The 124672-nt window shown below is 38.8% G+C and overlaps 3 protein-coding genes across 8 annotated transcripts; 1 reads left to right on the top strand and 2 right to left on the bottom strand.

Annotated features, from left to right (window-relative positions):
• Nucleotides 1-3724: 3724 nt before the first annotated feature.
• NVL (nuclear VCP like) lies at nucleotides 3725-44089 on the bottom strand. Of its 4 annotated transcripts, XM_062571581.1 has the most exons (24): nucleotides 44009-44089; nucleotides 43046-43119; nucleotides 42060-42112; nucleotides 41861-41960; nucleotides 40929-40983; nucleotides 40114-40383; nucleotides 38661-38784; nucleotides 38290-38366; nucleotides 37860-37994; nucleotides 35996-36097; nucleotides 34180-34222; nucleotides 33812-33901; nucleotides 33204-33348; nucleotides 30330-30600; nucleotides 28029-28247; nucleotides 27331-27435; nucleotides 26603-26665; nucleotides 25164-25283; nucleotides 22167-22266; nucleotides 14066-14172; nucleotides 10424-10500; nucleotides 8843-8931; nucleotides 4965-5035; nucleotides 3725-4018 (listed from the first exon to the last, which is right to left on the bottom strand). In XM_062571581.1, exons 1-24 carry the CDS (start codon nucleotides 44063-44065, stop codon nucleotides 3974-3976), a joined length of 2592 nt encoding a protein of 863 aa, XP_062427565.1. In that variant the 5' UTR covers nucleotides 44066-44089; the 3' UTR covers nucleotides 3725-3973. The 4 variants fall into 4 exon arrangements, 2 of the variants coding, with proteins under 2 accessions (XP_062427565.1, XP_062427566.1); XM_062571582.1 differs by lacking the exon at nucleotides 34180-34222 and having other exon boundaries at nucleotides 33812-33929; XR_009957842.1 differs by lacking the exons at nucleotides 3725-4018; nucleotides 10424-10500; nucleotides 14066-14172.
• A 638-nt stretch (nucleotides 44090-44727) lies between these two features.
• CNIH4 (cornichon family AMPA receptor auxiliary protein 4) lies at nucleotides 44728-51293 on the top strand. 2 transcript variants are annotated; one of them, XM_062573523.1, is made up of 5 exons: nucleotides 44728-44833; nucleotides 46319-46387; nucleotides 47340-47452; nucleotides 50362-50502; nucleotides 51092-51293. In XM_062573523.1, exons 1-5 carry the CDS (start codon nucleotides 44765-44767, stop codon nucleotides 51117-51119), a joined length of 420 nt encoding a protein of 139 aa, XP_062429507.1. In that variant the 5' UTR covers nucleotides 44728-44764; the 3' UTR covers nucleotides 51120-51293. The 2 variants fall into 2 exon arrangements, with proteins under 2 accessions (XP_062429507.1, XP_062429508.1); XM_062573524.1 differs by lacking the exons at nucleotides 44728-44833; nucleotides 46319-46387 and adding an exon at nucleotides 45140-45289.
• Nucleotides 51294-58187: 6894 nt separating this feature from the next.
• WDR26 (WD repeat domain 26) lies at nucleotides 58188-89552 on the bottom strand. Of its 2 annotated transcripts, XM_062571585.1 has the most exons (14): nucleotides 88925-89552; nucleotides 87753-87852; nucleotides 87579-87635; nucleotides 80693-80829; nucleotides 79742-79839; nucleotides 78768-78924; nucleotides 73978-74116; nucleotides 69751-69891; nucleotides 68318-68437; nucleotides 67302-67447; nucleotides 66690-66768; nucleotides 65953-66082; nucleotides 62898-63083; nucleotides 58188-61364 (listed from the first exon to the last, which is right to left on the bottom strand). In XM_062571585.1, exons 1-14 carry the CDS (start codon nucleotides 89263-89265, stop codon nucleotides 61339-61341), a joined length of 1857 nt encoding a protein of 618 aa, XP_062427569.1. In that variant the 5' UTR covers nucleotides 89266-89552; the 3' UTR covers nucleotides 58188-61338. The 2 variants fall into 2 exon arrangements, with proteins under 2 accessions (XP_062427569.1, XP_062427570.1); XM_062571586.1 differs by lacking the exons at nucleotides 58188-61364; nucleotides 62898-63083 and adding an exon at nucleotides 63119-65087.
• Between the last annotated feature and the right edge of the window lie 35120 nt (nucleotides 89553-124672).

Raw genomic sequence — 124672 nt, forward strand, 5'->3', positions numbered from 1 at the left:
GCACTTCTGAACAACTGGCAAAAGGAATGTAGGCCAGCTGTAGTGCTTGACTTGTTTGATATATTCTAAATGAGTAACTTTTTGCAGTCATACTTAAAAGGTGTTCAGTTGAAAGGCATGGCACAAAACATTAATAAAAACCTTAGTTCTTTATACATATAGAACCTAGTTATCTTTTTTTTAAGGAATTACATTTTAATAGCATTAATGAAAACAATTTATCTGGTAGAAGCAGCTTTAGTGTATGTGTATAATATCTAATACTTTATCTGAAATCTGGAGGAATTGATTAACCAGTGATGAACAAAGTAAACTTAAGGGCATTGAGAGTTAGCTAGTGTCCTTTGTACGTGCTTGTTAGGGTTTAATCCTGGGGGTCCTAAGGTGCTAAGCAGGCACCTAAGGCTTCACACAGACCTTGGGGCCCTGCTAGCAACAGAAATGCCATAGCAACTGGGCTACATGTCGCTATCCCCCCCTTCCTTCGCTGGTCTGCGAACTGTGGCTTATTACTCACTTACTATTCCTTTCTGTGTAACTAACGCATCTTACTAGTTTGTCAGTGGGACCCATCCTCCCCTTTATGTGAAATCAGCCTGGAGTTTAACTGTCAAAAAACAACTGACTGGATCAACTGTGCTAGGTACAGCAAGTATTTTTTCGGTTTAATTCCATTGTTCAGGCTTCTGAATCCCATTCAGGGCTTTCAAAGTAACGTGTAGTTTTCAGCATAAATTGCCTTATTTGACTTTTACCCCCTAATTATTTGAAATTGCTCAAGTGGAATAAGCAATGCATCTTGGATTCTGATCATACTAGGCATGAGATTTCCCAAAAGACAGGCATGGATACGCCTCTTTCAAAACACGTTCTCCCTCTGGCATTCTTGTTTTGCTGTTGAACCAGTCTGTTCCAGAACAGTTGTGTGTCAAATGGGTACCCCTTTCTTGCTAGTACAACTCTGATTTTTGAATCCAGGCAAGTCTCATCTAGAACCACAGGGTAATCTGAAAAGTAGCTAAGACTTTTGCTTCTTTATCTGTCTGTATTTCTGCAGCCACCAAGCAACTAAACAATCTACAAACACTGAGAACTCAGTCTGTTGTAGGTGAACAGTCACTGTGATAGAGAATGAGCTCAGTGGTGCACCTCTGCGTCCTCAGTGTGTATTCTAATATCAGATGCAGGTGACATGCTACAGCAAGAAAAGCCAAACAGCTTTAAAATTGCAACAGCCAACAACATAGTGCTATGCTGCTCACTTGTCAGTGACCGGACTCTTCTGCTTAAAATGCCAGTGCTATGGATGAAGTTCCAAGCTGCCATGTTAATCCTTTTGGACAAACAGAAGAAAAGCTGCTTTCAGGTAGCAGTCTTGATATGTTTATCTTGTACCATTTATCATGCACCTTTTTCTAATTTGAAAGGGTCTCAGAAGCCTTACAGCAAAGCAAGTTCTGTTGCTGTAGCTTGTGTACTGCAAGGCACAGCCTCTTCTGGATAGGCCAATGCTGTTTTCCTGGGACCCTGTACAAGCAGAAGCAGTTTGAATAGGTGTGTCTATACAATGTAGGTATGCATCATTTAACAACCTGCCACTCTAAATATGCAACTCTCTCTCTTCCCTGTTAAATCCTCCATTTCATAATAAAACCTGCAAGGGTACATAAGACTTCAGTGAGGACAAAAGTGTTGAAAGTGTTCTATATTCAGCCAGTGATGAAGACAGTACTAGAGGAAGGTGTTTCTTCCCCTGTTCCTCTGCTGGCTGACAGCTTCCTGCACTGCCTCTGCCCTCTATCTTATGTTTATTATGTTGGCATCTAATATGCTGTGGTACAGAATCATTATTGTGATTTAGATATGTGGCTAGCCTCAGGAAAGCGAGAGAGGAATGACATGCTGAACAATTTCTTGATCCTGTCCCAACAAAAACAAGACTAGAGGGGAAACTTCCTCTATGCATGTCTGTTAGGAAGGAGGTAGCTACATATGCATAACAAAGTTGCGGTCTCTGTATTATATGAAGTTTTGTTCCTTAAAGTTATGTGCATTTTCTGTGTACCGGCACAAGCTATCTTGCATTCTCTCTTACAAAGCGTTGTTTTGTTTTGTTTTAATCATGACTAGTGTAGCCTAAGAAGAATTTCCTACAAGAAAAAGCAGCAGTGTGGGTGCAGCACTTCTTGTGTGAACAGTCAGAGTTCAGCTGTGTAGGCAGAAACTCTAGTCTGTCTTGACACACAATTCATAGAATTCATAGAATAATCGAGGTTGGAAGGGACTGTTGGAAACATCTCAGTCTCCTTTTCAAAGTAAAGTCATTTTTCAAGTTAGATCAGGTTGTTCAGGGTCACAACCAGTCAAACTTTGATTTAACAGAGCAGATATTGCCATGAATGCAATCAACTTCATGCTAACAAAAATCAGATTTTTGTAGGAAACTAATCTTCCTTTGAGCATTAAACTAAGTAGGGGGGATGCCTACAGACCAAACTTCTGCTTACAAAAACTTTTACTGTTTTTATGTGGAAATATTGCCAGTTTGAGAAAGTATTCAAAATTCAGTGCTGGCAAACTTAAAACTATGTAACTTGCTAGAAAAAACATCCCTTTCCTTTTCTGATGCTTGCCCTGTTTTTTTTAGGAAGAATAATGCTGATCAAAGATTGTAATTGAGATAGAACTGTGGCTTAAAGCACCATTAAAGTAAAGAAATCTTTAAAATGTTGACAGCAGTAAAAGTGCATGAAGGCTTCTGGGTTTCAGAAGCTGGCTGCCCAGTATCTGTAGCAGTGTTTTGTCTTAATTAAGATCTACCATCAGCAAACTGGGAAGTATGTTATGACCCTCTCTCCAAGACAGAAATCCTTGTATTACAGAAAAATGCCAGCTCTCTATTATGACTGTACTGCAAGAATAAATAAAAACAAATGCATCTGACAAAGAACATACTGAAAAATGTTGTCAGGCTGATTCTTGACAACATTTTGAAGACATCAGGAACCAGGCAAATCTGAAAATGTGCTGTACATTGTAATGATTTTTTTTTTTAAGGTAAGGTTTTGTTTCTTTTAAAGTTTACTTTTACAAACTAAGATCTCTTTTCTTGGTTGTGTGCTAACACATCACTATTGACAGCTTTTGGGGAAAAAAATCTCAGTTTGCGGCTCTTACTTGGCCTGCTTTTCAGAATACTAAGATTCTCCTCTCTCTAGTGTGTTTGTCAAAACACTGCAATAAGAAATTCAGATCAGCAATAGGATTTTTGTTGTTGCAGTTTTTATCTATTTTAAGAATTAAGAACTTTGTTAGGTACTTGTTAGGTAACTAAATCTTTTTAGATGCCATTAAATCATACTAATGTTTCTTGGATTTCCAAGCCTTATTCTCTTAGATTACAAAGCAGCTTGCCATTTCAGGCTGGTATCTTCTGAAAGGTAAAAGGAAGTCTTAAACTCTGAGAATCTACTTTGGCACAATCATCACGTGTCATCACATTTGGGAACGGCATGATTAATGGTATGATAACATTGTGTAGCACTTTCCTAATCTAGTCTCACAGCTCTGTTCTTGTTTAGGAGTTCTGGTTCCTGAAAACACAGCTATTATCATTTATGGCTAAAACCAGGTATTTGAGCAGAGTAACATTTCAAAGGGTTATCCTCTCTGAAGAATCTCTGATTAAGGGCACCAAATACTAAAATACAAATGATATTAAATCTTTGGGGTTAAAACATTTTATTTTTAGCCAGGATAGTTATAAGCAGAAAAGGAAGGGTGTTTTTTCTACCTCTTATTCTGGAAGTCCTTACATTAAGGATAGCTTAGAGCAGTAGGCTGCAATGACCTTTTCCAGGTACAGATTTAAAAAGTAAAAAATTGGGTACAGCTTCTCTTGAAACCAGGCACAGGTATTATGAAATTCACCAGCAATGAACAGTAAGTCTCTTTTGGAAGTTGTCCAAATGTATCATCTGTGCAGTGACTGACGCAGTTCTTCATACATTATTTGATCCTAATAGTGCCAAGATAACAGAGGAGAGACTTCAGCAGACAGTAAAAACAAACATAATAACATGTAAAGTCACAATATTTAATGAGAAAATTAAACTAGCTGTATGAGCCACTAGCTATGCTTTTTTCAGAAATATTTAGGAACAAAAGCCTCATTAGAGGTCACACTGTTGCACCCTCTAATAAATGAGGTTCACTGTTAACAGTCGCCTGCAATATATAATTAACAAAAGCCTTTGCAGCAGAGCTATTATACTTCATACTTCCATGCTAGACTTAGAACACAGTTCTGCTAAAAAGGTACTGCCTTATTTGCCTGAGGAGTAGCTCCACTATCTGCTTCTGCAAAAATAAGCCTGCTTTACAAAGATCTGCTATTTAAACGTTGTATACAATCTAGATCATTTAACTGTAACTGTTTCTTAATCCTTTTCATAAGTCACTCAAAATGACAGTTTTGAAGAACTGATTTGAGACATTAACTTCTGCTGACAAAACTGTATACAAAAGATGTCATCTGTTCCTAACTTCAGAAGAATTTATCTTGATTTCTGTCAAATCTATCAACCAATTAAGCCAAAAGCAAGCCAACTGACTTGATTCTGACAAGCAGAATGACATTTCTGGTTAACTCTTAAAAGCCAGAGAGTGTATGTCCTAATACTAACCAGTCATTGCTGTGTTGGAGGTGTATAAATGCTTGCTTGTTGTTCCTGAACAACTTGCTCAGTGATTAGCAAAGAATGGGGGGGGGGGGGGGGGAGAGAAGGAGTGGTAGCCAGGGGATGTGGGACTTTTTCAAGGGGCTTGGAGTCAAAGATCACCTTTAAATTATTTTGGAAAATAAGTCCAAGTTACCATCAACACTTATGTAATAATACTGAAACTATTATAGTCTCTGGATAGTGTTCAAAGTGAACATATTAATGCAGTAAAGCTTTTCTCACCTTTTTTGATACTGAGGATTTCACTTTCTTAAACGCTTCTTCAAAGTGTTTATGGCAAATCTTGATTTCTCCTTAAAGAACAAAGCACAATAAATTACTATATGAGATTGTGGGCAAGTGATACATCAAGTGTTTTCTTTTGCATGTACTTCAAGTAAACATTCATGAAACTTACCTGTATGTGATAGTCTTTTGGATGACATCTAAGTAGTGGCATGAACACCTAAAGTTTTATATTTCTTTTAATGCAGGCTCCTGTTTATGATCTTAGGCAACTTCTTAACCTGTACCTTATGCCAAAACACACTTAGTTTTTGTATTAGTGTTTTCACCTGCCAATTAGGAATTTCATTTTCAAAGATACTGAGTTAACTACAACTTATATCAAATCCTGTTAGAATTCAAGTACCTTACCCTTTGGGAAGTGAATTTCTCAAGTTCTGTTGCTTCCAGTTTGGGATTTTATTTTCTTTATGCATGTTTAATACTAAATGTCCCTACAGAGTGTTTTTTAATAAATACCCAGAAAACCTTCTGTTTTGTTCCCATTTCACTACAGGATGTTCAATTCCTAAATAATTTGTATTAGCTCATTGTTTGGCATTATCCAGATGTGATGAAAGTTTTGTCATCTTTTTCAGTTGCCTATCTTTTTGAGTTTATCCACATCCCTTTTTCTCCTCATGTAGCCATCCACAGTAATTGTTTCTACTTACACTCTTGGAGCAGTGTTTCTTTTTTTCCTCTTTCTCCTCAGAAGTCTGCTAATGTGTGAGCGTACCTCAAAGTACAGATTTCTGTTCTCACAAGTGCCTTGTTTAGCTTAGACATAGGAAATACAGCAGTGGTATTTTGGGATTCTTGTTTACTCAGTCCTCATGAGGCTGCATCTGGAGTGCGGTGTCCAGTGCTGGGCTCCCCACTAAGAGAGAGATGGAGGTACTGGAGTGAGTCCAGCAAAGGGCTGCTAAGATGATTAAGGGACTGGAGCCTCTCTCAGATGAGGAAAGGCTGAGAGAGCTGGGCCTGGTCAGCCTGGAGAGGAGAAGATGGGTGGGGGGGGGAGGTTCTAATCACTGTATATAAGTATCTAAAGGGAGGGTGTCAAGGGGATAGGGCCAGACTTAGGGGTGTCATTGATAGGACAAGAGATAACAGGCACAAACTGAAACACAAGAATGTCCCTCTGAATATAAAGAAAAGCTGCTTTACTGGGAGGGTAACAGAGCACTGGAACAGGTTGCCCAGAGAAGTTACAGAGTCTCCATCCTTGGAGATACTCTCAAGTCATCTGGACAGGGCCCTGTGCAGCATGCCTTAGGTGACTCTGCTTGAGCAGGGGGGTGGACTAGATCTCTAGAGGTCCCTTCCAATCTCAACCATTCTGTGATATAAAAAAGCAGTACAATAACAGTATCATGCACAAGTATCAGCTATACTGAAGGAGATAAACAGAGGTATTGCTTTAGAGATTTTGGTGCATATTTTTTGTGCATTCCCTTAAGACACTTTTTGCTTCCAGAGGTATGTATTACAACTATCCTTGCTTACATGTTTGTAATGTGAAAGGGATAGGTGGGCATTAAAGAACTGTTAACCAAGACTCCTTGTTGACAAATTTCAATTTTGAGAGTTTAACAAAAACTGTTAAGTTCTACTGCTCTAAACATAGCAGAAGGCTATATCAAGAGCACTAAATTGAAGATGGAGATAGATAAAAAACACAAGCGTAGATACGCTGTAACTATTATTTTCATTAAAGTAGCAAAATCAAAGTTCACTAAAGTAAATTGGTCTTTACAGCTGAAGCTGTTATAGAATTTTCATACCCTGCATATCCTTTGAAACTAGATTACTTTGAAGCAAATATTCAGGAAGTATTAAGGCAGGTCAGAAGGGTTATTAACAGCAAGTCAGTAGAACCAGATGTTCACCCAAGGGTTCTGAAGGAACTTGGCTATGAAATTGCAGGGCTGCTGGATAAATCTTGTAAACTATTGTTACAATCACCAGAGGACTGGCAGTTAGATTGGAGAACTTCACAGAATTGCAGGAAAGACCCTTCCACGGATTGAAAGCTGACTAAAGGATGTGAACTAAAAGGTAAGGCTTAATGGTCCCTTTTCAGGATAGGGAAGGGTCAGAAGTGGGGTCCCACTCAGGAACTGGTACTTGGACCAGTTTTATTCAGTATCTTCATCAATGACCCAGAGAATAGAGCCACCAGTGAAAGCTCCAGGTTTGTAAATAATACTAAACAGTTCTGACAGTAAAATTCTGGGCTAATGATGAGCTCCAGAAAGGAGCTCAAAACTGAAAATCTGTCCAATCTTTTTCAGAAAGTTGGGTTGGTTCTTCCTCCTCTAAGTGAAGTATCTGGCATCTCCTAGGCTACAGTCACAATGCCTTCGGGTTTCTCAAGACTGTTCTAGGTGGAAGCAGAACTTACAGATTCTTATAAGAGATACCAAAAAAAAGTGATATCCTTTCCATCTTCACTATGAAAAAAAAAATCCTTCAAACAAACCTAACACAAACTCTGCCATAAAAACCAACAAAAAGATAAATTTATTTCAGAAGAAAAAATAGGTACAAGAGGATTATGATAGCTTCTACAACACAGTAACAAACAGCCCTGATCTCTGCTAAGTGATGCAAAGAAACTGACTGCTGTGGCACATGAACCACCCTATACTATGATCATGTACATAACATGGCAGGAGGGGGGGAGTCAGTTGTGAATATGTCAGCAAGAAATTCTCCAGTCTGTATGTACACTACCTCTGAAAATACAAATGAAAAAAAAAAAAAAAAAAGATTCAAATCAGAAACTGCCTTACAGATTTCCACATTAGCCAGGGCTGACTTCTTGGAAGGAAATACAAGAACAAGGACATCCCAAACAAACAGCTGCTACAAACATGCAGATTGCCAGCTGAGAAAGTTCATACTACGACTGGGTCAGGCTGTAACCCTAAACTTGAAGGCTGAAATTAAGCGATTAGTATCTTTGTATTTACCCTATTCACTTTCACAGTTATTCAGAATGCCTCAGATTTGATTCAGGAATTTCCATCTCAAATCAAGAGCTTTTACTGCATTTCTTGTCCGCAGCAAAATGGATAGTCAAGTCATGCAACAATGAGGGTTTTACAGTTCTTTTCTTCCCCTCCCCAGCCAAAGGAACACATCAGCTCACTCTTAACAAGAAATATAAACTTCTGCTGCTGTTAGAGACAGATGAGACTAGATACCTACTAGATCAACAAGAATGTTTCAAGGCCATTAAAACTCTTGTGGTTGTTAGAAAATCAGAATCATAATAGAAGCCTGATATATTTTCCAAGGACATCACCTGAAAAGTCACAATTCCATCTTAGTTTGTATTTTGAGTTAAGAGTAAAGTAACAAAAGAATTTACCGGAAAATTATATGTAGTGTATATACCCTGCTCATTTTCCAGTATTTCCAGTAATTTCTTTTGTTACTTTACTCTTAAAAAGCTTTCTAGTCTATTATAATTATGTAAAAATTAGGCATAGAAGTATTCAATCTAGTATATACATTTTCAATTTATAATGCCACTTAACAATAACTTTACTTCAAGGTTAAAATGTTGACGGTTCAATTCTTTGGGTAAAAAGATTATGCTGGAACTCCAGCATAGCCATTTTTTCCCTGTACTCCCACCTACATCTACTTGAAAGATTCTTATGTGTTCTTGAAACAAACCTTATTTCATTTTTGTTTGGCTTGGAAATAGTCAGTGATCGATATATAGCACACATGTCTTTATGCTTGTTTTAAACTATCTTGAGTACTTTACATTCCATTTATCTTCTCACTGTTCCATTAAGGTTTTTGTAAAGCTTTCTTACCTTTCCTGCTTTTGCTATTCTGCAAGGCCATTTCCTGTCTCAGAGCACAAACTGAAGCTTCACGCACTAGAGCAGAAAGGTCTGCGCCCCTAGAGACCCAAACAAAATAGGTTATTTTAGGATAAGTTTCTCCCATGTTTGGCTGAAATGATAGAAATAATGATAAAAAAACTAAAGAAAGGCACAGGAATTTTGAGGAAAAAACACTTCAAAACCTCACAACAAATTACTAAACGATTAAAAAAACACTAAAAAAAGATCAAATGATTACAGCAGTTCCACTTCAATAGCGCATAAAATACTCTAGCTATTAAGTTAGGAGTCAGAAATCATTTAGAATGACAGAGAAACCAGGTAACAGCTATGGCATGTTCAGAATATGTGATGGTATTATATACCATTTTATCTTGAACAAAGTCTTTAATACAGGCACAAAGAGAATAATAATAAGCAGGCTGACCAAGGAAAGGCTTGGGAAGACCAAGCAATACTACTACATCAAAGTACTATCCTCAGTCCTAAATGTATGGAGTACCAGCCGATACAAAAAAAAAAAAAAATGGTACAGATACTATATTCATGATACTAGTTTTACCATATCTCTCTGCATGGCCCATCCCACTCTACTTCTGTCTTCATCCCCAGTACTTAGCTCCAGAGCTAGGTACAGGATCTCTGCAGCAACAACAGGTCACATTTCCCTTTCCCTTCCTACACACAGCAGCCTTCTTCCCTCCCCAACAAAGTGTGAGAGCAGAGCAAACCTACTGTGTACTCAAGGGAGAATGAAAGAGGGTAGAAGATGACATAGGAGGTCGTGCTGTCATAAAGCTTTGTCTTAAGAACATGGGGAAGATGTATCAGGACTACCTGATGCTGCAACCTTTATTACAGAGCAGAAATAAATAAATAAATAAAATCACCCCCCCCATTTATAAGATTCAAAGCCAACACTGTGACAGGTACATCATAAAGACTTTATCTTTTGTGAATTTCAGAAAACCATTAGGTAGTAATAAATCACTTAATAGCTAAAGGCTTTATGAAGTTATGTAGAACACTGGGTTTGCAAATTACTCCTGATAGCCTTGAGATGGCTATCAAGCTTGCACTAAAAACATAGTTTGGTATTCAAAAAGCAAAGGTTGAAATAGGCTATCTTACTATCTCAAATACATTGTTTTCAACTGTGTGAGAAAACAAGTTAATTACGGTAGTTTAACCTATTTGCTTATTTACTTTCATCATTATTACGTATGGATCCACAATTTAAAGAAGGTTCTTTTATCCTCAGATATTGTAAAATAAGACCAAGCAAAGCCTAGATAAAAGAGTGGCCTCTGCTGATCTGTATTTACAACATGAAGATGACTATTCCAGATGAAAAATACTTCGGCATCAACATATTCCTACCAAATCCCTGGAAAAGCACAAGGGAGAGTGAGGAAAATGTCATAAGAGAAAACGCTTATAACCCTTGGGAATGAAGAAGTCCTTCTACTAATAATACAACACACATGATCATGCATCAGAGGACTGCTAGTATTGCAAATATTAAAGTCAAAACTAGAAGCTACTCACGTGTAACAATCACAGTGTTGACTATAAGCAATATCCTCAAGATTTACATCAGCATCTAGTGGAGGGCGAGTGCCATTCTATCAGAATTGAGGTGACGAAAAGGAAAAACAATTATTATTTTTTAATATTATTTACTTTTTTACACATGGCATCCCCAAAGTGACCAAGTTCATCAATCAGGAGTCATACAGGGGTTAGACAAGTTTCCCAAAACATCCATTAATATTACAGTTGCTTTCATCTCAGACAAAGAAGGATGATGACCAGCTTTAAAAACACTTAATGATGAATTAATTTAAATAATGCTAAATTTTAAACTTGCCACCAACGGAATAGGTTTTCTCCAACAAAATGAGAGCCTGTCACAAGGCAGTAACACTGACACTGTTCTGTACATGGACATAGTTTAAATAGCTGGTTACGCCAACAGCATTGTTTAGCTAACTTCTCCTTATCCTCTACTGAGATAAGTGTTGAAATCAAATAGCTCAGCTATAAGCATTTAGATTTAGCCTTGCCTCTAGAATTTTTCCATTCCTGATTTCATGGAAGTATATAAACTGTAGACATTTTTGTAGATTTTTTGACATTAGTCTTCCATATTATTACTGCTTCTTGCACAAAGATCCCAGAGGTGGTTTCTTTTATTAGTATCTTTGCATACCCCCTCCAAAACAAACAATATTCTAAGTAATATTTGAAAGTAGCCAACAAAATTCTTTAAATCCTACAATACCTTCAACAGAAAGAAATAAAATGTATATCAACTAGGAAGATAAAACTCTTAAACATTTATTTAACTGACAACAGAATAATCAAGGAGCAACTAGGCAGAGCAAGAGAGCAATGTGGAATGCACCACAGGCAGAATACCGCCAGGAAAGGCAAAAACAGAAATGCAAAGAAACAGCCTGATTCTGGAGTATTTTGAAAAAAGAGAAAAGACAGACTGTAGACAAAAGAAACTCTAGTTTCATATATAATACTTCAGAATTTGTTAAAATGATAAAAGATTGCAAGCCAGAGAGATACCTTCTCTGCTAGTAGCAAATGTTTTACTTATTATTTCTCAAATAGAAATGTATGTTGGGTATTTTATGAGTGGAACAACCTACCTACTCTGGAGCCAAGCTCAGCAGTACATGCACCAGAGAAGCTGATACAGCTTGTAGGAATGTAATAATGGTAACTAAACATGTGAAGACATGCTTCTCTTGCATAATTAATATGCAGTTTGAAAAATGTCTGACTTGTACAAGTTAAACTAAAACAAAACTCTTTCACAACACAGCTTCACCTTACATGTAAGGCTCTCCATTTTACTTGCATACTATTGCTCCTCCAACTCCCCCTTCTATTCCTCGTGCTGCCTTTGCAAGCATTCATGTTTTTCCTGAACAACTTGACTCAGTTTCCATATCTTCTGTAAGTATTCCTCAGAGATTTCTGGAAACACATACCACCACCCAAAAGCCATTCACATCTGGACCAAACATTTATGTTTTATAGAGTCCTGAGCACAATTTCTGTATTCAAACAGAAAGTGTTCCTGTACCCCAAATTTTCAAGTTTACTTATCTAGAATGCAGAGATGAAATCTGAGAAGCAGGATATTTCAGTTAATTTTAACATATTTTTCATTCTCCATATTCCATATTCTTATTCCAAGTAACTCTGCGCCTTTCTTTTTCTGCATATTAGAAATACAAACCTTTGCCTAGCTTTGTAAAAACTCTGGAGAATGCAGAAGTAGCAAAGTGAGAGTAGCACCAGCCTTCTGGTGGAACGAACATGGAAATACGCAAAGAAAATACTTATTCAGAGAGTTATTTATATCTCACTTTTGCTGCCCTCCCAGGTAACAACTGAGAAAAAAAAAATCTGCTGAAGACTTAACATCTCATTCACTATAAAGATTTATAATCAAGGTATTAAGACTACTATGAATTACAAGTGGAAGTGTCTGGCACTCCAGCAGTGGCACATACAGATAACCCAGGACAGGATCAACAGCAATCACACTGGTGAAGACTGTGGAATGTGTTGCTTGTTCCAAGACAAGAAGGCCTATAATCTGATTAGCAAAGATGGTTTGTCAGTAGAAGACCTATGCTCTGCCAACAGGAGGATGGCGACAAGGTTATTGTCACATCACATGTGCCACTCCTCTTGGTGTTATCCCAACAGGAAGGCAGATTGTAGCCTTAATGATACCCAAAATGAGGAAGCAAAGACAGTTTGTAGCAACCTTGCCCAAGATTTATGGCAGCTGAAGTGAGATCCAGAACTGTTTGATTCTTAAAGGGAGTCTAAAAAACGATTCTCTCTAAGAATAAGCTCATCATTGTCAATCAAGAGGAAGGCAGGATAAGCAGTGCAGATTCAACAGGCAATTCTTGCACGCTTTGTTGCATATAGGTGATCCTGGCCATTTTGCTTGGACGCATACATCTTGGCAATTATATGTGGTTGTGGCTGTGAGCAAGTGAAATCTATGAGAAAGTGAGTGTGAGTGGAATCAGTTTTGTTTAATAACACCTTCCCCTCCCATGCACTCTTGCGCAAAGCTTCGCTGCACTACTTCACAAGCTACCTTCAAAAATAAATTTATCTACTAAACACATCTACTACTAGTGACAAGTGGGCATACTTACTATTTTTTTTCTTCATGAAGTAATGCCATCTACAGAATGTTTTAAAGGCAAGTCAAATATCCTGAAGTGGTAATGAGAATCTGACTTTTGAACAACTATCAGGGCATGAAAGGACATGCTTAAAATGAGTCCTCATCTTCCAAATTCCCCTATGGCATTAGCTATTGCCTACACTGTAACTTTTTTTATTATACAAGTCTGAGGGAGTTTCTTTAGCAAATTTATAAAAAGATATTTTTTCCACACTGTTCATAATAAAGTTCTACCTCTTCTCTATAGCCTAGACTTTCTCTCCTTTGCAGCTCGTGAAAATCTGGTAGATCACTTACTCATAACTATCAATACTACCTATTAAAAAAAGGGATGAAATAATCTGAGTAATTTATAATGCTTTGTATATTCTTTTTCTAAGGCCTTTATTACTGCTGTACTGTACTTGGAAAAATACTACAATATAATTCTGTAATCCAAGTTTCATACATGGCAGAATGTGCCATTAATCTAAAGAGGATCCATGAAGAAAAAGTATTTTAAATTTTCACTTTTATTTTGACCTATCACCTCTACCATGTACAAGATTCCTACTGATCCCAAAGGGAATTAAGTGTTTTGATTACCATTGAGCAAATACAGCTGGAATCATTTTGTTCAACACGTGGGAACTTCTCCTCCTCTCGCAAAATACAAAACACTTCCATGTCCATTACTCACCCTGATATGAATCTTTTAATTAGGTATGTTCAGACTGTGATGTTGAATGCAGAAATTACTGCATTCAACAAGATTGCCTTATTCAAGATTTATCAACCCCAAGTAGTCTTGCAGCAAATGTAACAGCAGATGTGGCTGACAGTTTATTTTTTTACAACTTCGTGTAGTAATTGGAAATGTTTCATGAGTCAGGGTCCTGCAATTCTTCTGTAAAATTTAACTTGTATTACATCATTCTACCAACCTTCAATATAAGGATTTATTTCCAAATACTTACTTTCGTGATGGTCTTTAAAATAGCAAGTCGATCTTCAGGTGGTGGCAAACCCACATAGAGTGTTTTATCAAGTCTACCAGGACGCAGAATAGCTGGGTCAATTATATCTGGGGGGGGGGGAAAGGACAAAATAGTCCAAAAATAAGACACACTTTAGGGATGTGTACATCAGAGAAGGGATATGTGCATATTTGTACGAATATTCAAAGAAGCACTGCAGCCATGATGCAAAGCTTGGAGCATTAAAATAGCTATTTAAAATAGTTTTAGCTATGTCAAGTAGGAGTCTCCATTACCCAGTACAATTAAGCCATATTTGATCAAACATGACCCACAATTAACAGTTTCATCTATGTACAAACGAAGACAACTCTCTTTGGAAATACAGTATCAGGACATTTTTCTGTAATGTTCAGCACAGTCAAGTGACGAATTCCACATCGACTCATGACAGAAAAATATGCTTTCAGTTTCCCCTATGGGAAAGATCTCTGTCCATATTAATTGTTGCAAATTTGCTGAAAACTATATTGATAAATTAGGAATCACAAGTATGTAGGGCCAATCATAACGGCCAATATGTAAATTTCATTTTACTTGTAATTTGCATTTTTATTACATTTTTATTTTCTAAATGGTGAAATACGATACCCATCAAAACATGAAATAGAGCTGCATAGTACAGATTTGCTTCCCAGGAGGCAGAGCAGATTCCAGATTTTATTATGTACATGGAGAAGTAAGAAACCAAATCTGTGTTTAGAAAACCATTCAAAACTTAAATGCAGTAGAAATTTCTGGCATCCTTTTAGCCACAGGCTTCAGTACAGAACTTCCACAAGCAATGAGCTGGCTATAAATAGCAAGGACTGCTAGTGTATTGAGACCAAACAGTGCATATAACCTGAGAGAGACCTAAATTGCTGCCCATGTTTCAACACAAACTGCCCGGATAATTTTTCAAAGTTATTTGGCTTCCTGATGCCCCATTTCTCTATCAACAGAAATGGAAACTATTACTTACTCTACTTGACAAATGAATTCTGAAAATCAACATCCTATGTACTAGAATAATGTGACAGTAAAGCCACAAAATCACTAATGAAAGACAAAAAAAAATATACACAAACTTTTGAAGCCTGCAAGTTCTATAGCTGTATAATACAGCTATTTCAAGAACCTTCTCCAAAGGTTAATGGTGAAAATTAAACCTAAGCGTTAAGCTCAAAATGAAGTACTTCAAATGAAGCTCTTAGCACCGTTACAATTTTTATATCCTTTTGAAAAAAAAGTGTAGCTAATGAAAAAACTACAAGCATATACATATACGTATATCTAACGGAAAAGAGTTAGACAAGGCTAAGCTGCTAATCCTCATTATATGAATTAAAAGAAAAAAAAGGAAAAATAAAGAATACAGCAACATGGAAGCACAGCTGTCCCTTTTCTGGCAAGCAAAAATTTTGCTTAGCAGGGTTGCCATTAAGATTCTAGCCACCTGATCCTACCATAAGGTAGTCTTCCCTCCCTTTAAAGATGTACTTGGTTTTGTTCAAGTTATACTTTCACCTAATACGTAAAGGGGTAAAGTAGAATGAAATGAAAAAATAAAGAATTGCTCCACTAGCTTATGCAAAAGCCATTTCTTTTCAAGGTACAACCAGAGACATCTCTGTAGGCAAAATCAGCTATTGTGAGTGTAACAAAAAGGTGGAGAAAAAAAAAATCCTAAAGTTGATACATTATTTAACCCAGATCAGGTGAAAAAAATAGAGTTAAACAGGATCCATGTCATGACAAGTCCAGACAAACATATTTCTCTTGTACTTCTATGCATAGAGCTATCTATGATATCTTGTGCTTTTGACACAAATATGCCTTTCTATTTCCGCTCCTCTTTGGGGAAAAGAAAGGCAAAGCGTAGCCAAGTGTTGAGAAGAGATGACAAGGCTTGCTCAACAGGTCAGTTACACTCAAAATAAATACTCTCAATAAGGCTTGTATTACAACACCATACACTTGATAAATTTTCCATTCTGAAGTTTCTAAAGCTCTATAAGAATATTAAGCTTGATAGGGAAAATACTGTTTCCATTCTACGTGCAGAGAACTTACCATTCTACCTGCCCGAAGATATGAAATAAGTTAGCGATCCAATCCGAAGATACCTTCATCCATTTGCCAGTGACATGATCTGCACTCAAACATCTACTACATCCCATTAACATGCAGTAACTCTACGGGTTGCAGTAATGGTGGTTTACCACAAGAAGACCATGCTGCAATTTCAAACACAGCTCTACCCTCATCTCCTTATGAGTGCATTCATTTCACTTTGCTGCTTCAGAGCTGACCTCTGGGCCTGAAGTAGTTCTTAGAACTTTGAAAAATTAAAACAACATAACACAGAAATTAAAATTTACTTACTCGTCAATCCTTAGATGTACTTCATAAGGTTTAAACAACTGAATAACGCTCTCCTTTTAGGAAGTTCAGAGCATTCTATCCTGATAAATTACAATGTTCTCTCAATATTTATTTATTATCTGGAGACTTATGTAAACAGAGGAGAATAAATTTTAAACACGTTTAACATTTTAATGAAATTGAGATAATCTCTTTCAAAGCCTACTATTATCTCCCAACTTTGAAAGCGAAACCATTATCTCCCAAGTTTGAAAGGAAGCATGGAGACCTGATGACACACAGTACTTTCCAAGCAGCTGCCTCAGGAAAAGGACGTATTTCTATTAAGAGAAAAGACTGGTAATCATTTTCTGTCTTGGCTTTCTGAGGTAGTCAGAGGAGACAACACCACCATTGGAAAATGATGGTACCATTTTCCAAATAATTTTCTATAAGCCTAAGATGACATTAAATGAATGTATTCATTCCCTGCTGCTTAAGTTCCTCACCATGTTTGCTATGATAAAATCCATTAATCTCACGATCACTTTCAGTTGGGTATTCCTATCTTACCTCATTACACAAGAGTCAACAACATTTAGGAAAATTCAGTCCATCCCAGCAACAAAGGCAACTGTGTTGAATCCATCAAACTTCTCTTATATTCATTACAGCTGTTTAAATTACATTTGGAGTAAATGATGTTCTGGAGCCTAGGCACAGAAGACCTAAAAGGTTTCCTAAAACTCCAGAATGAACTCCTTGGTCAACAGCTTTCTTTCTCCAGCACAACTGAACTCTACATTGCCAAAGTTACCCACGAAAGATACACTGCATTCAAGGGTTGGGGAAAGACAAAAATGTAATTTGTGTTTAATTAAGGACCATTCTCAATGAAACTATTCTCTACCTCATGTTAGGTGCATTTTTTTCAACTATATCTTTAATCTAGTAACATGTATAAACATCAAAAAATCCAAACTGCCCTTTTCATCTACCAAAAACCCCTATGAAGCAAACAAACTCCACTGAGCATATTTCTTTTGGTGGAAAACAAGATAATACATACAGCTAATATCCTTCACCTTATTTAATGAACTTCTGAAAAGGGTTTGAATACTACTAGCTAAGAGTGTTAAATAAGAACTTAAGTAAAACGTAAGAGACCTATCTACTAGAATTGAAACAAAACATTAGATTTGATAATTCTGATTTGCCAAATATTTTGTGGTAACAGAGTTCAATAGCTCTCTACTGCATGGACTGCTTTTGATCTATCCAAACTGTACATATAGAACAAGGGCTTTTTGAACAACTGTTGTCAGAGAATAAATGAAAGACCTTTTTTTTATTATTATTATGCTTTAAAATATGTGGTTCAGACAAACTGCTCTAGAAAACTAACAGTACAGCTAAAGGAAATAGCATTCGCTGAAACTAGAATTATGCTCTAAAATAATAGCAAAAGGAGATATTTCACAAGAATTAATTAAAAAAGCTAGAGAAAAGACAGTGAATAAAAGCAAAGGTAACATCACAATTTAAATCACTATCAGTTTGTAGTGCTGCACTGATCCCTAGTCTGTTTTCTCAGGTTACATGCAGGCTTGGTAGATCCCACAGTAATTGCTGCTGATGCCTTGATCAGCATTTCTCTGAAGAGTTTATAAAAGTACAGGGCTTACAGGAAGTAAGAAAAGAATAAGAAAGCAGAAGCACCAATACTGAAACTCACATGGTATCTGAAAAACTGTGGGATGTAACAAACCCTAATTAACAATAGTGTTTAATGTTTTTGCAGGAATTTGGCTTTGAATTTTGGGAAGGAAGCAGATTGAAAAAGAATACAACTATGCTGACCCATAAAGGCTCTAACAAGACATCATTTCTGCTTCTTTTATTTTTGCTCCCTTTATTTTTAACGAGATTGAGGGCTTTAAATGTTCAATTCCCTTCAGACAAATTTTGACATCAGCTCTACATTTAGGTGCAGAGATTGAGCTGGGAATACTGCACCTCTGAGAATTTAGCAGTAGTTAGGAATGATCTACAGAGGACTCTCAAAGTCACCAAGTAAATGCAAGTAACATTAAAAATATCCTGCTTTTAAGGACAGATTAAAAGCTTATTTCAGGACTCCTAGAGTAAGGATTATCACTTGCAGATTTTACACAACAAACAAAGCAGCCAGCCTGTGATTCCAAGTCTTTAAAAACTTTTACAAGAACAAATTTGGTATCAGTCTTCAGCTGTGGGGCAAATAAATCATCCTCATTTCATGTCACTACCCTGTCACAGATGCTAACATCACTGGAACAACTATGCCAGTGTCATACCTAGATGCAAAAACTGGCTGAGCCATTGCTACCAAATCACACTGATGGTCATTCATTATATAATAATTACATTTTCACAAGATAAGACTCTCCTTTGGCAGTGTACATTTCAGCACTGTCACCAACAGTAGCAGCAACCAACCATAAAAGCAAGAACATGGGAGAACCATTCTAAAAAGGAAGCATGTCGCAAAGCCATTTTTTATCCTATTTTATTATACTAACATGTATTAAAAAAGATGAGATCTCACTTCATTATACTGACCTGTGGAAGATTTCAGGAAGTTCTGCTGGAACACATGTTATTTAGAATCATGACAGAACTCCAGCAACTCTACTCACCATAGCTATGACAGAAAAATCTTTCATTTAGATGCCAGGTTTATAGAAGTAAAAGAGCTCATCAGGCATATAGAAATGATTTAAATACATGGGCAACTATAAACTGTGTTTCCACTCTGGGTCTCTGCTTGGACTCATAAAGGGTAAGTGAACTATACAAGCAACAGAAATCAGTTCCCCTAATGAATTCTCACAGCTTTAATAGAAGTTGTTCTGGTAAGAGTTGCATCAGCTAGAAATCATACTTCTTCACACTGACAAATGTAGATATCACAGCAAAAGTTTGTTGTCTAAACCTATACAAAGTGTTACTCACATATATTGCTGACACTCTCCTGAAGCAAGAGATCTGTGCTAACCAAACTGCATGAGTAACTACCTTCTCTAGTGAAATCTGTATGTGTCAAGCTTTGTTGCTCATAAAAATGATTCTATGTTAGCAAAATCATTCCTTTTACAAAACATAAAATTCATTCTCATTAAGAAAATTTGCTGATACATTTATACCCCTCAGTTTTTCACTGTATTTTATTAACCATGCCTAAGATTTTATTTATGCTAGGCATTTTTACAGCAAATTCATTTTTACATCAAGATCATGGGTTAGTAATACTGAATTCATGCCTCAAAAATATTCCAGTTTCCCTCGTACATTATTTCAGCCTCCATTATGCAGGAAAGTTTTGCTATTTTAAATATTCCAGTGTACATGAACATTAAGTCCTTTGTTACAGCTGAACAAGACAACATCAATTTTCAACCGAAAAAACAAAACCTATTACAGGTTTACTTTATACTAACAAATTGGTTAAAATGCATCCAATATAAGGCTTATAAAAGGATGGATTTACAGTAGTGTACATGTATATCTCATATTTGTATGAAAGTAAGACACAAAAGCATGCACTGAATCACTGCAAGTCTTCTAATGTAAACCAACCAGAGCTGGGAATTAGAGTAAACCTGACTGCCACAGTTATTCAAGTCTTAGCATCTGAGTGGCAGTCGCTCTGAAGTGGCCCTTATAAAGCTATTAAACTACTTCAAAAAAAAAATCAGTCAGTTCTTCAAGGTTGGCACATCCCAGATAATGGAACAAGTCAGTGCATGACTGCTAAAAGAATTCTGGGAAACATCATGCAGAAATAGCCAACTGGCTCCAGAAGGAGCCAGCCCATACCCAGACAAGAGTATTCACTCCTGCCCCACCCTGGCAAAGGCACTCAACAGTCTTGATGAGAGAAGTCATTAGCTCAAAGCAGTGCCACGAACACACTGGCTCTAAAAGTATTCATCCCTGTATACCCGTGGTACTCCTGAGCTGGCAGTGCAGAAAGTCAGGTTGGGTGTTTCTTCATCTACGGAAGTGCTGGAATTCTCAGCCCAAGTCACTACTCAGAGATAATTGTGAACTTACTGTAATCAACAATTAGATACACACCTCTAACAAAAGACAAGCCCTTGAGAAACACTGACAAAATAAGGCTGCTCAATAGAAATACTGCACCAGTATAATAAATTTAGAAAGAGATCTGTTTTCTAAGGCAATGTGATAACACTACTAATACTCTTCATATACCCAACTGTATCTGTATATAGATGTTTTACAGTCATATTCCTGATTTCAATTTCTGCATCTAGAATTGAATAGATAGGCCAGAATGATTACACTTGTGTCATGAAAACTTACTGCTTTAAATCAAAGATTTTCTACAGGCATATACATATAAGCATTTATTGCTCATAAGATTTTCCTCATAAAAGCTTGAATTTTTCAACCTTTGGGTGTGTGGGGGAAAATTACCCTCATAGTTGCCTATTCTATGTAATTTCAGAATAGATTTTCTTAGCCTATAGGACCCAAAAGTCTGTCAAATATTTTAACTTCATCCTTCTCAAATTCATATCCAAAGTAGTTAGGCTATTTTCCATTGTTAAGTCACTTTTCACTAGATTTCTGCTTCTTGTCCTTGTATAATACATGAATATACAAAACTTGATGAACTGTGTCTCATCTTTGCCAGTAATTTGCCAAACACTTCCTCTGGGCACAGACGTTCACTCCAAAGTTCAGACACCTACAACAGTATGCTTTTAAATATTACCAAGATTATTATTAATCCAGTATTTAATTTCAGTTGTAATGTTCAGAAAAAAAATCATAACCAAGGAAGTGCAGTTTCTTTATGCATGTTCCTACAGTCATAACAAATTCCCTTGGTTGTAATTCTTAGCGTCTAGGCAGAGTGTAAATTCAGGACAAGATAAGCTTCTTGATTTGTGTAATACACAAAACTTTTCCACAGTATGAAAAAAAAGAGGAGGCAGAGAACTGGCTGTAAACACATTCTGTTTCTAAAGTAGACCTCAGTGTCTAGTTCATTAACTCAAAAGATGCTGCAGGAACTGCAAAGCTACTAAATATTGAGGAGCCAGTAAGGCAGCACAGAAAGCAGTAAGGATCAAAGCTTGACAGAATATGAGGGAAGAGCAGATTAAGTTCAGGTTGAGGGAACAAGTTTGGAACATGAAACCTAAACAGCAGATGATAAAAGGCAAATGGAAAAAAAAAGTTTCAATATACGACAAAGATGCCTCAAAAGAAAAAAAAATAGCTTTACAGTTGCTCTAGACAGAAAACCAACATAAGCAGGAAAAAGTATGTAATTTGTGTTTTAGTTTTACTTTTCTTCTTTTATATTCTAGGGAGATAATCCAAAATCCAATCAAGTCAGAGGTCTTTACAAGCTTTTTACACCAATGGGACTAGGTCCTAGTTAAGACATGTTTAAAGATGTTGCCTCATCTCACATTGTCGCTTGCAAGAATGTAGAACAGTCCAATATACTGATACAGTTACTGAAAAAAGGACTAGGTTTGAAAAGACACTACAATTTTAAGTACAGAATAAAGTTAGTTACATAATTCAAACACATAAGAACACATGATTCCATGAGAAAAAAATTAATGACATTGATTTCCTATGATTCCCCTGCTTATGATTTTTGGGTCCCTACCTGGCCTGTTGGTGGCAGCCATAATGAAAACTTGCTGACGATTCTCCAGGCCATCCATCTCTGTTAGTAACTGGTTAACCACTCGGACACTGGCTCCTGACTTTAAAAGGAAAAAATTTACAATAAATAAATAAATAAGAACACAGTGAGAATGTGAATCTGAAAAGAAACAATTCAGTTATATATGAACTCCATAGTATTGATATCCTAAAACCTAACGGAACCTGCATTTTATTCTAGAGTTACGGGAGGGGAAGGAGGGAGAGAACAAGAGTTCAACTAAACAGTAAAACTGCCCATTGGTTTTGAAAAATGTTGTTCTAAGTGTTACTATTTTATCTTAAACATACAAAAATATAAATTTGCACACAAACAATTAGAATATGAGGTAAAAACAGTATTTCCATTGGCTTTTTGAAACCTGTGAACACCCCATAATTCCAATTATGAATCCCAAGGACTGTCATCAGTATTGATCTTTGAAAGGTCCTGGAGAACTGGAGAGGTGCCTGAGGACTGGAAGAAAGCCAGTGTCACTCCAGTCTTCAAGAAGGGCAAGGAGGAGGACCCAGGCAACTAGAGGCCAGTCAGCCTCACCTCCATCCCTGGAAAGGGGATGGAACAGCTCATTCTGGATGTCATCTCCAGGTATATGGAGGAAAAGAAGGTGATCAGGAGTAGCCAGCATGGATTCACCAAGGGGAAATCCTGCTTAATCATTCTGATAGCTTTCTATGATGGAATGATTGGCTGGGTAGATGAGGGGAGAGCAGTGGACATTGTGGACCTTGACTTCAGCAAGGCTTTTGACACTGTCTCCCATAACATCCTCCTAGAGAAGCTCAGGAAGTGTGGGCTAGACGAGCGGACAGTGAGGTGGCTTGAGAACCTGGCTGAAAGGCAGAGCTCAGAGAGTCATTATCAGTGGCGTGGAGTCTAGTTGGAGGCCTGTGACTAGTGGCGTCCCCCAGGGGTCAGGACTGTGTCCCATCCTGTTCAACTTATTCATCAGTGACCTGGATGAGGGGACAGTGCCTCCTCTCCAAGTTTGCTGATGATACCAGGCTGGGAGGAGTGGATGATACATCTGAGGGCTGTGCTGCCATTCAGAGAGGCCTGGACAGGCTGGAGAGCTGGGCAGAGAGGAACCTCATGAGGTTCAACAGGGGCAAGTGCAGGGTCCTGCACCTAGGGAAAAATAACCCTAGGCACCAAGCTGGGGGCTGACCTTCTGGAGAGCAGCTCTGCAGAGAAGGACCTGGGAGTGCTGGTAGACCACAAGTTGATCATGAGCCAGCAATGTGCCCTTGTGGCCAAGAAGGCCAATGGTCTCCTGGGCTCCACTTGGAAGACTGTTGCCAGCACGTGGAGGGAGGTGCTGCCCCTCTACTCAGCCCTGGGGAGGCCTCATCTCGAGTACTGTGTCCAGTTCTGGGCTCCCCAGTACAAGAGAGACATGGAGCTACTGCAGAAGAGTCCAGCGTAGGGCTACAAAGATGATCAGAGGGCTGAAGCATCTGCCCTCTGGGGAATGGCTCCAAGAGCTGGGCCTCTTCAGCCTGGGGAAGAGAAGACTGAGGGGGGATCTTATCAATGTGTACAAGTACCTGAAGGGAGAGTATCAAGGGGACGGGGACAAACTCTTTTCAGTTGTCCAGTGTGACAGGACAAGAGGCAATGGGCAGAAACTGAACCACAAAAAGTTCTGCCTGAGCGTGAGGGGGAGTTTCTTCCCTGTGAGAGTGACAGGGCACTGGAACAGGTGGCCCAGAGAGGTTGTGGAATCTCCTTTTCTGGAGATATTCAAGGCCTGCCTGGCCGCAACCCCGTCTAACATGCTCTAGGTGACCTTGCTGAGCAGGAAGGTTGGACTAGGTGATCTCCAGGGGTCCCTTCCAACCTTACTGATTCTATGATTCTATTATAGCCTGAGAAGTACGGATATCAGTCACCTGCCCAGACAGCAATGGTACCTCTACCTGACTAAAGGAGGCTGTAAAGAGCAGGGCTCAGCCATCTAGGCACCAAGTTGCTGTCTGCTGCTATACAAAAGAAACATAGGTAGAAAAAAATGAGGCAGAGGCACACTTGGCTTTCATCTATGCCTACAATGGTACCTAGTCTGGCTCCCTTACACGGCTTTATGGGGACAACTGCCTCAGGACATTCAGTGAGTCAAATCTGAACTCTTCAGCTTGCCTACCTCTTGTAGGCAGCGAAGTATACAAATTTGAAAGATAAGTTAAGACTCTGAAACTGTTGATTGAGCCACCTCTCTCCGTGCACTGGAACAACAGCCCTTCTGCTCATATCACAGATAACAATGTCTGAACAGTTCCATTCCGTACTCAGTTTATTTGCTCTTTCAGCCATTGGCATATATGCTCCACCATGGTATCGTAAACAGACGCATTTCCTCTATTTAAAAAACAGAGCAAGTGTTTAAAACAGTAGCATTCCTTTCAACACACTAAGGATTTGTGCCAGAAGAATAAAACTCCTAAAAAAAATAGAAGGTAAATCTACAGACAGTACCTGGGATATTATTCCAAAACAAAACCAAGACAAAGTTCCACTCGTGGAACAGCTCCGAGGTATAACACGTTCCACTTATGCTCCTGCCTCAAATATTTTCATACTCAGTTCACATTGTCTGGACCAGTACATACTGAAGTAAGTGTAATTGCTGCATACAAGAATTGGGATATGGCCATAAATTAATCACAATAATAAACTATACTCCCTCACCTTTTCCTACAGCTTTACATGGTCAAAGTTGGTGGACATCCCCATTTTCTAGATATATACATAGATGCTAACAAATATATTAAACTTCATAAAATTTTAGTAACATATTTTTGCTCAGATATGAGCTATCAGATTATTGCTCTTGGAAAATACTACACAGAGTACCCCTTTCAGTTATTTGTTGCAAACACATTACCATTAAAATCTACAATTGAGATACTTTACATATAGAGATATTTTCAAACTTACTTCACGGTCAGACCTCCGAGGGCACAAAGCATCAACTTCATCAAAAAATATAACGCAAGGGGCTGAATTCCTGGCACGCTGGAATACCTGACGTACAGCACGTTCACTTTCACCAACATACTAAAGCAGATGACAAATCACAGTTAAACGATACAAGAAATGAAGACTGCTTGAAAAATTCAAATTTTAAACATAATTTGAGGTGCTTTCCAAGGGAGAAGGGCAACCTGCTAACCAATTTACTTCATTTAAGTCTGCTATATCTATTTCTACACCAAACTTGATTTTCATGTGAACTAGTTGTCACTAGCTCACTTACGATAGTTTCTAGTACTCATGCTCACAATTTTTAAGAGAACTCCTACTGTCTGGGGAATAAGCGTTAACTTGCTATCATTCTGATTAAGAGAGTTAGCAAATACATGCCTCATTAAGGACCCTGACGAACTTTTAACTGTTCATAAAAAATGCAGTGAACAATTTGAACACAATGAACATCTAAAGTTCATATAATAATTGCTTGGATATTGGGATGGGGGGAGCGAGAGAGAGAATAGGTTGCTAAGTTGTAAACACAAACACTTCATTTTTCCAAACAAACATGCTTTGATACAATCACAGCCAGATATTTTCTTTGTCCTCCTCAAGGAAGTAGGGCTCCTCATTAACTTAAAGAGTTAAGACTTCTCTACCTGATATCAGCACTTCAAGTACACATAAAAAAGCCTGGGAAAAAAAAATACACTCAAATCAAATATTTGGTTTTAGTTTCCATATTACTGCTAAGCAGGTAACTGCCACAATCTTCCAAGATAAGATGTGGTTGTAGCCATCTTGTTCAGTTCAACATATTCTCTTCATTCTAAAAGGGACTAACATTTTCTCACAACATTTGTAAGCCCAACGCTTCAAAATTTGAGACTACAGCACTTTTATCAGATATCATTAAAATCCTTAAACATCACTTTCATAAACTAAAATGACCTTGTTTGCCAAGGTTTCAAACTTCCATTAAGCAGCTAAAATGATGGGTAAACTACACTTCCAAGTTTGAATGTTGACTATTTAGTTTGTTCAGTGAATGATGCTGATTTGCAGTTACCGATCACCAACTCGTCTGTCGATTTGAATTTTTTGTTTTTTCCTGATTTACACAATGATGCAAGTACTTGGTCACTAAGAAATCCTACTTCAATCAAGCAGACTCCATCTGCCTAATATCTCATTAGGCACATAATCTGAACCAAAACCTACGTAAGACAGCCAGGCAGCTTTTTACATTATGCATGAACAGTTTCACTGCTAAAAAATTTTGAAGTAGAGTTAAATGGGGTAATTTCTGCTGCATCAGTATCAGTTGTGTAGTTATCAGGAATTTTGCCTGCTCTGGGCTTCAGGCAAGAAGACAATCTATAAGAAAAGCACAATAATCAGCATACCATATTTAGCAGTTCAGGACCCTTCACAGATATGAAATTCAGTCCAGACTCATTTGCCACAGCCTATCAGAAAGAAAAAGACAGATATATATATATATAGAGAGAGAACACTTAAAAAAAAAAAAAGGCATTAAACACTAGATTCTCAAAGGAATCTCTTTTCCCTGAGTCTTGATGGAATTCCAGAGGCTGATAATTTGGCATAGAATGTGTATTTTTTGGTTCTGTCCATGGAACTACAAAAAACTTGAGAGAAGGAGCACAGTTGTCAAATGTTTGTAAAGCATAATAAACGGTACAAAGTATAACTACAGCTAAGTAAGGTGGAGTGGGATGGAGGACTTAGCAAGGTATTCTATCTGTTTAATGAGTAAAGTGCAGACTACTTCCAACTACATCGTTCAGTTACAGAATAACTGCATAAAAGTGGACGCTTAATAAAGAAGCCAGTAATCCCATCTTTGATACTCCTTTCTTCTTAATCAAGTTAATTTCTTCAGGTTTTGTAGTATTTTTTCTCATTCAAGCAAAACAGTGACTACATAAACAAAAAAAAAAAAAGAAAAAAGAAAAAGAAACTTCAGCAAAAAGGCTTGAATTTAAATTTCTGCTGATAAGTGGAAAAGTTCAACTTCTGTCAATATCATCCAGATCCAGTCATTCCTACAAATATGTTCACTTCTGTAAGATTCTTCAGTACTTCTGAGCATATTCAGAAAAATTATTACCTTAGCTAATAGAGTTTTACCACACCCAGGAGGTCCTGCAAGCAGAACACCAGCTGGAGTAGTCAGGCCCAGAGCTTTAAACTGCTCTGGGTTCCGTACAGGTGCCTATAGAAGAAACTATCACAGTTATTTGTGACAAAAAAAACAAGATCAAACTTTCAACTTCTGTTACAGTTGGACAAAAATTCATTCATAAACAAGTTTGTTCTAAAACTTTCTAAAGGCTAGAGGAATAAACACAATGAATCAGCATCATATTATCTTGCATTAGTAAATACCCCAAAATGGAAGAAGCATCATTACCCAGAATCAAAGCTTTTATTTATTTAAGTTGTCATCTTTAGGTGTTAGTGTTAAATATCAATCTAACTAGTAGCATGACTGCTAATCTTCCAAGTGAGCACTCTCCAATTCTTCATATGCAGCAGTGTAACTAAGGTTATAGGCACAAAACTTTCAGAATACTTAAGATTTGGAGATAACAAACATACTGAAACTATGGATACAGTTAAGTGAAATGTTAAATAAATGCACCAGACTTAAAACAAATGAAGATATTGTAAAATTTCTAGTTCATAGCATGCCAGAACTCTAGGCAGCACATTATAAACAAATAATAAGTATATTTTAAAAATCCTAGCTTTATTTACTTGTTAGGAAAAGATGCAAAAAACTTTGAAAGTAATGATAAGGCTTACCAATATTGCCATAGTCAGCTCCTCCCGAATATCCTCCAAAGCTCCAATATCTGCCCATGTCACATCAGGAATTGTGACAAAACCCTCTCTCTTGGCAGATGGTTGCACTGATGACAGCGCAACAATAAAATCATTCATCTCAATGTATAGCTTTTGCAGCTGCTCCTCAGGCAAGGGGTCTTGCTGCTTCAGCAAATCCAAAAGTCTCTGCAATTCATCCTTGGGGTGCAAAGTAAGGGAGAGAAAAGGCTACACAATGCATAAAATTAAAAAAAAAATCCAAGCAATACTTTCTCCAATTATAATATTAATTAATATTAAAAAATAGGTAAGATAATAAAAAAATAATAATTACAAATTAATGGTAAAAATGTCCCAGGCAAGCTCTGTGTAAATTTAACACTGGTGGAATGTACTTGACTGAAAGACTACCATCTTGATTTAAACACTACACAAAACAGAGCTAGTGCATTTTTTTTTCTTCAAATTCTTCCTACTGCTTCTCCCACACTGCTTAAGAGAAATTCTTTCCATGCTGAAATTGCTAACACATCTAAAACGTGTATTCATTATTTTTAAAAAGAAATTGCTCAGAAGTGGATGAGAACTATTACCAACTACTAAAATTTCAGCAATTTGCTGAATATTCAGTTTCATATAATCCTTTATAAAATCTAACATACACTTTTAGATTATTTAGCTTTTCTTTAATGTGATCTGATATCAAGCCATTGTTTCATTTTTTCCAGGCTGACTTTTCCTGGCCTTGCAGTGATATCAGTCAGCATGCTCAGCATTCGTAGGTGCATTCCATCAGGTCCCATGGACTTGCATTCATCCAAGTGTTCCCTAACATAATTCTCCTTCACCAACAGTAAGTTTTCATTGCTTCAGTCTTCAACTCTGGTCTCAGGGGTGTAAGATTCCTGCAGGCTTGCCTTACCAGACACTTGATCAAAGAAAATCATACTCTCACAACATAAATATATCCTAGTTCTAATATGGAAAGGCAGTATTAAAGTGATGTGACACTGCACCACAAGTAAAACTGTACCAGGATTTTCATTACAAGATGGGGAAAAAAATTTTTTGCAAGAATCCTGTCAGTTTCAACATTTTTCCTTCAGCAGAGAATGAGGAAAATACCACTTCATATTTGTTGCAATTAAGATAGCACTACAGCTGACCAGAAAGGAATGTAAGTGTTTACAGTGCCTGATACTTCCTTTTAATCCCTCCCTCTTCTTAACAGAGCCATTAGAAAAACTGTGAAATAGCTGAAACTACTGGGCTCATTTACTTGAACGGTGTGGATTGTTTCTAAAGGCTTTGTATGTTTATTTTTCCAGGATAAACATAATATTATTGTTTTAATGACAAAACCCTGTGTTAGACTACGTTGACCTCCTGCCAGCTATCAAAATACGGCTCTGTTATGATTAGATTTCCTCATCCTCAATAACCACTTTGTTCATGCTGATGTTGATAAAAGGCTGCAAGTACCTGCCCCTCACATTTGGCTACATCAGGCCCCAGGAAACATTTAAGAGGCATGCAGTATGGTTATATTATCCTAATGAAAGGTTTTGTTGCAGCTTTTTGCACTGTTTATATTAATTAAAATAACATTTTCTTTGACAGTCCTTCTAAAACTAGATCTGAGTACACCATGGATTTTAAAACCACCTGAAATATCAGCTTTAAAAGCTAGATGTTTCAGTTCTCTAGACAAATCTTCAAGAAGCTCACACATAATGCAGGCACAGAGCAAGTGATATGCACATGCATACTCAAAATTTTGAGTAGTATGGCCAACAGTCTCTATAAAGATGTTCTGATTCACTGACCACAGCATGTCAGTTGGTCCACAGAATAATCCTGGCACTGAAAACACTATTTTTTTGCAACAGAATTTCTACTGTACTGCACATCAACAGGTACTTTCTGCAGCTCAAGTCACGTTGCTAGTCTAACTTTCTAACTTCTAACTAACTTCTGGACAGCTTTTTAGCCACTATTTTAGTCTCTGGTCTGCATCTGCCTGGGGGGGGGGGGGGGAGGGAGGGGAAGCAAAAAGTCCTCCCTGTGTAAACCATTAACATGAATTTTAAAAGGCTTGGGTTTTGAGAGTCTCTTTTCAGACTCATCATATGGGCCATCTGGCTTAGGAGCTGATATTTCTAAATCTAAATTTAGCATTATGTGTAGATGTTTGAGGATTTACAAGCAAAAGACCTTCAAAACCCTGAACTGGTTCATTGTTAAGAAGTTACAGACACGTACTTGAAAGTACCACCTTACCTTAGAGGGAAGCGCTAGTTGTTTGGTGTTCTCTTTCACCAGGATTTCTGTTCCAATTTCCACGCTTTCTTCAGCTGTGCTTCCTCCAGCCTGTATGTATTTCCACTTCTGCTCCTCACATTTTATCAGGACCCTGTTCACTGTGCACATAGCCGCCTCACGACAAAGTGCCATCAAATCAGCACCTACATAACCTGGAGTCAGATGTGCTAAATGATGAAATTCAAAGGACTCGGGGAGCTTAAGTTTTCGACACAGAGTCTTTAGAATTCTGAGCAAGTGGAGAGAAAAACAACAGCAAAACAAACAAAAAAAAGATGAAGTTGTGGCCTTTTTAAATTTCATATGAAAACAAACAGCATTGATTTAAGATCCTTTCAGCCCACATGAAGGGAAGCAGTACAATGGGAATAACTTACGCTCAACTAGAAAGTAACTAACATCAAAACCCCCAAAACTGTTTTATGTATTTCCTTTTGATGCTCCAATGAAAACCAACAGTTTCAGTTAGGCAATCTCATTTGCTGGGTAAAAAAAAAAAAGCTGATTTTGCTGAATCTAAATATTATAAATTCTTTAAACCTTAAGTCATGATTCTAAATGGATAGGCTGTATTTCAGGGAGTCTATCACAGAGATGCAAACAGGCTACTCATTTAGATGTTTAACTGCCCTGTTTTCCCAAATAATCTCACTTTGCATTCCATCTGTTTCACCTTCTATTTCTCTATTGAAGAACATTCATAACAAACCATTTCTATGAGGAACAAACAAATGAAATCAGACTGTGTAAGGATCTGTTTTTTAATCTTCAGTACCTCTCCACTACTAATATAAAACAGCTCTATAAAATTGATAGCAAAGTGTTATAGTTCCTTATACTGATTTGTATTGGAATCTAGATAGTTTTTCACTCTATATGTAGGCTGACACTTTAAAAAATCTCCTTCAAAGTCTATCAACATTTCCCAGACAAGGACAACTGAAAATTACATCAACGGTCAGACAAAGACAGAACCTAGTGTTAACATCTCCACACTAGTGCTGAAGAAGTTTGAGCAGAAGGTTCCAGTTGTTTCAAATAGCAAAATATCACTTTATTAGGGAAGTATTTTAATTAAGAAAGCAACCTAAGCCAAAGAAGTAAAGATCACTAACACACCTTTTCATTTCAAAGAAAACTAGTTTAAGTTATTTTCAGATCAAGTAATTAACTGCAGAAAAGTTTTGAATAGAATGATTTATTAAACAATTCAAAACTCTAAAATGATAGTATATTTTATATGCTTCTCTCCTAAAAGGATCTATCACCTTTATTTGAATTTTTATTAGTGATAGTAGCTTAGTTCCCAAGGATTTTTCAACCTGTCTGACAATAGCTGTAGCTAGTCAAGTGATTCAGGGTATAAAAAAAGTTAAGAATTGAGAGTGGCTAATTCTAGATTTGTGTTCTACAAATATTATTTTCTTATGCAAGCCTGCTTCAAACATGCATAGGAAAACCCTCCAAGTAAAATAAGATTTCTACATACATCTTCTCTCGTTCACCCCCCCCAAATGTTCTAACCAACAGCACTAACAAGTAAATAGTTCAAAACAGTCATTCAACAAGACCAATTTATTACGCAGTAAATCAACCAAGACTTTCTTGTATATGACCCTTTTCCTTAAAAAAGTAACAAAACAAACACAAAACACACCAAAATACCCTTGAAACAAAACAGCAAAATCAAATGTTCTAGTGAGCCAACACATCCAGGAATTAGACAAAACAGTAACTTGAAAGAATGCAACTACATTTCAACTTGTAAATAGTCTGACCTATTTACAAACAGCCGAAGTTTTTACATAGCTGCTAGACAACCATGGCTTCCTCATTCACAACTCCTATTCTTTGAAAGAGCACTGAGAATATCATAATTTTAACATGAACTCAACAAATATCACAGAATCAAAGCTCTCAGGAGGCAACTCTTCAGCTGCACCCTTCACCATTTAACTGTTTTCCCACAACCAAGGAAAGGAACACAATTATTACAATACTGTAAATTTTTAAAAAAGGGTAGAAGAGTGACCAGTAATTCTCAGTGCTGACAGCTGACATGCTGCTGAGGGAAGACAGAGATAAAAGAATTAACGCTGCGAGTAGAGCAGTTTGGTTTTTCAAGCTAGAAATAAGATTAGTTGGACTAGAAGGAACTTCTTTCCTTCTGCCAACAAGAAGATAAGCCACAGCTGTTTACACTCTTTCCTTTATGTGTTTTCTACTGTTACGGAAATGAGTAGCAGTTCCTTTTTAATTAGAAAAAGGAAAAAGAAAACTTGTAAAATACATCTCTCTAATCAAGTTTGACTAATCATAGATCTTTGGAGTAAGAAGGGCAAGTTACACAAAACAGGATGACTTCAGCCCAGTGTAATGCCTGGACGGATACATTTCCTCAAGCAGTGAAAGGGAAGAATTCAGGTCTGTTACTTAAGTTATATGCTCAATATATGCTTAAGTTACAGGCTCCATAACTAACTTGTGATCATAATCCAATAGTTACATAGGAAGTATTGAAGACAGAATGTTTAATTCTTAAACTATAAGAAAAGATACATTAAAATCCATTATCTGTGCTCTTAAAGTACTTTAAAACCCACTAAAACAATGCTAAGGACTGATTTGCACATAAGGAAACCATGCAAAATGTTAACACATCTACTAAGACAGAGTAGATGTACACTTAGTGTCTTCTGCACTTTCCAGTGCATGCTGATATGTAGATGTGTGCACACACATTCAGGGCTAAACAAAATAAAGCACTTTTCCTTAATTTATATGCCAACTTAAAACAATCTTTAATCAAAAAGAAGCTTTTGCAACACATACTTTTCTCTTGCTGCTTCATCTGGGATGCCTAAACAAATTTCTCGATCAAATCTCCCAGCTCGCCTCAATGCAGGATCTAGTGAGTCTGGTCTGTTAGTTGCTCCAATAACTAGGACCTGGGCAGTGGCAGCCACGTTATTCAAGTCTGAAGGAAGGAAGGTAGTTAGTATTTACACTCACCTTCTCAACTTTACTCTGCTATTTATGCTACTCTGCTTCTGCAGTACACAATAATACTCATAAGAATATGGATAAACTAACTGATAGTCACACTGTGCTCCTGTTTACCTGCATTTCCACTAATGGTTTGTATTTCTCACAGCCAGGCAGAAATACACATCACATTATAAGAACATTTCCAATGTTATATCTGTTTATACAACACAGGATTATATAAGGCTCTATATACAGCTGTGAAAGTAATGCAATAATACCAACTCACATTTATCAGAAGCTTCCACCCCCAGTAAAACTGTGCCAAAACATGAAAAATTACACCAATATTCCCACAAAAGCAAGCATGAGTCAATACTGAAGGGAAGAAAATGGTGAACATGTTAATTAGAAAGTTTAGCTTAGCTTAAAATTTTGATGTTCCAGAAACTGACCATCCATGCAAGTTAAAAGCTGGGCAACTATTCTTCGCTCCATGTCCTTCGATGCAACTTCTCTTTTTGGGGTGATTGCATCAATCTCATCTATGAAAAGGACGCATGGTGCATTGGACTAGGAAAAAAATATATCAACAATTACGAAATTTCACTGAGACAGTGTATCAGTAGAGGGAAATAATTTGCGTGTTTTAAAACTCTTAAGTCTGCTGCATGCACTAAATGATTAACCTCTTCCAATATAGCTTTGCTCTTCTCAAACATTATGTCAGGAGAGCAGCCAGACTATGAAAGTGTGCTGAGCTGAGGCTGTGAAATAATCATGCCATAGGATTCAATAACATTTGGTTAAAAATTAGATGTACCTCTATGTTGCTTTATGTCTTCTACAAATACTGTTCCCCTTGACTGTTTGCTCACGTTAGTCCAAAAAAAAAAAAAAAAAAAAAAAAAAAAAAAAAAAGAAAAGAAAAAAAAAGAAATCAGAAAAAAATGTCTCTTTTTTGGATTTTTTAATGTCATTAGAGTTGCAGAACTTTGAGGGTTAATATTAGTCACATACATAAGAAAATGAAAAAAAAAAAAAAAAAAAAAAAAGATCTGCTAGTTCAAGATTACTAAAAGAGTCTGCCTGTGTTCTAAGAGCAAAAGAGCAAAAGTTGGCAGCAAGCAACTCCAACGAGGGTTCTAACATTTAACGTATTCCATGTTCTTAAAAAGCCAATATTCATAAAAAGCCAGTATTAACAGAATAATAATCATTGTGAATAATAAAAAAGAATATTTATATGACACAAGATCATCAATCAAGAAGCACTAACAGTGCAAAGGAATACCTGAGGAAAACACTGGAAGCTTCTTCAAAAAGTTTTAATTCCCATATTAAAAATAGCAGTTTAATACCCATACTTCCTATGTTATCAGATGCCAACTGCGCCACCTAGTTGTCATTCACTTTTTCCTCTATCTGATAGAGAACAAATGCAACTAAGCTATGAAGATTCTACAAAGTACATCCACAAGGTACAGCAGAACCATGTCTTTTTTCACTCTGCACAAGCGTATAAATACAAGGACTGGAAAGCCACTTAAGTGAATGCAAGAGACTGTGGGAATGGCAACAGATTTTATTTCTAAACATGCTAAAAGCAATAAATTTCATTTCTTCAAAAATAACTTCTATAGCAACCTCCATTTAATCACTATACATAAAAAAAGATATTTCATTTTTAAAAACTGTGTGCTACCATTTTTATTTCATTTTACACTAAAAAAAAAACAAAAAAACCAAAAAAACAAACACTTAATGAAGCCTTCTAAAACCTAAAATGTAGAATGAGCCTGCAACATAATAATGAAATTACTTCACAATCATCTCATCCTGTTCAGCATTCTTCTATACAGGAGCATTCTCCAAACATCTACATTTAGATGTGAGGGAGGGCAGAAGAAGGGAATGAAATTGGAAAGTAGAATGTTCTCAGAAATTAGAAATAGAAAATTGTTCTCAGGAAATCACATATTATTAAAAAAAGAATAATTTGCATTTATTTAAATTAGCGTTATCTCAACTTGTCTGCTTCTCTTTGCTTCTTACCAAGACTGAAAGATTCCTCAACATCTTATTGCAGGAGTACATAATCATTACCAAATCTAGCGGCCTGTCAGGCAGTAACTTAGACATTCTCCTACGTATTCAATGCCGATATTAAGACAGAGCAAGACTTTAACTGTAACTTTACTCTTGCCTTTCAATATTTGTACAGAATTTATTTTATTCCTTAAAAAGTCAAGATCTTCACTAAAACTTAAAGTTAGACCAAAAAAAAGAGCTTGAAACAAAAAAAGGACAATAAACTGCACCTAATCCTTTTATTATTTTTATAAATAAAGCAAAGCAACTCTACATAGGTAAATACTTTATATTTCTCCATTTACATTGGTATAATAAATTATCCTTTGTCAAGATTTTATAATAATAATCTTTTTGTTCTATGACTGCCTGACACTTTGTACAATGAAATTCTGGTCTCACAGCAGAGCAGACATTATGACTTGTGTACAGCAGTATAAAGATTCACTCACTAATAATTCAATCAAATTCAAACCACAGCAGCAAAATGTGAATCTTTACAAAGAAAATGGCAAACAATTCAGCATTATTTCCCATGGGTGTCTCACCACAGCTAGTTCAAATAATTCTCTCAGTTTCTGCTCAGATTCCCCTGACACTCCAGACACCATCTCTGTTGCTGCCACTTTCAGCATTGGGAGCTCAAGTTCCTGAAAGAGACAAGGAACACTGCAGGATATAACCGGAGGACAGAAGCATAAGCTGTCCTAAAGAAGTATTTTCCTATACAAAAGCTTTTACACCCAAAGATCATGTAGTCAAGACAAGCCTTAAAGCGCTTTTAAAAAAATGACTAGTATCCTCCATTTATAAATGAATCCGAGTCATCTGACCAGGTGAACAGAAATACAGATATTTCAGATATACAGAATCACAGACACACAGAGATACAGGAACCAGGTTCCCTTAATTCTGCTACAGAATGTCTGAAATGTCAAATAGCTGTGCTCCATGGTCCTGGATCAGACCCTTCACAACACATACACTTCACTTCATGACAGGACTCCTTTCTTGGAAAAACTGTCGATTTCTCTCTACGACAAAACTTTGATTATTAGCAGTACGGAGCCAATCCCACCAAGGCTAATTCCCTTAGTCTTGCTCCAGAAGTATCCAGCAGTGTTGTACAATCAAATACTTGTAAACTCCACATTCAAGGTTTTCTGCTGTTAAAAAAGTCAGCAACAGCTTTGATAGTGTATAACATTAATATTACAGCCTATTTCAGACTCTTTGAACTACATTAAAAAAAAAAAAGATTTACACATACTAGAATCACTTAGGAGAATACCATGGGGCCTGCAGAAGACACTCTTGAGATTTTATACAATAGGGACACTGCCTTAATTAGTACTACTGACAATTATTGAAATAAACATAGTAATATCTTACCTAAGAAAATGGTATAAGAAGTAATAATCAGATTTATCTCATCTATGAAACTTTTTCACTTAGGTATCTTAGTTTTTTCCTCAAATTTAGCAACCCTTCAGGGTAAAAATATCTGCTGAAGTATTAAATATCACAGATTCACTGAACAAATAACTTTTTTCAGCAAAGTATTAAAAAACAACAACACAAAAATACCAAACAAGCAAAAAAAAGGAAAAAAAAAAAACCACACACAAACATGAAAACATTTTGAATTAAAATATTTGAAATGTATTTGTCAGAAGGGTCTAACAACTTTTAAGTAATAATCCTAAATATTTTATTCAAAGATAAAAGCTGTTCTATAGAATTGTACAGTCTGCACATAGGGTCTAAATTTAAAGTTATAATTTGTAGTTTTTAAGGAATAGCTGTATTAAAACCAGGAAGAAAAAATATGGCCATGATTATCAGTGAATAACCCTAAATTTATACCCAAGACAAGCTCAAAGCAGGGTAGAAGTAGCTCTACCATACCCCAAAGCTATTTACGCTAATGATGTCATGCGTTCTGAAATTGTTAGTTTGACATAATTCAGAATTCTGAGTTGAATTCAGAAATTACTGTTTAACACATGCCACCCAATGTAATCACCGTAATACCTCACAAAAGATGCTAAGGTTGAGCTCAGCTTTAAAACAAAAGACTATGGTAATTTTAACCAGAAGTATCTTCCATGTATAGCCTTCTCAATATCCATACTGATCTTGTTCTCTTGGGAATGTTTCAGAACAATCAAATTAACCATAAAACCCCATCACCATGTCTCCTCTTCATATGAGGTTCTATCAAGTACAGATTCAGATGGAATTTAAGGAAAGGAAATGACAATGAATGTATTTTAGAGTAAGACAGGAATGAGAGAAGAGACCAAGATAGAGGAAAAGATCTAACCTATCATAAAAGAGGATTATTTCTTTTTTCTCTTAATTTAATTCAAAAAGCAAAAGGGAAGAAGCATAAGCTTAAGGCTATCTCACCCCAGCAATTGCCTGTGCAAGTAGTGTTTTTCCACATCCTGGTGGTCCATGTAAAAGAAAACCGCGAGGTGGAACCACACCTAAGTGGTTATAGACTTCAGGATGACGGACATGAATTAGCATCTTGCATATTTCCTGTTAAAGACAAGACAGACTTCCATTAAAACTAAAGAAATTAGTATTACAGATTACTAACATTACAGAAAGACCAAAATAAAAGTTCTGTTTCTTCATATAATTTCAGTGACTACATTTGGAAAGATTAAATTAGAGAAAACAAAAACTAATCTCTCCTTGTTGGTAAAACAAGTAACCATTCTCAGTTCCACACAGATTAGTTCTATCAGATTTCCCCCCCTTTTTTAATTTTATTTTCATATATTATTTTATTCAGTACCTTTTCTGTTCCATGATCAAAATGATAACCAACCTTCAGAGTTTCATCATTGCCTCCTACATCCTCAAATCTCACTGAAGGGTGGTAAAGCTCTGGTCCCTTACTTTTAGCTGTTAATGAAGAAAAGCAAATCATACAAATTTATGCATAGCATAGTGATATTGCCAAGACAAAACAAGAAGGAATTCAGCCTAAACAACCAACTAAGTACATGGAACAAAGTTACTTTCTGATAGCAGACACAGGAATGGAGTATTTTCTAGCTCAACACAAAGATTAGATTTCTTAAAACACTTAAGGTCACTTGTCTGCACCTTGCAAAAAGTAACACTCCTCTGTTCATGGATTCCACAGTCAGCTACCACCCCTTTGTCTGGAAAGGCATGCCAAAAATAACTTCTCACCTTTCTGTTTAAGTAAGATAGATTCAATTTGTCCATCTACATCTGGAAATTCTTTTTTTCTTTTTGCTCTCTTACCCTTTGTCTTCTTTCTTTCACTCTCCAAGACAGAAAAATCTGTTGATTTCTAAGGTATTAAAAAAAAAAAAAAAAAAAAAAAAAAAAAAGAATTACATACCCAAAACCTTCAGCCATTGAATTGCTGCAAACACTTAAAAGAACAAAAGGTCTTTTAAGGCAGATATTTAACCCTTCCTTTTTGCAGAAAGTAACAGAAAAAAAAATCTTAAGAATTAAAGATTAATTATATCAGTCCTTTGTTTTTTTGGCTAAAAATACATACTTACTACTGTACTAAAATAAAACAAACAAAAAAACCCATACTGTATAGCGATCCTTTTGTCTTTTAAAAAATTGTATAAACATATTTACTCCACTGGAAGCAACATTGATTACTAGTAAACCATGAGTGCTGTAAATATGTATTATGCAGTGGTAACACAAGTTAAGTGCATGTAAGAAAAGGACCAATATAGGGAGAGTTGAAAAACAAAAACAACAAAAAACAAACATTGTCAGTAGCTTCTCTTTTAATTTAAAATACAGTATTGCAGATAATTTATGATTTTGATTTGATATCTCTTTTCTATTCACTTCCTTGAGTAAGAAGATGCAGTACTACTAGAATAGAGGGACTGTGTGTCAAATCTGCCTGTTCAGCAAGCATTTTCTGTAATAGTAAGGTAGCAGTAAATACAGCCCTTCTTTTACACAGAAAAGAGCATCCTGCTAAAAAATCAGCACTATTACACATAGGTCATCTTCCATATTTGATTGAAAAGTTTTCTATAGCTAAATAAAGTCTTTTTAAAATAAGAAAAAAACAGGGAGAAAAAAAAATCACCAAATGAGCAATATGTTTAGGTGAGAGGTAGCACCTATTTTAACTGCTCTATAACTTAATATTATTTCCAAACTTTTCAACTTCCACAACCTTGGTCTGTAAAAAAAACTTCGGTTTTCCCCACGCTCACTAAGACATAACCACTGCCTAAGGAAGATTACATGCTGTGGCTACAAAGCAAGCCACATGCTTGCTGACTAGCTGGACTAGTCACTGACAAGAGACAGCAGCTGAGTTTCACCTATCTTTTTGTCAGTGAAGGCACTGAGCAGGGTCTCCCCAGACATTGAGCACCGCATTTTCTCAAAAATTGTAGGAAATTTTGAGGCTTTTACCTCTCAGACAAACATGCTTTTATTATGCTCAAACCAACCTTTCCATTTAAATTCTTGCTGTTTTTAACAGAGTGTGAATGTTTGTAATAATAATGTATTCTAAAATCCAGAAAGAAAGACTATCCTTAATACTACCCTTCAAAAGCCTGTCAAATTAGGTAAGAAATTATACACATACTTGCTATCTAAATCATAGTTGGCTTGTAAAACATGTTACCTCAGAAATCAATTTCTTCTCATCTCCTTCTCCATCCTCAGAAAGGTCAATGAAGAAGTCTTTTTTACAGGGAGTTTTATCAATGAACCAGCCACCTTCAGAGATCCTTGTTTCAACTCGAGTTCCCGGTGAAAGAGTGCTTGTTTGGGGTGCTGTTGTTTGCACAGGAAGGGGGGCTTCCAATGGTTCATTTTTTGGAGAGGATAGAACAGAATCAGGATTTCCCTTCTTGTATAAGGTTAACAGGGAGCTGTTCATGTGATTTGTAGACTGCAGATTCATATTATAAGAAGTAAAATATATAGATTATAATTGAATTATTTATATCAACAGAACAATACAGAGCAAAAAGTACCAATGAAAACTATTTCATAAACATCAGTTAATATTATCCTCACTGGAGGAAGTAATGATGTATCCTTCAACCTACTGTTCTGCAAATCAAATGACTGCATACAGAAGTACATCTGACAGTTGAAGAGGTAACAGCCTTTGCAATTTACCTGAATGACCCCTGCCACTGACAGTCACTATTCTTAGCAACAACGAGATCTGTCAGTTTTTTCAATCACTTAATTTGATAGCCAAGTCTTCTGGGTCCCTAGTACACTTTCTTCAAAAGTGATTACCACCACAGCTTCTTCCTTCCCCCTGCCCCCTCAGAAAATAGCCTCTTTTTAGCCTAAAGATTCTCGGTTGGAACTACCAGCTCTGGATATACTTCAACCACTTTTAAACACTCCAAGGGCATTGGGATTTCACAATATACTATATGTTAAAGCACATACATGCAATTACAATAAAAAATGACTTACTAGATCTTCTGGATAATCATCATCATCAGAGCCATCTGTGGTACTTCCCACAGTCCTTTACAAAGTAAGAAGGACAAAAACTACTCTTAATATATCAGAGCAGCACACAAACAGAATACATACAGAACAAATACAATTCCCCCAAATGAGAAATACAATACATAGTCTAAGACTGAAAAACAACTCCTAACTGGCATGCTCTAAATTTTGCCACCACGAAGAGTTAAAAAAATGCATTATTTCTAAGGTTGTGAAAAGTTGGATCAACCTAGCAACCTGGCTAGCCCACAAAAAGTGATGTCAGACCACCATTCTGATTCTGCTCATGAAGAGACTATACAATCACCAGTGCTGGCTCAAGAGAAGCAGTAACAAATCACTGCTGGACTGGACTAGCCCTTCTGATCACAACAATGTCTTAAAATTCCCCATAGGACTTATCTCTATCACAGGTTAGAAAGTGGAATAGTCCAGGAGACTATACACAGGATTAGGAGTTAGGAAAGCTTAATTCCAATCTCACATTCAGTGGTAATTTACTCTGAATACCCTGTCTTGTAGTTATATCCCTTAGATTTGGGTAACACATATCAGATCCACAAAGGATCAAGTTCAAAACTAAACAAAGTAAACAAACCATTTGCAGGACTGGGGTCTATGCGAAAAACTACAGGAAGCACCACAGATATCTGCTAATTCATGGCCATGTCTTCACCACAGGAGAGAAATTATGATCAACTCTCCTGCATCTGCCCGTCTTCATCAAAAAAGTGCTTTAATTAATACAGGTAAATCCTGATGAAGATAGGTCTATGGGAGATCAAGGATCTATGGTGAAACTACCAAAATTTAATTATATAAGAGAGAAAGCTTTAAATAAATATTAACAACATTACTAAAGTCATCTTCCAGTAAAAATTCCTCTTGCTTACTCATTTTTCTCTTGTCCTTGTCTTGCTCTTTTTGCCACATGTTCAGCTTCTAGAACTGCTAAATCGTCATGTCCTTTTTCATTACTGATTATTCCAAACACTGAAGAAAAGGTTCAAACACATAATAAGAAAATGACCAAAGTATAATCAGATAATTCGTTAGTGCTTAGCATCTTAGACATAGTACTAACAAAACTACCTTTTTCAACTTGTATTCTAAACGCATTTCTTTTTCTTCGCCCATATTCTGCACTGAAAAACAAAATAACAGGCTACATCAACAGCTTTTCCCCCAACATACAGTCATTCTCAGTGAAGAAATATGCTTTTATACAAGTTCTTATCAAGAACCAATGATGTGAAAACATGACTATTTTTTTCTTAAACCTGGAAAAGCTGAAACAGCAACGTCTAAATTTCTGGAATGAATGATAGCGGTCTCTAAACAGATATTTAGTACAAATTATCAAGGCTCTTTTTACTGTAAGTATAGAGATGAAACAATATGCAAATAATCCCACTGGATTTTATTTCAGAACCACTACTGGTTTTCATGTTTTCATTCACACTAGAACATACAGACACAGAACAAAGGTCTAGAAAGATCAGTCCAGCCAGATAAAACTATAACAAATAACAACAGCTCAATATGAGATAATCTTACCAAAAAGCATCCTTAACTGCAAACAGCAATCATCAACCTTTTACTTTCATTCACTGAGGGAATGTTTTATTTATTTATTTTATTAGTAGAGAGAGCTTAAAAATAGTTATATAAAAGTAATTAGCAAGACTGACTATCCTGCTGAGCAACAGTGTCTTACTGAATCCTGTGTCTCCACCATTTACCTGCATCAAAGTGTTATTGCCTCTCATATTTCAAGCTTTTAAGGATAAGGCTCAACAAGCTGTAATGCACTTGTAGCTGTTTAATAAAAAATCTTAGTCAGCAAGTAAAACTTGTAACAGTAATGCAATAATAAATAAAAGTTACTAGATAGGTCAGCAAAGGAAAACATTAGAGTGGAAAAGACCTTCCTGTCTTGTCCAACTTCAGCAATTAGTTATGAAGATAATTTAAAGAAAAATTAAAATCTTGATAACACACCAATGCAAAATAACAAAATAATATATAACACTTCCATATTTTTAATGCAGCATATAAAGATACAAGTATTTGCTCACCTGTAGGTTTTCTGTAAATCTGATGCTAGAATTCCAATGTCTACATATTGGCCACATTTACCACTTGTAAGGTACTGAAATGAAGAATTTTAGGAAGCAAATAAGATCTCTGTCAATCGCTTCATCAGAACACGTAGATCAAGTATGCTTGTTTCAAATTCTAATTTTCAGAAGTTAAAATGAAAAAGAGATGGAAAACATTAAAAATCAGAAACAGCTTTGAACTGTCTCGGAACACACTGGACATGGGCAGCTACGGACCTGCAGACCAGGTCAAGATGCCACATAGTCCAGTGGACTCATTCATTTTATAGTGGCTCAGACATGACTACTGTGACAATATAAATGAAAATCACCAAGTTCCTTCCATCAGCCAAATTTTAAGGAAAACAGGAGTACAACTAAATATAGGCCAAAAAAAAAAAGTTTAACTTGTGAATTCATCATAACTTTTCATAAAACATGTACTATGCCACTTGAATTAACCCCCTTTCCCACTCTTCAGACACTGATTATTTAAGTAATCACACTCTTCCCTCTCTTCAGGCACTTGATCAATGCACACGTTCCCAAACGCACATACTTCCAGTTCGCCTATGTATGCACAGGGCTTGTTTCCTTTGGGCTACTGATTTCACAAGGCCAGACGTTTCGGGGCTGACTGCCATCCTTCCCCGCACCTCTACAGGCCGGCCGCCCAGCTCCCGCTGCAGCCACGGCGGCGCGGAGGCGATGTGCTGGCGGTAACCGGCGTCCCCGCAGCGCCCGGGGCAGAGGAGCTCGCCCAGCGCAGCCGCCCTGCCGCGCCTCGGCCCCCGGCCCCGCCGCCCCCCTGGGGGCGCCCCGCTCCCCACGCGGCCGCCGCCGCCGAGCGACCGTTGAGCGCCCCCTTTCCCCTCCCCCCGCCGCCGGCCGTTGGGGGGAGGGAGCGGGCGGGCCAGCGGCGGGCGCGAGGCGCGGTACCTGCTTCACGCGCTGCTTCAGCCGCAGGTCCACGAAGCGCCCCGGCCGGCTCCGCATCGCCGCCCGCCACCTTGCCGGCCGCGCCGTGGGCCCCGGGGCTGGCCGCGCGCAGCGCCTGCGCGGGGCGCCGCTCGGCCGGCGGCCACGAGGCGGGAATCGCGCGCAGGCAGCGCGCGGCCACCTCAGCCGCGCCGCCGCAGGGCCCCTCGCTCCGCCCGACGGCGGCGCCGTCCCCGGGCGCCGCTTTGCTCCCTGCGCCCCGCGTTTGGGGGCCGCTTACGAGCGTCGGTGTCTGTCGTTCGTGCGATATTGTCTCTGTAGCCTTTTTCACGAATATTCCCTTCCCCGCCCCGAGCAACTGCAGAGCGGTGCTCAGTGCCGAGCCCGGCGTGCGGAGCCGGCGGACCCCGCTCCGCTGCGAACACCGCTGTGCCGCCCACCACATCCACTCTTGTCCGTCTGTCTGTCCGTCCGCAGCGCCCACCACATCCACCCTTGTCCGTCCGCCCGCAGCGCCGCTCCGGGCACGCTGCCCGCTAGCGGACGCCAGAAATACCCGGCGGTTTCCCCCGCGGAGGGGTCTGTCAAAGCGGCCGCAGCCCGCCCCGGCCTGTCCGCGCCGCCGCCGGGCGCGGAAACGCCCGGTAGATGCGGCGGCAGCACCGCCCCGGCGGCGGCGGGGCCGTGTCCGCCTCCGCTTCCCAGCGTGCTGCGCGGCGCGGCGCGGCGCGGCCGGGCGGCGGCGGCGGCGGCGGGATGGAGTCGGTGGTCTTCATCTTCTCGCTCATCGACTGCTGCGCCCTCATCTTCCTCGCCGTCTACTTCGTATCCTCCCCGGGGGGCGGCGGCGGCCGGGGCGGCGGCGGCGGCCGCGCGCGCGCGGGCGGGGCGGGGCGGGGCGGGGCGCGAGGGCCTGGGCTGGGCAACGGTCGCCGCGCGCGGCCTCGCTGTGAGGGAGCGAGGACCCCCCCCCCCACCCCCCCCGCCTCCGCTTCCCGCGCGGGGCCGCCGGCCTCTCCCAACGGCTGCGCGGCCCTTGGGGCGGTGGCGGGAGAGGCCGGCGCCCCCGCCGGGGCTTCGCTCCCTCAGAGCGAGGCCGTGGCAGAAATAACATCACTCCTCTGCCGCGCTGGATCGCGCGTCGCTGCAGTATTTCGCTGGCCTGTGCGGCCGGGGCCAAGGGGAGCGGATGGTGCTTCCCTGGGAGCAGAGCTCGCTTGGCTTGGGGGTGGAGGAAAGGATGCTGGAAGCATGTTTTTTACGTCCTGCAAAACTATGGAGGTCTAAGTGTATTTCTGTATCTTACACTGTTTTAAGTGCGTGCTCAGAGCTCGGATACTGTGGGTTCCCAGATGAACGGTATCTGCATGTTCTTTGCTACAAACTTGTCTGCAGTCAGCATTATTTGGCCACCTTAGAACATAGAAAGCACTGATTAGACTGTGTTTCTGGCAGGCTGTCTTTCTGGCTGTCTTTGAAGAATCCAAGTTCTCAAGTTCTTTCAAGAGCTGGTATTGCTTCAGAATTTATCCAGTTCTCCTAATAGGAAAAAATATACTGAGGCACATGAAAGATGTTCATCCTGGAATGAAGGAAACTAAAACTTTATTTGTTAAAATTAAAAGACTTTATGTACTTTTAAAGAATAGGATAAATCTGCTTTTTCATTTTCGTAGAGAAAGGGTTGTGCGCTTTACTGGATGTAACTTGATAATGTACATGTGTGCGTTAAGCCTTTTTTAAAAGGAATTTTCTATCTTAGTCTCTCCATGCTTTATTTACTGAAAGTTCATTTGATAGCAATATTACCCGCTTGTTTCCTAGCAAAATATGAAATAATTAAGTGTTGCTGTAAGTATAAAATGAATAGATCCACTTATTAAAACCATTCTAGTTGGCTTTATTGTGAGGAGTTTAAAAAGTGCATTGTCTTTTTCTTCCTTTCAGGTTGTGTTTCAATTACCATAGTAAGGATAGTAAAAACACTAGTTTGCCTCCCTGGTTTACGTTTAGTGCTGAACTGAACTTTAGCACTTGTGCAACAGTCACTGTTGGAAAAATACCGTAAAATCACTTAGACTAATAATAAGACATGGCCCAACTTTCTACCTGAAGTAGAACTACGCATTGTAATTAATTGATATATGACTTTGGCAGCTCTCCTGGAGAATCAAACAGAAAATCTGCCCTGTTCTTCTAAAGGTCCAACTTACTCTTTCTGATCAAGATTTCCCAATTTGTTGGATGAAAATAAGGCTTTGAGTATTATAACTAAGTTATCATACAAATTTTCCTTATCTTTGACGTCAGATAATTACACTGTCGGATCTGGAATGCGACTACATTAATGCTAGATCTTGCTGCTCAAAGCTCAATAAAGTAAATGATTCTTTGCACGTAATGTGGTTTAAAATGAAAAGTAACAGAAAGCAATTCTGCATCTCAGCATTGCAAATAACAGGAGTATAATATGTATCTGAAGAGTCTGGATTGGCAATATTTTTCCCAAGCATTCATCCATTACTTCAGTCTGCCTGTCTTATTCATATCCCTGTCTTTCAGCAAGTTAGTCACAAAGGCTGTTCTTCGGACCCTTGGTGCTCTGAGATAGGCTGCTCGTGTGACTGAGGCTAACCCTGCATGGAGCTCCCTGGAGTTCTGTGCTGCCTTGCTCCTACGTGTGGTTTACTGTGACAGGGAAAAGTTCCGTTTTAACTAAATCTGCATAAAGCCGATCTCATTCTTGCCTGGTGGTTCACTTTGATTTAGAAGTATTTTCTCTCATAATGTAATAGAAATGACTACAAGGTACTCTTAAGCCAAAAATACATAATTATCGGGCTGACCCAATTTAGCTATGTCAATTTCCATACTGATCAATTTTCTTATCTGTTCCAAGCCTGAGGGGGTTTATATGTCCCATATCTGTGCAGATCTATAATATCTGCTTCCCACATTCCTAAATCCAGTGTTCTTTGCAGTGATTTCAAATTAACACTGTATTACTTAAATTACTTGCTTTCTTAAAAACTTGACTAATATAGTTGTGTGTAGGCAGCTGCTGTGCTTCTCTCTATAAACTGATGTATTAAAATTCAATAAACTATTTCTGTTAAAATATATTACGGCCTGATTTCTGGCTTATTCATGTGGAATCTGGCTGAAAGTATTAATTTCCGCATATTATAAAATCACATGTATGCTTCTGCATGAATATGCTATATAGTCTTACTTTGATATGATTAGAATGGGACAATAGCTCCATATGGATTTTTTTTCAGAGAGGAATTTACATTTGTGGATATAACTTTCTTTCCTTTTCTTTTTACAGTGGGTTGTTCCTGAGTTGATTGGCCATGCTATTGTAACGGTATTAATGCTTATTTCATTGCACTGGTTCATCTTTCTCCTTAATTTGCCAGTAGCAACATGGAATATATATAGGTAAGTTCAAAGAATTTTATGTTGTTTTCATTCATCATTACTAGTTAGGCTTTGCATGCAGTGTGAAGATAAGCAATATATCATGATGAGATGTTTCAGTTATATTCTTAAGCTGCTAACAGTCTTCGTGGATGGAACTAATGTAAAACTCCTCTCTTTTCAATTAAAATTACAAGAAACCCAACAGAGTTTAGGATCTGAAGCTTTTGGCATTTCCTTATATTCTCTCTAATGCCTAAGGACCTTGATTTGTGAATCATTCACAGGCTTGTAGGAAGTGACAACATGTTAATTTGGATTGTGAAGTTGTACTTCAAAAATTCTTGCCAAGATTCTTCACTCTGTGTCTAGGTGCCTGATAAAGATACTGGCATAAAAGTACTTACTTAGATCAGCATAGCTGATGGTTGTAAAACCAGTGTCAGACTGAAGTGTTCTGTCCCCCCCCATTTGTTTATGCTTTTGTTTTCCTCCCTCATTTGCATTGTCTAATTGAAGTTTTTGGTGACCCATTTTGTGTCTTTGTGTTTGGAAAGGTTTCCAGTCTTTTTAATGTGATGATAACTTTTAGTGTTACTGGTTTAAACTGTCTTTGTGCACTGGGCTGTCTACTACTATAAAATGATTTGTTTACTAGGGGTTTGCAGGTTGCAATGGGGAGACTGTTAGTTCAAAAAAAAAGTTCATTTTATTTTCTATTGTTTAGAAATATTAGCATCCTAGGGCAGAAACCTCTGTGCTTTATGTCACTCGATGTACAGAGTAATGAAACGGAATGCGAGTTTTGGGGCAGATAACCTCTAAGCACCATACTGCAGAAAGTCAAAAGACTGAGTATTTAAGACTTAGATATAAGAAGCTGACTATACTTTTTGTTTCCATGAACCTGCCAGGGCTAACAGTTTGCTGAGATGGGATGAGTTATTGGTTAAATGAAAGAAGAGGTTTCCCAGGTCTCATTAAAGAGAGGTAGAAAACTCTTTACTGAAATTTCAGTTGTTTTTAGGAAAATATCATGCATTCATCATCCTTATTTTCTACAAAACTGCTAGCAAAGCCTTTACGTATTTCTCAGCTGTAGTAACATGAGAGAGCATTAATTTGTGCGCTTCACAGGTGAGTGTTGCCTAAATATGCACACAGAGATACTTTTGTTTGTATTATTCATACAATTGTATTAATCATTGTTGCACAGAAGGATGCTGTTCTCTTTGGTATCTTTTAGCAAAAAACAGAATTTGGCATTTCTTTTTGGTTACAGAGACACTAGAAAGAAAATGCACTTTCCTTGAAGTTTTGGAAATTTCTCATACTAGTTTCGTCTTTGCTGCTTCCTTTTGCTTAATTGTGTTAGTGTTTAAAGTAGCCAGTTGCTGGAGCCAGCTACTCCGGCTGATCAGAAAGAAGTTTAAAGGGTAGTACAATGAGTTCTATTGCCATGCTTCAGGCAGTAAACTCGGAATGTTGTTTTGAGTTGACAATTCTCATTTTAGTCGTTTATGGAACAGACATTCCAAATATCCCCAAATCTAGGTTTGTTTTCTCTTTTTTAGATATACAATGTATATAATAAATGAAAATTATAATGTGATACCTTGCCTGTTCTGCCACAAGAGGTAAAAATTGTAAGCCTGTGCTGCTAGTCCTACTTTCCTTCTTAGGATCAAGGAATTTCACATACGTTAATAGCTTGAAGGGAAGGAGATAAAGGTCTGCAAAAGCAAGTTTGTGTTGTTTGGCATTAAAAGGGAAATAAGATGTTTTGGGATAAGACTTATATTTGGCTCCAGCCATTGAATGGACAAAAAGTGAGGTCTGTTGTAAGGTAGGTAGTTAGAATATAATGAAAAGAGGAGAAGGTGTGTTAATGAGTAAAGTATGGTTAAGTGTGAACAAATGGGAGTGTGAACCTGTTATCATGAGCTCCAGACTTCCAGCCTCAGATGAGCATGTTTGAATCTTCTTCAGATGTTGTGGTATTTCAGGAACTAATTTCTGGAGTAAATGTTGTTGCATGTGTTCTTTTTTAATGCCCCTATGAAAAAAAGAAAAGCACACTGGGCTTAAGTTTTTTTTTTTGTTTTTTTTTTTGTTTTTTTTTTTTGCCTCCTGCTGCTGCAAGAAACTCGTCTCATTTCTTGTTCTCTTTTTTCCCCTCCTATTAGTAAAGTGAATGTTATAAGAGATGGGTGAGTGCCTTTTGAAGTACAAGTGGAGTACATGCTGCTTGTTGGATTTTCAAAGTATATAAACACTTATTTTGCTTTTTTCCACTCAGTTTCTGTTCTTCTGTGGGTTCAGAGAGTAAAGGAAAACTATTTAACTTCTGCTCTTTCGTCTTGTCAGCCATAAGAAAGCTCAGTGCCTTTGCTGAAGTAAAATAGGATAGTTGTGGCAGAGAGAAGAATAAAGTACAGATCTTTTGCCCTGCCTTTCCCTATCTTATTTTGACCACTAGCGTTTGTGATTATGTATAGATTTTTTTTTGTAAGGAAATCACTGATTCTTAGCTAAATTAATTTTTTTCCCAGCCCTTGTCATTCAGTGCATCTTGCTACTGTGGGTGGAGGTTTCCACCCTAACACTGAGTAACAGAAAGCAGCAATTAAACTGGTCTGGAATTTGCTATTACACAGAACATTTTCCATTTGTACATAGGAAGCTAGGCTAATGCTTTTGATATCTCCTGTCCTATTATTGTTTGTATCTTTGTTTGTGAATTGTAGTGGCAGAGGTGTATGTAAAATGCTGAGACTGGATAAGAAGTGAAAAGTAGCCCTTTTTTATTGAACTGTAAAACATGCAGTTAAAAAGTCCCTTTTGTGCAAACTCCCTCCTACCCCCGACCCTTCACCCTTATACTCACTAGTGTTTTGATTACTGCACTTCTATTTTTCTTAAATTTCCAGGTTCATTATGGTGCCAAGTGGAAACATGGGGGTATTTGATCCCACAGAGATCCATAACCGAGGACAACTGAAATCACACATGAAGGAAGCCATGATTAAACTAGGCTTTCATCTGCTCTGTTTCTTCATGTACCTTTACAGGTTAGTCTCACAAATTGTTGCCAGGGAACAAAGGAATTGTCTGCCATCTATTTTTATTTCCTCTATTCTGCAAGTATAATTGCTGATACTCATAAGTGTCTTACCTTCTTGCATCGTGCTAAGCCTCAATAGTGTATTTTGACAGCCATCTACAGGTTCATTATATCCTCTTATTCTTCCTGATCCAGTATTGTTTGGAAACTCAGATTATTTCCTAGTCTCAAAACCACTATAAGCACTGTATAAAAAGTTGCATGATTTCAGCATCTAAAGCAAGTTGCCTCTGTTTAGAATGGGATTAGTCTTGAGGATGAAGTGTATTTTACAGGTTCTGTTTGAGAAAATGAAGTTGATCTGGCTAAGATGCATCCTGATGACTCCTATGATGGGGCCACTTACTACAAGATAGAAGAACTGTGTCCTGCAATATTACTTCTGCAATCCATGCCTTCATAAATGAAGTACATGGCATGGTTGCCTTGACTTTCTAATAGAGAATCAAGTGCAGTTCTCATGAAAAACAGTAGCTGTTCCTACTTGCACGTGCTTCAGTAATACACTGATCGCAATGTTTTCTGTTTTGTCACAGTATGATTCTGGCTTTGATAAATGATTGAGAAGTTGAAAAAGAACCATTAACTGCCAAACTGGGTCATCACTCCAGTGACTGGTTATGGAGCCACAGACACCTTTCGAACATACCTAGACCAGTGTCGTCATGCAGTATATTTTTGCTCTTTGAACGAGAAATATTTTTCTGTATTTTTAACATAAAATATTTTGAAAAGACATTGGATTTGTGTAGCAGTTGTTTTTGTTCCTTTTACAACAACCTGAACTGCAGTTGCTGCTGCTTTTGTAAGATTAAATCCTTGCTTACAGAGCTGGTCTTATGGAAGGAGATGATGAGAAGAAAACCCATTTCAGCAGCTTAGGCTGGTAATCATGGTAGCTCTGGAAGAAATTTAAGTGCAGTTCTGATGTCTATTTCTTCCTAAAGTATCTCAGGATATGCCTCTGGCTGTCAAGCTGTTTGATTAGAGCCTACTTTGAAGGAGCCTTTGGAATACGTATTTCAAGGTGGAATGCTAGCACAGCTTGCATCTTTACATGTCGGTGTTTTTCAGTTAAAAAGCTGTGGAATAAAAGTTGTGCTTTTTTCCCATCCACCCCCAGACAATCTATATGAAGTCTCGTGTTCAGATGGATTAAGGTTCCTTTGGTAAAAGTGACGCTTGTGTGCAAGTTTTGCCTTTTGCTACAGGTAAATGACTAAGCATGAGTAGAACTTGCTTTTTCCCTTCCACTCCTATTTTATCATTGAAACACATCATAGACTTCCATACAAAGTAAATACCACATTTCACTAGCGCCTGGAGACAGTAATGGAGCACAAGATGATTCAGCCGTTTCTCCATGAACCTGCTGTTCCCATATCCAGCAAGGTGAATCAAGAACGCGTCTAACCGGGGGAGGTACTGTGGTAGGCTGTAGCCCAGTTATTCCTACAATTCTGATGTGATTCTGCTTCAAAGACACCAAGAAACTATGTGCTTTCTGTTGTTGCTCTTGCATCAATGATAAACCCGAGTCTGTGCCCTCACTGTCCGACAATTGTTTTTAAATCTTACATATGTGTATGTAAGAACCTATAGATTCTTTTTTTGAAACACTTCAGAAATACTGATCTGTAGTTAGGTTTTTAAACTTCTGAGCTTTTCCTTCTTAAGAACTTGTGAGTCTTCAGCTGTAGTTAGCAGATTGTATAGGTTTTAGTATGTTGTTCATGTGCAAAAGATTTTTTTACTGCTGGACACAAAACCAGATACAGAACACCCGAAGTTTTATTTCTCTAGCTGTCTTACATGTAACATTTGTTCTAGGATAAGTTTATCCTTAAATTTATGATAGACAGATTCTAAATTTAGCTCTTGCAAAGATTAAAATATACTGAAAATATACTCAGTAGAAAATAGTGGAATAGGTACCACCACCACATGCCACTAATACAGGAAGTACTGCCTTGTAAAGCTGAACCCCAGACAGGATGTAGGTCTATGAAAGGGAGAGAAAAAACAAAATTTAGCAGGAATGCCAGTAACTTTCGTAGTAGCATACATATTAGGGGATTAGTTATTTGTGCATGAAGACAGTTGTACTTATTTGAGTTATAGCCTGTTGTATATTCTTGTGAAAAAATGGTGCTACACATATATATTGGTTTTTATCCATTAGAAGAAAGGTTAAATGACTTATTAGTATTCCTCTTAAGTCCTGCCTGCAGTGCCAACAGATTAAATTTCATTAAATGAAGTTGCACCACGGGAAATGTGGCCATTAACCTTTATGTGTAATTACACTGCTTAGAATAGATCAGAAGTCTTGTATCTTATTATAAAGATGTGATTTTGAGATGAGAGCCGTGTTAATACTGTATCTTAAATATTTTCATTGTCTTCAATAATTTCTAGGTAGTAACTAACTCTTCAGAATTATGCTGTTAGGATTAGACAGGACTGACACATTCCATATTGGGTTTGTTAAGATGCATCACTCATTGGGAAAAATCTTCCATTCCCCTCTATGGAGGGAAGTGTTTCCACAATGGAGGAAGCTGGGCAGGGAAGAATAAGGAGAAAGAACACCATACTGGGGAAGACAGACAGACAGACAGACAGACAGACAGACAGACAGACAGACAGACAGACAGAAAGTCACATCCTTGACGGATGTTACTGTGGAATCTTTCCTTCTTCCTCCGTAAAGAATGTAGAATGTACTGCTGACCACACTAAATCAGCAGAAAGTACAGAAATGTATTCTAAATGGTGGCTGTCAAATATTAAACAAACTACACTTACTTATGAATGCAAATGTACAACACACACCCTTTTCCTTTTTTGGAGAATATTTTTCTGTTCGTTCATCTCTAATAGCTTATTATAGTAGTTGTAATCACCTCAGTAGAAGGATCCAAAGGCCTCAATTCTGTAGAGTAATTACACTGGTAACTTCAAAGCCTTCTTTATTGTGTACAGGTCATTTCTGATCTTAACAGTGATCTTTACACAACTCTGTCAGCAATATGAAAAACACATGAAAAATAATACATACATTTGCTAAAAATGTAGTGCATTAGCTGGAAAAGAAAAAAAAAGGTCCTACATTCTTCTCATGGGAGACTCACAGAGCACAAACATTTTATAGTAGTTAAAAAAAAAAAAAAAAAGTCTTTCTGGCACTCTATCAACAGGCTAATTTAAATCCAAGCAACTGGATAGGCGACTCGAGAGAATGATAAACTTTAGACTGGTCACAATAAAACTTCACCTAGCCTTATCACTGGGAATCAAGGTGAGACCAAAAGCCCAGGTTCCCTCCTGTTTGTGGACCAGAACATATTTCCCTCTTGAGCTAAGGTATTCAAGCATACCTTTATAACTGGGCCATTACTTTATCCTTCAAATGATTAGCTATGATTTCTAGAATGCTCTTAATCCATGGAAATAAATGTGAAGTTGACTTACAGGAATTCTAAATTTCATGCAGGATTAGAAAGCTGTTTTTTCCTTACCTACAGCTTAGGTACTTGCTACCATATTAGTTGTTCAGCAGTTTTCAGCCAGATTTTCAATAGCTGTTACAGTACTACAGCTGAAAGAAGGGGTGGGGTGTTTGGTAATTAAATTACGTAAGCACATTTTCCCTCCAGTTCATCATTAGGGTTATGGACTTGTTTGTTTGTTTATCCAGTTTTATTGAGGAATACACTTACCTTCTCATCCTAGTAAGTGCTGTTTTATTCTAGTATTAGTTCTGTATTATGGAATCTAGTAGAATTAAAAGTATGTCAAGTGGACCTAATAACAGCTCTACATGGTTAACCATCAATTTGACATCAGTGATTTGCTCAAAAGAGCAAATCACTGTCTATCTGCTTTATTCTAATGCTTCACTTCACAAGAGGCTCTCTAGGTTTTTGTCCAAACGCTAACAAGAGATCATTTTTGCCTCCAAGGATATTACAGTAATGATGAATTTGGAGATGGTAACAGAAGAATTGCAGCAGTATTGATCAGCATGCAGGTGATCATTAAACACCTTATTTTTGGCAGAAACATTAGAGGCATACAAACTTCAGGGGAGGCTTAGGTGAGGACTGAAAGTACAACAGAATTACTCCTTCAGAGCATTCCAGGCCTTTTAAAGGGAGGAGGCAACTGGGACTGCTATCTTTCAGTAATGAGTGCATCCTCTAGACACATGCAACACATACAAAATAGCAAGGCATGCCTAAAGAAGCACAGAAAGCATAAGCAAAGGCTTAAAGTGACAGAGTAAAACAAAAAATGTCAGTGTGAAGAGGTACCCTACCTCATGCAGAGCTTAGATTTAAGCTAATTATGAAATACTTAATCTAGAGTCAGATTCTTTATGTTATCTCTTCTATATGATCTAAAGGGCTCAAACAGTTTGAAGTACCATGATTCCAAAAGCTGGGGTTTAAGTAAGCAGCTTTAGAAAGAGTTTACTAGAAATACTGCTTGAAGGTGACTTCAATAAATAATTAAAAATAAAAATCACAACTCATTTTAAAATTCTGTATATTGAAATTTCACACTTCTAGGAAATCATATACCTGTTTCTCTTTCATGCTTCCCTGCTCTCTCCAGTAAGAGGCAGGCACAGGGTGGCAGATGAAATGTAACAAACCCCATCCAAGAAACTCTCAGCCGTGAACTCCCCACACAGTTGATGAAGAGTTAGGTCTGCAGCCTGACATCCCTTGAACATAGATACTACTACTCAGGGGAAACAGCGCAAAGAAAATGCCCAGAAAGGGATGACATGTGCCCGTTATATTTGCAGCTGGACTGGAGATGTGATTATGTAAACACTGCCTAAACTGGAAGGAAGGGAACAAGGGGAAGAGGTAGGTACTAAGGACCTGTTCTATTCAATAGAGAAGCTGATTAAAAAACCAACCAACCAACCAAAACAAAAACAGTAAAAGAATTGAATTTGGAAACGCTAAAAGAGGAGGAGCAAGTTTGGATGCAGTTTTATATTAAATACAGCGTTAGCTAGAGCTGAACAAAAATGCCCAAAATACAGGTACACACGGTGCCGAATTCAGGGCAGAAAAGTGACGTTCTGTTTAAGGTATGAGGAGGAGCAGCAGAAGAACGCAGGGTTAGGTGGACGGAACAAAGGCACTGAGTGATTGAACTTCAAGAGCTGTCAACCACAAAACCTGCTTAGGTCAACCTGAGGTGGAGATCAGAGGACTTCCTGATCGCTGCATCCTGGTAGCTGGCAAAAAAAAAAAAGTGCAAGCAAGACGTGGTGGTACTTCTTAATATGGTGAAGCAACATTTTGTTAAAAACAAAACCAAACCAAACCAACCCCCTTTCACCTAAAGCAACTTGTAGATGATATTTGAGCAAGCTAAACAGCACCTTAGTGAGTATCTAGCATAAGGCTTACGCTGAGCCTCAAAGGAGTAGACATTCAACAGCTCAAATAAGCACAGAACGGTGCACAGGCAAGTACGGTGCCAAGTGGCTCGAATGTCCAAAGAAAACAGAAGCGTGGGGTTGGTTAGAGCCAAACACCAGGAACAAGAACTGGAAAGTCTCTGCACAACGTTCTCAGTGAATTCATCTTCAGCTAAACTGTCAGACAATTCTTCCCATTGAGGAAATTAAATATGGAACAAATTCATATTTATCCAAAAATGAACATCCAAGTAATTGCCATAGGTGAAGTTTAGGAAACTAAAAACTGCTAACTCCAGTTATTCATTCTGTTTATTGAATTGAAAGAAAGGGAATACAAACATTTCTGTTAAGTGCTGTGCACCAACATGGAAAAAGTGTATTTTTTAAAAAATCCTAATAAAAACAAATCAGAAGCTAATGTAGTTCCAATTGAACAATTTTTAAAGATATGTTTAAAATACTACACATTTATAAAATAAAAAAGTTAAAACGGTGTTCTGTAAATAATTAGTAAGACAAGTGAAAATAAATACGAGACCCAAAGTTCTTATGTTTTTAATGTAATATAGCAAAGAAATTTTAACTACTTAATATAATCCGAGGAGAGTAACAAAAATCCAGAAAGTTTAAGAACGCAATCCTTTGAAACATTTAATATCAGTCCATAGCAAATAGTCATTACATACCAAAAGCTCTAAGTGTTAACTAGTTCCACCACAACTCCATATAAATCTTGACAATTTAGAAATCTTGAGATCAACAATAAAGTTCTTTTCTTGATCTCTACAGCTTGGTTTGTAAGTACATACATGCTTTGAGGATCCATTTTGTCCCATATGTTTTCAAGGAGCCAATGACTTTTTCCATCTGTGCCTAAAAATGTTAAGATTCAAATCTAGCACATTACCCTAGCAATGAAAAATGTTTAAGATGGGGCACAATGACTTTCAAATTTATAAAAATATACTGGTATTAACCAAAAGCTTCGGGTCAAAGGACACTTCACATACACACGACTTGAAAGGATGCGGTAAAACGTGACACGTACCTAGAACGTTTGGTTCTAGGTCTGCTTATGCAACACACACACGTGCACATTCACACCGGGTGGGAGGAACACTCTCACGGACGTTTTACTGAATCCAGATAATCCGGATTAGGAGACAAAAAACTTGTCTACAGTTTATTTCAATAACTAGAGGCAGCTACTGCAGCAGTAGTTCAAAACTGCACACTGCAATTAAGTCCACCCTGTTTAAAAAAGTGTTAGAGATTTTTTCTAAACATCATTAGAAGTAGCAGTTTTCAATGTAAGTATGGCAGCTGAAAATGGACTCAAGCCAATGTGGAAAAGAGGAGGAGGTAAAAAGGAGTTACGGGATGGATATTTCCCTTAATAGATGTCTCAAAAAAAACCAAAAAAACCCAAACAAAAAAAAAAAAAAAAAAAAAAAAAAAAAAAAAAAAAAGAAACCCACAGAAAAACCCACCAAGCCCACCACAGATGGGTGTATTTTGGGGCTAAAGATGTGGATAAGCTATTAAAAGTGCATTTTTTTCTCCTCCCCCTTAAGTTACAGTAGTTTGTCTGTTGGCCAGTAAATCCTGCTTTTTGTATTCATTTCTCTCAGCTTCCCTTCCCCATTTGGGTCTCTACACCATCTCCCCTCGAATTAGGGCTAATAAGAGTCCTGGTTTCCATGAAGAAATGTCTTACTAAGGAAGCCTTGAAAGTTGATTTTGGGTAGGAACATCATTTATCAGAGTAAGGAGATATAACTAGACACAAACTCCTAAGCGCAAATTGAGCTTTATTAAATATTACCTGCTTGAAATCAAGTTGAGAAGTATCTGGCAAGACCTGGATAGGTTTCCAGCTTGCATCTTTGCTCTAATCCTAAAAAGAAGTTAACTTTTAAGTTGCAGAACTTTAGAGAAGACAGAGGGAAGTTGAAACAAGTGTCCTGTGTCCATGTGACTCCCTGCCCTCCCCCCCGCCGACAGGTCTACCACCACAGCTTTTCCCTCCCGTGCTCCGTTGTCCCTTGAAAACTACTTACCTGAACAGCTAACGAACATCCAGATAAATAAAATGCTTCAACATAACTTGTTAAAGAACTGCCTTGCCAGTAACCTGGCAAAGGTTACCAAAAAAAAGCTAAAAAAGAAGCGCACGCTTCCTCTCTAAAATCATAGGTCTGTTTACTAGAAATACAGTAATTTATTGCAGATGTGTACTTGTTCCAGCCTTAGACTCCAGCCTATGAACATTTTTAAGCACATGGAAAGCGACATGTTGCAAATGAGCAATTAATTTTTCCCCCATAGTCTCATTTTAGTCTGTGTGCAAAAAGTATTGGTACTTTTCAGTTCACATGTTGTGAATATCTCACATGTTAAAAATAGTTTAAGTTCCTCTTTAATCTCAAAGTTAAAATGAGTCATTACCACCGGATCCATAATGCAAGTTTACTGTGGGACCAAGTGCTGTGGCAAAATGAAGACTGGGTTCACCTTTCGTTCTCTGCACACCACCTGTAAGCAGCAGATACCCATGCAATACGCTCTCTCATTTAGCCACCCTGGACATAGAGCCACCTGTCCGATTAAGGGAGCTCTCCCTTATATCGCATCGTTGCACCACAAAACCGAATTAACGCAGAGCTATCCGAACATGTGCTTCTCCCAACTCTGCTTCTGAATACCTGAAGTGTATTTCAGAGGTACATACCAAGTCCAGAAGAGAAGCCCCAGAACAGAGGGGCAGCATTTTGGCAAAAGTATTAAGTTTAAATTTCTGGTTGCAATTCACTGCAGTGGAAAGTAGGTATCCTCTAGTATTTCCTTCCACACAGCTTTTACCAGATAAAGAGTCTCACTGTTTTGTGTATGGCCACCACATTAAAATGCCTGCTCAAGTGCATATTAGACTAAATCTAAGCTTGAGGTTTGACCCAATGTTCACTACCTGCCTGAAGTTCCCTTTGAAGTCCCGTGAGTACGGGGTGAACAAGTAGTGCCAGACCACATTAAAGGACAATCCAAAAAAAAAAAAAAAAGAAAAGAAAAAAAAAAAAGAAAAGAAAGAAAAGGATTATTCTCCTCCACCACTTTCCCTAAATAATGTTTTGTTTTACAACATGTTCCAGAGCAAGAGTATATTGGGGTATTTTTTGAAGATTTACACACTGCTTATGAATTCTACCATGTTTTGAACATAAAGCACTATGTTTACAATTTAGGTATTCAATGTTTATTTAAAACCAAAAGGTTGAGCTTACTTGAATTTGATGTTAGGAAAGCTGTCTGTTTTGCTGCAACATCAATGCCACAGGACCAAGATTAATCTTGTGTTGTCAGAAATGCTGCCAACAGCAGAAACAAACAATTTTCTCTGAAGTCTGCTAATAAACTATATATCAGTTCCTTGTTCTAAGTTTATACATGTATACTCAGTCCTGTGGGATGGTAGCTGCTAAGAAATTCACCTTAATTTTAAGATGTTCAAGACGAATTAACTAGATTAAAGATAACAATGTGAAGCTCTTTCTTCATTTTGGAAGTACCAAGGCAGATGGGAATGCATCAGGGCTGGTCTCAACAAGAATACTGGAGCCTTAAGCCATGTTTAAAATTAAACACAAGGAAACAAAAAAAAAAAAAAAAAACCCACCTGATGGCTGGAATCTAAAATCTAACTTGCTAAGTTTCACTTTGTTTTCCTAGGAAAGAGAAAAAGGGACTGTTTATGTTAAACACCACATTCCCATTCAAAGTGGCTAGGCTTCTCTTCCCAGGAACTCTGGCAAACCTTCCCCCACCCTTCTTCCACACATCGCTAACAAGGACACTAAGTTTATTGCCTCATTTAAGGATGCAGTCCACCTTTTTCTTGCTATCATTCCTGGTGACATGCCTTTCCTTGCTCCCTTTTTACTTCACAGCAGCACCAACTCCACCTTTCAACTCAACACGGGAAGAGGGAGTCCAATACCATTCCATAATGAATGTGCGTGCAGTGCAGAAGCACAGGGATGCCAGGCCATCTCTTTATTCTGAGAAGAATAAATACTTAAGTTAAAAATTTATTTGTCTTTTTAAACATGGGATATTAGTGGAACTGTTCCTAAATGTGTCAAGATGTTCACAGCACCAACTTTCAGCAAGGTCCACGAGAGACATTTAAATCTGTAAACTTAAAAGGATATTCTCAAAAAGAAAACCTATACATCTTTGTTTATCAAATAAAGTTTTCAGTCATAATACAAGTGCTGAATTATGATTTGGATGTTAACTACTTTCAAAAATGTTAACTCTTCCATCCAGGTGTAGCCTACCTTTTACCAGCATTGTTGCTTGTATTTATGTAATCTTAAAAAAACAAACCAAAAAACCTTGTCCTGTTTAAAGTCTGTTTGGTGGTGCACTCTGAATGCTTTTGCTTCTAAATAACACAGTTTTTCTGCTAAGATGAACAGTGAATTTCTCTTTCTAGAACAAGTTTCACTGCCTATGTAAAGCTCCTTCAGCTACTGCTTTTGGATGGATCTTACGACACACTGAAAGAGCATCAGTGATACTGCATTTCACAACACTTCTTACATTGCTTTAATTCCAAATGTATACAAATGAAGTCATTTTAATCCTATAAATAATTTATTTTTAAAAAATTGTGCTGTTAACCCCTCTGTAGGGCAACGAGCTATGTGAAAAGTACAAAACTTTTTGTCAAATGTGATATTGAGAGTGCTTTTGACATAGTTCATTGGTTTATCATCTCAATTTATATATACTGCGCAACGGGCAAGGCTAGAATCCATGAACCAAGCTGCAAAGATCTCAAGCTAAGTAAGGCGGAGAGAGATTTGAGAAACAAGAGAAGGAAATACTTTCCTATCCAATGTATACTCTTCAGACTAAAGCACTCTTTCTATCAAGCCTTCTAAACTGTTAAATAAAGTGTTCCAAACAAGCATTTAAACTTCATTACACAGAAGAGCAACAAGAACAGTAGCCTGCCAGACAAAAAGGCAGGAGGGAAAAATATATATACTGAGTTCAATGGTTAGCCTGAATGTAGCACAGTTCTTCACAACCGATGGGGGGGTAATTTCAACACGGTGTCCAACAACGTTCTAACGACGTGCTTCATCTCGACTGGTTACTATGAAGCAAGGTGGTAAATGTTTGGCCCCAATCGGGCTTCAGAAATGGTTCTTTTTCATGACGAGCATGTCTGTCCAGCTATCAATCATGTTTGTTTGCACCAAATCCCAAGCCATTTAAAATACGACTAATTAAGTTAAACTGAAGTCGTCTGCTCCAAATTCGCCATCAACTATCCATGCTACTGCATTCCTCTGAGCAAAAACAAAAAGAAAGAAATCACATCTTGAAGAACTTATCAACAGTTAATAATTTCTATTATAAGGTCATTAACACAGTGCATTTACAGAAGTCTTACTGAACATGCATTAATAGCACTTATCTTTACTGTGCAACTATATCACATGCTAAAAATAGCCTGGTTTAGATACTATTATTCATATTCATTTAAAGATTAATTCAGCATGTTAGCTGCTAGCACACAAAAGCTCTCTCTTCCCCAAAGAAACCAATAAACAAACACATTTGCATTCAAGTTCCACTGCAGTACGCTAATTACAAAGCTGCCTGTCATCCTTTTAAGACTCCTAAATTGTTAAGACATTGCTTCATGCACCTAAGTCTCTGTTGCAGACACACTGCTATGAGAAATCCCGAGTTCCTACTGGTTTGATTTTTATCAAGTTTCCAACTAATCTTCTGGAGGAACCCACAAAACTAGTGAAAAAATAAAAATAAAAACAAGTGGAGGGCAGAATCTGAGTTCTTATAGCTGCGTTCAAAATTTTACAAACAGGAGACTGGCCAGCCTGACCCACATAGTCCAACACCAGAAGCCGATGCTTCTGAAAGTGCAAGAGCATGGAGAGGAGGTTAATTCTTCCCCCTAAACTCCTTCCAGCCTCCAGCCATTTTCACCCAAAGGGCATTTGGAACCAGAGGGGTTTTGCATCTAGGAGCACTCAGTGGGTTTCTCTTTCATTATGTCATCCAGGTTCCTCTTGAACTCATGTTCACACTTAGTATCCATAACATCCTGTGGCAACAGGATATGCTGTGTTTCGCTTTGGTCTACTATAAATTTTTACCACAAGATGAACATGTTAGTCGCAGGAGCCTATTAAACAACAGAACAACTCCAAATAGTAATTCTATTAACAACTCTGGAGGTGGGCAGGGAGAGTTGGAAAAAAATTAACGTGCATTTGGACACTGGAACAAATAGCACCCATTTAACAAGCATCTCTCTCCTGGACACAGATGAAAGCTACTGGCTAGGAAACAATCCATGGCATATCAGCTTTTAAGGTGTAAACACTTCAGTCTCCAGATTTTGGAGATTCCTTTTGTAAGCATTATAATATCATTACTCAGTTTCCAGTGTGGCTGGAATATTATTTACATTTCTAATAATGCCGTATGTACTTAAAGTATTAGCAGCAACATTTTTGAGAAGTCTACATAAATTAATGTAATTCTGAGGTTTTAGTGACACCATGGTTTGCTATAAGGCCATGTCAGAAATTTGAATATCATTCTGGAAACACTAGTTTTCTTTTTATTCCACAAACACAAATAGCTTAGATGAAAATTAAAAGTCGTATGAAAAAAACAGCAGCTTTTTTTTTCTTCTAGTAAAAGTAAATGATTCTACCCAAGACTTAAAAGTATTTTTCTATTTATTTATGGCAAAAAACCCCCACGGAACCAGCTGCAGTTTTAGTGATTAGAAAAAAAAAAAACAAACAAACAAAAAAAAAAAACCACACACACACAGGGTGTTTTACCTTCAATATCCTGGTTGTCTACGAAAGGCGCTGGTCCCCATATTCTAACAGTGCCATCATCAGAGGCGCTGGCCATCATGGATGGAATCTGCGGGTTCCAGCTCACACAGTTAACAGTACGTGTGTGCCCTGTCAGCTCCGCAATCGGCAGCTCACTACGCTTGTGCCAAATATATACTTTGTGATCTAAATAAAATACGCAATTTAAGAAACAGAATGAGAAACATTGTTCTGAATAGACCACTCGTCATGTCAACTCACACTTCCACACAAGAAGCTCTCAGCAACTAAAATATTATTAATGTTGTAAATTCTAAACTGCACTTCTGTTGAATGTGCATCAGTACTAACAAGATTTTTTCCCCCCTCCCTTAAAGTGACCGAAATAACGTGGGCAAAGCTCTTCATTCCTCTTAAGACTTGCAAGTCTACCAAGTCTGGCATTTGAAGAAAAACATTTGACTACAATGCAGATAAGCCAATGCATGGCTGAAAAAAACAAAAACAGCTACTCTAAAATTATGGATATGGAATTATAACCTTATCTAAAAGGAAGGCTTGTAGAATTAGTTTCTTTTAATCATCATATTTATGTGCATTATAAAGCTACATGTGCTAAGGCAGAATATCTTTGAACAACCATCTGTTGATGGGTTATAGATAAGGTCACAGCTCTGTAGTTAATAAAACTTGTTTTGGTACCAAAGACTTAAAAATATGCCAGTGAAAGTGAAAACTGAGAAGCAGAGGGGTGGCAACTAAGCCTAAAGCCTCAAATTCAGAGCTACTGCAGACAGTCTTGAAAAGCAATTAATACTTGTGTGACGCTTAAAAATATGAATTCCTACATACTACAGAAGATGCAGTGAACAGCCCTACAGGTCTTATTTTGTGATAGGAAGCTTTTAATTATTTCTAGCGACACGTGAGAACAGGGAACCAGTCAAACATTCCATTGCAATTTTTAGAAAAGCGTTACTGCTTTATAACCAACTACATTTAATAATAACTGACTCTAAATATAAAGAAATTTTTTTCCAACTGCAGATTAGCAACCTTTAACAAATCTGTGAGTTGACCTCTCTAGGAATGTCTTTGGTGTCTTCCAAATGAAGCTATACAAACTGAACAAGTATTTATTACTCATTATATACAAAAGCCTAGTATTTAGTCCTAGCAAATCAAAGGAAAGTACTTCAATCTATTTGAACATGTTTAACATAGAAGCCTTGTTCTGAAGCCTTAACAGACAAATCAATCCTCCTCTATTCCTCCTCCCAGCCCCTTACAAAACAAACTTGCTCTCTGACCTACCTGCTAGAATAGCATCATGGAATCATGTGATAACTTAATTATCTTCTGCTGAATCAGCTCATTTGAGTAAAATACCTCTATAGTATTTGTATTGATGCAAATGGTCTGGTTGTGTTGACATTCCACTTAGGATTTCAAGAAACTACATATCCACGCTATTCATCAAATAAGATAATTCACACTCTGCTCAAACACTGGACACGCAAGCCTCTGCTGTCTGGGAGAATCAAAGCCTAAACACAAACCAGTATTTTGGTGCTTGTCAGAACGTATGTGTTATGTTTTGGAAAAAACAAGTTAGCTAGATTAAGACAGCAGTCCATTTCCATCTCAGAAAGACGGACCTCCGTTTTCTTCCTATTGACACACGTGTTAGAAAAAAAGCCTTTCCATCTGACAACATACCTTCTTAAACTGAAGAAGCTATGACCATTTAATTTGTTATGTTTTCTGTACATACAGAGACTTTCACAGCAGCCACATTTGCAACAAATCAGTGCGAAGAGGCAACAGCCTTAGGTAGTAAAAATCTAAATAAGCTGCCATTAGCTTCAACTACAGCTGGGTACTTTTTAAGACAGCAAAAATTTTAAAAAGCTGTTCTTGAGACGACGACTTAAGATAAATTCATTACCACATTCCTGTCACAGAAAATAGTAGGTCAGAAGCCAACTGTCCACAAAGAGAAGAGGGGGGAAAAAAATTGGTGCACTGTAGCGTCCACACCCATACATGCACATCATCGGTACAGCTCAACACACACATCCTGAACTTTCTGGTACTCAAGCCCCACACCAGGAATCTGTCTCAAAGATGAAGAGGTTGATTGACACTGGATTGGAGATGCTGTCCTTCAGGCATTATCTTCCACTGGGTCTGGTCAGAGGGGGAAACTTGATTTAATTTTAGATGTTATCTGGATATTTTCCAAAAAAAAGTTCATAATACTGTCCCTTTATCCTGGCCAGTATTTCCTATTTCTTAACAGCTGTGAGTTACTCAGTACAGGCACTGATTACTTATCTAGTGAGTGCAATTCTTAGCTTGAACTCATAGACTTATATAGTCATCTTAAGTGACTTCCATGGGAGGTGATGGTACTACAACAGCAACAGAATCAAACTAATTCAAGATACATAGTATTAACTAATTTCTACTCTTGCTACAGACAGTGGAAAAAGAAAACATCACAAAGCCTTTGATCACCATGAAACTCAACCAGAAAGACAATGTCAACAACTGCTTAATTGGAGACTACTCCTTTCATAATTAAGATGACAGCTCTATTGAAATTAAAATAATCTGGCCATGCCTATCTTCAACAGGCAAACAAAGCTATTACTTGCAAGAAAAAGTATTTCTGATTCAAATCATAGGCCTAGGTGTCATACCACAAAAAAACAAAAACAAAACAAACAAACAAAAAACAATAAACAAACAAAAAAACAACACCCTCTAGAATACTCCATCCACTTTTAATTAAAATTTTGCAGATGTTCTTTGCCTTACAGGAGTGAGACAAAAGATTCATTAACGCTTTCTACTAGTACCATTCTCTCCAAAGATTTTCTGCTAGCACACTTATTTTTTGAAGTATGCAACACTCATTGCTCCTCAAATTGCTATTTAATGAACCAGTTACTTGCTTATAGAGATGACAGCTGCTGGCAAGAGCATTTTAACAGTAGGTATAGGAAGTAGATGATGTGCCAGTTTTCTGCACAAAGGGGGATCATGTTACCTTCACTGCCACTCGCAATAAAGTCTTCATTATGACCTCCAAAACACGAGTGAATTGTGTAAAATCCTTGTGTAACACCTTGATACTTTCTCACTAAAACTCTGTCTTGTAAGTCCCATAAGTGAACTCCCTGGGAAGAAGAAGTATAGAGGATGTTATCACTAAATATTATCCATTGCGTTCTTTTGAAATGTTTAAAACAACGAAAAATGATCAAAGTATACTACTTCAGCCAACTTCAGTACTGTTACTAGCTGAAGGGAGTAAAACTGAACAGATACCAATTAACTAGCTTAAATTTCCATTCTGTAGCCCCTATTTCAAAAGCTTCTGTTCTTACTCAAGGTTAAAAAAAAAACACACCAAAAACAACCCCCCAAAGTCCCTAATTCTCAAAACAAACAAACAAAACTCTTCCTACAAGTAAAAAGGCCATGAGATATCAACATGCCTCAACCCTTGCTGTACCTGGCTTCCCAATCTTATATTTGGATGTTAATATTCAACAGTATATATTTCATAGTATGAAACTCTTGACTATAAACCAGCTTGAAAATCATTATTAGGAAAAGGTCACCTTCTTATCAGAGAAGGTCATACTACATTTGTGAGCATTAGGGCCTTCGTATTATGTGAAACGCAACTGGTTAACACCCCAAGCTCCATCAAAATATTGGAAAAGGGTTACTGGTTGTAAGCAGGTTTATTTGCACTTCCATTTATCACCACCAACTCACCTGAGTTGCTACATTTAACAAAGCTAAACGGCCATTTTTTGAAATAGTAAATGACATAATAGGGTGATCTTCTTGTACTCTGAAATTACAAAATGAATCAGTGTTAAGAGTACACTTAATTAAACAAAAATGCATCATCAAAACCAAAAGCCATGCCCTGTTTCTGCAATATTATCACGGAAAGACAGTTTTGAATTTTAAACTGCATTTGAAATTAGGTACATCTTCAATACAAGCTACATCTGCAATAGTTTGCTTACTTTATGATGAATCCTAAGACTGAAAAGGACTATAGACCTCAAATCCAACTCCCAACTTCAAGGTAGATCTAAAAATGTATCAGGAATTGTGAGGTATAAACAAGATTCTTAATGACCAAGATGTAGAAACATACATAAGAAACTTACTCCAGTGTTCAGAAAGTTATTTCTAATACCTGACCTTATTCTTCTCTCTGCAATTCATACTCACTAATTCTTATTCCATATTATATACTTTTAAATACTGAGGGCACCGTAAGAACTTATTTCCCATCCTGCCCCATAACCCCATCCTTAATCTTTTTCCCATGATAAGAACCAAGAATTCAAAACTGAAGAAAAAGGTAGTTACATGTTCCTGTCTGTAAGATCCTCAAAGTTATAACCCCGAATTCGCTGGTGTGTGTCCGATGCTAGAACAGTTTTCCCATCACTCAAGCACCAAAGGCATTGTACTCTCACCCCTTCCCAGGAGTCAAGGAGATTACCATCTAAATCCTGATCAGAGAAGAGAGGGAAAAAACTGTTAGTCTTGGATTTTTTACAAGCTCTGTGACTTTTTTTTTTTTTTTTTTTTTTGCCTTCTGTTCGCACAGTTGCTACAGAAAGTGGTATTAGCCTGCAACAGAGATGACTTAATACATTGACTAGGGCATGCCTTGTGGTAACTGAGGGCTTTTGTAGATACCTGTCCTGGAGAACCAAGAATCCATTTCTCCATTTATTTTCCATGCCTGATAATGTGCAATCTACTTCAGGTCTGGGAACAAATCTGCAACCTCACCTCTGTGGGGATGGAGCTTTGCTATTGGGGTTATGATCCAAGGCACTGATTTAGATAACAAGTAATGCAGAGTATGGGCGAAATTGTAGATCACCATTCAAAACTAACACTACTCAAGTAATGAGATTTCTGTTTTTGAATTTCCATTTATGCTAAGCAAGGATAGCATGTGAAAACTAAGAATGCCATAATCAAAATTCTACGGAATACACAACTTTTGTGGACAAGGGCACTGTTTTTTAGTTAATGTATTTTCCAGAGCAGCTATGCAAAAAGATTCACAGTCCACAAATTCTCTTCAGCAGAATAATATCTCTGTAAGAGCTGCTTGAGCCCTTCTAACCACTACAAAAATAAAGCACTGCTGGAACATTAGCATTAATGTACTGCTTCTCTTGAATTACAAAGGATCCTATTTTTTTTTAATTTATATATAAACTCCAATTTGTGAAGATTAAGTTAATTTTTACATGTGCAAACACACACAAAGAGCAAGAAAGCCTTGAAAAATATTTATCTAAGTTTTGACTGTGACAAAAAGATTTCTAGCTTTGTTTTCAATGGGACAGATGCAGAGTACTTACACACTGATAGAATTGTCCCCGCTGACCTCCTGTCACAAAGCGTTTCCCATCAGGATTCCAGGCGACACTTGTTAAACTGTCTTCATGAGATTGGCTCATCTTTGTCCTCAGCTCCCCAGTCTGGAAAATAAACGAAGATAGCACAGCCTATACCACCCAGGAGAACCCTTTCCCCAAAGGCATGGATAAGTTCACCTGACACACTCAGTGTTTGGAGGCACAAACATTTCACCACATTAATTAGAACTAAAAAGAAACATGGATCTATGAGTACTATTGAAATGCTTAGTAAGAAGGTCACTTCTGTGACCTCAGATTTGATTTAGGGATTGGTTATTTTTGTGGCTCAAATTAAGAGGGACGAAGTACATAGCAGGTGTGTCAGAAAACTCAAAGAAAATGATTAAAAAGGAATTAAAAGAAGTTGGAGGAAAATGTAAGAGATAAGCAATAAGAGATGAGGAAAATATGGAAAATGAGGAAGCAGGAGGAGACCAAAAGAACTACAGAGATGATAAAAATATATTTTAGTTAAAAGGGGAGTATCACAGTCTTTAAAACATTCTCCTTCCTGAGCTGAAGCTCTCCATGCCAAAATTCAACCTTCATCCCTAAATTATAATGCTACTGTTTCACAAGACAGAGAGTGACAATAAATGGCTTACCGCTGCAAAAACAGTAAGAACTTATTTCTTCTCCCTTGTGTCAGCTCTGGTGCTCTTCACTAAGCCAATTTAATTAATTAAAACAGCAAAAAAGTATTCAAAGGTTGAAAAAAAAGAAAAATACATTTGTTTTAGGAAGCTAAATTAGTTCAGAGTCCAAGACAGGATAAGAGAGGTTATATAGCCAGCAACAGAGGCAGGGGAAGCCTTTACATCAATTCAGCTGCCCATAATAATCAACAGCAAAATAGGATTTTCAAACTCACACAGGAAATTCTGTAGTGCTTGATTGAAAGAAAGTTCTGAAACTGCGAATTTAAGCCTCTGTGGACCTTCCTTTAATATCACTGGTAGGATTACACAAGGTGAAAAATACCTTGACTTTTATTTTTGCTACTTGTTCAATTTTTCAGTAAGTGACACTGCTTCCCTTTAGATAATACTTCTGGCTTTTGTTTTTCTATATTAGTTTCCTCTGTTATTCTCTTCTCTAAGCCTCTCTAAGGCTCTACAGATTTAATTCATCTCTTCTCAAAAATGATTAATAACCAGATACACTAACGTTATGAGTAGAGAATTTGTAGGCTATCATAGTTTGCTTTCATTTTTCAGAACAGGAAAAAAAAAAGATCAGTCTCTTCTTTATATTCACACTTGTGTACAGCAAGCTTTCTGAAGTGACTTCCTTTATAGTTACATATTTAAATATTTGAACAAAATCAGCAGGCTGGCCACGAAATTTTATTTTTACTCTTGGGCACCACTTACTTGTACATTCCAGAGCCAAAGTTCAGAACAATCATCTGGGCCACAGGCAACAAGATAGTTGTCATCCGGACTCCAAGCAATATAAGAGACCCCATATGCATGACCTTCTAATGTCTTAAGCAGTTTTAGCTGATGAGTATCCTGAAACAAGAGAAAGATTCTGTCAAGATAATGCAAATGAACTCCTACGAGATTTCACATGCACAGTATATCCAAGCACAGCATTAGAAGTTTGCACTGTGCAACTTGGCACCTGCCTTTATTTCTTTATTAAAAAAAAAAAAAAAAAAAGTTACACAAGTTTGTTCTTACTCAAAAAGTAGTTGCTAGCTTACTGAGTAGAGCCATAAAAAGAAAGCAAAGCATGCAAAGCAAAAATACTAAATATTCTGTTCTGCTCTTCCATAATTCTAAACGTGAAATTCCCAAAATGATGTTGTACACACAGTTTGTCCATTAGATAACATTTGATACTACAGGAATCTTGTATGCTAGAATAAGTCTCCACATCTGCTGGAATAGTAAAGTACAATTATCCACAGTTTACAGAATTAAGTTACTTCCTTAAAAGTACAGCACATGCTAGAAACCTGCTACAGTTAAGTAGCAGAGCTAATAACTAAAACCTTCATGAATGCTCAGAAGGAAAAACCTCTAACTGCTGCACTTTTATAAACTGAAGGTATCTTGTGTGTCCTGGTCAAGCAAGAGGCTTTATGGAAAAGTATTAAGAGCTTGAGTGGTGTTCTTATTTCAGAAGTGCTGCCTACAGCAAGCCGTCCATCTCTTCTGCTAGATTTAGCAGAAGAAGAGATATATGTATACTTTGTTCATTCAGAGTATCTCGTTATCACCTTTGTGCCACAACTCTTCAACTGATGCCTTGTCTAAAGAACTTGCCTTTCAAGCAGCTTGTCATCAAGGTAAGTAGTGCCAGCTAGCTCTCGTGGAACAACCATGTAACAGCTTTCCAAGTACAGAACACGACTGAGTTCAGTATTAGTACTGACACTTTCAACAGCACACAAATATAGAAAATAAACCTCTTGGAAAAGGGCAAGTAGATTTTTTTTTCTGTCTTTGAGGGGGAGGGTTGTATTGCCTACTTCTTTTCAAGAGTCTGACCGTTTTGAAGATCTAGCTTTATTTCTCAAGCAGTTTTTTGTTTTGTTTTGGCATTAACCAACAGAGCTCCTCCTAAGTTGAGATTCTGAAGGCAAAGAACACTGTCAATAGAGCAGCAGTGACACAAGGGACTGATTCAGGAGAATCAGCTGCGAAGGATTTGTACATCTCAGCCTGCAGCCTTGATGGTTCTGCTGGCTAGAAAAATTAGATTCCTCAGAAGAATCTTCAAACAATCTTCAATGCACAGAGGAAAAACAGACAAGCGAATGGACCTCTTCAAGGCTCTTCTTTGCACTCTGCATATTCTTCCTGGTCTGCATTAGACACTGCCATCTGTCTCTAGCTGAACTGGTCTGCATAGAAACAGAATCATACTTAACATCATCTCACATCCTGGAGCTTGCCTGTGACTGCTGTATTTCTTTTCAGGTCAGGATTAATTGAAGGAACCTGTCACTTCCTGCACCTCACGAGGAACAAGATGCATTCTGAGTAGTAACAGCCGTGAAAGTCTTCTTTCAAGCTGCTCTCATACTTATCTCCAAGTACAGAGTAACTGCAACGTGCAATGCCATGTTTGCCCTCACGAAAATAAACAGTTGATGTATGGGGGGGCAGGGAGAAGAAAGAAGGGCAAACAGTCAATTTAATTCCTAGTCTCCACCAAAAGAAATCTCAGAACTTCTTTCTTACAGCCTCCCAGTTTTTCATATGTAGAAGCAGCTAAACCAAACTATTCAGAAATCAGCTTAGATCTGCAGTAGTTTACCTCCTTGGCCAAGAAGTCAAAAAAACTGACCATAGCTCTTAGAAAGTGCAGGAAGAAGGAAAGATTCCTAGAAAGAACAAGTTAAAGGAGAGCTCTCACAGAGGATGCGTGGCGGACAAGGGGATGAGTGTCCTGTGCCCACCCTTTGGGCTCTAGAGTTACTAGAGCCCAAATGCATTCCATACACAAACCTAGTTCAGTTAAGATATGATTTAACGCTGCTTAATCCGCATGAGAATAGTGAAATGAGAAAAAGAAAATGAAAATGGAAGCATAGGTTAGAGACAACCCAGCAGAGTCAAGAAGAAAATAACTCATGGCAGTAGTGTCATTACACACAAGGACAGAATGGAGAAAGAAAGGAAGAAATGAAGAATTCTCATACATGAAGTGTTATGGAGTCTGGAAAAGAACAACATTAATCTAAAACTGTGCCCTGCCCCTTATAAGCCCAGGCAGAGTTTGAAGGATGTTTTCCTATAGCCTATATACCCAAATTAGAGAAATCCTAAAAATCTAAATCCTTAGAAACTTGATAAAATTTATGGTTCAAAAGATATTGTCAACAACTGCTGCAGGAAATGAGAAAAATATGTTCTGGCAAGTATGAAAATAAACAATTTGAGTTATGTGGCCTAATATCATTTAGAAGGCTGCCTTCTTGAAAGCATTAAGTTTTATCTGAAAGTACTGAAAACCAAAAAGCTAAAATTCTTTCTGTGGCTTTCCTACCAACTACTTAGAGATTTTGTTCCTTTAGCAATCCATGGCCAAAAGTATAGATAGTCTGAAACATTCACAAAACATTTATTTTTGTTTGATTAACTAGATGTTAGCTAACAATTCACTGTAACATTTTCTAATTGAGATGCTAGGTATTAAAAAACAAATATAAAGGAAGGTGAGCCTCTGCTATCAAGTGACAAGCCAACCTAGGAAGCACAGCAAAAATAAAAGCAGATGATTTCCTAACTATACTACAAGAGTCAGATAATGCTGCTGTTCATCTCACAACTCAGAACACGCTAGCTCCAGCAGCAAACCACAACAGCACCATGCCTGAAGAATCTATAGCACTCATTGCTTTTTTTTTTTTTCCCTCCCAAGATCTGTATAACAACTACGCACATGGAAGAGTTTTAACTTCTTCCATCTTTCTTAATAGCAATAGCAAAGGGAGTCATATTATACAGCTTCCTAAGCTGCAGTGGGAGAAAAGGATAAGCTTCAGCTCTCAAATTCTTAAAAACAAAGAAAAAAAAAAACCCCACAAACAACACACTCTATGGGATTGCAAACATCTTTCATCTCCTGTGTATCACACCAGCTTGCAGACATGTGGTTAAACTAAATTTTATTTCTGATCATGTTTTATAAGCATCGACAACTTCAGAAATTGTGTGCACATGCTCAGATTTATTAACTGTTTTCAGTTATGGAACATGGACATACTTCCACCCCATTTCTATCAGAGTCAATTAAAACAGTCTTAGATTCACTGCTTAAACTTTTTATTTACATAGTAATATACACAAGTAGGAAAGATATATGAAAAATAAATCTTTTTGTAGCTGTAGGGTAAGAGGAACAGTGCCAATGTTAGTATCAAAAATTAGAAAAGCAACCTATAAGAAAATGACTGAATATACTTTGATACATCAGTAGATTCTGATAGGTGCTTAAATCTTCACCTCAAGCCATGGCAGATTATAAAATGGCAACTAGCATAAAGTGGTAGACTGATGCAGTTTTAGCTCAGCACACACCGTTTTATTACTCATAATGTGACAAATGGTGAAATGGACTAAAGCATTTAATGTCAAGCAGATTAGTAGTAACAGGATAAAAAACATGTGGAAAAAGGTTAGTAATGCATTTACATCAGAAGTATTCTTATTAAATAGCGATTTAGAAGAAAGCATTAAGGAATAAAAGGCCATTTCTGCTCACTGCCATATTCCTCCCTCCACTCTCACCCAGTAATTCCTCCTCAAGGCCTTCAAGTTGTGAAGCTTCCCTGGAGGGCTCCAGTAGGCTCTACCCAGCGATGCTGGTTAGAGGCACAGGGAATTCCTGCCTCAAAGCAGCCGACAGTTCAGGCACTAGAACTCCTCTTACATTCAGGCATCTGGTTTTCAATAGTCTTCCTTAGCTAACTTGCACCAGACTGATCTTCCATCTTTCACAACCTAGAGAAATCCCCTAACCACTGGGCTACAGTAAGTATTAGACTGTCCTACAAAATTAAAAAAAAAACAAGCCATCCTAGTGAGAGAAAGTAGGGAGGGAAAGACAAGTCATGCACACTTTAACATACGTTGCACACTTACTGAATCAACCTGCCATATAATAACAGTTGTGTCCTTAGATCCTGTTGCTAGTTTAGTGCCATCATTGGAGAATTTACAGAACCACACTTCATTACAGTGCTCCGTAAGTATCTGCTGTGTGTAGCACGGGAACTGTTTCCTGAGGAAAAGAAAAGGATGTATTAAACAGCTTAGGAAAGCAGCAAGACCTAGTCAGATAAATAACTAGATTTATGAAAGTATTTAGACGCGAAACCAGACAGTTTAAAAAAGCAGCTGCTTCAAATAAGTACAGGATGAAGTTTCCTATGTGGTAAAAAGGCCAGGCTGCCAAGTGATTGTAACTAATTATAAAAGCTTAGAGCTACTCTCATGTAATTCTCACATAATTCATTATGCTTTCATGTAGGTTGGAATAAAAATGACCCTTTAAAGACAGCAACAGCTTATTCCTATACTCCTGTGATGCATAGAAAGTACTACAGTCCCAACCTCATCGAGTCCTACAGGAAACATTCAGTGCATTACCTGTAAAATTACTGCAAATATTTAATTAGTTATGTTTTGCCAGATCTGTAGAAAAGATTAAGTAAAAGTTGAATAAAACACTTATTTTTTTTGATTGTGATCTTGCAATAAGTTAGGGATTTTTGCATTCTTTATGATTTCCCCCCCCAACTTTCTTTGCAGAGCACCGCATACAGCATCTAAGCATAACTAACAAGACCACCATTATGAACTTTCAACCAGAACTTTTTTCTCTTCACAAAGTCCACAGCATTTTGTACAACATCAAATGCTTATCAAACTAAATATTATATGATACATTAAACTATTGAAACAGAAGAGTCAACTACTTCCCTGTAGCTAATATTTAATCTTCTAGTTAAACACCAAGAAAAGAAATCTTCCAGTTGCACACCAAGAAAAAGCTAACAGTCAAAACAATAAGTTTAGGTAAAAACTGGAAAGAAGTTATTTTATTTATAAGCTGTCCATTATACAAGAATTTGAACACTATTTTAAAACAAGCATAGGCTTTTAGAACAGACAACTGCTTTTATAAGCAACACTGCAGTTACTACAGGTTTGTTGTTTCAATACACTAAAAAGCACTGCCTAATTGTTCATGGTTTTTCCTAAGCAGTAGGGATCCTTGAGGGGGTTGGCCTTAAGCCAAGTGTTTATGGTGCCCAGCATGGCAGGGCTAAACAAGCCTGTGATGGGACACAAAGGTACAAAGGTACTACTGTGACAAAGAAACACTGCACTGGCATATAGTTGTTCCTAACATCGGAGACAAACCGCCAAAAAAGACTCACCTTCATTCAACTTCATTTTAAAACAAAATCTGGACATACCAGGCTTAGAGACACAAGGAAAACTACTTCCTACCAGAAAAAGTTCTGCTTAATACGTCAACTGTATCTTCTCACTAGGTTTTCTTCTACTAGAGGAAACTTGGTAGTTCCATGTTGAAAGAGCATTGAGGCAACACTGACCAACCATACCACACCTTACGCTCTGTCTTACGATAGGGGAGGATAAACAAAGCACACTTATACACATCGGTACTCAGCTTCCTTGGGTACATCTGCTCTCTCTTTCATACAGAAACACAAGCCTGTTCTGCTCCTGCTTGAAGCTGACCAGGAGTTGTCTAGTTGCCACTGCAACGACACCGAGCAAAAGCTAAAAAGCTGCATCCATGATAGAGACTGTATTTCTTGGGGCCTAGAGTGAGGTAGGCAAACTCTCAAACAAATCTGTGCTCCTACAGGAAGAGCATTTCATTATTAAACTATATTCTGGTAAATTAATGCTTTTCTTTAGAGCTGCAATTGCTTCTAGAAGGTGAAAGAATCTTTATCCCTAAATCACACAAAGTACAGCGGGCACATAGTGCCAACAAAAGCCTTTTTAGTATATTTTATTGAAGAAAACTCAAGCAACTCTTGCATTTTAAACAAACAAACAAAAAAACCCCCCTCAAGTTAAGGACCTAAAAAAAGAAGCCATATAATGCCACAGTACAGTCTTCACAGTAAGGTGGTCTTTACATCCCTAAAAAGATAATGGGTATAGCTGGTATAGTTGCTGCAGACACATCCCAATACAGTCAAATCAGAGCGCTCTCACAAAAAGTTCTCTGAACTAATGAAGCATATAATCCAGTAAGTCTGACTTTAGAGGTAGTAAAGCTTATATAAAGTAAACCTTTCATAGTCTCAAAACAAGTAACTGAATATTGTAGTTTAACTGCTTCCATTTTAGATAATTAGGTATTACTGTTGCATAAAGAAGTTTTACTTCCCCCAAGCGCTGCATTACAAATTATTCTGCTCAGCACAATTAATTAAATCATGCTGTTCGTATACTGATATCAAGTTTCTAAAAGTCATCAGTTACTCTTTTTACAGAAGTTCAAAATTCTAAATTAAATCTTAAACAGCTGCTTCTCTGTTCCTGGTACATACAATGAAAGGTTTGACCCTCAATTTTTGTAACAGTTCTTTTTTGAAAATGCTACATTAGCCCAGTACCTAAAAAGTAGCACTTGGGCTTCAATGTCTGTTTCTAAACATACACTAAAGTGCATTTACATGGAAGAAAGAGGAGGGTGGAATTCCATAGAAGACGACTAGCCTTAAAGCTCTCAAGATAAACAAAAAACTAACTAATCACCCTAATTTATTCTCTATTATCATGATCTCAGACAAAATAAGGTGGAAAAAGCCTCACCTTCACTGTCAGCAGTTGCTCCCTCCTACCTCCCACCCTTACCAAGCAATTAAGTTTTAGTTCAACATTTTATCCATTAGTGCAATTCAAGCATGCTCAAGCAAAATATTGCCAGAAGTTCAATGCAGATTAGTCTCAACTCACAAATGTGCAAGTTGTCAGTGTTTTATCATTTAAGCATTACAGAACTTTAATTGTCAGAACTATTAGACTATTGTTACTTCCGTCAGTTTAATCAAAATTTGGCTTCCACTGTCTTTAACTCACCTCATTATGCCCAAGCATTGCAGCATGTACAGCGCACCACAAACTGATCTCAGACCCCTGCAATAGGTAGGTACAATAGGTTGAGTTGAGGACAGAATGGAAGCCTTAGTTTTGCTTTTTTTTATTATTATTTTTTTTTGGGGGGGGGGGAAAGATTATAGTCATGAGTATGTACACATACATACCAGATGTGCTAGCCTAGGGTGTACCATATTAGGTGAAAAACACCTTGGCCAAACTTATGTCACAAGTAGATTCAGATGGGTAAAATCCAAATTCAAATTTGTTGCATATAGTATCTTTTATATCCAGTTCTGACCATCTAGTTTGTCTTCAGTAAAACATGTTTTTCAGTTGGTTTAAGTGCTCTTTGGGGTTTGATTAATCACAAACCAGCTAGAAGACATCAAGTGTTATTTACGTACTTGTAGAAAGATTAAAATTAAATCACTACTTGCAATTAGTCTAATTTTAAGACTCATTTCTGAAGCAGGGGAGCCACAATTCCTGTATCTCGTCACCTCCAATAGCTCTTAAAATTGGAAAGTCATGTCCACACACACAAGAAACTGCTGCAATAACGTGAATCAGATGTAGCAAAACTGCAAGCTAGACAATAGTCTGAGAAGTTACTCAAGTACTTAAGGTGCCAAAGACACTAATTTAAAAAACTTAAACATGGCTACTACGAAGTACTATGAAAGTCTGCCTTTAAAAACAGATTCCAAGTAACTTCAGAATAGAAATGAAAGCAACTGGAGTTCAGAAAGTTTCTAAAAGCAAGTTTATCAGACAGGAATTGAAGTACTTAACTTCCTCAGATGAACATGAAAAAAGGCTTCCCTACAAGACCAAGTAGCGTGTTAACTTGCTACACCAAGAAGCACATAAGGGTATCACTCAGGTACCTTCCAGGTGTCCTGTAGCTAACAGCCTTCAATCCCTAATCGCTAATTACATCATGCACAGCAATTTTCTACAAAAGCAACACCGGGAACAGTGAGATTTTAGGTCCTCAACTGAGTTTTCACCAGCTGAAGAAAACTATTCAAGTCGGACATTTGTTACAAACAAATCTTCCTGCCTGATCTCTACTGCAGTATTCATTTTTAAGGATCAGAAGCAGCACTGGTTTCTTATTAAAAAAAAAAAAATCCAAATAGTCTTAAGAACCAATACATACGTAAAAGTGTTCAATGCTTATACCCTTATAAATTTGAGAAAATAGTGCTTTATATCAGTCATACTAAATATTAGATGAAACAGAGCAGAAACATTCAGCAGACATTTCCATTTTACTTTGTATCTAAAAAAAATGCATCACTAAAGAACTGAAGACGAAACATGACATCAGAAAGTAGGCTTTAGTAGGCTCTCTACAACCTACCGAGCTTTAAGACAGTCTGCATAAGTAACATGTTAGTTATTCTCCAGTTATAACACAGCAATTGGGTATTGATAAACAAACAGACTAGCTGCCCAAAGTTATAAGCAACAAGTGCTTAATGCTTAGCATAGCAATATATTCTATTCATATGCACCTGATAAAAATTTTAAAGCCTCGTTCTGACCCTGATATCCCATAGCCAGTTATTGAAGTCTTCTGTACACATATTCTCTACACTTTCTCCCTCCCCCAGTTGTTTAATAAACATGGCTTTTCTCAGTCAACCCCCACTAAACCCAACCAGAACAGTATTCCTGTTCCTTTAAACACTAGGTGCAATTAGATTACTTTAGTGCAAAATGATTATTTTAAAGAGATATTGCTCTCTATCTTAAAAGCAGCAAGGGTTTCTTACCTACTACAAACATGGTCTATAAGCAGCGAGACAGAATCTAGGTTATTATCTAGTTTGGTATTATGATATAGGCACCGATCCCGTTGTAGTTCCACAGCCTGACGAAGCAGATTCTGTAAACGCCTTGGAGGAAGCATCACTGACGGGGGTAGGTATGCTTTAGGAAAGTTATTAAAAGAAAAAAAAAACAAAACAAAGTTACAAGTAAGAGCATATTTTAATCCAAGTATTTTTGGAAGACAGTTCAGTAACTAAAACTCACACACTACAGGAAGTGCTACAAGAGTGCACATAGCTTATGAAGTCTACAGCTACAGGAAATGCTATGAGAGTGTACATAGCTTATAAAGTCTATAGCTACAGATATGAAACTAGAAGAATGAACTTTTGGAAAGCAGAGCTGTACACAAGATGTTTGTAGTTATAGTATGTCACCCTGGCCAACAAGCATCATTTTTATGAACTCAATCAAAACCATATTTAAGAAAATCCGTAAAACTATGAAACACAACAATATCAGTCATGTTCTTTTGAGGGATTCTCAACTGAGAACAATACTACCAACATACTGAACACTAAGTCCATATATGTAAAATCCATGATATTACACCAGCCATAAGGAATTGAGAGGAGAAACCATAAACCCTAGTTGATACTGGTCTAAGACTGTACTAGTATCAGGGCGGTTATAGGACACTTAGTTTTTACATATGCAGAATAACTGGCATAAAAAGGAAAAAGAAAAAAAAAGACCACGCATACAACAGAGCTAAGAAGTGAAAGCTGCTGTTCCAGACTGTCAGAGACAACATTAAGATACAGAAGACCAAAATCACATACACTCATCCTCACTAACTAAGAGCTACAGAAACACCAACAGGCAAACGTAACTAAAACAGTTCCCTGAGATATGCAGTTATATCATACTAGACTTACAAAGATGGGACTAAGTTCTAAACACTAGAACTTCTTACTCTGGAGTTTGTCCAAAAGCTTAGATCTGGAAGCTGTTCCTTTCCCTTCCCACTCTGCTTTTGCACGCAAGTCTTCTGCATGGCTACACATCAGATACCTGTTTGAAAGAAAAGGAGGAAAGAGCACACACACTAACAGTCCAAGTCTTTCTAGAATCATTCTTCCAGTTTTAAGCATGATATATCACAACATTCTTGTTTCTAGTTCAAAGTATTCTGAAATTAACTGACTTAGACCGATAGGAACAAAAGCAGGGAACTATTCCACACAGCCACACATCTTTTTGGAACAGCTGTCTACATACTGCCAATACAAAAATATCCCAGAACAACCCCCCCAACACACACACACACACACACACACACATTTTAGGGAAGATGAAACCAAAGAACAGAACAAGTTATATTTACCTACTTAAGTATACTTATTCAGTTATAAGATGACATATTAATACTTTTCAAAAACAGATGACCATACATGTGTATGTATTAATTCGGGTTCCAGTACTATGAAAGTAAATCATAAACAAGTTATTTTCATTCATCTAAAACAGAACATTGTCTACTGAATGTTTTTCTTTACTCACTATTTTAGATAGCATATCTCACTATAGTACATTAATCAACAGGATAATAGCTTTAATAAATTTTGAGTTTTTAAAAATATCAGTAAAGTTGCTGGGGAAAAAAAAGCCATTAAAAAAGGCACATAGAGAAAGCATCTCTCTTCACTGGAGTTCTTCCATCAATTTCAACAAGAATACAGCCAGGCCTAGAGATGGGAGAAAATGCCTCATCTTTGTGATGACACCGTTTTATTCACAGTTACTCCAATAGGCTATTTTTCAGTATTTTAAAGACTAGAAAATACTAACCAGGACATATTTCTCCCAAGCTATATAATTCCTTAGAAAATTCCATAGAAATAGCTCTCAAAGGCCAAACACTTACCCACTGAGGACATGAATGCGTTCTGTATTATATTTCAGTGGTGTCAGTTCACAGCGTAGAACTTGAAGTGCCTCCAGGACCTTGCCATCCTCCAGGTATTCCAGGTACTTCTGCTGCAGCAGCAAAAACTTCATCCTCTGACATGACAGAAAGCAGCAGTCAGGGGAAAAAGGTTGACTGAAGTTTCAGAAAACGTTTGAGCCTAAACAGAACAGTAGAAACCATTCTACTATGCCCTTCAGAAATACAGCTATATGTTGTTTCATTAATTTCTTTTCACTGGGTTTGACAACTTTGCAGCAATTAAGTTAAGTTATCCATGAATTTCTTCCTGCCTTATGGGGTTCCACATATCTTCCCTACCATATTCCTCAGATTTCCCCCTTCAACTTCTCTCAGTTTCACACCTACACCCTCTTCAGCCCCCATTTTTCAAACCTGACTCCCAATCTCATGCTTATTAAGCTAAAAGCCCAAAGCAACTGATCACATTTAACTCTAGGTGACAACACAGAACACAACAGGCCAACCCAACAGCTTCTCATACTGCTTACATAGGAGCTGACATTGGTTGTTTGCATAGCTGCATAAATATGGCAACAACAAATTAGCACTGCCTGAGGTCTTGTTTTGTAGTTCCAAGTTAAGTTGTTTTCCTAGGTTGTTTTACCATTTTTCAGGAACACAGAAATAATAACTTCCTATAGTTAAGGCTTGCTTCACTTTTCTTCATTTCTCAGAAATATAAGATGGAAGGAAATGTATGAAGTAGGAGTGAATAAGTTTTTTCATTAAATCAAGTCCACTGTGCTATCAACTAATGTGTGTGGATAAAAAGGCATTCGAATACTGCATTTCAAATCCTAGAGTCCCAGGAATTTCTGATTGTAGCAATTTATTACAAAGATACTTTGGTTGTTTCTAGATGAAACCAGCTATTCTATGTTTGCACATCTTCATTACTGCTAGCAGTTTTCAAAAGGAGAAGATATCCCTGGCCCACAAGACTCATCAGGTTAAGAAAAAAAAAAAAAAAGGCATATTCTTGAACATATCAGTAAAACAAAATGAAAATTAAGTATAGCAAATAAAATTTGCTTTTCTAAGGCATACAACACCAGTTCAACCACCAGTTTTGCTTGCTGCATCAGATCTCAAGCACCTCACTATTTTCATGCTCATATTAGGTCAATGTTTACTTGATAGTTTTGAGCACTCTGCTAGCCCTCTTAAGTAAAGGCATAATTGAGAAGTTTAATACAGTCCTGCCCTATTAAAGCTTGTATAAAAGTTTTTCAAAGTTTACTGTATGTAAAATCCCAGAGTTAGAAAATAAGGCATTTTTAACTTCAAGATGTTCAGTTCTTCAAAAGAAGCTATACTTTATAAAGTTTTCATATACAAAGCTACTAACTTACCACACAGTTTTCTGAAGCATAAAAGATTACATAGTGAAGGTGATTTATATTCAAACATTTCTGTTGCCCTGTACACAATAAGCAAACTTGTACTATATTCCTGATCCAGCTTGTCAGTCTATTTGTATTTAGAATTTTAGAACTATATACGAAAACAGAACACAACTGTACAATTTTTCCAAGGCGAGATATCACATTTTGGTGTTCCAACATATAGAGAGTGAAAAGAAAAAAAAATCCCAAAGGTTAATGTTTAATTACTTTTACTCAGTTATCTAAAACCTCAGTAGTTGGTTCCATGCACTAAGCCAGCAGTCCCCATGCTTTGCTTGCTTATATGCAAGCAACAGGAGGGATACGAGCGTCCTCCAACTGTGCACGTGCTCAGAAGGATGCATGGAGCTGCTCAGTTTGTAGTCACATTCCATTTTTCACTCATTTTGGCAAGCCGATACTGATGATCACCAACATCCAAAAATAGTCCTCAACATATGCTTCCTCCCAATTCTTCCTCCCTAGTCATGGCATGTAGTATTTATTAAATTCATATTGGCTTTCCTTCAGATGTGATAAACTCTGTATCTAGTTATTCCTTCTCTGACCCTAATTTTAGAATGTGGCACGTTAAATTAATTTCTTCGGGGGAAAAAAGCAAAAGGAAAACTACATCCACACAGTAGAGCTTTCATACTGCCAATCCCAACAATTCCATGGAAGCATTAAAAAAATAAAAATAAATAAATAAAATTACCAAGCAGTATGCTCTTGCCAAGTCATCCAAAAAGGTGTAATCTCAGTTTTGAGTGAGAAAGCACACTTACCAAGCAAAGTCATCAACACTATTTATGACTTTGCCATAGCAGGAAAACAAAAGCCTCTAGAACAACAACACAAAAAACACTTCATACAAGACTTCTGTAAGCATAATGGAGAATTAGAATAAGAGATTAGTAGTTTGAAATTCTTACTCATCTGTAACAAAAATGCAGGGATTACAGTAAGATGTTCGTAGGGAAACATCTTCTGAGCTATTTTGCTAAATGCTCCAAAAACTTGCCCTACAACCAGCACACTCAGTTAACACCACAAATACAGATTCCTTAAGGCAGAAGCCAGACTCCACTGATTTTGCATGTCAAGTCATTTTTGATGTTAGGACATTCATTCCCTCCCACCAATCAGAAAATATTTCTGTGCAATCATTGCCTCTTATCTGAGGAACAGATTTCTCTGACAAACTGAATTTTGTCTTCATTTTCTCTCAACTACTTTTATAGCCCATACTGACAGTTCTGCTAATTATCTCCAATACTGCCTTCTCAGGGTAGACACGACCATTTAAAGTACATCTCTCCTAATCAAACAACTTCATGGAAGAAAAAAAAAAACCTGTTCACATTACTGACAATTATAGACTAAAAGCATAAAAGTCATTATCTAAATAGTACAGAAGAGTATAAAACTAAGCAGATGCAGCATACCTACAAATACTGCTAACTCCTCCATATTCTCTAACTGCCTTCCAATGAAGAGAAATAAGAACTATTACAATCTGACTGACACCATGTACAACACAAGTGCCTGGTATTTATCACTTCAGTGTCTGCAATGAAGATTTAACATCATTAGTGAACAATCTTCATTGCTGAACCAAGATATTACAGTTGTTTAGCTCACAGCAAAGACTCTTCAGTCTACAGAACCTACGGAAGCATCCCATGCAACAGTTTCACCACAACAGTCTGTCTTCATTCAGTTACGACCACCTAATCCTGTCTTTCAACTGAAGATGAGGATGAAGTGTAGAGAGGATGAAGATAAAGTGTGTTGCCTGCTTCCAGAAGCTATCAATCAAGCATAAAGCTGGACCTCTGATGAGCCTTGGGCAAAGCTAAAACAGGCTTAATATAATTACAAGAATTTTTTTTCCCCTTTAAAATGTAATACTAGTCTTATGCTTTCTCCAAACTACAGCCTTAAATTACTAAAGTAGAGGTTTAGTATTTTGCTCCTTTATCATTCTAATTGTTGGTAGAAAGATCCTTTGTAGAACTGTAAGTTCTAGAAAATTTTGCTCACACCATGATTCACCAGCACTAAGTAGTTAAGCTGAAAGCCTCAACAATACTTACGATTGGGAAAATAATAGGACATGTACCCTACCAGAGTCAAGAAAACGGGCCATTCTGATCACTGGTTACAGCAGCAAGTCTTCAGTAGTATAAAGACTAAGGCACACAGGACCTAATTTTAGAATTAGGGTTGTTGTTAAGATATGCAGATCAAAAATAAATTCCACAATAATTTTGTTATTGTACTAAGAGTTAAGAATTCAAAAATTAAATAAGCAAACATGGCTGAAGAAATTTTGAAATCTTTGAAATGAGAAAGGTAGTCAAAAAACATACTGAATTTATCAGCTGATGTTTTAAGACAGGCACTCAACAAGCTATCTACCCATTCTTAAGCCTCCAGCACTTAGATCCCAGTTTCCATTATTTCATTCGGTAATATTATAAAACAACAACACTGATGATGAAAGCACCTCTAAAAAAAAAAAAAAAAAATCCAAAACTTGTATTTACTACGCAGGCAGAAAATATTCTGGCCTTTATAAAAATGAGCAAAGCTTCAGTCACACCTATTCACATCACTTAAAAAGCAATCCATTCCAATGTGGACATTGCCTTTAATGCTGGTAGCAAAAAGGTACACCATACAGGCAGGTGGAGCACTTCACTCATATGACAACACTTCGGTCATTTTTCACATTCTGCTGCCTGCTGTGGGCTGTACAGTTCCAGTGCCTGGGGAAAGCCATTTAAGTAAACAAAAAAAATTTAAAAAAAGACAACATATTCTAGCTGACTAGAGAGGTATAATCCTCAGATTACTTCCCAGCTTTAACTAGTTATCCAGGATAGATGCCATAATATGCTTGGGCAGCCCTAAACAAAGCAAAATATTAGGCTGGCTCAGAGCTGGCATTTTGTAAGAGTTACCCAAGAAAAAACAGTTATCACACTTGACCCAACTTTGAACTTTTCTAACAGCTTGTCTCAAGACAGTTGTACCTTATAAACTAGAGAAATAAACATGACTTATTGCACACTATACTACTAATAAATAGGATCTTCTCCCCTCCATAACACATCCACATGCAGCTTTGTAAAATTCATTAGAAGTTTACAGATTGAGATCAGCCATTTCACCTTTACTGTTTTCTTATGTAGGACTTGCAGCACTTTGCAGAAATAAGGAAATTAAAACAGAGGCAGAACTTTCAAAATACATAAGAATCCCATTAATTGACTAGAAATTTCAAAAGGAACTGTATATCCTGGTTATTTTGACCAGGTCATTATAACTATTAAAAAAAAAAAGGCATACACACACACACACACCCTGCTTTGTTAAATACTCTGTGTCATCTAAACTTTTTGGTACCCATTCTTCTTGCATGCACACATTTTTCAGACATCTAGTCATAGAGTATGATTAACAGGTTAAGAGTCAAGAAATTCAAATCTTCCTTTCTGTTTTTAAAGCATTATCTGCAACATCATCCTGTTTAGACTTTCTCTAATCAAGACATTTGTCATCTTTTCATAAGGTCTGACTGTACTGCACTATGGATTATCTACAGAGCACAAAGCATTCCACCTTACCTGGAATGGTCTTTTACTAGTTTTCCAGTAGCTGATTATACTAATACCCATACATAACCTCAACTATGTTCAAAGAAGCAAAGGTGGGGTGACAGGGGGGATATGTGCACGAGAGCAAAGTCCACCTAGCTTCGTAAGGAAATACTGATTTCTTTCAAAGAAATACATTTAAGACATTTAATAAGATTATCTGGTTTAACTGAGATGAAGTTTTGATACAGGAGGACAACTTTGAAAAAGAATCAATAAATACTTAGTTCAGGTGAAGCTCAGTCTTTTTAAAAAAGGGAAAAAAAAAGCATTTGTATTGCACCAAGTTTGTTAAGCAGTTAAACACCATTTTTAAAGGAAATGAACGTGCTTGCAGAGCCCTCCAGATTTACAAAAGGAAGATGTCCCCTTTTTTCCAAATGAAGTTCTTCTGAAAAGTACAGCATTGATATGTAGTTAGATAAACCCTCTCAACTCTAGGAGGAAAAAAACAAAAACAAAAAAAAAAAAAAAAAAACACACATTTGAATACTCTGAAGAAACTGAGTAACTTCAGAAGCTAGAAATATGAGAAAGTTTGCCTCCAATAACTGCATTCTTATCCACACAGAATGCTTTTATATTTTCAAGCTTCACAAAGTATTGAAAGTTACATGCAATATTCCAATCTATTTGAGCAGCAGATCTTACACTTATCATATCTTTGAGAAAGAAGAAACTGAAATACTACTCTAATTAAGAAGTATTAAGCTTTGACTAGTTAACAGAACAGAATGCAAACTTCTCAAGTATTCTCTGATGTTTTGTTAAACATCTGTTTTTCCTACTTCACTTCCTGTTCTCTCTCTTTCTCTCCCTCCCCCACCAGACAGGAAATTGTCTTGACAACAAATGAATCAGCTAGAAGTAGAGCTAAGCAGCCATCAGCTGATTCTTCATTGTTTACAGTCACAGACACTTCAAAAAGCATTGCTAATTTTCTCTTCCTAAGTGACCATAGTTGTTCTAACTTCATTTCATTAGAATAAACATTTCAATACAATAAAATAAACCGTTTGAAGAGGACAGCTAGGTAATTATTTTGATCTCGAGACTGATAAAGCAAACCAAGAAACACTTTGTGCTGTATGTCAGCACACTTTCCCGAAATAATGGAATTCATAACAAAACACATTAGAATTGTCAAGTCACAGGATCTACAAACCTCTATTTCCAGATTCCTATCTAAGAAAAGCCAGCCAAAGAGAAAAATACCTAAATAAAGACCTAAGCAGCAATACCAATACATCTGCTCTCTAGAAGCCATCTGAAAAAACAACAGTATTGTTCATGCTCTATAGCAGCCACTATATTATTATAACATACCATTACGCTGCCAACTTCCCATTAGTAGTATTGCATTTTATTTCCAAACTTTTGTTTCCTCAAGAGAGTCTAATCCCAATAAACACAAAAATCTTGTAGAAGTATTTTAAATCTGAAATTAGCATTTAAAATAGGCAGTTTCTACAGAAACTGACCTATTTTTAGATTGTTACAGGATTTACATTTTGTCAGTTCAGAATGTTTCAAGAATTTATCATTCACTGCACCAAACATTAGTCTTAAGACTTTTGGGCTTCCTACCTCACATCCTAAAAAAAGGATAAAAAAAAAAGTAAAGTAAGTATGGCTTTTGAAACAGCATGTGAATAGCTTAAAACAAAGAAGAAAACAAGAACTACGAATGACTAACTCCAAAGTGCAATATTACATTACTACAATTAGTCCAACTATAGAGCTCTGAAATAGTCAAAGTGTGCCTCTTACCACAATTGCATGCGGAGAATGCACTAACGCCTTTAGTTCATTCAGGTCGTTCTCAGCCTGCAGAAATTGGTATAGGGGAAAAAAAAAGTATATAAGCATGGTGGATTGCTAATTCTTTCACAGATACTATGAATTTAAACAGCAGCTAAAACATTCCTACAAGCCCTACATTACCTTATCCCATTCTCCTTCCATGACATGATTGCGGAATTTGGTAGCAGAAGGATGTTCTAAACGACATCCTGACTCTTGCATGAGAAGATCAACAGTTTGGCTGCAGGAGAGATACAGTGTAAAAAAAAACCTGACCAGTTTCACCCTCACAATTATACTGCCTCCTATGATAACAGTTTACCACACTTTAAAGTTACTTTAACAAAGTAAGAATACCATGAGCAGATACAGACACTTGTTTGAAAGATCATCTCAGTTGCCTGAGATGTGTAAGCAACTGCCTGTGCCTAAAGCAAGTTGTCAATGAGTTTGAAAGCTTTGCTAAAGCATGTGACTTATCAGCCCCCAACAAATAGGCACTCCTGGATAGAAGACAGGCTTCATGAAGAAAGATATAGACTATAAACATACTAACTACCGTAAGTGATCCCCCCATGCTTCCTCCTCGAAGTAAAACAACATGAAGGCTATTACGGCTTGCTCATGAAATACACCTGCAACAGGCAGAACTTTTTCTTCTTCCTTGTGTATTAAAGGACTGGCTCCTTAAAATACAATAAACAAACTCACAAACCTGTATCCCTCCCCCTTTTACACTAAAAATAGCCTATTTACTGTGGCGTCGTCTATGAACAGTCACGAGTTATGTGCTGCTGCAAACTTGCCTCTTGTGTCAGGGGCGATTTATTTTATGTCTCAAGTTCTTTACAAGCGACCCACTCCACACTGCTGTGAGGACTTCCTTTGTAGCAGCTACATGAAGACTTTGCAGGACTTGTATAGGCTCCTTCCAAAATTATGATGCATTAGCTTTCGCTTTATGAGTAGAGTCACTCTTTTAGTAAGCTCTTACATTTCCCCTTCTCCGTTGTAAGATTATTTTCCCCTGATTTTAAGAAAGGGCCAACACACTTGTAGTTAGGCCACAGACGAGATGACTATCAAAAACACACACGGAGAACTAGGCTACAGAGACCTTCACCATTTACAGGGGGGGCAGCTGAAGGAACAATTAAGTAAATAAAAGCCTGACTGCCGTTTTCTGTTAGGTTCCCCCGAGCCGAGAGGCGAGACCCGGCAGCCGCCCGCGGGCCCCGCGCTCGCCAGCCCCCCTCTCCCGCACGGGCGCCCCGCCGGCGGGGCGGCCCCGGCGGGCTCCCGCCGCCACTTACTTGAGGCCGAGGCCGTGGAGGTGCTGCCCGATGAGCCGGATCACGTCCTCGTCCGACTGCGAGAGCCGCTTCTTCTTCTTCAGGGCGCCGCCGCCGCCGCCGCTGCCGCCCAGCTCGGCGGCGGCGGGGCCGGGCCCGGCGGCGGCCGGGACGCCGTTGTTGACGCCGAGGCCGGGCCCGGGCCCGGGGCCGGCGGCGGCGGGCAGCAGCCCGTTGGCGTGGGCCAGCTGCTCGCCGGCGGCGGGGCCCGCCGAGGCCTCGCCGTTCTGGGCGCCCAGGCAGCCCAGCTCCGCGCCCGGCGGCGGCGGCTGCTGGCCCCCTCCCGCCCCGTTGGCCTGCATGGCGCTGCCGCCGCTGCTGCTGCTGCTGCTGCCGCGGAGCGGGGCGGCGGCGGGGCCGAGCCCGGCGGGGAGCGACGGGGACTGGGACGAGGTGAGGCCTGCTCTGCCCGCGGAAGCCCCGGGCTCTCCTGCTCCCTCCACCGCCGCCGCCGGGGAGGCCCGGGCTTTCTTCCGCGGGGGCGGGGACGCTCCGCCGGTGTCCGAGTCGGAGGAGGAGGAAGCGGAGGCCAGAGTTTCCTCGCCGAGAGCGGCCGTGGTGGGAAGCCGGGGGGGCGAGGAGGGGGAGGCGGGGGGGCGGCGGGCCGAGGGGCGGGGGAGCGGGGCCCTGTGCCCCCCCGCGGGTGCCGGAGGCAGCAGCAGCGCCGCCGCCGCCGCCGCCCGCGCCGGGCTCCCGCTGGCGATGGCGGCCGCCGCTGCCCTGAGCCCCCGGCCGGCAGCCCCAGGCGCCCGCGGCCCGCTCCGCTCGCTGCCCGCCGGGGTTGTCGCCTCTCAGCCCAGCTGCAGCCTAATGGAGTCCGCGCCGGGACGTCACAGGAAATTCCTATACTGCCCCCGACGCTCACTTCCGCCGCCGCGGGAGGGGGGGGCGCCCGGCAGCGCCTATAGGGGCGGCAGCGCCTATAGGGGCGCCCCGCAGGGGCCCCCCGCGGCGGGGCGCGCTGTGGGAGCGCGCTGCGCCGCGCCTGGCGGGGCCCGGGGGGCTGCGGTGATCGCCTGCAGCAGCCCGCTTTTCTCTACGCTTTATTTTTATTTGTTTTCCACGTATTTAAAAGCAGAAATGCCCCGCAGGTGAAGCGCCCCGGCTTCGCCCGCGCTGGGAAGGGGTCCGGTCGACGCGCGTCTCGCCGCGGTGCCGGTGCCGCCCGGCGCGGGGCCTTGTGCGGCCCCCGGCCCGCGCCCGCGGCGTGCTCCGGAGTCACGGCCCGAGCGAAGTCCTGATACGCTAAAAAATGACGGGTTGGACGTTTTTATTTGGCTTGAGAGCCTGAGGTGTTCATCCTTGCTGTTTTCAGGCTTTTCCCCAAAACCCAAAGGGAAGTAACAGCTATTTTTCGTTGAGTTGAGCTGAGATTCACGTCTAATCATCTGCCTTTGGGAGCAGAGGTTTTAAAAACTCTGAGTATCACCAGCTCATGATAACAGGGTAAGTTTTGACAACACTGCTTTCTTCAGAGTGCAGCTTTGAAGAAGTCTGACTGCGGGGAAGCTATTGGCCCAAGACCAGTGGAAAAGCCTATAAAGAGACAAAATCCTTGAGGGGAATGAAACCAGAGAAGACGACGAGGCTGCTGGAGGCCTGAGCAATTGAACTGGGTTCTGTATCTTGGCCCTGTTGAGAGGCCTCAAAAGCTGTTTGCCCATAAGAGCTGAAGTACTCCTAAACCTGAGGGAAAGGTTGGAAAGAGATTTGTGACTGAATTCAGCCCAGGTGTGGCTGTAGGACTAGATTCAGCATCAGTCTTCCAGAGAGAGGAGTGTTTTGATTTTGTGTTTTTTAGTTCACCAGCCGTTGTTAGAGAATGTTTTGCTCATGTTTAACTGCTCCACCACTGCCGTATTCCTGTCATCGCCCATCACTCTGCCTTTTCATCACAGTTCGGTTCTTCTGCCTCAGTCCTCCCCAGGTGTTATCTGTGAGTCTGTAGTTTGAAGATTTGGATAAAGATTGCAGGAACAGTACACAAAGATATTTTACAAAAGCAAACTCAAAAGAGCAAGAATTTGTGACTGAGGTTTTCAAGGAGATAAAGTTGCCCGTCATTCCTCACTGCCTTGTGCCCTCGTGTCTGGGGGTGGGGGTGATAAAGCCCCCCAACACCTCTTCCCATCATAGCAGTTTGTCCCAGCGTCCCTCCAGCTGCCTGTGCTGCAGTGTTGGGATGGGCTGCCCGGAGATCCTGCTGTTCCCACATCAGAGGCATTGCTTTGATTGCTGCATGGAGCCAGCTGCTCCCACACGCTGGCTCCTTCACTACCTCAGTCAGATTGCAGCGGTTGAAAGGAGGAAGGAAGTTGATGAGTCTGAAGAGCACATTTATGCTGAAATAAATGCAGAATCCCTTTACTGTATCTGGACAGCATGATATGGGGAAGTGGCTCTATACACCCATCTGTGGTAGAAAGGCATCTCGCAGAGTAGCAGTGTGCACCATTCATCTCAGGGAAGTGTTCTCAGTGGAGTGAGAGTAGTGCTTGGAGCTGACAAGAACCTGAAGCATGACCTTTGAGGTACATACTGCTCTGCTAATTGTTATGAAAGTCGTTATGCCCCTTCTTTGCCTTGTTTCCTCCCCTGGTGGAGGAAGTACCCTGGCAGGAACACGAAGAACTACAGGGAGAAGTTCAGTATTATTGGAAAGGCTCAGGCCCCAGGCCCCTGTGATGAAGGGGCTGTAGAGCTGGGACACAGCTGACATAAAGATGTAGAAAGAGAAGGAGACAGACTCCCAGTAAGATGAGTATTTTTTGGCCAGACCCTAGCCTGCATGTGGAGTGTTTCTGAAACTGGTCCTCCTCTGTCTCCTGTGGCTTTACTAGGCACCAGGAAGGGAGTCCTCAGGGGCGGGTCTGTGGCTACCAGACCTTTCTCCCTATCCTGCAGCAAGGAGGAGAATCATGGCAGGGGCGGTCACACTGGCCTTTGCAACTGTGTGGTCAGCTCAGCCCTGGTTTGGATCCTAATTCTATGCCCCAACCTTATGAGACACAACAAATGTAATGACAGGCCAAATAAGCATGCAGCTTGTTGAACAATTAGAAGAATCAACTCTTAAATACAAAACACATCCTCTTTGTGACAGAGTGAGGATTTGATCATAAAGGCAGAAGTATGTGTTCATTATATTCAGGTATCTTCAAAGTTTCCCCAAAGCAGAGAATAAAAGCTACAGTTCAGCAATGAAAGTTGTCTTAAGTTACAAACACTCAGAAGAGGAATTTTAAAGACAAATTTTGGCAACCTTAACTACAGCTGTCATGATATCACTAACCATATTACTGAACAGCAGAGGTAATAAAACCACACAGAGTACATACAGTGCTCTCTGTATGGCAGTTCAAACAACTTCCTATTGTATAAAGCCATATATTTAATAGAAAAATGTTTCAGAAACACTTCTTAGTTATTGTGAAAGTTTAGAAGTCTGAAGAGACAAATTATTGTGTATAAAAAAGCCCAATAAAATGACCGAATACATGATTTGTTGAATAAATGACATCTTTATGTAAGAAAGCTGTCTTGGGACATTCTTGACTAAATATAAATGTTCTTGTCTTCTAGGAAAGCTGGAAATTTTCTTTCTTCATAGCAAAAAAAAAAAAAAAAAGTCTCCCATTTTTTAAGTCTGGTAAGTTAAAAAAAACACCCTTGATTTGTCATTTGTGTGTTGACTACAGCTAATAAAACTGACTGATTTCTTTCTCTTCTCTCCCCCCTCCATTTTACTTTAGAGTAGGATCAAGCAGGAAGTCCAGATCTGAATAATAGGAAGGAACTCTTTCATTAAGAGGCTGCTTTTTTCTTTTTCTTTTTCTTTTCTTTCTTTTTCTTTTTCTTTTTTTTTTCTTTTTTTTTTTTTTTTTTTTGATAATCATTTAAAGCTGCTTAAGCAGAGTTGAAATACTGGAAAATATTAGAGAAGGTCCTGGAGAGATGGATTAGTAATCAAAGCTGCGTGATGAAGGTAATGAATCGTTTGATTCTCTCCTATTAGGTGTATGCAGGTACACTTTCCTTTTCCTTTTCTTCTGCACTGAATTTGAGGTTACTTGAAATAAACCAACTAACAACAAAGAACAAAGGAAGAATTTAAAACAATGGCTTTTTCCACAGTAAAAATGAAATAAATGCTTGAACATGCACCTGCATGTTTGCAACCTTCAAAACATGAAATATGGGTGAAAAAACCCACCTTCCTTAGACACCATTTCTAGAAAGCATAGAGGATTTGTAAACAAAGTATACTGGGCTGCGATTCCATCAGTTCTTGCACAGGTTGGTCAGTATTTAAGTTAAAGAAGTGGCATATGGAAAGCCAAAGCTTGGCCACAGAGGATGCCATTTAAGCTTGACTTTATTAGGATTTTCGATACAGTCTTCCTCCGTAACCTGATGATTGGAGATACAGGGATACGATGGACAGACTGCAAGGTGCATGAAAAACTGACTGTTTTATCAGGCTCAAAGGACAGTGGTTGGTCAATGCTTTGAAATCTGACTCATGTCTGGTTAGAAGTAAAGTTTATCAGGGATCAATACTGGAGCAAGCCCTATCTGACATCTTCTTAGTGACTTAGGAGGTAGGGCAGAATGCACCCTCAGCAAGTTTGCAGATGACACCAATCTAGGGAGACCAGATGAGATGCTGGTATCAGACAAGTTGATGTTTCCTCCAAGTTTAGTTTTTCTATTATTCTAAATATGCTCCGTAGAAGAATCCCATGATACGCCGGGAGCCACATTGGTGACTCAAATGTCATGTCTCTGTCTGAGGTTACTGATACTATGTCCCAAAGCTTCAGCAGGGGCACTTTTAGGCAATATTGAAGTGTCGCCTTTTAGATGAGCTCTTGTGTGGCGGGGATATGGGCATTAGCACTAGTGTCATAACGTAACTAAGTAGGTAGTCACGTTCTGTCTTCTGTCCACCAAAGTCACGCACATACTGACTGACTTTGACCCCTGCGCTCTCCTGGGTAATTACCACATGATGGGCTAACAAGAATTAATGTCAGAAAGTACTGCAGATCCCATGTAGTGTGAAATACCCTGTTTAATATAGGATGTGTCATCTTATGTGTTCAATTGGTCAGTACAATTTCTTATATGAAGAGCACATAGAACATGGCTTTTCGTATATCCCTCTTGTCATAGGTGTCTTTCTGGATGCCTGGCAACCCAGGCCACAACATATTGGCAGAAGCTCTATTTATCCATATGGGCAGATAAATTAGGCATGTGCAAAAATCTGATGTACTTACTGTGTAAGTTCTCTGATGCAGCAGGTACAGCAAGACAATATAATCTATGCTGTGAACCTGACATGTCAGACTTGCTTTGCATGCATGATTTATCTTTTCGGGATTATGCTAGATACCAGCCTGCAAAGGCTGGCTGTGTACACTGTGGTATATCAGATATTTTGCGATGTATTAGACTGCTATGTGTAGCCAGGATTTGGAAAGATGGTGTGCCACCCTGTTGGTGCTTTAAAGAGAGATTTCCACACTTGGAATAGAAAAAAATAGCAGCATGTTTGGATTGTTTTTTTTTCTTCTGCATGTTGATCCATGTCCATGATTGCTCTAACATTTACTAAATCCCATACATATTACACAGAAAAGTGCAGTAGTGGATTTGTGCTATAGGGCTTTCCAGGCCTACTGTTTAGAGTGTCCCCTGTAGTCTGTGTTCCTTAATGTGCAGGTTTCACGTCCGGAGCTCAGATGGGTTATCAATGTTTCTGTGTAAGATAAGATTTATCCTTCCATTGTTGCGGTTATTTTACTTTTCCTACTTGTGGACCGCTCCCCTGCTTTTTACCGAGTGCTGGCTCTCAAGGCAGTTGTTATTTCAGGATTGTTAACTGTGTCTGCCAACTCCCACAAAGCTCCTGGAGCCTAACCCTGTGTGGGGTAACGTTGTATTTTCTATTGCCTCGCCATCAAATGAGCTGCTGTCTCTCCCAGAATGACGTGTAGACTAGTCTGTTCTCTCTTGTTCTGTTTTCTCTAGAGGGATTTATGACAGTGAGCTCTTATACCTGGAGCTAAAAATTCAAGACTGGGCATGTAGGCTGTAGTATCTCATATCCACTCTGGAATGGGCAGAGAGGGGAAATTATTACGTAATCATGAGCAGATTATATCTAAACATTAAGCATGTGAATAGCTTCTTGGAGTCCAGGGATTACTTAGTAATTATTTTTTTCCTTCTTAATCAGAGAATATATGGTTTTCCCAAGTCTGCATATAGAAGGGTGAAGTGCCAGAACATCTGTACCTCTTTTGGACAAGAGATTAAAGTCTTAGTCTCATAAGGACACAATTGTACTACTATTTAAGTTTCTGTTATTTAAAAGAAAATCTTTAATTGTTGCAGAAACTGTATCTTTGCTTAAAGTATACCTTTCCACACGAACTTATCTGTCCTTCTTGTTGAATATTACATATATTAGAAATAAAGAGCAGTGAAGTTAGAGAAAAGATTCCCTTATATATCTCCATACATTTACATGGTAAAAAATCTTCACTGCTTCACCTAATTTGTGACTATCTTACAATGCATCAAACTCTGACTCTACTCATATTTCAAGATGTCATAAAGTTTCAAATAGCTACTTCAATAGAAACCACAAGGCACCACCAATAACCCAGCACAAAAATACTTCCTCTCCATACTTGAAACTAAATATCACTCCAAAACTGTAACTGGCCAGAGATCCAAGATGGGGAAATACAGTCATGGCAAAACAACGTTGAAGTCTGATCAGTCAAGCTCTCAGAAAGATACCAGTCAACATAGAAGTTTATTCTATGGCTAAGAGCAAGCTGTAAGATATTAAACCCATATGATCTTAACCTTATGACCTTAACCTTAAAACTTTACTTTATGGTTTCCAGAAGAGTTTATTCAGATCCTTTTCCAAAGGCTCCTGATCTCTTATAGCTTAAAACTTTTGTTTTTGACTGATATACTTGGGCTCTTGGTCCTAAAACAACCTAATTTCTCAAACAGAGAACTTAATGCTCTCCAAATTTTCTAAAATGCCCCCTTTTCTTTCTTTCTTTCTTTTTTTTCTTTCTTTTTTTTTTTTTTTTTTTTTTGAAGAGGGCAAAACCTGTAGAACATAGGTGGAGCTAGTCTTCTGCTGACATTTGTTTGGAGTGAGCAATATAACTTATTTGAATCTTTGCCTCACAACTCACAAATAATGTAGTCATTTCAAATACATGAGAATTAAATGCTCTTGTGGCTTTTCTCTTAAAGAATGCCAGTAGGGTTTATGAAGCATAGTGTGGTACGGAGGTTTTTCTGACATGCATTTGGCTACATTACTCATTACCAGTTTGACTAATAGGAAAGACAGCCGGTATATTGCCATTCCTATTTTTATCTATCAGCACATGATGATACAATATACTCAATTATATCTCTAGAATTTTCTAATTCACTGGTGCTTTTCTCTAAATACTAACATATTCTATTTAAGCATCTCCTATTTAATAACATTCCTTCAGAAGGCTGTATCCAAGAGAGCGCTGTGTCCTACTAGATAGCACGCAGAGCTGGGAGGCACAGTGGGAGGTAGTTCAAACTGGAAAGAGGAAAAGGAGGATTTTAAAAATTAAGATAAAGGTTTGGTCTTCTAAATATTTCACTGCACATGTAGACTTGCTTCTGTAAGAAGTCCTGTTTACCACATTTTCACAATTGGAACCTAGTATTATGAATTAAAACAAATCCATCACCTAGAAGTACTGAACTATTGCTCTATTGCACACTGTGGCCGCTCAAAGCCTCACAGTACGTTCTGAAATGATCTCAAGCTTTCTCTCCTAAAAACAAAGGCTCTTGTTCCTGAAGTGAAAAGAATTCCCATGTGGTATTAGAAGTATAGCGCCGTGTAGTGCCAAAGCCACAGCTGAACAGCATGAACTCCGTTTTACTAGAAGCATTGACACAGATGCAAAGTAGGTAGTTCTGTGTGTTTAATCTGTTTGGCTGTTGTTCTTGTAACGACACTACTAGCAGCAAAAGCCTTGGTAGCATGTTGTTTTAGAAACAGAAGGTGTGGCATTCATCTCACCTGATTTTATACATCTATAAATTAAGCACCTAGTCTAAGTAATTTTTCTAGGCTTCCTCTGGAGAGATTCAGGCACCTACAAAGGTGATTCATCATAGATATTTATCTTAGAAGGGATGAATCACTCCTGATGTCTTTCTCTGTTGACATTAGGGGGAGTCTAGCCCACCCACAGTAGACTAAGCCACTAACTTTTAGGTGACTAATGTTAGAAGAGGTAAACTCTGGCCTGAAAGTTAGAAAAATAGAGACTTGCAATAATGGTTATATTTACAGTTTAAATGATAGATTTGAAAACGCAAGCATCATCATCATGGGTGAAAGGTGCCAATATGCTCCTGACAGCCACATTGAATTCTGCCAGTTGAACACCTACTCCTGTATTGGCAGGAGGCCAGCCTGTGGCTCATGAACTACGCCCAGCTCACCACCCTTTCAAATCTGGCTCCCATGTTGGAGACATCTTGTCACTGTCACTATGTTCCAAATACTCATCTGTGGGAGAAAACTAGCTAGGAAGAGCTACTGAGGCCAGTAGTGCCTGCTCACTTGAGGAAGCAGGAGATCTCTGAGGAGATCCTCAGAGAAGATCCTAGAATGAGCTCTAGGGAACTCTGAGGATCTAAATCTACTGTCTCCTACCTGGAAGCTGCTCTATTATTATAGAGATAAGATACCTGCACTGGTGCAAGAAGCAAGAGATGAGCTTAATAGCCTTTACTGATTGAATACAGCAAACATTCTAAACATACAAAACCATTAGCACTTTCTCATCATTCCCCCAATCTCTCTTCCTTGGTGGAAACAAGAAAAATGACAAGTGTCAGATATCTCACCTTGGAAATAAAGCTCTCTCAACAAAACTAAAAAATAGGCTTTTTGTTTCCTAAAACAATTCATTTTCCATTAAATTTTGTAATGTTGCTTATACCATAAGAAATTCTTGTTATACCTTCTTAGGCAATATTACAATAACATTATTTCAACGTTGAGAAGAAGTTCAGGATCACCTATTTTATTGTTATAAAATCTTGATCATGCAGCTGCCTTAAAGTGTTTGGAATTAACACATTATAGCTTTGTTATAGTTGTAAAAGGATATTAGGTGCTAAAACATCCTTGCTATCTCTTCTACACAGAACTACTTACTCACTTTTATCATTGATTAAATAATAACATTTAAAATCAATATCATTAACAACATACTGATTAATACTGTTAACGAAACATATATGTCCACTATTATGTTAAAAATTGATCGTGCTATTTTACATGTGTTTTAAAGTTTGTCATAGCAATGACAATTTTAGATAGGCCTCTTAAGATCTTAAATGTTTTTATCATTTTGCCTATATAACCTATATACTTATAAATGTTAATTTAAACCATAAATACTTTAATGTGTATAACAAACCCTATGGATAGTTGGCCTGAATTTTTTTTAACTACAAACGTTTTGAATAACGGTAATTTGCAGTAGATTCAGATTGTCACTAGAACTCCTTTCATGACTTGGGTTCTGAAACAAGTCCTCTTGAAGTAGCAATATTGCATATTTGGCTATTGCAGTATCAGTCAGTTTCCAAACTTAATTTGAAGACTTCATTTTTTAACGAAGCCTGCTAGAAGGCTCAACCTGCTGAATTTTACGTTGGGCCTTTGTATTCCCTAGGGAACAGGGCTACTCTATGTTCAAAAGGGAGCATTTTCAGGGATCGGGCAATATCAAGCCACTGAAGTTGGTTCAAGTTTTACTACTGGCTTAAACATGATCAAAATAAGGCCTAGAAATTCACCACTTCAGTGGTATTCAATCTGTGCTGATCTATGCTTTTCTTCATCAGTAGGCATAAATATATCAACCTTCTCATTTCTAAAGCTGTTTTCATGAAGGGTTGTCAAGTTCAGCCCTCACTTTTGTATAAGAGTACATTGGATTTCTGTTTACACAGATCAGGGTGCATTTTTTTCTTTCAGTTTTCTTAGAAGTTTTCAGAGGCAGAAAATAGTGTCTTACTGTTCTGAGTGACACTGACATGCAAATAAACAATACTGAAACTTGGAAGTGTTAATTAGAAGTTATTATAACCTGACTGACCTGACTTGGCATGACGGTATCTTGCCAAACTAGCTTTTTATTCCTACACGTGTCTGATTCATGTTGTGGTGTGAAGCTAATGGTTTCATGGAATCATTTGGCTTAATCTTGCTTTCTTTAGTCTGTGGAAGTTTTATCTGAAGAAGACTAAGTAAAAACAAAGTGATGTTCACGGGGTATGACCCAAAGCGATTAACTCAAATAATATTCAGTGTAGATTTCTATTTTAGTAAGTTCAGATATATGATATATTGCGTGTTTTCTGTTACTTAAAGGAGTTTTACATGGATTTAACTTGATTCCAATGTGAGGTGGGCCTACAGCTGTGTAATCGGTGCCCATTTTTGTAATTGCTATTGCTGTGAGGTCACAAGTGGGTCCATTGAAATAAATTAGCCTTTACTTGAATGATGCCATTGAGCAGCAATGTAATAATTAGACCCAGCTTGTCACCATTTCTGATCACATTGCCATCCATGTAGCTCTACTGAAGCAGAGCAATTTAGGAACAAGAAGGACCACTGTGTCTAGCTGGACTTGAATCTCACTTCAAGAGGTCCCTCAGTTAAAAGAGAAGCAGATCTTATCTCCGTATCCCGACATTTTGCGTGCACGTCAGTAGGCTATTTCACAGTCTTTGAAGTGAGATGGGTCTAACATGTTGCCTACTCCTAATTCCAGGTGCTGCAGAGACACTGCTTGCCTGGGTGCTGCAGCAGACTGCCTCCTTCAGCGCGGCGCCTGCTCCTGGTGGCCTGGCTGCGAGGCACAGCCACTTAGCCTGGGTGGAGCACCCTGATGATGCACCTATACAGCATCTTGATTTGGAGCTAGCCAGGTAGGAGTGCAATACTGAGCTCTGCAGTCATATCCTACGTTTAACTATAGCTTTATATGAGCAACAAAGCAGGTAGCTAAATCAAAGCTATTCAAAATATGTAACACCAAGTGACACAAATACTAGAACAAGCACTGTGGAACCCCAGTCCGGGGTCAGTACTGTGTTCGATAATTATCAATGTGGTTTGACATGTGTGGTTGTAAGCGGCATAGGAATATTGTCAGTCTGGTTTATCATACTATCCTTTTTGCTTTTTCTGTTTTTCAAAAATTTTCAGAAAGTATTACTGGAGGTGATTTTTCTTTGTTCCTTGTAGTGGTAACTGCAATTCAGCATTACACTGCATTGCTTACATGACATTATTTACAGTGTATAAAAATAATACTTTTAATATCCATGTGTCAGTAATGCCTTTAGGCCCAGGTAAGATGAATCCTGTTTTTGGAGATGTTTAATACAAACAGAAAATTAATATCTGTCCATGCCCAGGAAGCTTACAGTTTAGAAACAAAAGACAGTATGGAAAGCTAACATAAACAAAATAGCTTAGATGGAGGGGGATTCCACAGTGTTTTTTTTGACACCTCAGTCTTTCAAACTGTTGGAAATAAGGAAGTTGCTACAATTGATAAGGAATGAGAAGGGGAAAAGGAAAGATAAATAGTGGCAGAGTAGTATGAACGGAAAGGGCAGAAATAACACATTAGAATCAGAGAAATTTTGGTAACTGACTTCATAGGAATAATACAATAACAAGGGGAGAAAACGTCCATGATCAAATCATATAACGAGTCAGTCTAAAATTTCCAAACAGGTTGCTGATGCTTTATGGCAGCTTTTAAGTTCAGCTGGAAGAAAAGAATCTATTTTCTCCAGGAAACTAAGTTAATCTGCAATGCTTTTCTCCTCCAACTCAAGTGACTTGTGTTAAGAGAGCAGCTTTCAGACAAGGACCCTGGACTGAGTCCTGTTTGGGTGCAGTGGAAAATTTCCAGCTGAATTTTAAAGCACCATTCACCTCTGTGTCTGGACTGTTAATTTGCTGTGGGGTCACTCCCAACTTATGCTACTGCGAGGACGTTAACACTCTAAATAACTGCACCTGCTATGGTAATGAAAGTGTGTATAATAGCTCCAATAATTTAGAAAATTGGGTATTGTGTTGGGGTGGGAAGGAGAAGAGAAGGGCATAAGGGACTAGAACTTGGTCAAAAGGAATATAGGTTTCAGATCACTTGCTGTACTCTTGCTACAGTGTTATCACTGCTGATAGTACAAAGCTTTCAGTATTTTACCAGTTCTTTTCAACTTTGCCATTGAATGTGTTAAAGAGTAGGAGGGCTTTCTGAGTGAGGAGAGAGGGAATCAGGATTATGTTAATTAAAACAAAAAAGCTTCCTGATTTTTGCTAGCACTGTTTTAAGATTGGGGGATTTAAGACTGATCTTTATGATCAGTCTAACCTGATCTCTGGCAGAAAAGCAATCAGACTTCCTTGAGTCATAAAACCACAGAAAAACACAGCTGGAAGGGACTTTGACCAATCACCTAATCCATTCCTTGCTCCAGTCCAAGAACAACTAAACCAATATGATTCCTGATAAATGTTTGTCTAACCTGTTTTTGAAATCCTTCACAACCTCCTCAAGCAATCTATTCAAGTCCTTAACACTGCCTACTGTTAAAAAGCCATTTCTAATGTCTAATCTAAACCTCCCACCTGCAGTTTACACCCATTACTTCTTATCATGACATACTGGGCATGAAAGACAGTTTAATTTTCTTCCTTTCTGCGCCTATCTTTTATGTATTAGGTAATGCTTATTAGAAATTGTTTTAAGTGAATACAATATATGCCTTTTTATGTGTATAAGGAGCTAGATGAAAATAGGTTACAGGAAAAAATATGGAAAATTTACATTTCCAGCTCAAACAGTCATTTTAGCCAATCAGATAGCAAGTCTCTGAGATGGAGAAGTAACGATGTGTTGGAAAACACTGGGCAGGGCAGGAAGATTTGCTTAAGGCAATCTGGGGCCCCAAAAATACTGCATAAGAGGGAGGCCGATGCCTGGCATGTGTTACACATCTTTTATGACAGTACCTGTTTGGCATTTCTGTCTCACCTGCCCATGTCTCAGCCTGTATCTCTAACCAGTCACCTGGACTGTGGCCAGGACCTGTAGGTGCTTCTGTTAAACATGATTTGCAGAGATTAGATTAGTTCATTTCTTCCCTATTTTCCTCTCACTATTTCTGAAGCACAACTCAACTCATGTACATGCCTTCCTCCTTCTTCATGCCTGGAGATACTTTCCTCCTCCTTCATCCTTCTTATAGGTCCCAGCAAAGATCCTCCAAATTCTGATATCCTAAATGATCCCAGATACCAGTCCCCAACTCTGATCTCAGCACCTATTCCAGCCTGATAACTCAGCACATGCACTGCAAGTATTTCCTAAGTGCTATGCAGGCATCTCAGTGACCACAGGCACTTAAAAGCACTGGCCTGCTCATCCTAACACACTTCACCCACCCACTGTCTCAGCTCCCAAGTGACCATTGCTGGGCGAGCTCTTCCTGGCAGGTGTCCACTGAAGAGGATATAGATTCCCAACCGAAGCTTCAGGGTTGTGTTTGAATGATGTAATAAGTCATTCTGCGTAATTGCACATAATTTGCTTTGAATATTACCCATGCAGCTGTCCACACTTTGGATGCATGGAACAGCTTTTCAGCGCTCTAAGTGTACCGTACACACTAGGGTGGATGAAACAGGCCCACAGGATATGGTCCTCGTCAGACAGTCCTTTGAGGGGATAATACTTTCGTGTCCCTTTGGAGCGAACAAGCAAAGACGTGAAGCAGTTTACATGATTTAAAGCTGTTGTCTGCAGACTTGGATAGGCACTGATTATACTGAGCTCACATTTTCTTTTCTGTGATGAAGATCATAAACTTCTAACTTCAAAAATATGAAAGCTCACATTCTTCTGCTATTTGTATGATTCAGAGAGCTGGGACCTGAAATGTAACACTACAGTGTTAGGTATGCTGCGAACATGTTTAACATTTTTTTTTCAGTTAATTATTTTCTTCAAAATTTGATTCTTTTGTCACGGAATTTTTTGAGAGAAATATGGAAATGTGGAAATTATTCCTGAAGTCTACAGAGCCTAAAACTGTCTTATTCCATTCTAGCAGAGAAAATACTTCACAAATACACAGTATAGTTGAATCTTGCTTCTAGACTAAATTTGAAAGCCAGATTTCTATTTTATTGTAGTTTCTAGAGCAACACAATTTGTATAATATTTTAAATCTGACTGATACTTATTTTTATTGAGGTAACCATTTCCTCGTCCTAGAATGGTTGTAGGGGTATGGGAATTGGTATTATCTCTGATGGTATGAATCACTTTTGAAATGAACTGAACTAATTAGCTAGAAAGTCCTTCAAATGCACAGTTTACTGTAGGTAACTGTGACACCCAGTGGCCATTTGCAGAAGAATAAAATGTAATGCAGGATGACTGCAGTGAACCTAAAGACTGCACAAAATACTTAGGTTAGCACAACTAAAGTATGCATTTAGTGGTAGTACTCTTTTCCTCAGTAATATCTACAGATAGCGCAAATAAACTATTTTTTGGAGATGTAAGATTTTCATCCATTTACTTTGTGTGTGTGTGTGTGTGTGTGTGTATACATATAGAATATATATGTATGTATAGATATGTATATATTCTATAATATATATATATATGCACACACACACACATTTTTATTTACCTGTACAAAGCTTTTTAATCTCTGGTGGTGCTAAGGGTACAACACAGATAGAACATACTGAGTGACTGACAGAAAGTTGTTTTATCACTATGAAGCATGAAATGTCTTTTAATTCTCAGTGGCCAGAAGTTGGCTCAGAAGACTAGGAAAGAATAGGACCTTGTTTCACCTCCTTTGTTTGCCACTGACTCATTGTGTGACTTAGGGCAAATTCCTTGTGTGAATGGCTGATAAATTCTTCATTCAGTCTGTTCATAAAGGTGCAAGGTGTAATTAGTAATAGTCTAGGAGGCATTCACTTCTAGCCATTCATGCCATAGTCAAGAATGATTAAATTGTATATTGTGTGTATTCACGTCTTATTTGCAGTCACAAACATAATATTACTTTATGTGATGTGTTTTATTACAGAGCACTGGGTACAGGTTTAGTGATAGAGTCCTATATGCCCAGGAAGTGAGAAATTCATATCTATTGTTTATAGGTCACTGGACATACAACCTTTAGGACAGATGACACATTTTAAATAAAGGAATATTGTCAAAATTCATACTATATAACGACAGTGAACCAAGCAGCATATGCCTGTTATATATATTGCTATATATATAGTTATGGAATGTCCCTTGGAACTAAAGAACCTTTTTCTTACAAGTTGGAAGGGTTACACAGCAAAATGAGCAACATCAGAAGGCATCCAATTAGAAAACTGCAGATGAGACAGAGCTGCAAAATCAGTTATTGCTCAGGGCCCTCTTCTTGGCTACATTAGCTATGTCTATGCCATGTGCCTCAATAGTACTTCTCAGCTCCTGGAATGTGCATGTCCTGGCTACATCCAGAACTGGGATGACATCTCAGCTCCTGCCATTTATTCAATTCTACTCTACCGAATTTCCATGCAGGGAAACTGCAGGCTGAAAGGGAGCAAAGAGACGTTCTAACAAGTGCTCGCTTATCTGGGTGAGGAGAGAACCAAGCGTGTGGGGCACAGGAAGGAAAAAAAAAAAAAAAAGAAGCTGTACATAGAGTATTACTTTCAAGAACATCAATATTAATTTTTTTCACATAAAAAATTTGTCACTAATGACCATGGAGATTTCAAATTTAACATGATCATATAAAAGGCAATGATTAATTGTTGTGATGAAGATACTTAAATACGACCTGAAGGTAAAAATACCCTAAAACAACCACAAGTGTTGGAGCTAACTTTATTGTCATGAAAAATACAGAATTTTTATATGTAATTACTTGGATTCTTGCAACATTTAGTAGTTCTGGTTTCAGACCTTACTGTGCTGGTCTTTACAAGGATACAAAGAGAAAGTCAAATCCTACTTCCAAAAGCTTACAGTCTAAAGACGACATAAGCAACAACAGATGGAAAAAGGCAGAAAAAAGCACCATAAGAAGATTAAATAATACTTCATAAAAATGTTGTTTACTATTTAGACTAGCAGATTGTCACCTGGTGTTCTTAACTGCAGTACATAGAAAAGGCAGAGCATTTTTATCCTTCAGCTTATGGTAAGAGTAAAGGTCTTTGATAGGATGTTGTTTGAACAAGAACACATACAAGTGCTTACTGATATACTAGTAAATGTATGCACTTTTTTTGATTTAGTTTCTGGATCCAGAAGTAGATGGCAAAGACATCTTTTGCTTTTTGTCTATGTGTCTTTAAATTAACACCGAAATATTGAAGTTTGCTACAGAAATTTTAGTTTTTGCTTAGTATGTTTATTCTATATTCAAAAGACTTGGAATTCTACCTCTGGGTCATAGCTGTCTGCCTTGATTTCTTTTATATTACAGGTAGCTCAGTTCAACCTACACTCTCATTTATTTTTTTGCTGCTTTTTTAAGCTTTAAAAGGGTTGATTTTAGTCCTCACAGACTGGACAAATCATGTTAGAAACCAGTTTGTCTTCTGCTTTGTTTACAGCATTTTTTGCTAGCCAGCATAAAGAAAGCCTGAGGCAATTTGCCATCCTGTTCTAGACCGGGTGTCTAACAAGTGCAGTAAGTGCAATATCTTTTGCTTGCATTGTGAACTCGGTATTTTGCTGCCCAGATCTGTGTTCTTTATTCTAAAAGCATATTCTTGTCCTATGAGGAGAAAGCTACAACTCACAATGTTCAAATTAGCATTTTTAGGTAAAAGAAGATACAAATACATGCTAGCTGGAAGAAATGTGTTGAAATGTTTGAATTACAGGAAAAAGAATATTCCAAAAGAAGTCTGACATACATGTTGACGTCTACCTGAGTTTATGCGTTGGGAAGAGGAGAGGATGTATGCTTGGAACATGCATGAACAGTGTGTGTGTTTTATCCTTTCATGTGTCATGGGGCCTGGCATGCCCTGGACAAGAATCTGCTGGTAAATCTTATTAATTACTATGCTGTAACAGCCCAGTGGCTCATGAAGCCCCCGCAATGACCGAATGTTTCAGATATAGACATAAATACCATATAATACAATTTTTCCAAAAAGGCTGCACTGATTAGCTGGTGCCATGGGGTCTAGCAATAATAAGTCCTTCTAACTTAAACCTAGGCACTCATCCCTCTTTTCATACCACCGTGTTGTGGCAAACCAGGTCTTCCAGGGCTGGTGTTAATTTATTAGAAATTAGCTCCTCACTCTTGAGAGCATCAAAGCCTGCTCTTTGTAATTGATGTCTGCTAGGTACACACATTCATTTATTAATTTGCTCAGGGAAGAAAAAAAGAAAAAGGTGAAAGAAAAAAGGGAAAGCAAGGGAGGACTGGAGCAGCAGCAGCCCGAGAGCCTCGACGCAGGGTGAACTGCAGTGCACTGTCAGGAGATCAAAACAAGCGGATCCACCCTCATAATCTTCTGCTTGCACAACTCCCGGCATGGCTGTTTGTGGACGTGTTTCACTGTGAAAAGAGGTGAAAAGAGGACAGACAACTGACTTACACAACTGTCAGAGGAGATAGAAGAGAATTTTCAGACTCCAGCCCCTGCAGCCTGTATATCAAGTAAAATAACAAGTCTAAAGAATATAGCAAGCAAGCTGATTTTGTGTCAGGATGTAACATTTAATAATTACCAGGCCAAACTCCTGCCTTCTGGTGTTTTGAATGTTGAGGCATAAAAATAAAACATGCAAAATACAAAATAGAATTTCTGGATGAGAGCAAGATTTTTTAAAATACCCTTGTTTAAATAGTGCTACAGCAGATACAATACCATCTCATGAAGTCACAGGAGCTCAAAAGTTGCAAATGGCTGTTTGGGACTTGTGTGTATGTAAACAAGTGTCAGAAGAGATGGATACATTAATTTTCTTGAAGTTGAAAAGCCTTCTCACAGTCTACCAATGACAGAAATTTCATCACATACACCAAAAAGCCTTTCCAAAACATTCAGCAACGTGTAGTTCAAATATCAGCCCTAGAAGTCTTCAAACGTGAGCAGACTATGAAATTATAAAGTATCCTCTGCTGCACATCCTTTTGACATACGGTACACTGTCTTAGCACCAACATTTTCAATGTAATTATATTGGCAAAAAACACAGACTCACGTGTTGAGAACAAGTCCTGGTCACTACTCCATGAAAAAGGTGGCTGTTAATTTAAAACGATAAACAAACTCAGTTGTACCAATACAACACTGATGCAGGAAGTTCTGAGAAGAACTGTATTACTCACCCACAAGAGTGGGAATTTGTGAGCTCAGAAAACTCAGCTAAGAAAAAATAGAACATGATTTGGACAGAATTTTGGAGTGATGAACTCGTTATTAGCCAAGAATAGATCCTGTGGACTGTAAATAGTTCCTGAATGGAAATTGCCAAGGTGTGCAGCCACTGGTCTCAATAATTAAAATGTTGTTGCGTCAGTAAGGTAGGACAGTTCCTGGTTCAGTGGAAGTTTTGTTTGTTTTTCTCATCTTCAGTCACAGATGCCAAAGGGAGGAAGTAAAAAAAATGATTAATTCATTGCAGTGATTGCTGAGCAAAGGCCTGTGTAAAGAAATACCTTTGAGAATAAACATATAGAATTATTCTGTTGATTGACAGTAGATCATATAAATGGACATTCTTCCTCCAAAAGTCTTGTCTGCTGCTCTGCAGAGGCCCTAATGAGCATGGTAGCATTGCTTCATCATCATTTACGTTGTGTGGTATGCCTGGGGAAGTACTGGGAAGGAAGAGGAAAAGATGGAGGGCATGAAGAAGTTAGGGATGTAAAGTCTGGGCTGTTGATTATACTGAGATTTCAGCCCAACTGTACTAGAAGTTTGCTCTATCAGTTTGGACAAGCCACTGCACCCGTTGGCACCTCACGCCCTTGTTTGATTTAGGGCAGAAGTTTCGCGATTAGCCTCAGCCAACCCAGGCACTGCTGCCAGAAGGGCCAGTCGTCCCTGCTCTTACCTCCGAGCAAGCAGGTCACGTGCCCATACAATAAATCGATCCAACTGAAAACCACCTCTGAACAAAACATTCGTCTTTGGTCGAGTCTGGCAGTTAAGCCAGCCCTCTCTGCAGCCAGCTGGTTGCTGATGCTAATGAAGTGGATGGCGTGGGAGTCAGTGGCTATAGGGAGTGAGCAGCCGCAGGGAGTGAGCGGCTATAGGAAGGGACAGAGCAAATGAATGCTCTTGGTGGCCGTGCGTTTCAGCGCGTCGACCTTCCTGTGAGCGAATACGTCTGTGTGAGCAAGCGGTGTGGCCCAGCAAGACTGGCTCTGCAGAGAGAAACGGGTTGTGCCGAGGTCCCAGCAGCCACGCCATACACATTTTAGGGGTTTTACTTTGGCTCTGCTCTAGGCTTGTCCCATTTAGCAGTTGGGGTGTATTAGGTGGGTTCTTGGAGCACATTCTCCAGTCTAGTTCCATATGAAAAGAAAAGCTAATGTAGATGTCCCCAGTGGTACCCAGGGGTACCTAATACTGCTCTGGGGGCTACAGTATTGAAAAGTTCAGGTATTTGGGCTCCATTTAAATTCTCTAGTTGGAGGTGAGAGGCAGGAATGTAGCAGATCCTGTGCTGAACGAAGAAAAAGAGACCACGCAGAGTTCCTAACTTTTTACCACCTCATTTTGGTGGGTCCTGCAGAGCCATGAGCCACTTCCATGTTCCATGGGTGACATTCAGGCCTCTGTGCAGTTTCCTTTGGTGGTGATACCCATCACGTTTTCCCCGTTTGCAATCATTATTCTACCAATATACAACTCTCCTATTCTTAACTCCTGGATACTTCACCAAAACAGCTTATGGACTCACACTGCAGTTTAAGTGAGTCTTTCTGAGCAGGGTCCTTAATTTGCCTTTTGGGGATGTTTATGCAATTTAGTGGGTTTAGCATTTCCAAATATTTGTCATCAGTCATTCTGATAGCAAAGGAAGAGACAGTAGGGGGCACCAAATCTGCATAATTCTGTTAAAATGTTAGCGTTCAGGCCCTTGCTCATAAAATTAAAGTTATTATGCATACTGTGAGTTTAGCATCTGGAATTTCTTTCCAATACTGCTTTTTTAAAAGATATTTCTTTGCTTCTCAGGTGCCACAGTGGTGTAAGCAAGGGTCGAATTTCCACAAAGATAGGAATCTGGGCTGGTAGCAGACCTTTCCTGCCAGTTGTCATCCTTTTCTCTTCCTTAGTTTGGAGCTGTAGCCCCAGAAGATGTTCTCTCTGATGCTAAATTTGGGGAAGCATTTGTATTGGCAGAACTGGATTAACTGAAGGCTTGTCTTTCAGTTCTGATGTGTGCTGGTATCAGCATTGGGTGAAGATTTCCTGCTGAAATCAGCATTGGGTTTCCTGAAGACCTTTACCTCTTCAGAGTATGCAAAATGGTTCCAAGCTAGCAAAGGTGATGTAGTTTAACTCTGCCTCTGTTCTTTTTCAGAAGCTAAAACTAAGGTGTTACTTTTTTTTTCTTTTTTCTTTTTTAATAAAAAATCCTCTGCAAAATAACAATGAAAGGCAAAATATATTCCCTCATGGTTGTTTCAGTATTTGGTTTAAATGCGGCTTCAATAAGGCGTGGATCTGATTAGAAACTGTCTTCATGTGAGTCGTTCACACTCACAGGACATCTGTAGGCATACTCAGGAAGAAAAACATATTACTTGTGTATGGAAGCGCTTCAGGATCAGATCCTCTTTTTATAGCATACAAACACAAGAAACATTGCAGTTTGGCAGACACTCTGAGAAAACTTTTAATTGGGGACTACAAGTAGAGCATTTCTCTCATAGTCAAGGACCAGAAAGATGAAAATCCACATTCAAACCCTGCTGGGCTGTTCACTACATTATTTTTTTCTACCCTGCACCCATTATTCTGAATTTACAGTTACTTTCTTTGAAAATCACGCTACTGACACAGAGAGAAAATGAGGGAGGAAAGATAGTCATATGACTAAGATGAAAGCCTGTAAGTAAGATATGACTGCTTATTGTGTGGCTTTTGGTAAGTCATTTTTGGGTTGGATTTATAAAATGATTTAGTTATTTGAAATGTGAGTTCAGCTGGATTTAGGTGCATGCCTAAGCAAGTAGTTTTTGCTTCAAGGCCTGTTTATCTACCTCAAATGTAATCACTCATTGCCTAAAATAGGTAAGCAACATACTGCCAACCCTTCCAGAACAGGCTGTTCTTACTGCTCATTGCTGTTGTTTCAGATGGCACCAAAATAATTTCTCACTGTCAGATTACCAAAACTTTGGACAACAGCAGCTGCACATGTACCTATCAACAGCTCAGCAGCTGCTAAACAAGTCTGTCATGTTCTATGTTGAACCTACGGCACATGCACAGCTGATCTGTACATGTACAGTGAGTCCAGTATATTTAGGTTCAATGATATTGGCAAGTCTAAAATGCTAAAAGCAGGAGTTAGGAATCATGTCTTCTATTCTCCAAGAGCATATCTCATCACTGGATTACTTGCCTGATTGGTTTGCTGAGTCTTACTACAACTATTTCTCTAGGGATTCAATAAACTTGTGGTTTTGGCCATGCAGTTTCACAGCTTCAGTAAGAGAAGTAGTAAGTATTTTTACCCTGTCTTGCTTGTGACAAAATGGTTAGGACACAGCCCTGGGATGTAAAAGAGCTGAGTGAATTTCTGCAGGTGCTAGAGAGAGATGAACTTGTGTCTTTCTGCTTCCCAGATGTTTGTATAAACCACATGGTTGTCTGTAAAATGTCCCTTTTCTTTCATTCCATGTTTTTTTTTCACATACTTGAGTCCCAAAGGAACTTTACTACCTCTAAGTAAGAGACAAGTGGGTCTCTTATGTCTGCCAAAAGACTCAATTCCTGTTGATTAGCGCAGGCACTTCCCTGCTCAGTGTAGCAACTGCCCTAATTCCCAGTTCTAGCCCCTGTATTTCCTCATTGCCCTGGCCAGGTAACACTCTGCAAGAAACTCCAGGAGCCAAGTGCCTGCAAGTCTTTATATGAATTTGGATTTTTGTGCCTTAGTTCTCAGTGTGTAAAGTGGAAGTAGCAGCACTGGACTTATATCATTATTGTGAAGAGAAGTACATTAAATGTTGGGAAGAGCACTGGTACGGGTAATGGGGATTGCATAAATACCTAGTGTAAATATACTCTGCGTTCCCATTGATTTCATTGGAGAAAATTTCCAGCCTTGAACTTTTAACTTCATATATCTTACTCACAATAGCAGGCTAATTTTAAAACTATACCTTACAGTCACCTGGCCAAGGAGGACTGCACGAGATTTCTGATAGCAGATCTGGATTCACAGAATCACAGAATCACAGAACGGGTAAGGTTGGAAGGGACCTTTGGAGGTCATCTAGTCCAACCCCCTTGCTCAAGCAGGGTCACCTAGACATATTAGACAGGGTTGCATCCAGGTGGGTTTTGAATATCTCCAGAGAAGAAGACTCCACAACATCTCTGGGCAACCTGTTCCAGTGCTCTGTCACTCTCACAGGAAAGAAATTCCTCCTCATGTTCAGGTGGAACTGCCTGTGTTTCAGTTTGTGCCAGTTGCCTCTTGTCCTGTAGCATGGCACTACTAAAAAGAGTCCAGCCCCATCCTCTTGACACCCCCTCCTTTAAGGTATCTGAAGGCATTGATAAGATCCCCCCTCACTCTTCTTTTTTCCAGGCTCAACGGGCCCAGCTCTCACAGCCTTTCCGTGTAAAAGAGATGCTCCAGTCCTCTGATCATCTTCATAGCTGTATGCTGGACTCTCTCCAGTAGCTCCATGTCTCTCTTGTACTGGGGAGCCCAGAACCGGATGCAGGACTCCAGATGAGGCCTCCCCAGGGCTGAGTAGAGGGGCAGGATCACCTCCCTCAACCTATGCTCTTCCTAATCCTAATCCCAGGATACCATTGGCCTTCTTGGCCACAAGGGCACATTACTGGCTCATGGTCAACTTGCCATCCACCAGCACTCCCAGGTCCTTCTCTGCAGAGCGGCTCTCCAGAAGGTCAGCCCCCAGCTTGGTGCCTAGGGTTATTTTTCCCTAGGTGCAGGACTCTGCACTTGCCCTTGTTGAACCTCATGAGGTTCCTCTCCGCCCAGCTCTCCAGCCTGTCCAGGTCTCTCTGAATGGCAGCACAGCCCTCAGGTGTGTCAGCCACTCCTCCCAGCTTGGTATCATCAGCAAACTTGCTGAGGAGGCACTCTGACCCCTCATCCAGGTCATTGATGAAGAAGTTGAACAGGATGGGAGCCAGTCCTGAGCCCTGGGGGACTCCACTAGCCACAGGCCTCCAACTAGACTCTGGGTTGTTCCTTAGGCATCTGGATTTCTTTTGTCTCCATAGCTTTCAGCCAGGTTCTCAACCCTGTCAGCCTGAAGTTCAAGAAACTGGGGCCATTTCACCTGCAATCTACTTAACTAATTTCTGTGCCATGATGCATAAATAGTCAGGAAATCTGCAAAACCAGCTGAATGCCCCCATGCTAAGTAGCAGTGGAAAACTGGACCTTTCCGTTTTTAATAAATTGAGATATTTCTTTTTTCTTGACACTTCCATTGCAGTCTGTCTGTTGGGGGTTCAAGGCCATAACAAACCTCGTTTTCACAACCAGGTCATTCTTTGCTGGCATTTGCCCCATTTAAAACAATAGGTGGCTGATGGATGAAGATGTGTCAAAACCTCAAGCAGGCAGGGCTAAGAAATCTGAGGATTTCCTCAGGCATTTCATCACCAAGCAGGTCAGTAGCTTGCACTGTCTGTAGTGCTAAAAATTTAGTTCTTGTCCTGTCCCATCCTAATCATTTCCCACCCTAATAATATTTCATCTTCTGTAGTTTCCCACATCTCTCCCACTTCCCTCTCCATAGTCCATTTATAATAGAACATCAAGCAGTCAGGAAATGGAAAAATAGTATCTGTAAGCAATGCAAAGTTTGAGGCAGACACTGCTGGGCTGGGAGCCATATCTAGGCTTTTGTTTCAGCCTTAAAAAAACACATCATGTATATCGAGTCCCTAAGGCTAACAGTTCTGGCCATTCTTCTTTGCCATGAAAATCTCCTGTACTTATAATTAAACCTAAAAAAATTTAAAAGAGGTCAGTCAATTAAGCTGATGGTCTCAGTAAGTAAGAAATCAGCAGAGTTCGTGAGCTTTGAAGTACCAGATCCAGCAGCGAAAGGATTTTTAAGCGTTCTCATGCAGTTCAGCTGCCTGCTCTAAGGTTGAATGTTGAAGCTGTACATTCCCCTGCTGTTTGCTTATTCCCCTCCTCCTCTGCAGACTGCCTTTCTCTGCTCCTGCGTGCCACTCACCAGCTGCAGGAGAAGTAAACATTTCTCCTTCTGCCGGTGCCTGCTAAATAGGATGCTCCCACACATACTTGCCCAAAGGTTCTGGCTGGTAGCGAGGTTTAATCTTCTGTCTCAAATAGCTACCCTACTCATCAAGTATAATACTGGAAGAAATAGTCTGAACACTGGGGCTTAAAAATATCCCATTTTTCTCCTTTTTTGCAGGAGTAGATAGAAATTATTTTATGAATTTAAGATGGTGCACTTCCTTAAATCTCGAGAAACCTTTTGATAAAAAGAGATAGAGAGATCATTTTCACTGAGTTAGGTAAGGTAATGGGTCTCTGGTTCCTAGTTTATAACCAAAGTCTAGGTAACTATCCATTCTTAGACCTAGATACAGTGTGCATCATAGTCAGCTGGAATGTATCTTCTACATTACCTTTTATTTTTCAGACCGAAAGTAAATGCGGTAGGACCCAAAAAAAAAAAAAAAAAAAAAAAAAAAAAGGAAAAGAAAAAGGACAAAATAATTGCATTACTTGGAGTTCCTGGGTTTAAACAGACTTTGTCACACATAGACCTTGAATATCTTTGCTTGTTACATCTGTTGTCACACATGGGCATTAAAAAGAGAGTACTGAATGTAATTTTGTAGGTTGCAGCGTTCTTAAACAGTCCATGAAGTGCTATGACATGTTCTCCTCCTGTTCATCCTTTGCAGAGAGAGATTTGTTTGTTTTTTTTTTTTTCCAAGCACGGTCTGGTTTGAAACCTACACAGTCATGTGAATCTATTCCAATATTATGTCCATATGCCTATCTATTGTAAATGTTTCATTTACATATTTCTTTCATTTGGAAAAAAAGTGTTTAATGTTTTTCTAGCTGAATATTAGAAATCTATATTCACAGAGAACGGAAAAATATTTATAACCGTTTGTAAGGAGGCTAATGGGTTTTCAAAAATTGCTTCACAGCAGTCTTCTGGCCTGCTGTTCTACCAATAACAATTCCTACCGTAACGTGGTTGTTGCATATTTCTTTGGTTAATGCTACTGGTGTTCCTTTTACTGGAGATTGTTATGGTGAAGTTTGTGTGAAATAAGCCAGCAGATTTTTCCCTTACTCATTTAACTGAGTTAAGACAAATTACAACATTCTTTCTCTGACTCAAAATATTTTTAACTCATAGATTGCAAGAGTTGCAAGGTACACCAAAATGCTGCTGAGTTAATTAGCTGTCAAAAAACAAGATCAAATATTCTCATAAATTTCTTGACAAAGGTTTGTATAAACTACTCTTAAATTATTCCAATTCTAGGGCATCTGTGGAGAAATCTGTTCCATTACTTCACTGTCTTTACCAATTGAAAATTCTTCCTTTTTTCTAATTTAAATCACTCTTTGTAATTTGAGCCTGCTGCATTTTGCTGGCTGTAGTGTACGAAAGATAGTTTATTCTATTGCCATACTCAGTACCTGTTTACACATTTGAAGACTGTTTTCATACATCTCTTCAGAGTTTTCTTCATGTTAAGCGCGCCCAGTTCTTTCAATCTTATCTCAGAGGTCATGCATTTTACAACTTGAGTGTCCTTTAGATTATCTCCAACTGATTCACATATTTTTACAAGTATAATGCCTCAAAATGTCATTACTTCACATTTTCAGTACTACATTTTGGCTTATACATCCCATTATGGTGATTTCTGTTTTCATGACAGATTGATACGATTGACTCATGTTCAGTTTGTGATAAAACATGCAGATACTTCTCTGCTGACTGATGTCAGATTGTTCCCACTCTTAATTTTGTGTATTTTATTATTCCTAACTGAATGGACTACTTCTCATTTTTCTTTGTTGAGTTGCATATACTTTTCGGACTGATCCTTTAGCCTGTCCTGATGATTCTAAATTTCCGTGCTACCTTTTAACAGGCATGCAGCTCTTTGCAATTGATTGCTGACTGTTAATTAATAATAGTCTCTGTTGTGTTATCCAAAATATTAATGGAAGATCTGAATGGTGCTAGACCTGAGGTCAAACCCTACAGAACCCCGTTTGCAAAATCCTTCCATTTGGACAGTGAATCATTTACAGCTCTGTGTTTTCCCAACACAGCATATCAATCACATAGAAATGTCATCCAGACTCTGGATTGTCTAACACCTTGCAAAGTGCTTCAATTCTCACCATTCGGACAAAAGAGGGTACATTATGCACCGTGTGCCCCTACATCACCAATATTCCTATTAGCCTCCTGGGACGTGATGTGCTAGGGCGGTGTCGATTTACTATTTCCTCCCCAGAAGATTTTCACTAGCGGCCATTGAAGGGCGACCAACAGTTCAAATAACCTGGAAAACCAATGACCCAGTTTGGATCGATCAGTGGCTGCTCACGGGAGAGAAGGTCGCCGCTCTGCAAGTCCTGGTTCAGGAAAAGCTACAGCAGGGACATATTGTCCCTATGAACAGTCCTTGGAATTCCCCCATATTCGTTATTAAAAAGAAAAGTGGAAAATGGCATTTATTACATGCTTTATGACAGATAAATGTAGTAATTGAAGATCTGGGACCATTGCAGCCTGGTCTGGCCTCACCCACAATGATTCCGGCAAATTGGGACATAGTAATTATTGACTTAAAGGACTATTTCTTTACTATACCACTACACCCTGACAACGCACCTCATTTTGCCTTTTCGGTGCCAAAGGTGAACAGGCAGGAGCCTATGGATAGATACCACCGGACGGTGTTGCCTCAAGGGATGAAGAACTCCCCAACCATGTGTCAGTCTTATATGGCCCATGCTATTCAACCACTACAACAGCAGTTTCCGTGGCTTTACCTGTATCATTATATGGATGATCTTTTAATAGCTGGAGCATCTAAAGCAAATATCATAAAGGCATTGGAAGTACTGACCACCAACTTACAAACTGCGAGTCTTCAAATAGCGCCTGAGAAAGTGCAAACGGAGCCACCTTGGGAATATCTTGGCTGGAAAATCCTACAACAAACAGTTCAGCCGCAACTAATATCAATAACTATGGACATACGCACTCTGAATGACGTTCAAAAACTCTTAGGAAACATCAGTTGGATTCGGACTCAATGTGGCACTGATAATGCCACCTTAGCCCCTCTATTTGCATTATTAAAGGGTGACTCAGATATCAAAGCCCCTAGGTGATGGACGCCAGAGGCTTGAGCAGCGCTACAACGTGTGAATGAGCGAATTGCAATGCAGCAGTGCTATAGGAGAAGTGAGAATTGCCCCGTACAGCTGTTGTTGTGCAATCAAGAGCAACAGCCGAAGGCGATTATTAGTCAATGGGGCGTACAGCGCCCCGACCCCCTGATTTTGCTGGAGTGGGTTTTCCTTCCGCATCAATTCCAGAAGACCATTGTCACCCGAGTCGAGATGTTCGCGGCCCTGATTCAGAAGGGCCGAGACCGAGTAGGAGCCTTAACTGGCCAAGAGCCAGTCAAAATTGTTATACCTCTAACTAAAGATTACTTAGACTGGTCTTTACAAAATAGTCTAGAATTGCAGGTAGCTCTGGCAGGGTTTGAAGGACGAGTAGGCGTTCATTTACCGCCACACAAAATGTTCTCGTTCTATTCCAATGTTAAGATAGAGGAAGTGCCTTAGGCCGCCGCCAGCCGGTGGACGGCGTCACTGTTTTTACAGATGGGCCGGGAAAAACGGGCAAGGCAACGCTTACATGGCCAGCTGGGGGCCAGTGGCAGTGCCAGGTAGAACAAATACAAGGGTCTCCGCAAATAGTAGAGCTACATGCTTTGATCATGGCTTTCCGATTATTTGCGGACCAACCACTCAACATTGTGTCCGATTCCCAATATGCCGTAGATGTAGCCCTACGAATCGAAAGGGCGTATTTACGGCATGTAGCGAAAGAGGTTTTGTTCTTGGAATTTAAGGAGTTGCTGTTTCTGAGCGAGCAACGCTCTCATCCATACTGTGTCACACACACTCGCAGTCACACCGCGTTGCCTGGTATTTTTACTGAAGGTAATGCTCGTGCGGATCGTTTGACGAGTCCGGCCTGGATGGCTCCGGTCCCTAACACCTTAGCACAAGCACAGTTATCGCACTCGTTTTTCCATCAGTCAGCCAAGGTATTAGCGAAGCAGCTCGGCCTCACACAGGCCAACGCTAGACTGACTGTTCAAGCCTGCCCGGACTGCCGGCCGTTCGCTTCGGGGGCCTCCCGACCCCCGCGCGGTCTGCAGTCCCTGCAGCTGTGGCAGACGGATGTTACGCGCATCCCAGAGTCTGGCAAGCTGCGATACGTCCACGTATCGGTGGATACCTTCTCTCAAGCTGTTTGGGCCACCGCCGCGGCGGGCGAAACAAGTAAACACGTTCAGAGCCGCTTCCGCGCCGCCTTTGCCGCCCTTGGCATTCCTAGAGAGAGGTAAAAAACGATAACGGCCCGGCCTGTGTCAGCCAGTCTACGCGACAGTTTTTACCCACCTGGGGCATTCACCATCGCGCCGGTATTCCTTACTCTCCTGGCAGGCCATGGTTGAACGCACGCATTGCGCATTGAGGGCCGTGTTGACCAAGCAAAAAGGGGGAGACAGCCGTGAAACACCACGTGCCAGGTTGTGGAAGGCCTTATTTGTATTAAACCATTTATCAATGCCCGTTGCACATGACGACATGCCCCCTATAGTGAAACACTATCATAATATGCGTTTAACACTCGTGCCAGTACCTAGGTTGGAGCCCACGTTAGTGTTGGAGAAAGACTTACGTACAGGCGACTGGGAGGGACCTCACCGACTAATCACGTGGGGCCGAGGGTATGCTTGTGTTTCCACAGGTCACGGGCCGCGGTGGGTCCCGGGTCGGGGAGTTCGACCTTTCCTGGCCTCGTCCTCCTCGCTGCCATCATCGCCTGCGGTTCAGCATGGCTCTCCGTCTCCCCACACCCAAACGTTTGGGTCACCCTCACCAACATGACAGGACAGCAATCTTTATGCCTGTCGATGGCAACACTGACCAACCCGTTCACAACGTGTCTCATGGGTGTACCCCTCGGAAGTTGAGGCACGGTGATCCATCTCTCATCGCCAATGAGTGACCTCCTCAAAACCTCTCAGACGGTGGTTGACAACTGGGACGGTTGGGCGGCCCATCTTCCGCCCACCCCCTGGGAGCCACAGGAACTGGACATTTTGGGAACTGTGCGAGCGGATGCCTGTCTCTATTTCAATTACACAGGCCAGAACCAGACCACCAAACAAGCTGTAAATGCCACGCTTGTGCCCTATCACAATACCACATTTTGGTGCAATTACATGACCGAAAACCGGTCTCATTCCTGATACTATGATCTTAAACAGTACCGAGCCCATTGCTGGGAAAAGCGCAGCACTCAGGCTTATGCGGCCGACTGTGCTGATAACCTAGACTTTTGGGATACTGATAAAACCAACTTTTTATTGCTAGTCCAAGGACATGGGTGTGATGAGTTTGAGGGCATGTGTTCTATGAACCTGCCCAATCACTCCCATTCCATCTTCACGCAGGTATGGCGTCTCCAACAATTAAGGAGTGAGCTACAACACAGCTCGTTTGGTATTGATAGTTGGCTCTCTGGCCTAGGAATCGTAGGATAGTTGAAAGAACTTGTTAAACTCAGTATTTTAATATTACTTGTTATTTGCACTCTAATGCTGATTATTCCCTGCTTATTGCAATGCTAGCGACACGTGATAGCGGGCATGCTGAAGGGCCTGTGGCTGGTTGAAAATAAAAGAGGGGGAATTGTGGTGGGGTTTGTTGGACATTGAACTAGGCGACCCGTCCTTCTACTAAGACTAAAAGGAAGTGTGGTATGAGAAACACAGAACAAGAATGCAGAATATGAGCCAAGCAGATAACCGCGGTGACTGCTTGTGAGAAAATTGTATCGAGGGACATAACCAATAACATGTAGTTAATCTGAGATTATAGCATTTTCCTAAATACAATGCACAATGGGAATGTATGCCCAGTCTCCTTAGGTAAACTGGCTATTTTGTAGAGACATTTCCCATATATCTCAGACTGATTGTCTTACAGTGTGCTGTAGTATTTAATAAATGTTGTTGCTATCAAAGAACAAGGGTAAAATATTAGTTACTTGGATAAAGTACATTTTCACAGTGCATGTAGATAACATGAATATTGAAGCAGAAGTCTCATTTAAGGAATTGTAAGGACAGAAGGATCAATATCTGCTGTTAGTCCCAATGAGGACTTGATGGGCATTCAGATATGAAATCCTGCTGTGAACTACTTTCACAACAGAATAAGGCAGCAAATTCAGATGCCTTAGATTTGGGGCTCCAGAACTGTGGGGTCTCGTATTCAGGGACAGAAGACACTAAGTAAGTTAACAAAAGAAAAGAGCCTTTGTGTTAAAAAAAAAAAAAATGGTTGGTGTGGTTTTGACTGAAATGCCATTAGGCATTTTTTCTTAATTTATCTGTAGACTTGCTACAGTTTGGTTTTAGACTTTGCCTAGGAATTCAAATAAGCTGAATGTATCTTTATTTTGCAGCATGGTTCAGTTGATGTTTCTATGACTTGAGTTTTCAAGCAGAAAGTTGTCTTCTTAAAGAAGATGCTGGTACTCTAGTGAAAAAAAAATTAAGGGATCATCCAGATTTCATGCAGTTTTGTAGCTTTGTAGCTAACAGAGGTGCTTTTTTTCCTTTTTCTTTTCTTTTTTTTTTTCTTTTTTTTCTTTTCTTTTTTTTTTTTTTTTTGCTTTTGCTTCTTACAGGTCAACAAGTTGATTTTGTTAATTTGGAATTGAAAGTGAGAATATGTTGCTCAACATGCGAGTCAATATATTGCACTTCAAGCAGCTCTCAGCCTTCTGTGTCTTTTACAGAACGCTGTTGAATTGCTTCTGTCAAAAACACATTGCTGCACCTCGAGCACATGGTCAATGTTTTACAAGCACTTTTCAATTAAGTTTGAAAGAAGACCCATACCTGTTAACAAAGAAAATTGGTAAATACAATCAAAAAATGAGAAACAACGTAATGTGTCTGGTTGTACTTCTGACTGAGCAGTGCTGCAGGTGGAATAACCTGTGGGATGGTTGTGGGATGGGTAACAACAGTAGCCGCTTTCCACTGCAGTCCCTGGCCACTGATGTGGAAGCACCGTTGTTGGAGCCCAGGAGTGATGAAGTCCTTGCTCCTCTTCACTTGCACTGAGATTGTCGGCGAGGGGATTCCTGCGCTTCAGTACATTTTTGAGTTTGGCAGGGCCGACTCATTTCTGGTAGCAATTGAGTTTCCTTATTTCAGCCGGGCTGTGAGCAGCTGTCAGAGGACACCTTCTCCCAGCTGCAGCGTCAGGCTGAACGTGGCGCACACGCCTTGCCAGCTCACTCAGCTCTCCTAGCTGCTCAGATCAGTAGTTGTTAAACGTCTCAAGTTGTTTACTCAGCTACTTAAGTTCATTTTCAATAATTCTGTCCTATTCCTTGGGATGTGCTAGATAAAGTCCCTCCTCTTTGAGATAAAAATGAATTCATTAATGTTAATTGTGAACCATTTTCCCAATGGCTTTTGTCACTTTTATGATAGATTATTTTTTTCTCTCTGGACAGTATTGCTCTGCTGGTCAGCTCCAAACCACTTCCCATATTTATGGGTATTTTAACACAAGGAAGTTAATTTGAATCCACACTGGAATGTGAGAATTCACAGTTCACTAATTCACACTACATTCTTACTGGAGACGCTTCAGTGCTAAAGGCAAAATAGCCTACTCTACTTTCAAAGCAAAATTACTCTCTCTTAGCAAGACTAAAAGTGGCCACAGTGGGAATTAGTGCAGCTAAGCTGCAATGCTTGGAAATTTACACCTTAATTATCACAAACTAACTTTTCCATCTGGGCCAGAACAAATATATGAAGAGTACTTAGGGAGCTGTCCCGTGTGTTACCTTTTCCTGCGGCATGATCCCCACGCAATATCTGTGTTTTGTCTGGTCTTTTTGAGACCATCGCAGTGGAAAACTCTTCCACAGCTCAAATCAGCAAAAATGTGTTCTGATTTTTAGTTATTCAGATGTTCAAAGTATCTTTTAGAAGGCTGCATGCATCTATATATGTGTTAGTGACTTAGCTATTGACAGATCATTAACACTAGTTGTAAATGCCAGTGTTGCTTAAATACCATCTTTGCTTCCATTTCAAGCCTGAGCCAGCCAACTTCATTAGCTTTGCTTACCTGAATAGTTTTGTTTATGTCAGTTGTTTCAATGGCTACAGAATTAAGCCCTTCAGCTGAGAACTGACAAATAGAAGAGACCCTAAAACAGAAAGTAAAATATAACAAATAAAATTATATTGTCAATGCAGTGGAAGTCACATATAGGCCTGGACATCAAAATGTCTGAGCTAGCAGAACTGAATTTAAGAAAGCATGCTCCATGGGTAGCTCAGGAACATGTCTCAGATTTATCTGTGAAAAGAACTACATACATGACTAATTTTGATGTGTGTATATGTTATACTCTATATTATTTTATCTTAACATAGCAATTAGCAGCTCTCCTCAAGAAGCAGGTGCAGGGCTAGTAGGCATTACAAAAACACAAATTCCACTGGTCAGAGGCATGTCAAGTGGGTATATTCCAGTAAGTATTAGTAGGGCTGGGACTATATTTCTCAGATTAATTGAACCATGTTTCTGGTATGAGCACTTGTGTTCTCATGGATTAGAGACTTGCTTTCTTCAAATATCCTGGCATATTTGTTTCCTCTTGGCTGTTTTATGAAATGGTTCTGTCAGTAAACTACTACAACAAATATCTGCAAAATGTGAACATGAGAAAGGAATACTGACGATGGACTTTCATTGTGTTATAGTGGTGCCTGTCACTCAAAGCTTCAGAAATCACCCCAGCTCTGGATAACACGGTTGAATTACACTGTTCTGCAAATTATTGTTAAGAGATTTCATGTTCAGTTCCTATTGCCAAAGATTCATCAGTGACAAAATACAATGTATTGTCACTAAAATGGATACTTCAAAACACAAAACAAGAAACCACCTGAATTCTCACTGAAAAAATAATTTTTGGTGTATACACGCTATAAAGCTAGATAGCTCTGCAAAGTCTACAAAGAAAAACTACACGGAGTCAGTTTGGTTTAGGGAGATGCTTAAACTGCAATCCAAGGCAAACTCTGACAGTATTAGGAAAAAAAAAAGAGTTAATTCCTTTTAGGTGCTGTTTCCTGTTAGCTAACTGCTCAACAATTTATGTAACCAAGCCGGGTACAAACATACAGATAGCGTCTACCAGCCTGAATCAATTCACTCAGCTGATGTCAGGGCAATTATATTAATGTAAAGCTGCTACAGCTTCAAAGAGAACAGAACTTCGTTTCCCTGTAGAAAGACTAAATGCAGTGAATTGAGAATTTTTTGTGCAGTTCTTGTGAGTCATGACAGTTTCCTACTGACTGCTCAACTTTCTGAAGCTGGCATGAGTCATTGCTCTCATCCCAGGTAATGATTAGTTTACATCACTTTTAGCTCTCCTGTTTCTCTGGTAATCTCTTTGACTTGTATTTCGTTGATCTTCCAGTCAACAACTGCTTCAGTGTTTGGAGTGACAAGTAGAAAGTCTCTAAGAAAAGACTCAGGATAACTCAGTTTGGAGAGAATAGATGACTAGAGCTGCAACCTGGTACTGCTCAGCCGCTTTTGTCTCAGTAATTAAAGTGAAAACTGGTTTACCAAAAGAAAGCGTACCTTGTCCTTTCTGATTAGTATCATTGGTCAAGTACAAAACACACAGAACTTGGAAAAATGCAGCTCGGAATGACATGGATTTTATATGAACTTCCAAAAATAAGCCCAGCAAAGGCAGAGTTTATTTGCTGTGTCACAGACACTGTGCTAGATATTCCTACTGTTATATATGGTATTTTAGGTAGCATTCTGAATATTTACTGAAGATCTAGACCCAAACATTCATGGCTTTGGCCTTGTGGTTTAGGCAAATTTATTCAGAGTTTTCCAAGGTAACAGATAGAAAAAGAAGATACAACACAAATGAAGACAATATATTTGCATTATAATATGGATTAGAAACTCAAATGAGGATTTCCAACCTTTTATGTCCACTTCTACATAAGAGATCAGTAAGTCTCAGCGAATCATCTTGTCTTGCTGGTTCTGCCTCAGAATAGAAATATTTTACATGATGTTTGAAAACAGGATGGTTAATGTATTAAGGATCTCTATATACAACAGGAATGATATTTCAGTGCTGCCATTCTCATGAGATTTTTATTGAGCATGTTCCCACTCCTTCATTTCTACCTCCATCTTTTTCTGGTATTTGCCCAATTTACAATAGCAATTCTTCAGTTCTCGTTGTCAAATACTATAATAGTATAGATTTTATAAGGCATTTTGGCTTGAAATTCTAAGTAGCGCAGAGTGTTAGATCCTTAGTCTAATCCCTACGGTTATAAAAATCCCTATTAATTTTTTTTGCTATATCATGAAAAGTATGTTTCATAATTACAAAAATTTGGGGGATAAATTTTGGCAATTTTTAATTACATTCAGCATTTGATGGAGAGTCATTGTTAATATGCTAGTAATATAACTCTTGTTTTGGGGTCAATTGATTTTTTTCTTCTTTAAACAGAGCTCAGTAAAACTGGATGCTAATTTAGCAGCGGTGGAGGACAACGAGGCAGGGTTACAAGGGCTGTGAGGTGACGGCAACTAGTCCCTTTGCACTGTCGCTGTAGCACCTGCTCCTCCGTGCCTGCATAGCCTCTCCATCCCTTCACATCACAGATGTACCAATCCCTCAGAACCATGTCAAAAGCAAGAACATTCTTTTCTGAATAAATAAAGCCATAATTTAATGTTTATGTATTCATTAGTCAACACTGTGATATATGTGGACCATATTGAAACTACTCATTTATGCTTGCACGTCAAGGATGACTAAGACCATTAATTCGTTAGAACACATGTCATTTTGGTGGTTTACTAGTGTTACTTTAAACCACAACAAAGACATCAAGCCTTGGTTTAC

This window comes from Rhea pennata, chromosome 3 (assembly GCF_028389875.1).
Source record: "Rhea pennata isolate bPtePen1 chromosome 3, bPtePen1.pri, whole genome shotgun sequence".
In the NCBI taxonomy this organism is placed as follows: domain Eukaryota; kingdom Metazoa; phylum Chordata; class Aves; order Rheiformes; family Rheidae; genus Rhea; species Rhea pennata.

What these genes read in the sequence shown, in the direction of transcription:
- NVL (XM_062571581.1), bottom strand. Translation starts at nt 44,065, where the DNA reads ATGCGGAGCCGGCCGGGGCGCTTCGTGGACCTGCGGCTGAAGCAGCGC. An exon ending in AACTAGCGCTTCCCTCTAAG is followed by an intron (nt 28,248 to 30,329) that starts GTAAGGTGGTAC and finishes TTGCACCCCAAG; the next exon opens with GATGAATTGCAGAGACTTTT. An exon ending in AGCTGACTATGGCAATATTG is followed by an intron (nt 27,436 to 28,028) that starts GTAAGCCTTATC and finishes TTTCTTCTATAG; the next exon opens with GCACCTGTACGGAACCCAGA.
- WDR26 (XM_062571585.1), bottom strand. Translation starts at nt 89,265, where the DNA reads ATGCAGGCCAACGGGGCGGGAGGGGGCCAGCAGCCGCCGCCGCCGGGC. An exon ending in ATAGACCATGTTTGTAGTAG is followed by an intron (nt 74,117 to 78,767) that starts GTAAGAAACCCT and finishes TCTTTTCCTCAG; the next exon opens with GAAACAGTTCCCGTGCTACA. An exon ending in TATTGCGAGTGGCAGTGAAG is followed by an intron (nt 63,084 to 65,952) that starts GTAACATGATCC and finishes TATTTTATTTAG; the next exon opens with ATCACAAAGTATATATTTGG.
- CNIH4 (XM_062573523.1), top strand. Translation starts at nt 44,765, where the DNA reads ATGGAGTCGGTGGTCTTCATCTTCTCGCTCATCGACTGCTGCGCCCTC. An exon ending in GCAACATGGAATATATATAG is followed by an intron (nt 47,453 to 50,361) that starts GTAAGTTCAAAG and finishes TTAAATTTCCAG; the next exon opens with GTTCATTATGGTGCCAAGTG. An exon ending in TTCTTCATGTACCTTTACAG is followed by an intron (nt 50,503 to 51,091) that starts GTTAGTCTCACA and finishes GTTTTGTCACAG; the next exon opens with TATGATTCTGGCTTTGATAA.